The sequence below is a fragment of the Sorex araneus genome, chromosome 2 (genome assembly GCF_027595985.1).
Source record: "Sorex araneus isolate mSorAra2 chromosome 2, mSorAra2.pri, whole genome shotgun sequence".
NCBI classification, from domain to species: domain Eukaryota; kingdom Metazoa; phylum Chordata; class Mammalia; order Eulipotyphla; family Soricidae; genus Sorex; species Sorex araneus.
Window position 1 is genome coordinate 164,465,122 of NC_073303.1, and position 144,179 is coordinate 164,609,300.

The 144,179-nt window shown below is 35.2% G+C and overlaps 1 non-coding gene across 1 annotated transcript; it reads right to left on the minus strand.

Annotated features, from left to right (window-relative positions):
* Positions 1-126,003: 126,003 nt before the first annotated feature.
* LOC129403091 (small nucleolar RNA SNORA26) lies at positions 126,004-126,126 on the minus strand. The gene has a single exon (XR_008629069.1). It is a non-coding gene; the product is annotated as a small nucleolar RNA SNORA26 (small nucleolar RNA).
* Positions 126,127-144,179: the final 18,053 nt, after the last annotated feature.

Below are 144,179 nucleotides of genomic sequence, written 5' to 3' on the forward strand. Positions count from 1 at the left end.
ATTGAGTGGCCATATATTTGAGGGTCTCTGACAGGATATTCAAATACTCTGTTCCATTGGTCTGTGGGGTCTGTTTTTATCTCAATACCATGCTGTTTTAATAACTACTGCTTTGTAGTAGAGTTTGAAGTTGGGGAAGGTGACTCCACCCATCTTCTTTTTCCCAAGGATTGCTTTAGCTATTCGTAGGGGTTTATTTTTCCATATAAATTTCAGGAGTGGACCTCCAACCACATCAAAAATGGGGAGAAGAAATGAACAGATGTTTCCTCAAAATAGAAATACAAATGGCCAAAAGACACATGAAAAAATGCTCCATATCACTAGTCATCATGGAGATGCAAATCAAAACAACACTGAGATATCATCTCACACCAAAACATTGGATAATGAGGCCACCCTGATTTTTTCCCCCAGAGATTGCTTTACCTATTCACGTGGGTGTAGGATAACATAGCCTCAGGTAGTTTAGGTTTATTGGGTTACTCCCATCACAGTGCTCCCATTTCTCTGTGTTTGTTTGTAGCTTCTTTCTTGGTGTTCTGTTGTCTTGTAAATATTATTTTTCTCTTTTCCTTGAGTCCTTTGCATAGTTTATTCAGAGTCCTGTTCTTTTTGTATGAACACAGGAAGACTTAGCTAATGCTATGCTTTTGTAACCTGAGAGTCACTTGACTCTACATGATATTTTCCTCCTGGGCATCTGTTCTCTCGACCTAAGCCTCAGCTGCCCTTACTTCCTAGCACCCCCAAAAACAAGGTCCCAACAAGGGACAGGAAGAACCAGGGCAAGCAGTGAGTTGTGTGTTACCCTGGCATCCAGATGGGCCTGGCCCAAGTGCCTAATGCTAACTATAAGTTAAGAGCTTGGTCATGGACAAATCCTGTCATGATCCAAATAGTAATAACTAGATTCAGACCCTGCTAGGGTTAGGAATGATTAATCTGGCCTGAGTGCTGTAGTCTGAGTCTGTGGCAAGATGTTGCCAGGAGAGCTGCCTTGCAAGCCTCAATGTATCTCTTGCTATGTCCATACAAAAATAACTAGTATTCAGATGTGAATAAGTTCTTGGACTAGGAAAGGAGAAAAACCTTAAGAGGTAATTTACTTGCTGGCAGTCAGGAAGGATTTTGGAATGCCAGGCCCACAGGAAGGGCTTTCTTATGTTGATTTTGCTACCTGGCTGTGTGTAGCCTAGAGGGCAAGGTGAAGAGAGACAAGTAGGAGGAGAGACTAGTGAAGGGGGAGAATCCAGAGCAGCAATAGATCCAGAAAGAGGACGGAGCTGGGAGTGCAGGAGATGAGAAAGATGAAAAATTGAATAAATGGTAACTAATCAGCAACCAGCTTGGTCCTCATTCTTCCTTCGCCTGTCCTTAGCCAACGGCCGTCCTGATCCAGCCCATACACAGAGGTTCCAGAGCACCGAACATGGGTGTGAGGCACAGCCGCTCGGAGAACCTGCGAGTTCACACGCTCGTCGGTGTGCTTTAGTTTTTTACACGTGGGCTTATTGTTCCATATGAATTTCAAAAGTGTTTTGTCTATTTCTTTGAAAAATTCCATGAGCATCTTATTGGGACTGCATTGAATCTGTATAATGCTTTGGGAAGACTTGCCATCTGGACAATGTTAAACTTCCCTTCCATGAGCAGGGGATGTGCCTCCATTTCCTAGTGTCTTCTTTGATTTGCTGAAGTAGTGTTTTGTAGTTTTCTTTGTACAGGTCCTTCACCAATTTTGTTAAGTTGATTCCAAGGTATTTGATTTTTCTGAGGCCCTTTTTATAAACAGGATTGCTTTTTTAAAATGAATCTTTCTTCTCTTTCATTATTTTTGTATAGAAAAGCGATGGACTTATGGGCATTGATTTTGTAACATGCCACTTTACCTTACAAACTTATTTTCTCTAGGAGTTTTGTTGTAGAGTCTCTAGTATTTCCTAAGTGTAATATCATGTCATCTGCAAATACTGATAGCTTAACTTCTCCCTTTCCTATCTGGATGCCCTTGATATCTTTTTTCTTATCTAGCTGCTATGGCAATTACTTCCGGTACTAAATTGAATAGAAGTGTCCTGAGTGGGCAACCTTGTCTTGTCCCCAGTCTTAGAGAGAAGACTTAGTTTCCCCCCATTAAGAATAGTTCTTGCTGTGGGCTTGTGGTAGATGGCTTTGACTATGTTGAAGAAAGCTCCTTCAATTCCCATTTTGTGAGAGTTTTCGTCATGAACAGGTGCTGGATCTTGTCAAATGCTTTCTATGTGTCTATTGATAAACTGTACTTCAACTCAATAGTAATTAAAACAGCATGGTATTGGAATAGAAACAGACTCACAGACTAATGGAACATAGTTTAATATCATGACAAAGATACTCAAATGTATAATCACTTAAAATTTGATCAAGGAGCAAGAAATGTGAGGTGAAGCAAGGAAAGCCTCTTCTAAAAGTGATGCTGGGAACATTGAAAAGCTACATGCAAAAATAAATGAACTCAGACCCCTGTCTTATGCCAAGTACAAAAGTCAGATCAAGATAAAATAAAGACTTCAATATCATATGACCCAGCTATACCGCTTCTGGGAATATATTCTGGGGATGCAAAAAAACACAGTAGAAATGACATCTGCACTTGTACTTTCTTTGTATCACTGTTCACAATAGCCAGAATCTGGAAACAACCCCTGTGCCTGACAACAGATCACTGGTTAAAGAAATTTTGTTACATATACACAATGGAATACTAAGCAGATGACTATGTTCATGTTCTTTCCTGCAACCTTTAGTAATAGGTAATTGGTATAAATCTTAGAAGACAGTACTCTCTATAGTGTTGAACTATATTGAACATAAACTATGACACAAATTCATCATCAAAAAAAGCAAAAAATCTGTAATACATTTCAGTGGAACTCTAGTTGAGACTGTATGAATCTTGATAAATATAAACATATAGTTTATAACAATCTGATTTACTTTCAAGTTGGATTAGAATAAGAAAGAGAAGGGGGAGAAATATAAAGTTTTTGTCAGAGTGCACTATAAAATGTCTCAAGGAAAATGAAAAAAATAAAATACTTGAGTAAAACTCAGGGATATGGATAGAAAATGTGTGTGTATGTAGTGGGGGGTCAGGGTGGGCATAATAATTAAATAAAAGATGAGTCAGAAATTAGAAAAGGGATGGTGAGCAAAAAAGAGCAATGAGACACATTTATCATCAAACTGTCTTTAATTTGGTCAGTAACAGAGATCCTTGTAAAATACTATTTTCTAAAGCTGGATTAGGATGCATTAGAAACTTTTTCATGACAAGAAATATTGTTTAAACTATGGCACTTATAATTGTGTGAACTGATGAAATTTTGCATCAAAGATCAACCAAATGCATATGATACAGAGACATTTCACTTGATGCAGGTAAAAACTAACACAGGTACTTTCCTATCTACCGGATTTCCTATAGAGTTATGTCTTGTTTGTAATAAATTACTTTGATGGGAAATTGCCCTGGCATTTAAGGGGCAAGCAATTAATTCTCCCAAGAGAGAAGGCAATATTTTAAAGAGCACTGAAAAGGGGAATTAAAGAGTTGTCAGAACTAAGTTCTGGAAGTCAAATGCTCTTCTACCTACTTCCTGATAATAACCTATAAATATTTGAAGATTTTACCCCTTTTTCACTGAAACAAAATAACAAATTTCTAGACAGACTTAACAAACAGATATGTGAAGCTGGTTCTAGTGCCTGCAGAAGTCACAGAGCTTTACAGATATGGATAATGATTATCTACATGCATGTTTACAACTGTAGTTTGTAATGTATGTGCCTATTTACATTAACATAATAGTATAGTAGTTCAAATATTTGCATTTACAAGCAATGGTAAGACTAATTTACAAAGAGTTGATATTGCATATAGGAATTAGAATTTGCTTTATTTTAAAGTAGTAATCACTGGAAAATATCAAATCCATTATCTATTCTGTCATGCAGTCTATAAGATGTGTTTATGTTGGGTGATGGTCATAATTGCTATGAAAGAACAGTATTTTATCTCAGAAATTGGAGTTCTGCATGGCAGGAACATTGAATATTTCTCTAAATGATAAAGCTGATCAATCCATAGTGTAGAGAAGAGCAACTTGATATCATATTCAACATGTTTTGATAAATTATTCTATCTCTAAAATTCCAGTTTACAGTTATAGTAATATTGCGCGTAAGTTAATTTTTTTCCCCACAGTTTATCACTGTCACTGTCATTGTCATCCCGTTTTTCATTGATTTACTCGAGCAGGCACCACAAATCTCTCCATTTGTCCCAGCCCTGAGATTTTAGCAGCCTCTCCTTATGCGTTTTTCCCAATGATTGGAGGCCTTTTCAGGGTCAGGGAAATGAGACCTGTTATTGTTATTGAATTTGGCATATCGAATATGCCCCATGGAGCTTGCCAGGCTGTTCCATGTGGGCGGGATAATCTCAGCAGCCTTCCAAGCTCTCCGAGAGGTATATATATATATATATATATATATATATATTATATATATATATATATATAGAGAGAGAGAGATATACATGTATATAGATAGATAGATATAGATTTAGATACATATATAGATAGATAGATATAGATTTAGATATATAGATAGATATATAGATAAATAGATATACATATATATATTTCCCTTTATGATGATGTGTCCAGGAATTTGTTCACTCATGCTGAGATTCTACCCAAGCATGTGAAAGTGGCCTGGAGCATGGCAGTGGTTGGATAGTGGAGGTCAGCTGCTGGGGCTGGATCCCTTGGGGGTGGGGATGGCTCTCACCCGCTCCCCTCTGGGACACCCCTGGTGCAGAGTCCAGTGGCATGTTTATGTAGGTATCATGATATTTACAAATGCACAGTGTAGGCATTATGATACTTACAAATACATTAAATATCCTGACAATATGTTATTTTATAATCAAGAAGAGCATAAAATCATAGATATGTTTAGACACAATCAATTGGAAATTATTATTAGCACACATTAACAGCTGTGATTTTGTTTTATGTATACTGACTCGAGGAATTTTATCAATGCCTAAATTCATTGCCTAGAATATGGGACTAGAGACGAGAGAAAAAAAATGTAAGTTTATAAAATAAAGGATATGTTTTGCAAGTAAAATAAATCCCAGTTTTATTTACATAAGATGTTTTGTAAAAACAAATCATTGATTGCATATTGTTAAACAGGAATTTAATTATTATTTTTATATAAATTTATTTATTGAATCACCATGCGAACAGTTACAAAGCATTCAGGTTTAAGTCTCCGTTATGCAATGATGAAACACCTGTCCTCTCACCAGTGCACATTTTCCACCACCGAAAACCCCAGCATCCCCCTATCTCACACTCTCCTCCTACCTGTGTGGCAGATGATTTCCCCATTACTCTCTCTCTATTTCGATTACATTCAATATTTTGACACCAGACCCACCTTTATTGTTTGAGATTTTCCTCCAACACTCAGTCTGCCAGAAAAGGCAACATTAGACAATTTGTTTTCTATTGCTGATTATCAATAGCATATGATGTCGTGCGGCTGCCTTCAGAAGTCTGAAATTTTAATAATTAAATCCGGAGAGATTTTTGCCAAAAGCAGCTGAGTTCTAAGATTTGTTTGCATGTCTCTGGGATCATGGCCATTAAGCAGCTTAATCAGTAGCCGGAGGTGCCGTTTGTGGGTGGTGACTCGGGGGTCTCATTGGTGCAGAGGGAGATAAAGGCCAGCTCCACCACCATCCCGTGAGGTCTGAGTGTCTTGTCACTGCTGGCCCATACCTGACTGTCCCATGGCTTCTGGAAGATGGCAGCCACTGAGCCACCAGGGGGAATAGGTAGAGGGACGACACCTTTTCCCACCTCGGATGGCCAGGCACCAATAACCCAATGCAAAGTCCAGAAGCATTTCTGCCAAAAGCCGTTGTGTTTTGAGATTTGTTTGTGTGTTTCTGGGATCATAGTCACTAAGCATCTTAATCAGGAGCCAGAGGGTTCATTCCTGGGTGGCAACTTGGTGTCTTGTTGGGGTGGAGGAGAGCAAGGGCGGGCTCTCCCCCCATGCAGAGAGACCCCACATGTCTCGTCACTGCTGGCCCATACCTGACTATCCAATGACCTCTGGAAGATGGCGGCCACTGACACACCATGGGGAATAGGCGATAATTTAATTATTGAAGAAGGGAACATATCTTCTCCATTTTGTTAGAGAAGTACCTTTGTTTCCTATAATGATTTTTATAAATAAATTATAAAAAGTATCTAAAATGCACATTGAGCTTGATTTATATCTATGGATATAAGTTACATATTTCAGTAAGGTTTGTTTTTCAAAATGTTTTCAGTTACACTATAAAAACATATTACAGTTTTCTAGTCTCTAATTATTTGCAGATTGGCTAGGTTTTTACTTATTTCTTCTTATCAAAGCACACAAAATAAAGCTTTAAAGCATGCCTTCTGTAGCACTTGAGATAGGAGAAAGTATAATAATGCTTTCTTATTTTCCATAAGGGACATACCCTCTAGCCCAGTCAGTAGAACTAAATGTGTTTTTCTATGAAAATAAACAAAATCTGCCTAAATTAGTCCACCATGTTTAATGTAATATACAAACAGTATGTCAGCAACAAATCACTACCAAAATATGCATGAAAATCCATTTTGTTGCATATTTCTTTGTTTGGGGGGCACATTTGGCAGTGTCTGGCTAACGCCTGGTTCTGCAGTCAGTGATTACTCCTGGCAGTCATTGGATAACTATCTGTCGTGCCCAGAATTGATCCTGGATAGGCTGTGTGAAAGGCAAGTTCCCAACCCACTATACTATCTCAACTGACTGAAAGTACATTTTAAAGTGTGAAAGAAAAAGAGAAAGTTGGTAAATAGCTTAAAATCACTGTTGTAAAGGTTGAAAGCTTATTTTTACATCAGTAATGCATGGTGAGTTCAATAGTAAAATTATACACACATACATATAATACATATATTTGCGGTGAATTAGATACATTATGCAAATACATTTGACCTAAAAAAGATCTGCTGATAAATTTTGTACACGAAATAAAACAAAAATATCTCTCTAGATATAAATGACTATCATTATTATTCTTCCTGCATTTACATCTTACTTACAAAAAACAATTCTGAAAGAGACTGAATTTATCTAGTGCATGAGCTTCCACAGACGACATTTTTGTCAAAGCTGCATTTGTTGGTGAAATTGGTGGGAAAATACACATACAAATGCAAATAGGTAAAAATGACTTTGTGACATGAAATATTAGAGTAAAATCTCTTTCTATAGAGGTTATTTGAAGGTATGGTATTTATTCCATAAATTAAATATAGAAAATAATCTGCATAATGTATTTTTTAACATTTAATCTCTAACCAACACTTACCTACCAAGTCTCTTTGTCCTTATATATTTTAGAACATAACACTGTAGTACTGTGGCACTGTTGGCCTGTTGTTAATTGATTTGCTCAAGTGGGCACCAGTAACATCTCCATTGTGAAACTAGTTGTTACTGTTTTTGGCATATCGAATAAGCCATGGGTAGCTTGCCAGTCTCTGCTGGTGGGCGGGATATTCTTGGTAGCTTGCCGGGCTCTTGAGAGGGATGGAGTCATTGAACCCGGGTCTGCCTGATGCAAGGCAATCGCTATACCCACTATGGTATTGCTCCAGTCCTTAGAACGTAACAGAATTGTATAAATATCATAGAAGACTTCAACATATCATTTCCTGTTCATTCTATCTCAGTTTCTATCCTATTGTTTTATCTCAAACTTAAATGCCATTCATTTATCCCCCTACTTAAATCATTCCTCCATTCATTCATAGTAAAAAAACTCATTACTTTTGGCATGCTTAGATCTTTTATGACTTGATTCCTGTCTTAATATGTTGAATATATATTAATATACTACCACCCTTACAAAAATATGTATATACATAAGCATACAAAAGCATGTCTTTATCTAATTTATTTCTTTTCTATGTCTGTGACACAGCTGGCAGCTCCTAGAGCTTACTCCTGGATCTGTACTCAAGAATCACTCCTAGCAGACTCAGTGACTCTTACAGAGTGCTGGGGCTCAGAGATAGGTCTGACAATTCAAGACAAGTGTTGAACCCTCTGTTATCTCCCCATCTCCCAAAAGCATATGTTTAAAACTCTTAATTATGTTCCCAAATTTTCTAATGGTTAAACAAATCCACCTAAGTATTTCCTATAAAATGTATCTTTAAGCTTAAAGAATAGTACTAAGGTTGTTTGAGAGAATATTTAATATTAACAATGTTAAACTTTTGTCTTCTGTCTATTCCAATATATATTTTTTATAGCTCTGTTCAAGTATTTTTATCCACTTTGTGATTAATAGCATATATTGCACCTTACTAAACATAGAACAGAAATGTTGTGTTATATGCCTTTTTTATTCCAGTGCCAGGAGTAATAGATAATTTAAAATAAGAGTAATGCAAATTTATATTTACTGAGCATTATCCTCACAAATCTATAGGATTGTTATTGCATTAAACATTTATAGGTAAAGAAAATTTCACTTAAATCATATTAATAACTTCAGATACTAATATTTGAACACAGTAATTGGTTAATTCTAAAATTATCATTGAGTTATTTCTCACTACTAAACTAAAGTTGCATCTTACTTTTATTCTTTATTCAGGATATTATTGTTTTTATGTAAAAATAGGCTTACAAGAAGTACTAGGGAGTAAACTTCCATGTTTTTCTAAACTATAAGTGTTTTGCAAAATCAGGGTACATCTTAAGTGAGACAAAGCCACAACCATGTTTAGAGGCCGTAAATCAAGGCTGATCCACTTACCTATCTGAAGTTTATGATGAATGAGCTCTTTTTTCCTCGATGTTTGAGAAAAGTTGTTCCACTCACATACAGATGATTTATTTTGGGTGATCCACTTGTCCAATGAAGATTTATGATAGAGGATCCACTATCCAGCATGATTAAATACATACAGTTGGTTTGTTCAGAGGTAAGCAAGGAAAACTGAGACACACATACATATCTTATTTTAATTTGAAATCATTGTCTTTAGGTAAAATTAGAAAAGATAGGCTATACCATACAGAATGATAGCTGGCCCATTATAATATGCATGTTTTCATTATTATATTATTCTCTGCCATTATAAATAATAAATTTATGAAAATACTTTTAAATTATGAAATTGAATATTATTTTATATAAAATTTGAAACAAGTGATTTTCTAATCATTATAATCATACTAACTCAGATCATAATTGATTTTTGGAAACACACTCAAAAGACACTCAGAAATCATTATTGATCCAACATATGGTCATCCTTTAGTTTAATCAATTTGATGCTAATACTACAGTGTTGTGGAAATATAATACTTGATATGAATGTTTAATATGTAATGATTGATGATTCCTACCAATAAATGTGGTTGCATAAGGACGTATTTTGAGACACAATTCTATAGTCTTGTAAACATGAAGGAAATATCTTTAAAAATCACTTGTTTGTATGGAGAAGTAAAAATAAAAAAGCGTAGGATAATGAAAATTGCTTGGAGGTTTGATAATATATTAATGCAAGATTTATTCTGGACCAAATGGCGACTGGCTGATGAGAGAACAACATTTTCAGAATCAAAGTTCACCCTGCTCCCAGAGCGGGAGACAGGACTTATGGCCCATCTGGTGACAGGAAGCCATCAGGCTGCATTCAATGCTTCCTCACACCCATGCCCTATAGATAACAGAAGGCCAGACCAAGGCACTGGTCCCACTGGTATCTGTTCCCTTCTCCCACAACCCCCCCCCCACCCCATCCAAGACAATTTAGAATCTCACTTAGCCTCTCCCAGGGTGTGGCTATACCACTGCCTCACCAGGAGTCTATAGGGTTCACAGGGAGCACATCCCAATACACTACTCTTATTTCTTTACTGGTCAATGACCCTATGTCTGTGCACATGAGGTAAGGTCAGTGACCTATGAAATAATTACTCTACTTTGCTCACACTTGAAGAGATACAAGCTATTTATTTCTAGGTAGCACTGTTGCACTGTCCACTGTCCTCCCATTGTTCATCGATTTGCTCAAGTGGACACCAGTAATGTCTCATTGTGAGACTTATTGTTACTGCTTTTGGCATATTGTATAAACCATGGGTAGCTTGCCAGGCTCTGCTGTGCTGGGGGATACTCTGGGTAGCTTGCTGGGCTCTCTGAGAGGGACAGAGAAATCGAACCGGGTCAGTCGCGTGCAAGGCAAGTACTCTACCTGCTGTGCTATGGTACATTAGATAATATTTACCTTATTAAAGTTGTTATTAAGTGAAATTAACCCAAATCTGCATAAGGTGATCTAAAAATAAGATATAGCTTTTTATAAAATCTTTTGTATAAGTTTAAAAGATAAAGTAGGCTATATATGCAGCACTAGCATTATTATATCATTTCATTATATAATGAAACATTACAGTTCATTATATATTTATGTAAATTTATACATACCACACAGATAAATGATGCATGTCTCTAAATATAGTATACCTATAAAATGCATTATATATGCATGTATGCATATAATATTTATTGAATGGCATTAGGGAATTATTTGGTACCTTATATACCAAATGAAAAACAGTGAAACTGTACAGAAAGTTTCAGGGGACCAGGGATGCAAAACTACGTAATATGGCACTGATCTGATGTATCACTTTAGAAAATACTTAACAGTATAAAATATGTTTAATGCATAAGTGCTATAATTAAAATAGTTACAGAAATAAAGTCAAATGTAAAATATATTGGAATAGTAGATAAAAACTTAAAATTTCACCACATACTTTGAAAATAGTAGGTGAACACAGAATGATCAAGGCAAGAAAGATGGGAAGACATTTTTATGCACCAATTAATGTTCCTAATCATCTCTGCAAAAGTTTGATAACTAACCTGTCTGAATTATCTGGAAAGACAAAGCCTACCCAATTTACAGTGATCTATCAACTTCTGCCCATTATTGTATTTCTATTTGAAGTGCTAGCTTAAAAATCCCTAGGTGATTTTTTCCTTTAAAATTCAAAATGTTCAGGGTTAACCTAAGATACAAGTTAGTACTATAATGATTTAGGTATCATTTAATGCACTAATGCAGCAATTTAACAAATGGTACCCTAGAGGCCTAAAAAATTAATGCATTTTCCAGAATTGGCTAAATTAATCCCAAGGTGCAGTTAATAAAACAGGAGTCACTATTTCAATGTTTTTTATAAATTGTGGAATAAGGTAATTTTTATTAATAAATTTAGTGGGATATTTAAATCATTTTTTCTTAACCTCTTTTTTACATATTGTTAACATTTTATTAGAATTTTTGTTGGCATGTTTTTCAAGCTTATTATTTTTAATGTTATTTGACTTTTGGGCAAAAATATATCATTATTAACTTCATGTTCATGATACTATCTTATAGTATAAACTTAATATAAGCATCTCAATCTACTTATTTGAAAATTATCTAAAAACAAAATTTCTTCTCTGACTCAGTTTTAGAAAATGCAATATGCATGAAGTATGAATATTGCATGTGGGTTTGGCAAATATTAATTTGGGTTTGGCAAAAGGCAAAGTCTTTTGTGTCACTTACTTTATTTTGTATTATTTAATTTTAGAAGAACAATGCTCTTATTTTGAATTGTATGTTTGAATGTTTCACTTGAACTATGTTTATTATAATTACTTTGTTTAAGGCAGTCTGTCCATAATCTTGTATAAAGTTTTACATTGGACATTAGAAAGCACTAATTTTGAAGAGTTGGATCTTGAATGGTAAAAATAACTCGTTTCTCCAAATATTAAAATGTTAGAGTCATATAAAAATACACCAACTATTATTCTCAACCAACAGGAACACAAGAGATAAAATTACGTATCCTTCATTGATGTTCTTCCTTGTCAATAGTCACAAAATATGATCAAGTAATCTCTTGCTCTTCCTATAGGCTGAATTTAAGTGACTTAGCATATATATAATATATATTATATATATATAGCACTTTCATGGTTACCAGCAGTAATCTGTTTTTAACTTGTCATCCTTCTATAATTTACAAACCATTCAAAACCACTGCTTCCCAGTGTCAATGATCTTCTCAGTGGCATAATAACCAAATATATTAATATGTTACACGAAGACCTTCATGATTTTTTACCACTTTATCTTAGTTTTGTCAGTCTCAAATTCCCATCCTAGGGGCTGGAGCGATAGTACAGTTGGTAGGGCATTTGCCTTGCACATGGCTTACCCAGGTTCAATTCTGAGTATCCCCTGTGGTCCCCTGAACACCCTCAGGAGTAGTTCCTGAGTGCAAAGCCAGGAGTGACCCCTGTGCATCGCTGGGTGTGACCCAGAAAGAAAAAAAATCCCCATCCTATGTTAGGCTGAGTGCTCTACAGAGTTTGACTCTTTTTATCATTCATGGTAGGGATGTTTGCTACTTTTTGCTTGGCTAAAATTGACTCAGATTTTATGATACAAGCATTTTTGTCAACCTGAAATCATAGAATGAGTATTTTATTGCTTTATTAATCTAACTAGATGATATACAATATAGTTCCAGTATCTTATAACTTTATTTCAAAAAATATAACTTAAAGGGCACTTTTCCTCCCAGTTTTCTACAGGTTAATAAATAATATGTCTACCATTAAATAAAATAAATTAAAAAAACTAAAGTGATCAAAAATATGTTAGTATTCAGGTATAATAAGGCAATAGGAAAGATAGTAATTTCTACCTAAAATATAGTTTTATTCCTCTCTATTCTTCTCAGAAATGTAAAATGCTGTCATAGGAAGCACGAGACTATGTCAAGAAGCAGAAGAACCAAATTCAAGTATGAACTACATTCTTGTGGTTCCTATGAGCAGTAAAAATGCCAATAGTAAGGAGATTTAGGGTTGGCTATTTTTGAATACTTTCAGTGTATTCTGGATATAAAAACTTTAATGATCCCTGGCTCTAAAATGTGATTAGGACAAGAGATTGTGGCTTTTTCTATGATAGTTCTATAATGAGATAGCTAATATGAGCCTGAACTGGTAGTTTTGCATATAGAAATAAATCCCCTAGAGTGTTTTTTGCTACAGTCTTGAAGTTAGCCAAAATAAAGAGTTAATTTCTCTAAAATGTGAAAGCCCTTAGACACCATCATATAACAGAAAAATAAAATAAGTTTTTTTTTATGACATATGGTTGTTCCAGGTTTACTCCTCACACTGTGCTCAGGAATTACTCATGGCAATACTCAGGGGATCAAGGATTGAATCCAGGTGAGCTACATAAAAGATAAGTGCTGCACCTACTGTACTAAATCTCTGACCCCTAGAATGAAGATTTTTATATCCATTCCATTCTCAACTGTCTCAAAAATGTATTCAACTCAGTCCATATAAATTTACAATCATGGCAACATAAATATTTGAGTATAGACATTTTTTTTTTTTTGCTTTTTGGGTCACACCCAGCGATGCTCAGGGGTTACTCCTTGCTCCGCACTCAGGAATTACTCCTGGCGGTGCTTGGGGGACCATATGGGATGCCGGGGATCGAACCTGGGTCGGCCGCGTGCAAAGCAAATGCCCTACCCGCTGTGCTATCGCTCCGGCCCCTTGAGTATAGACATTTATAATCTTTTATTCCTAAAATAAGAAGTCAATCCATACACCCTGTATTTGGAGTAGGAAAGTATAATTGTATCACAAGAATAGTTTGTATACTTTCTTTTTAAGATAGGAAGGAGTTACATTTTTAAAAACTCCCTAGGGTTTTTAAAGAATTTTAGAATCTGGAGGAATTAGCAAAATCAAGACTACTAAATTTCAAGAAGTCTGGAAATCCGTTTAATTCTAAACCATAAATAGAGTTTGCAGTACAAGATTCGGTCTTTGTTATCCTTTGTTATCCAACCGATACCTCCATTCATTAAATTGGCAGTGAAGGGTGAGCTTCTTCTCTAAGTAAAATTGAAATAGTATTAGAGTTCTACCTGAATGCTCACATACATTTTAAATTTAATCCTACACACAAAATGGTGAAGTACTCCTTTGTTTTCCAATAAGTAAATACTTCAAGTTCTAATCAAGACTACAATACTTGAATTAGCAATTCAAAAACTTTGTGTATGTGTGATTGTGTGCTTTCTTTTCTCGAAGAACAACTTTAAGTATGGTTTTCTTGAAATTGGATAAATTTCAATGTTAGAAATGGTAGTACAACAATCAAAAGGTAAAATATTAGAGAGGTTGTCATAAGCTTATTATTTTAAAGCAATATTTTTGCTTTAAAATAATTTCTACACAATTCACTTCCATTTATCAAAGTTATATAAACATTTAACACAGAAAAAATAGTTCATAGGTGTTGAAATAAATTAGTATAAAAATTAAAATTAATCTTGAACTAAACATACATACACACATACAGACATCAGTATCCCCAAAAATTAAAAACTAATTTGAAATTGTATAGTTTTATGTTAAGATTAATTTGAATTCTAGGTGATATTTCACAAAATCTAATGAGTTTCAGTGAGGTAAAAATGAATATATTCTTCCATTCCAAAGATTACTATTTGCTTCCCTAAGTCCCGGAGATCTAATAGATTTTGAATCAGATGCCAATGCCAACTTACTGTACTTTTTGTCAAGTGTTCAGAAATAATAGAATTCTGAGTTGTCTATTATCTGAAGGAAAATGTATTGTAAATGATAGGCATTTTACCATGTGTGTGGGCTAGGAATGGTTAGAGAGCCAGTGTGCCTTTGACATTCTTCCAGCAACCAAAGAGAAGTGCCAAGAGAAGAGATATATGGTCAACTCACAAATTCTAGACTGCATACTAAAATAAAAAGTGATATTATTGAAACTCTGTTGCAGAATTATAAGGGTGATGATTCCTGAACAACTAACCGGATACATGAATAATATTAATTCTTTAAAGATACAAATGAGCTGGGGAGCATAAAAGCAGCATAGTGGATGAGGCACAAAACTTGTACATCAGCGAACTAATTTGACCCCATATGCCAAGGTTATAAGAGCCAGTTGTAAATTCTGAGTATATTGATTATGGTCATAAACACAAAAGAAAGAAAAGAAAAGAAAAAATATAGTGGAAATATAGCCCAGCACATAATGTGTTTGTCTTGCATGTAGCTGAACATGCAAGGACCACATGTAGGACCCCCCACACCCCTCAGCACCAATATGTCCCTCTAAACACCACTGGGAGTGGTCCCTGACAACAGAGCAGAAGTCAGTTTATTCCAGCTGTGGCCCAAGAATGAGAAAGCAGGCCAGAGAGATAGTACAGCAGGCTCACTGTTTGCCTGATGAATGGAATGTATGCATTTGATCCTGGCAACACAGCTGGTCCCTGAGCACAGACGTGATCACAGAGTGTCTCAGAGAAAATTAAAACTCAAAATCAGAGTTGGAGGTGTTGGATGGTTGTCATGGAAGTCAGTATTTGACGAATATGATACACATTTTTAAAATTTTAATGACTAATTATTCTAGCCTCGTGTTCCACTCCAACAGATAATATTATAGCCAACTTCCCAATACCTGTCTGTTTGTGATCCTGTTTTGTATTTTATTGGGATATATCCCAGACATATAATTTTTCAGTCCAAATCAATTATGTAATTTTGTTTTAAAGTAAAAAGAATGACATGTTCTCTTCAGATTTTTTTTTGTTTTCTGTAATGGGATTATATAATTGTATTTTTTAATTGGCTTTTCCTAATTTTGTAGGTTTTGCTGTTAGTTTCCTTATTTTTTTTCAGTGGGTTGTCAGGCATCTTTGTGCTTGACAGATACTCAAAATCATTACGTTGATACTAAATTTGTTTTTGCAATGGTACTTGTCAACTTTGTCATTTCTAACTTTATCCTTTATCTTACCCTTAGATCCAGTTCACTGCTGAGTATGATCCTCTCTTTAGCGCTGTGCATTTCAAATTTATCAGCTTTCATTTATCTTTTCTGCCAATATATTCTTTTGGTTCCATATCTTTTAATGCTTGCCTATCATAGTAATTTTCTACATATTTCCTGTCCTGTGAATACATATTGAGTATATTTTATATAATATGACCAGAATGACAGTACTGCATAAATACAAATGCTAAAAGCAATGATATTTTATTTAGTGTTTGCTACTTGCTAAATAGAATTTTGCATTTTTTATATTTACTTATCTCTGTGGAAAGGGGGCCTTGAGCATGGCTGTGGCTGTGGCTAAGGCTCCAGAGGTCTTTGGCTGCGGGAGCTCTGCTTGGGGTGGGGAGGGAAACTGGAGCCCATCCCCTCGAGGGGCCCTGGGGAAGACAGCCAGGCCCTTGGTCCAGAAACTCTCTGCATTGCTTTCTTCTGGGAGCTTGCTTTTAAGTCTCTGGATGTTGGTCGTTGATGGGATTCTAGGGAGCCAGGGCCAGTTCCTTGGGTGTGACTGGGAAATGGGAAATCTGGGCGGAAGAGACTAGTACCAATCTGAGCAGACTTGGAGGTCTCAGCCCTGGGTCCCACACACCTGGGTTCCTCTGCCAGTACCTTCATGCATGAGGCTCATCTGAACGTGTGGAGAGGGGCCTTGAGCATGGCTGTGGCTAGACTCTGGAGATCTTTGGTCACGGGAGTTCAGCTCAGGATGGGGAAGGAAGCTGGAGCCCATCCCCTCTGAGGGAACCCAGTGAAGACAGCCAGGTGCGTGGGCCAGAGGCTCTCTGTTCAGATGAGCCTCACACATAAAGGTACCGGCAGAGGAACCCAGGTATGTGGGACCTGGGCCTGAGACCTCCAAGCCTGCTCGGATCGGGACTGGGCCTCTTCCGCCCAGATTTCCCATTTTCCAGTAGCTAGGCTGTCACACACAGAGACTGCTGCTAGTGCCATGTAATCCCATCAATGGCCAACATCCAGAGACTTAAATGCAAGCTCCCCAAAGCGACATCTTATAGCCTACTTATCCTTCTGGGAGAACCAGCAGACTACTGAGTTTCCTGCCCACATGGGAGAGCGTCGCAAATTCCCTGTGGCATATTCATATGCCAAAACAAGTAACAGTGCTGGGTCTCATTCCCCTGACCCTGAAAGAGCCTTCAATGTAGCATCTTTGGGAAGGACGAGTAAGGAGAGGCTTCTAAAATCTCAGGGCTAGGAAGAATGGAGATGTTACTGAGACCGCCCGAGAAATTCGACGATAAAAGGAATGATGATGATGATGATGATGATAATAATGATGATGGTGATGATGATGATTTATCTGTGCAATCTTCAAAATAACTTGCATGCATCAATAAGAGTTCTATTAATGTTTTCACTGATTAATCACAAATAAAAATGTGATTATAATTAAGAACTATGGCCCTAAATTGCTATATATTTCTATTTATTGTTCTTATGCTCCCTCTCAAACTAAAGTCCTATTCATGTCATTCTACAAATTATAGTAGGATTCATGTTCTGACATTATACATAAGCATTTCTAAAACTCAGCTTGGTTTATATTCTAGCCTCCACCTTTTGCATTTCTGCTTGTTTTTGAGTCTCAGTATTTAGGAGTGCTTTCTCTTGACACCTTGTTCTTTTCTTATTATTATTCATGGATTTCTATTTTCTTTTCCACAACCATCTGGATCACACTTATTTGCCACTCAAATAAATAACTCTGAAAAATTTTTCTGTGTATATAGTGAGTACTCCTCTTCTATATCTTTAAAGTATTTTAAAATTGCCTTATCATAGAATGAAATTTGCTATATTTTAATTTTATGACTGCTTTCTGTTCTGACATATCAGGACTTCATTGTTGCAAAGACAAATAACTTGCTATTTACTTGTGATGCACAACTTTAACACAATAACAAGTATTAAGAAAGCTTCGTTTGATAAATAAACAAAAGGAAGAGAAATAAGGAATCAAAGTAAGAAACTAATGAAGATGGGAATTGGAAGAAAAAAAGGCAGAGGAGGAAGAAAGTTAGGAAAACATCAAAGGAAGGAAGCTAGATAGGAAATGGCCAATTTTTGCATTTTATGTTCCTTACAACATCATATCATATAAAAAAGTGTCCTCAAAGCAACTAACAATACAATAGTAAAATATGTAAATGAGGCAAAAGGTTGGATATTAGGATAAGGCTAACAGAATGGCCTATTGCTAAAACAGGTTTACTGTTTTGAGAGTTGAGACCAATGTAGGCAGAGCAAGATTTAAGTCTCACCCTGTTTGTCTGACCTGGTTTAAAAATATCTGTAGTATGCAAGCCAGATACAGGACATCAGTATATGTCACTGTCACTGTCATCCTGTTGCTTCTCGATTTGCTCGAGCAGGCACCAGTAACGTCACCATTGTGAGACTTCTTGTTACTGTTTTTGGCATATCAAATATGTCACGGGTAGCTTGCCAGGCTCTGCCGTGGGATCAGTATATGCTATTTTAAAATTAGGTACAACAGGATCAGTTCTGGTTTCTTGAATTTGCCAACATTTTTCGAAAACTTATACACTTCAGAGTTGCTGATCTCTAGCCTGCTGTGAGCCACAAACTGAACAGATACCAGCAGGATTACTCAGATGTTGTTTCCTGTCAAATGCCAGGACTCATCTTCCTTTAATATTTCTACCAGGGAGAAGTCACATACACCACACACACACACAAATATGAATATCCTGATCATAACCTTATCAGTTTTACAGACTTCAAAACTATACCCTAAATGGAATAATTTGTCCTCCATAATTCCTATAGTGCTACAAAGTGGTTTTTTATTAATTTATTTGCATTAGTCAAATGACCCTTTAACAATTATATTCTTTTTTACACAATGTGAAACATTTTAATATTCCTGGTAAAAATGTAGGAAAGAAATGGTGCCTATTTGACAAAGTAACATAAGCTCTATAAATAAAGGTAAATTCTTTTTTTCACCCCCAGAGTGGCAGCTTCAATTTTTCTGATATATGTGCAGCCCCACATCCAAATGTCTCCTTAAACATGCTACAAATGTCAATGGATGATAGGAAGGAATATAAAGCCACTTAGCTATGTTATATAAGCCAATATCATCCTATCTTCCAAGAATCTCCTACCTGCTATAGATGAAAAATGAAATAAATTTTTCACAAACAGAAATTTTTCGGTGACTTGTTTACAAATGAGATTATCGCTATTTTCCTTGGTCTTTCCAGCTTCATGTCAATATTATTGACATAAAGTATTGCATAAAATGAATGTATAGTGCAATTATTTGATAATTTATATATACTGAAATGATTCTCATGTAAGGTTAGTTAACAGTCATCCAGTGACATAATTACAAATTATTTTGTGCTAAGAACTTCTCAAATCTTCTATCTTTCAAATATACAACATATGTTAACTATAATTTCATGTTTGTTTTATATCTCTAAGGCATTTATCCTGTAACTTCATGCCTTTTTACCCTGTGAGGTTTTTTTTAATTTGTTTTTACTGTTTACCCCCATTGTGGGGAGATGCTATTTTTGTGGATTACCATTGAGAAATCTTGCAAATTTTTGAAAAAATTTTGGTTTGTAAAAAGATGATTTCCTAATAAATTTTGAGTTGGTTTTTCTTATTCTGCTGAGAAATGCATTCATGACATGGCATATGTTGAAACAATCTCTCACTAAAATGACCTATTTAAAAAATTAATTGAAAATGACTAGTTTAATTTAAAGCTGAATGAATGTGCTTATCATCATACATCAGAAAGAAGCATTTTATTGTATTCAACAACTATTCTTGATTAAATATGAATCCAGCTATAACTCTATGCTACCTAAATAATAGTGATCTGTCAATTTTCAACCAATAACAAATCACAAAATTAGGTTTCTGAGAGGAAGGTATTACTCTGTACTTTCCAGTAATTGCTAACTATTGAGAATTCAGAACTAAGAAATTAATTTCTTTTAATGAGGTATTTTAATTTTTCAAAATAAAAATTTTGAAAGCATTTATGCAGCATGCTTTTCCAGAACAACAGAAAATTAACAATGCTTCATTCTATTTTTAAAATGTTGAGTTTGTTCTCAAACACAAAGATAATCGAAAAGGACATACAGCATTCCAGTAAGAAACTGCTATTGTGAATGCAAGTTTATCTGTGTGAGTGTGTTCCTGTGTGTGTGTGTGTGTATGTGTGTGTGTGTTTCCAAATCTTTGCCAAAGGGACCTGAAATTATTTACCTGAACAAAAACTTAGAAAGAGAAACTTTCTAGATATATTTTCAGTTTTTTCAACTGAGGGATTTTATACATAAGACCCCAAGTGCTACCAAATCTCTAATAAAGTATAGCCATGTACAAACTAGGTAATTTATAGAGTTTTAAATTGTAATCTTTTTTCTAAATTCAGTGATATTCATATTTATCCAGAGGTTCTTTTCCTCCTTCAATAACCTTGACTTTGAAAGTATTTAAAAAAAAAAGCTAGTCATGTTGCACTAAGTTAATTTTAATGATTTTGTCTTTTACTTAGAAGGAGATGGATCAACACATATTATGCAATTGGTTTGCCTTTACTCATAACATAGTATTGCCAGTATCATTATCTGAGGTCTTGGGGTCAGGAGATCACTTCATAAAAAATGGGAAAACAACAAAACATGGGTGAATGAAGAATCAGCTCTCTCTGTCTTTATCACTTAGTTTTCCACTGCTGTCTTCATAGCTCTTTGAGAATGCCTCTTTAAAATCTCATTAAAACATAATATTGATGAAAATACAATGTAGAGATCATCTTCCCTGGGAGTCTCCCTACTAATGCTCTTTTATCCCAAGTAATTAAAATGTACACACCTATGGGTCAAGAGGTAAAAATAAAAATTTTTTCCTCTTCATTATTTCTGTTCACTGACCCATTTGAGGAAACTGGGATTTCCTAGATGAAATCACAGATTGTGGGATTAGATTCCTTTTTTTTCTTATGATAAAAATCAGCTGTTAGAAAGTACATAGGGTCACCAGTGAATGAGACAGAATTCCTGCTTTTGTTACTGTGAAACTGGTAGCTCCTAAATGGGTCAATGGGTCAATGAATTTTGCATGTAAAATTAGCATACACAACTCCAGATGCTTATGAAGTTATCTATCTATCTATCTATCTATCTATCTATCTATCTATCTATCTATCTATCTATCTATCTATCCAGTTTTAAGAAACTAGTTTGAGATTCCTTAATGTCATTTGTTGTCTGGTGATTCCTTACTGATTCCCCTGTTTGTAGTCCTTGGTTTATGATATTGTTTTGTTGACACAAATTTTGTTGATGCAAATTACTCTATTTCTACTATATGTCCATTGCTGACATCTGGGATAGGCCCTAATGCTCCTACAATTTGCATTTCCTTGACCTGGAACTCCTCCCTTTTTTTTCATTCACCTCTAGTGCAACATTTCTTTATTGTGGACCCCTCATGTTGATAGGCCAGAATTAAATGTAATAATTTGCTATTCTAGAAAGAATTAATCAAACATCATTTTACTTGGTATGGTAAGGTAGTTGCAGCATGAATAGGGCTGTAAAGAGATTCTCTGAAATTCAAGATCTCTTTGGGGGTAATGGTGTTACTGGTTATGATCAGAGGTAATAGAAACAATTATTGAAAAATAGAATCATTGTAACTAGGAAAGGGGAAAATGATACACCATAGATGGAATTCCACCCTTGGGCAGATCTCTTAACAGGGTTCTATTTTGTCCTTGAAGCTTTCCCTGAAGGAATAGGCTTTACATATGTTGGTTGTGCTACCTCACCTATGTGTAACTTCACTTAGCAATACAAAATACAGAGATATCTGAAGAATCTCACTTTCCTAGTCACAAGTTTCTGATTAGGGGAAACGAGCAATTAATAAATAGAGAAGCAGAGCACAAAGGAGAAGTTAAAGTGCTTAGGGAGCATTGTGATGGGTGTTACTCAGTAATCCTAAACTCCTAGCAGCAAAGAAGAAAGGATGGACCAATGTCATCCCACAGTCTTACCAGACTTTTCCAAGGGTCCATTGCTAGGGCATTATAAAGAGGTACTACTAGATTGTTGATTCATGTATTATTGATGCCCTTGGATGATTTTGAGTTTAAAAACTTCATATAGAATTCATTGCCAGGATTGTCCAACCATCCACCTCCAGCTCCCAGCTTCACAACAAAACAAAACAAAACAAAACATTTTGATAATGTTAATTCTCCCTATCCATGAGCAGGGGATGTGTCTCAATTTCTCAGTGCTCTCTCTTGTTTCTTGAAGTAGTGTTTTGTAATTTTCCTTGTATAGGTCCTTCACCTCTTTGGTTAAGCTGATTCCAAGGTACTTGATTTTCTGAGGTACTATTGTGAAAGGGATTTTTTTTTAATGTCTCTTTCTTCTCTTTCATTATTTGTATATAAGAAAGCCATGAACTTTCAGGTGTTGATTTTGTAGCCTGCCACTTTACTATATTGTTTCTAGGAGCTTTTCTGTTGAGTCTTTAGGGTTTTCTAAGTATAATATAACTATCTCACAGTGATTCAATAAAAATTAAAAAATAGAAATTAAAAAACAAACGAACAAACAAACCAAAACCCGTGATTGAGATTAAGAACCATTTAGCTCCACAGGGAATATAGAGAATCTAGTTTTTTTGATACAAAATATGGAGGGATAGCAAAGCGGTTAGGGAATTTGCCTTGCTCACGGCCCACCCATGTTCGATTCCTCCAACCTTCTCAGAGAGCTCAGCAAGCTACCAAGAGTATCCCACCCACACGGCAGAGCCTGGCAAGCTACCTGTGGTATATTCGTATGCCAAAACAGTAACAACAAGTCTCAAGATAGAGACATTGCTGGTGCTTGCTCGAGCAAATTGATGAACAAAGGAATGACAGTGCTAATATTAAAGTGTATGTCATGTGTTATTGATGGTCTTTTCTCAATTCTTTGCCACATATATTTAATTGTTTTCTGATGGGCCTGCTCAAGCAAATGGAGGGTCAATGGGATGATAATAATAATGATAGTGAGATAACCATGTGTCTTCTACATCTTTAACTCTTTCATTACTTTGCTTTTAATATAACTTTAGTGACTGAATCTATGACTAGGTATGTTGGGGGCAAGTTCTAAAATCAGTTTGGTTTGAGGACTTCTTGGTGTTACTGGATTAAGCTAGTTTTAGAGGAGGCACATGCTTATTAAATATTTACTGGCCACTCCACCTGGCCCACATTCACATTGATTCTTTGATTTGTTCTCAGGACACCCCTCATGAAACATTTTAGTGAATGAATTAGTAGATATCATAGGGATGTCATAGGTTTCAAATCTAGAGAAATGAAATAAAATACCTTTTGTTTATTCTGGAAAAACTCATTTTCACACGGAAAATCCAGATATTAATCAGAAACGTCTGAAGTAATAACAAGGTAAAAACTTAGAAGGGAGTTTTAATTCTTCTAAACTCAGTCTCCACTGATCTTTCCAATATCTATAGATTTTTTGGGGGGGTCATATTATATTGTTTTTGTTGTTCTTTTGGATTGTTTTTCTTATTGGGGGTAGAGGTTAGAGATACTTAGGGATTACTCCTGCTTCTAAACTCAAAAATTACTTTTGGTGGTGCCCAGGTCACCATTGTCATCATATGAGGGTGCTGGGTATCTAATCTGGGCGTGCCAAGAAAACTAACCTACCCACTGTACTGTCTCCCCAACTCCCATATTATTTTGTGTTAATAAGACCTCCACTACCCAGCCACTGCCATGCTCCAGACCTCTTCCCAGACACTTGGGCCGAATCACATTCATGTGTTAAGCCCCATACAACCTAGTAAAGCAGAACTTTGTGCCCTTGGACTCCAGGCTCAAGGAGACCTGGAAACAGAGATCCTCTGTCTACCTCCCCCAGTCTCTGCGCCCCAGGGATCACACACAGACGGCCCACCCTACCAGCATCAGATAAATATTCATTGGCCGACCTCCACTACCTTCACTATCCAGCCACCGCCAAGCTCCAGGCCACTTTCTGGATACATCATAAGACACTTAATACCCATTTTCCATAATTTCTGCACCATATTTGATGGGGTTCAAATATGGTGTGAACCATGGGAACACCTGTAAAGGCGATTAGAGGCCACCCTAAAAGCCTCTATCCCTCTCTAAGAGCCCTGAAAGCTAAGGAGAGTACTCCCACTTGACTAGCAGAGCCTGACAAGCTACCTGTGGAGTATTTGATATGCCAAAAACAGTAACAACAATGGGTCTCATTTTCATGACAATTAGAGCTCCCAATATGGCAGTGTTAAGAAGGATAAGCAAAGAGAGGCTGATAAAATCTCAGGAACAAACTGAACAAGACTGCCAAAATGAAGAAGGACTAAATGACTGTCTGTACTTTCAATGCACATATGCTAGCATCGGAAACATCTATCAAGGACCTGATAGTTCAAGTGCAAAAGATCAAGTACGACATCATTGGTCTGACAGAAACAAGAAGGCCTCCATCACATCACGCAATTTTCGACACTGGAGACTAACTGCTCCTCAGAACATGTGACAATAGAGGCAGTGGTAGTGTTGGTAGAGGCAGTGGTAGTGTTGGTGTCCCTGTCAACACGAATTTGGCCATGAGCATTGATTCATTCGAATGCCTAACAAACCAAATCAGACAATTACACTTGAATAGATGTGGCTCACTGCCGGCAGTTTCTATCTCTGTCATCTATGCATCAACATCCAACTACGATGAAGAAGAAATTGAGAAGTTCTCCATGGAACTAGAGAAGTTCTATAAAGAAGACCACACCATCTACAAGATCATTGTCGGTGATTTTAATGTCAAGATAGTACCGAGAAGGTCACCTGAAGAACTCCACATCAGGACCCAGCGCTTAGAATGGAACGAACAGAGTGAGAGACTGTCTGATTTCATCATGTCGACCAAGACCATCCATGGTAACTCACAGTTCCAGAAGGTCAAATCTAAATGCTGGACATGAGAGTCTTTTGGTGGACTGTTACACAACAAAATTGACCATATCATATTTAATCGACGGTTTTCCCTGACTGATGTCGCTTTGTCCCAAAATTCCAAACAGGGATCGGACCACGGTCTCCTTCGTGCAAAATTCTACTTCACAGAGTGGAAGAAAGGACTGCAAAGTTTAAGTTTAAAAGGAGAACTCTCAGAATGAACACCAGCTGGGATCTCTTTGGCACTATTGCTGCAACATGGGAAGATGCAGTCCTTGACAGCATCAACAAGGAACATGATCAATTGGTTCAGCACCTCCACAACTACACGAGAATGCCAACAGTAGGAAAGCACAAACAGATACCTGTCTTTGGAAACTCTCGAGCTTATTTGCCAACGTGGTTTAGCACAAGCCTCAGGAAATCACAAGATGATTTCCAAGCTCACAAAGGTGTGCAGAAAAGCGATAAAGAAAGACCTCAAAGAGAGAAGAGCAGCAGTGTGGCTGGTGCGGCAGAATCTGGGAAAAGTATTCGCAATGCTCACCTCTTTTTTGCCTACTACAAGACCAAGATGACTGCCTTCCGGCATCCTGATGGATCTATCACATCTTCCAGAAGAGCAATGGAGAGGATTATTCATGACTTCTACTTGGATCTCTTCGATAGCTACATCCACCTGCCCATATACCAAATTCTGCAGGATGGATATGTCATTCCCAGCGTCCTTCCTTCCAAAATCTGACATGCCATTTCGTTGGTAAAGATGCATACAGCACCCGGTCCAGACAAGGTCAGGCTCGAACACCTGAAGAATCTGCCACCAGTACTCGTCAATACACTGGCTTGGCTCTTCATACGCTACCTGTCCAAATGCAAGGTTCCATCCCATTGGAAAACTAGCAGGACAGTTCTGTTATATAAAAAGAGAGACATCCACAACATTGACAATTATTGCCACATCTGCCTATTGTTCATTGTCTACAAGTTGTTCATTCGAGTCATCTTGAATAGAATAGGCAGAACAATAGATGAATGGCAACCATGCGAGGGAGCCGGGTTCTGAAAAGGATTCAGCATGATTGACCATATCCACAGGGTGATCATGCACAATGAAGTTTCTCGAGAGTTCAAGATGCAGCTCTGTCTAACGTTCATCTATTTAAAGAAGGTCTTTGATCCTGTTGAGACTGAAGCGGTCATCGAAGCCCTAGCCAAACAGGACATTCACACTCAGTAAATCAAGATCCTCTGTGAGCTGTATTACGGATTCATCACCAGGGTCTCACCATTCTACAAGTAAGTAACCATTGATGTAAAGAGAGGAGTTAGGCAGAGTGATACCATTTCACCAAAATTCCTCAATGCCACCCTTGAGAAAATCATGTGACAACTGGAATGGGAAGGAATGTGAGTGAAGGCAGACAGTTGGCAACTCCACTACCTCAGCTTCACTGATGACATCATTGTAATAACACCAAACATTAGCCAAGCGGAACAAATGCTGGCCAACTTCGACCTCGAGTGTGGAAAGGTCGGACTATAGCTGAATCTCATGAAAAACACACTAGTCCCTAAAGTTCCATTTGCTCTCAATGGAACAAACATCTCCGAATGCAGCAGCTACGTGTATCTGGGTCAAGAACTCAACATGAGGAACAACTTGGCACCAGAACTGCACAGGAGGAAGAGAGCAGCGTGGAAAGTCTTCAAGAGCATTGAAGTTGTTAAGAGAATGAAGAATCTCTGGCTCCGGGGAAGATCTTTTCGACTCCACTGTTTTCCCTGTACTAACATACGCCTCAGAGACCTGGGCCCTACGAAAACAGGATGAGAACACTTTTCAGGTCTCCCAAAGAGGAATCGAAAGAGCTGTGCTTGAGTGAAATATCACGTTTCATTCAAGCGAGAGAAGGAATCCAGAGTTCTGACCTGTGTTGACAGTCAAGAATCAGTGAAGCTGTCTCGTTTGCCAAGGCATCAAAAATAACATGAGCCAGACACATAATTCAATTTAAAGACAACCGCTGGGCTAGAGCTGTTATGGATTGGATTCCATGGACATCAAAAGACACGTCGCTACACACCTATGAGATGGTCAGACTTCTTTATCAAAACCCTGAACGAAGAGTTTGAGGCACTTTGTGTTCCTAGAGCTAGCAGATTCCATTGGGCTACACTAGCATGTGACAGAGACAAATGGAGACTTTACTGGTGCCCACTTGAGCAAATCGAAGATCAATGGGATGACAAGTGATACAAGTGATAATAAGAAAAAATCACTTGAAAAATTTGTGTACTGTAGCATGGCCCCTTAGCCAATAAATTTAATCAGAACATAATAACAGATGTTTTAACAATTAAGACTAAATAATTATGGTGGGTTTTGTGTTATTTAAAAATGTATTACTATGCATAGAGTTTGTGGACTATTATAGGAGTCTTTAGCAAGCAAAATTATGAATAACATTTTAAGGGACAGTTTATTAATTAAGATAAAATAATTATGGTTGGTTTTCCTTTGCAATTTAAAGATTTTTTATTTGTATACTTTATGGAAAATTTGTTTTCTTAAAGTTTGAGTTTTTAGAAAATACTAAATTTAGATATAGAATAAAAATAATTCAAGAAAAATATTTTAAAACTAATTTATTTAATGACTAAGTGAAGGTAATTGATACATAATAGTTTTCATATTATGCAAAAATTTAGCATATTTACCTATGTATGGTATTTCGTAAAATGACCACAAGTTGATGCTGAAAATTTATAAGTACCGTATGAAACAAAATTAAACAATGTTCTGAGATTTTCAGAATGGTTAGTTTAGTATTAAAAACCTTGTATCACAGTTATATTATCACACATTTATTGGCAATTACATCAACAAATATTTTAAAATATTGTATAATGTATAAAGTGTAATGTCATTTTAGTGATATGTATTATCTCTTAACATTAGAACATTTCCCAGAAATTATTGTTCAATTGGAATCTAGTTCTATTTTCTATATAAAATTAATTTTGCTATATAGGAAATAACTGGCAAATAATTTTAAGACACTGATTTTTTAAATTATTTTTCTAAGATGTGTAATGAATTATAGCCTAGGATGTATATTGCTACCCAAATACTATTTAAAACATAATGATCTTTACTTTTTAAATACAGTACTTAGTTTAATTTAAATAAAACTGCATTTAGTAGGTCACTTCCAAGGACAATAATAATGATATAAATTTATAGCTTATTTAGATTATTGATTATCACAACCCAGTGGAATAAGAAAGAAATTCAATTTATACTGTGGTGATTCAAAAACAATAGAGAGAAAAGTATGATAAAAATGATGATATTTCCTATCCTGATTTGGTAGCTTTGGTGGTTTGTAAATATTAAAGACTTGAAGTGAAATTCATGAGTTTTCTGTATAGCAATTTCTCAGTGTGACAGAAACACAATGTTTGATGGACTGCCTAAATCACTTCATTCACCACTGAACTGAAACTAAGAAGAAACATCTGTATGGTACCGAGTGACATGGCACAAACATTTCAAGAATAGAAATGAAGATGAAATGGATGATTCACCATGTCTTAACCAAAAAGTGGACTTATATGTGCTATATAATTATCTTAATTGATGTTCATTTAAAATGAGGCTTAAATTTCTAATCCTATTGAATTGCTAGTAGTTAATCATGGAAAAGGGAACAGAAATTTTAACCCCAATAAACACGACTGCACCTGCAGCTCTGATTTTATAAATTTGTGCATTTGAAGTATTGGTTTACAGAACTCTATCATCAAGGAAATAAATGATGTAATAAAGTGGTATGGATATATTAGTGTTTTTAAGTAGATATTCCTCTTTACACAAGTTTCATACTGTTTACACTATTAAAAGTACAAATATAAGCTATTGTCCAATGATAATATTTCATTCATAAGTAAATATTCTTTGCACTTGGCTTATTTTTGTACTGATATAAATAATCATTTTGATGGGACGATAGCATCTCCTTAATAGTGCTCAGAAATCTCGGGGATACTCACTCTCAATTCATGATCAACTGGAACTATAGCTCAATGCAAGGGCCTTAGGATTTGGTACAGTTCAGGTAATGTAGTACCAGGGTAACCTTCTCCTCATATATAGATCTGATTTAGCTTTATGAAGATCAGTAAATAAATGATAATCTAAATTATTTATTCAGAAGACCAATTGCTGAGGAATAATTAATGACTTATAAACTTAATGAGATACTGTTTTTTATAATCTAAAACCCAATCAGTGTTTTTACATAGATCATCATCATCATCATCCCGTTGATTGTCGGATTTCTAGAGTGGTCTCAGTAACATCTCCATTTGTCCAAGCCCTGAGATTTTAGAAGCCTCTCTCTACTCATCCTTCCAACAATACCTTACTAGAGGCTCTTTCAGGGTCAGAGGAATGAGACCCAGCTTGTTACTGGTTTTGGCATATTAATACACCACGGGGACCTTGCCACGCTCTCCCATGTGGGCAGGAAACTCCCAGTAGTTTGCCAAATTCTCCCAAAGGGACAAGTAGGTTATAAGATATCTCACAAAGCCCAAAGCGGCCATGCACGCACATTTTGCTTTCCGGGAGCTGGCTTTTAAGTCTCTGGATGCTGGCCAGTGACAGGATTACACAGTGCTGGGGGCAGTCCCTGGGTGTGACTGCCTAGCTACTGGGAAATGGGAAATCTGGGCGGAGGAGGCCCAGTCCTGATCCGAGCAGCCTTGGAGGTCTCAGCCCCGAGTCCCACACACCTGGGTTCCTCTGCCAGTTCCTTCATGCATGAGGCCTGCCTGAATGTGTAGAAAGGAGCCCTAAGCATGGCTCTGGCTAGGCTCTGGAGGTCTTCTGCCACCGGGAGCTCTGCTCGGGGTGGGGAGGGAAGCTGGAGGCCATCCCCTCAGAGGAGGCCCCAGGGAAGACAGCCAGGTCCCCAGGCAAGGACTCACTAATACAGTCACATAGATAGTCTTAAGCTGGATCACATAGATACAGACTTAAACTGTATTTAACCAACAATAATAAATGGTAAAAATAAAATCTTGTTAAATAGTTTGTGTATGGGTTATAAGAGATCTTGTTGTACAATTTGCAATTTGGCAGAACTTGTGCCATTCTACAAATTAGAGATATGATCAGATTTGTTGAGTTTAAGGAAGTCATTTGTCTGCTGCAAAGAAAAAAAAACCCAGTTGACATTTGAGATTGCCTGTAATAATTATCTAATTACTTCCTTATTTTGCAATTACTGTAGCTATAATCTATGTCCATAGTATTGAAAATGATGCAAATTTATGACTTTTGAGGACTTGGACCTATGTATTTGATCAGACTTTCCCTGTATTAAGAATAATTCTCATTACTTTAATAGCTTATCATCCAAATCTCTAAAGTCAAATAAATAAATATTAATTAACACTTGTCATTCTAGTTGGTTACCATAGAATAAATATTTCAATAAATATATGAAAAATATAGAATTCAGCTATAGATGGATATCTCTTATATATCATGTCATGCATTTATTTTACAGAGGAAAATTTGTAACTCATCAATAAGATATTGAGAATAGAAGTGGGATCGTTATTATAATATGTATTTTAGTCATTAAATTTATCTATATATTCTACTCAGTTTACGTCATACATCTGAAGTTCATAAGTTCAACTTTTATTTCCTTCCTTTAAATTATTGACCTAACATATATAACAAAAAGTGCTGTTAATTGTATCATGACTTTGAAATAGTTAAAAAGCATTATTCCATCGACTGCCATGGAGGTAGGGGGAGGGTGCGAAAGGTGGGGCATACCTGGGGTATTGGTGGTGGGGAATATGCACTGGTGGAGGGATGGGTGTTTGATCATTGTGATATTATAACCCAAATATAAAAGCTTGTAACTATCTTCCGGTGATTCAATAAAATATTATTTTTTTAAAAAAGCATTATTTCTCATAAAATGTTATAAGTTAGTTAGTCTTTATAGTTAATACTGAATAAGTACTTTTAGTTTTCCTTAATTGGTAGGTCTCCCAGCTAAAGGATTATGCTTAGCAAGTAATTATTAGTACCTGTATTCTCATCCAGAAAAGTGCCACATCAGATGGTTTCTATGGCCACCTTCTTTTTGAGGATTGATGTTGGCCAGTGACTAGAGTAAGGATTATAGGAAAATCATTTGAAGTTAGCACTGAGTTTTTAATACAATTTTTATGTTACAGCATCGTTATTGAGCATTGATTAACCACCATACTAAAAGGTATTATTACTTAAAATGTATCTCTGATTAACATTGCACCATTTCTATCCATTTTTTTCTGAGAACTGTACCTTCTATAAATATTAAAAAAAAAAAAACTAACACCTTAGATTCTGTTTCTAGGAAACTTGACATAAAATATGCATTTTGTTCTTTTCACCAGAAGCCATTTTTAGGAAGTAGTCCCTGAAAATATGATTCTGAATAGCAATAAAGACCACATCAAATCTCTTGCTAGTGGAAAACTAATCAATCTTGGCCCAATCTCTGTAGTGTAATCATTAAGATTACAGCTCTTCTGAGAGGAATCAGATATAATAAGAAGAGGATATATTAGCGGCATCACGTCTTTAGTGTTTCACAGCAATGGTAGAGATGGCAATTATCACATCAGAAGGATTAGATGATGGTGACTAAATGCCAACAATTAACTAATCTGGAAAAGTTGTTGTCTCAGATTTATTAATCAATAATTTAAAGACATTTGTTAAAGTGAGAGCTACTCCTTGAAAAGTTTTGAAGAAACCTTTATCATATGCAGACAGAGGGTGGAGATGGTTGGATATCAGGCATAGGACACAATTATAAAAGTGGTAGAAATTCAAAGATAAAACCATCAGTTTAGAAATACGCTAGAATAAATGCCACGGTGGAAGGCAAGATTTGGGCAAGGGACATAAGGAATAACAAAGTGCTTCAATTATTAGAGAGCCTTGTTATAGATAAGAAGACCCATTTCTTTAGAGTTCATCAAAGTCTTTACTGATGCAGTGGCAGGACAATATTTTCACTCTTTAAGATATGCCATATCTCTTCCCTTGCCAACAGACCAATGACTACATTCAAACCCCAACATAACCATACTAGACAAGTGTTTAGTTTAATAAGAGAATAAGTGGATTTTTAACTGAAGAAGACATAGCACCTACCAAATATGTGCTAATATGAACAAATATGTGTAGATGGGTGGGAATAAGTGTTTTTGGCTTCGGTTCATTTTATTCTTTGCTGCCTAAATATTAACTTTTAAATGGTTCACCACATTATTTACTCAAATTTGACAACAGTGAATGTTTCCTAAATTTGCAATCCCCAAAATTGAATAATGTAAACATGTAACTATTTCAAGCCATTTCATTAGCAATGCTTACTGATATTGTATTTCTCAAGGAAGAAGTTAAAATGGAAACTATAAATAAAGTCCGGTCTCTCTCTGTCTTGGTCTCTGTCTCTCTGTCTCTCCCTCTTTCTGTATTCCCCCGCCTGGCAAAAATTTCTTATTTGGGTTTTGAGGGGTGGGGGCACATTTGGCAATGCTCCCGGTATACTCCTAGTTCTGCATTCAAAAATTATTCCTGGTGGTGCTTCAGGGATTATATGGAATGCCAAGGATTGAACCCATATTGGCAAAGTGTACAATGCAAAACCAGTACCATACCCAGTTTACTATCTATCTTGGCCAAATATAGAAGATTTTAAAATTTTGTTTTGTTCTTTAGGTCACACCCAGTGCTGCTCTGGACTTACTTCTAGCTATCACACTAGATTATATGGTATGTTGACGATCTAACCTGGGTAGACCAAGTGCAAGGCCTTGTCTGCTGTATATCATTCTGGTTCCTATCTGTGGCAAAAATTTCTATCACCACAACAGTTAATCCATTGCATCATGCCTAAGAAAATGAATAAATTATTAGTAAACAAGTTGTTTAAATGTTACTCCAGTTTCATGCTTCAAAACATACATTTTTCTGTAATTAACTAGCTCAAAAAGAAAGACTGCATTGTAACAAGGGAAGACAATCATAATTTTTCAAATGTCAATTTTGTTCTTGTGTAACTATTACCTTCACTGACAGTAAAACTGCCTTGTGAAACTCTGACAAGCAGTCGACTTCTTTTTAACAAAGAAAAATCCTAATAAGTATACAGATCATTTGCTTTAGGAGCACGGGTAGTTTTTTTAGTGAAATGCTTTATCTATACTTTTAGTTTACAATATTATGTGGAATGTAAAATGTGGCCTTTTTTCCTAATTGGAGACAGAATTTATTTCCTATTAATTATTATGGTAAATCTAGATACTTGGGGGCCAGAATAATAGTACAGTGTGTCAGGCTTGCTAACTCAGGTTTGAACCCATTTGGTCCCCAGAGCACCACCAGGAGTGGTCCCTGGGTGCAGAACTAGGAGTAAACCCTAAATACCTCTGGGTGTGGCCACAAACCAAAAAAAAAAAAATACATACTTACATTTTATTAAACATAGAGTTTAGAGGCATTATATTCATTCACATTGGAGCACGATTTCATTACCATGCTTTTTCAGGATATTTTTCATGCAAAACTAAAACTCCTCATGGGGCTGGAGTGATAGCACAGCGGGTAGGGCATTTGCCTTGCACGTGGCCAACCCAGGTTCGATTCCCAGCTTCCCATATGGTCCCCTGAATACTGCCAGGGGTAATTCCTGAGTGCATGAGCCAGGAGTAACCACTGTGCATTACTGGGTGTGACCCAAAAAGAAAAAAACAACAACAACTAAAACTCCTCATGATATTCTCCTTTATTCCATCCCCTTGCAAACACAGCTATTATTTTATTTTCTTTTTTTCATTTTAATATTCCTTTTTGACTCTTGAAACACTTCTTTCATCATCATTGTTTTTGTTCTCCCTGTTACAATGAGTTTAGGTTTCTATTAATTATTTATTTATCTTAAGCTAACATCCACGTGAGATCCTTTAGTGTTTGTCTTTCTATATCTGGCTTTGTTTTCTTAACAAAGGCTTCCAAATGCTCTTCCATGTTGTATAGTTGGCATAATTTCCTTCATTTTTAAGATAATTTATATAGCATTATAAACTTGATGTTTAGTTATTCATCTATCAATAGGTTGTGGAGAATTTTGAATAATGATGCAATAAATATGAGAACAGAGGTACCTATTTTAAATAGTGGAGAAAGACTGTATGTAGTAGTGCTGGGTACAAACTCAGTCCAATGTGGTTCCCTAAGGTCTCTAAAGAGTGACCGTATAGTGTTGGAATTTGTTGAAAACTCAGTAGGGTATCATTTACCATTGATTTTACTTAACATACACAGATTTTACTTCATATATTCAATAATACACACAAAGTGTTTTGAAAATAGCAAGAAAACATACACTATTTAGAGATTGCACTAAGCTAAGCACTGGCATTATTTTATATACTTGCATAGTTTTCCATATATACACATGGTGATATATGCATTAATTTGAGAACATATTTTATAATGCATAAGCTTCACTGAAGTATAGAATATAATAACGCAATGTCCAAAGTAAAGAGGCAGCTGAAAGGAATGGGCACATTTTTTTTGATGCATGTTTTCCTAACTTGGAGTGACTCCAAAACACAGGGTTGGAAATAACAGTTAAGCACTCCTGGTTTTAGATCTACCTGAAACAAAAAAAAATAAAATGTGCTAATATATGTGCAATTAAACATTTGGATTAAAATAAAATGTGTTAGTGTTTCAGAATAGTAGTCATCCAAATTAGTTTTTTTTTTTTTTTTTTGCTTTTTGGGTCACACCCAGCGATGCTCAGGGGTTACTCCTGGCTTTGCACTCAGGAATTACTCCTGGCGGTGCTTGAGGGACCATATGGGATGCCGGGGATCGAACTCGGGTCGGCCGCGTGCAAGGCAAACGCCCTACCCGCTGTGCTATCGCTCCGGCCCAAATTAGTTATTTTATATTCTGTCATATCGTAACTCTCAAAAAAAAATTAAAATCAAAAATAGAATTATCAGTTTTTTAAATAAATGCCATATTTCAGAGTTTTTAGATAAATCATCAAGACAGACAATTTAACACTATTTACACTAAAATATAAATTCCATGATAATTAAATTGAACTCACAGCTGCTACTCCTAAAAGGGAGAATAAAAGGGGCCTCCATAACCATGCCACCTGATGCTGCACCAGGCAGTTTTCACTCAGGGTGCCTCAAAGGGGGAAGGTGAGAGCCCGCCCCCACCCCAAGGGACCCAGCTCTGTCAGCTGACCTCCACTACCCAACAGCCGCCATGTTCTAGGCCGCTTTCCACACACTTGGTCTGAGCCTCACACCTGAGTGAACATATTCCTGGACCACGTGGATGCAAAGCTGCAATGCAACACATCATCATAGAGGGAAATACATATATGTATATATATAGAGAGGTATATATATACATAAATATATATTTTATATTTATATGCTTATATATTTTATAACACATTATATATTTATATACATTTATATTATATGTATATATATTTGTATTTATAAAATTTATAAAATATTATATATTTATAGTATAAATATATAAATATATGTTTATACGATATTATATATTTATATATTATATAATATATGATATATTTATAAATGTATATTATATTTATATTTATATATATGCCTCTCGGAGAGCCCTGCAAGCTACTGAGAATATCCTGACTGCTCGGCAGAGCCTGGCAAGCTCCCTGTGGCGTATTCGATATGCCAAAAACAGTAACAATAACAGGTCTCATTCCCCTGATCCTGAAAGAGTCTCCCATTGTTGGGAAAGTCAAGTAAAGAGAGGTTGCTAAAATCTCAGGGCTGGAACGAATGGAGACATTACTGGTGGGCACTTGAGTAAATCAATGAATAACAGGGTGACAGTGATACAGTGATACATAAATTGATGCAAATAAAAATTAAAAATTTGCTTAGGAGGACAAAATATGAAACAATAGATATCAAGGGCATAAGCATCGTTTTAAAATAGACCTATATTATTATGTTGATTATATCAATGATTGTCTAAAAGATTGCTGGAAGAATTGATTTGACATATGATAATGTGAGATAAAGAGCCATTTATAATATCTGTATTGAAATGAAATTTTGTTCAGTGTTAATCAGAAGCCATAAAATGTAATAAATTTTCAAGATATATATTGTTTAAGTCTAAAATCTACATTTATTTGCTTTACAGTGTTTACTAGAATTATTACAATAGAAACTGACAATTATTTGACCTACTCTCTGTCTCAGAGAAACTAAAATATCATCATACTGGAAGCCTACCTTCTTATAGCAAAAGAATAGAAAGCAAATTTCCCACACACTAGCAGTTTACAAATACTTCTTACATTTTGAATGTTTATTGATTGATTGATTTTGATTTGGGAGCCACAAGTGTCACTATTAGTTGGCTCAGGGGACCATTCATCTGTGGTTCCAGAGACTGAACCCCGTCCATGCAAATCAGGCAACCAACCCATTGTTCTAGCATCCCAGCCACATTTTTTTTTAATTTTAAAAATAATTAAAACTTACAATTTGTTTTGTTTTATACATTATTCCTATTGCATGTGTCCAGCCCAGGTTCGATGGATTCATTTCCTCTGCCCCCTTGAAGAGTCTGGCAAGCTACAGAGAGTACCTCGCCCGCAAGACAGAGCTTGGCAAGCTACCCATGGCGTATTCGATATGCCAAAAACTGTAACAACAAATCTCAGAATGGAGACTTTACTGGTGCCCACTTAAGCAAATTGATGAGCAATGGGATGACAGTGATACAGTGATCATCCCAATTAGTACCATATTTTTATATGCATGACCATGTTATTTATTTAATACTGAGAATATTGTTAAAATCTCAAGGTTGAGAAATGTTAAAAATAGAATGCTGCTTTCTCTGCCATAGGAGTGTAGTTTTGACATGAGTAGGAAGTTTAATGTTAACAATAGAAATAAATATTATCCATGAAAAAAAGTTTTGACTATAACTTTTTAGATAAGACAACTGACTTGTTAGTACTATATGCATTTTATTTAATTGAAAGGTAATTGGAGAATCTAAATATTTTTTTTCAAATATAGTAAAAATAAAAACAAAGGGCAGAGAAAAAAGACTACAGCATTAAAAAACATTAGGGCTTAAAAATTAGTGTTACTGTGGACACCACAACATGTATGGAAATAGATAAAGCTCATAATTACTATAAACATGGTAAAAATTGGGTATTTATTTAAAAAGAATTATTTGCAGAATGGAGAGGAAGCTCTGTAGAGTACACGCCTTGCATGCAGCTGACCAGAATTTAATCTTGGCAACACTTACACAGTCTTCTGAGCCCTGTCAGGAGTGATCACAGAGCAAAGACCTTGGTATAAACTCTGAGGACAGCTGGATGTTCTCAAAAATAGAAGAAAAAGATTAAAAACAGAAATCATTTGGCAAACTTTGGTTGGTTTATTAAAATCCCATTTCACTTCAATGATTCAAAACCTATAAAATAATCACAATAAAATTATTTGAATTAATAAAAATATCCAAGATAGTGAAAAATAAACAGAACAAGATGAGAATTTCTTGGTGTATTTTTTTTCTTTTTGGGTCACACCTGGTGATGTACATAGGTTACTCCTGGCTCTGCACTCAGGAATTACTCCTGGCGGTGCTCAGAGGACCATATGGAATGCTGCGAATTGAACCCAGGTTGGCCACGTGCAAGGCAAATGCCCTTCCCTCTATGCTATCACTTCAGCCCCAAGATGAGAATTTCTGAATGTAAAAATAATTGATATAAATATAAAATATTTTTGACCAATATGATATCCCAAGAGGTGAGGCACTTACTTCATATATGTTGACATTTGTTTGATTTCCACACTTATTCTTCCTGTAATACTGCCAGTGGTTATTATCCTGATAATAGAGTCAGGGATACCCCTTGAACATCTCTGGGTATAGCCCCCAAACCCTTACATAGAAAAATAAAATAAAATAAATTTGACTTTATACTTCTACATGGAAATAATTACGTTTTTCTACATATTTTTGATCTTTTGGAACTGTGGTTCACTAAAAATCTTTATATAGTATTACTGTTACTATATTTAAAATATCACCTTATGATACAATTAATGGATACATACAATGGTAAAGAAATTTATGTTTGCTCCAATATATAAAGATAAACTGATATAAGAAAGTATCTAATAAAATATTCAATTAATATATTAACATATGTAAGTATTATATATTAGAAAGTTAAGAATGTTTAAATATTAACATATACACACATATAAAACTGCTTATATAAATATTTATGATTGTATCATATTTACTCAATTTTATATCACACATTCATTCATCAATGAATCCTTAGTAGTTTTCATAACTTTATTACCATGAGTAACACTAAATGAGCAGGGGGTACATATCTCTTATCAAAATACAGATTTTCTGATATCTGGCTATGTAACCAGATGAGTAATTGCTGGTAGCTCTACTTTTGTTGTGTAACTTCTATGATGTTTGTGAAGGGTCAAAGTTCCATTATTTAAATCTAGAGCTTAATATTTAAAAGGCCAGTAATCAGTGACTTGAACCACATAACCAGTCTAACGACAATACTATTTTATCAATTTTCATCGAGGAACATATAACTATATGTTTTAGGGGTACTATTTCACTACTCTTTGATATCACTAAAATATATAAAATAGAACATCCCACAACAAAGTATCAATAGCCCTTCACATAATCTAGAGTGATTGCCCCTCTAACTCTTTCCTATTCTTTCTTTTCCTTCTGGAAATCTCAGCTTTACAGCCCAATTTCATGAATTTACAGTGTTTTTATTTTGTTTTAATTTGTTTTGCTTTATTCTGTTTCATTTGCATTACTTCTCTATCCCAGATTAAGAAAGATTTTGGAGGGATAGTGTGCAGCACGGGTACAGTGGGTAGGGAATTTATTGCTGCCAAACTGGGTTTGATCCCCAGAACCCTATATAATGTGAGGGCTGCCAGGAGTTACCTTGGAGCACAGAGTCAGCCATGTATGCTGCTTTGTGTGGCTCCCAAAATAAAAACTAATACTAGTAAGAATTTTCTATTCTTTAATATTTTAGAATTTTTGGCATTGTTTTCTACAGTGGCTTGAAGAAATTTGCTTAGTGTAATGTGTCAGAGTAAGAAAAAATGCAGCATTGCTTTACTAAAAGAGAATATTTAGAATAAACCAAATAAAAATAAAAATATAAATTCACAGAATAAAGGATAAAAATTTAGTATAGAGGTAGAGTAGAAGCTAGTGGTACTAAAGAGATTGGTTAAAAAGCACAAAGTTATAGTTCAAAGTAAATAAATACTAGGGATGTAGTGTTTAAAATGATGACTACTGAATACAAACAACACTGATGTTGGCATATTGAATATTAAGGGAACCAATAAAATATAGTACTCATCACAGTTATGCTTTTACAGTTTTTTGATAGCTTCACTTTTCATACTGTTCTATTCATAAAAATGTGCTGATAGCTGATTTATGTTATTTTTAATAATCTTTATCACGCCATTCTGCTATATGCTTAAAACTTACTGAGAAAAGTTACTTTTAACTCAATAAAGTAGAACCAATAAACCAACAACTTATATCATATCAATTTTCTCCATGTATTATTGTATATAATATATTGAATATATAGTATGTATATGCTATATATACTATATTGTATATAGTAAATGAATTGTTCTCTTAACTTTTATATTTATCCTTATATGCATACATTGTTTATATGTTTTATAAATCAAATTTCCCAAATCGTTAATGAAGATGATTATAATTTTATTCAGCCAGAGGTCTTCAATGTGCATAGGAGCTCCCCTCCTATCTTTACCAACATTGTTTATTCCTTGTGTTGTTTCAATTACAGTAATTTTAAATTATGTGAAATGTTATTTTACTAAAGAATTATTTCTGTTTCCCCGATGAATAATTATATTTATTATAATTAAATCACATTTTATATCACTATATTTTTCAATTTTTATATATTTGATTTTTATAAAGTAGTTGACAATAGTTCATTATAGATAATATTCAAATACCAATCCCACGACCGAGAACCTCCCCAGCAAAATTAAGAGGGAAGTGTGTGAAGGTTGTTGTATTTCATTATGAAGCCATTTAAGCCCGCATATAAGAGAGTACAAGCAAGTATGTTAAAACCAAATAAATGTGTGCTACTTTTGGTATGTAAGTGGGCTAGAGTATAAGAGGAGGCACGGATGCATTTGCAGCCATGCGCTTCAGGAAATTCTGCATCACTCTCTTCTGGGAGCTTTAGTTTATAGTCTCTGGATCTTGGCCATTGATGAAATTACATGGCACCGGGGGTAGTTTGTGGGTATGACTGCCAAGCTACTGGAAAACTGGGGAGTTGGGGAGAGGAGACCCAGTGCTGATCCAATAGGGCTTGGAGATCTCAGTCATGGGTTCCCGCATACCTGGGTTTTTCTGCCAGTTCCCTCTTGGGTGAGGCTTGTCCAAGCTTGTAGAGAGTGGCTTTAAGCATGGTGGCATTTGAGTTATGGTGATTTTTGGCTGCCAGGGTTCTGTTTTGGACAGGGAGGGAAACACAACCTTCCCCCCTTCGAGTTGCCTAGGTGAAAACAGCCTGGAGCAGGGTCAGAAAATTCTGCCTATATTACTATTAAGAGCACTCTTTTATGTGTCTATTGGCCTTCAGTTCAATGTGTCTTTGGAGTAATATCTATTCAGATCGTCTGTCCATTTAAAAATGTTGTTCTTTTGTTTCCATGTGTTCCTTTTAGTGGGTATTATCCTCCTAATCCATATACTGTTTGCAAATGTTTTCCTTTTTTATGTGTTAATTCATATTTTTATTTTTCCTGTACAATCACTTTTCAATATGATGTAGTAAACTGTGAGTTCACAAAGTAAAACGTGGGGCTGCTGCTGAGATACGTGTGTGTTTGTTGGTCCAGAACCGCCTCCCCACCTCCCCAGGCCTCCCCAACAGGGAGACAGAGAGACAGGAAGATGGGGACCACAGCCTGATGGTGAAAATAGTTCATTTAATGCAGAAGTGCTAGCATACTTATAGAACATCTGTAGGGGGGTAGAGGTAAGGACATATATGTGATTGGTGGAAGAAATTCCCTTGGCGAGATTAACTCGAGGAGACACTCTGTCTCCCAGGGACATCTTCATTGCTTTTATCTTTTCCTCCAGTTGTACAAGTTATCAATACTTGCAGTTTGGATAAACACAGTAAGAACCAAAGATCCCAATACTTGGTTCTCTGGGCTCTGAGAGCAAACAAGACTTTTACCGTAAATCTCCCTAAGTCCTCAGGCCAGCTCAGCTTGTCTTTCCCCATGGGGTCCTGTCTCTTTAGTTTTAATAGCTTGCATCTTGATGAATTTATGCATTTTAGAATGTCCCATTTCGATGCCTGGGAGCTTTGCCACTCACCCTGGTTCTATCCCAGTTCCACAGCAGGACCTCCCTTTTGGGGTGTTAAGAACTATAGCAGCTGGAGCCAAATAATTATGCCCAGGAGTAGATACAGTCCAGAGTAAATCATTTCCAAATATTAGGAGAACAACATTAATAGTCTTTCTGTGTTTAACATTGCTCTATAGTAATATATATAAAAGGCTATAGGGGAAATAGAAAAGCAGGTACAAATGTACAGCACATCAAATACAAAACAGTACAAATACAAAGTTCAGAATCACGAGAAAAATTTAACTTTTAAGTAATCAAGACTGACTTGGGAAACTATGAAATGAGAGGTAAAATACAAAGGAAGAGTTAAAGATATCACTGTATCACTGTCATCTCATTGTTCATGAATTTACTCAAGCGGGTGCCAGTAACGTGTCCATTTGTTTCACCCCTGAGATTTTAGCAGCTTCTCCTTACTCATTTTTACCAACAATTGGAGGTTCTTTCAGGGTCAGGGGAATGAGACCTGTTATTGTTACTGTTTTGGCATATCGAATACGCCACAGGGAGCTTGCCAGGCTCTGCCATGCGGGCAGGATACTCTCAGTAGCTTGCCGGGCTCTCCATAATATATATATATATATATATATATATATATATATATTTCTCTCTCTATGTTGATGATGTCATGGCTACGCAGTACAGAAATATGTTCACTCATGCATGAGACTCGGCCTGAGCATGTGGAAAGTGACCTGGAGCATGGTGGTGTTTGGGTAGTGGAGGTCAGCTGCTGGGGCTGGGGCCTTTGGGGCAGGTGAGAGACTCCCTTCAATATTACTTAAGAGATAAAAATATATCTGAATTGTACTATTAGTTTAGTCTACATGTCCTCACATACATCAGCATTTCAAGAGGAAGGAAAGCAAAAGGTATACAATTGTGCTCATTTCATGTAAATTTACACATATCATTTAAACTGTCTTGGCTCTAGAAGTATTTTTCAGTGAAAAGGTTAGTTTGGAAGATGTAGTCATATCTCACATTTATAAGCAAATCCATTCCTCAAGATGACTGGTGGGAACAATCCACAGTTTTATTTTGGCAACACTGCTGAGGCTGGAGGGATTATGATTCAAGCAGATAGTTTAGTTCCCTTCTCACTTAAGTCAGACATATAATAGTGGGTAGCCCATGGCTTTCAATGCAGTGCAAATCTACTTGGATTCGTACCATAGCAACAATTCTGAATGGTGTGAAAAACCTTTCTAAACGCTATAAAAGACATGAGTCCTTTTCTTTTTTATTAGTCTCTTCATACACTAATACAAAAGAAATTTATTTTTTGATTGATTTTTGGTTTGGGGGCTAAATCAAGTGATTTGCAGGAGTTGACTCCTGGCTCTGTTCTCAGGAATCAATCTGGGTGGATCTGGGGGATCATATGGATGTCAGAGATCGAACCCAGTTTGACCACATGCAAGGAAAGAAACTTACACACTTTGCCATCTCTCCAGTCCTACAAAAGAAATTTAAAGAACTCTAGTTTAGTGGTTTTCAGTCATTTTATACCAGGAAACCAATAATGGTCCATGGATATATGATTAAAAACTACTTCTCTCACCTCTCTTAATTAAATTTTCATAAGTGTTTTCATGAGTGTCCATGATACCAATTCAAATAACCAACAAGGCTCAGGTATTTATTGGACAATGAATGAAGGTGGGAGGTCACTTGTTGAAAAATAAGTTCCAGCTCCAAGATTGTTTGATATTTCTTGGTGTTCATTTGTTGGTGATTATTTCTTGAAAACACCCTTAATACTGACAGGGACTGGGCATGTGAAATTGGACAGCTACCATGTACAAACTGACAGGTCAAGAGGAATGGAACTTTAACTAAATTTGGGATACTAGCAAGAGCATGGTAAGCTTCTCTGGGAGGAAGAAAGGGGGCAATTCACCAATGAAGTCTAAAACACTTAGGGTTGATATCCAATAGTCAACAACATTAGTTTTACTTGTGTCATCTTTGTTTTGGATGTTTGGATGTTCAATTGAATAAAAAAATTCAAGACCAAGGCTGGACCTATCAGTAAGCTGGTAGGTCGTTTGCCTTGCATACAGCCAACCCAGGTTCTATTACCAGCATCCCATATGATCTCCTGAGACCACCAGGAGTAATTCCTGAGTCCAACACCAGGAGTAACCCCAGGTGTGACCCAAAAGAAAAAAAAAATATCAAGACCAAATACACGTATATTTTTTGCTATTTTTACATAAGAATTTCATAGTTTCAAATTTTGTGCTCAAATTATTAAGCCATTTTGAGTACATTTTTCTGTTTGGGTAAAATTTCCAATGTATTTCCTTTGCGTGTGGGTTATCTTACAACTATTTTTGAAGAGGTCATCATTTACCATTGTATATTCTCAGATCTTTTGTAAAAAAATAAGTTTAACATATATACATGGAATAATAATAGGCTTTATTCTGCTCCAATAATCTGTATCTGTTTTCATGCCATATTGTAAGATGACCCTTGTTTTTAAATTATTTAGGAGTCAGGAATTATGTTTCCTGCAGTTTTATCATTTCACTCCGTTTTTGCTTTTAAAGTTATTTGTGGATGAATATGAAATGTAGACTATTTTAGTTATGTGAAAAACTGCCTGAAATTTTATTAAGAATTGTGCTTAGTTTATAGATTGCTTAAGATAATGTAGACATTGGACTGGAGTGATAGCACACGGTAGGGCATTCGCCTTGCATGCCACTGACTCGGGTTTGATTCCTCCGCCCCTGTCTGAGAGCCCAGCAAGTTACCAAGAGTATTCCACCCACATGGCAGAGCCTGTCAACCTACTCATGGCATATTCGATAAGCCAAAACCAGTAACAACAAGTCTCACAATGGAGACATACTGGTTCCCACTCGAGCAAGTAGATGAACAATGGGATGACAGTGTGACAGTGCAACAGTGTTACAGTGCTACAGTACTCATAGTGAGAATTATAAACATTTCTTTTTCTACTACTTATTTTTTGTACATGTCTGAATGCAAGAAATGAAGCTAATTTTGAGTCTTCATTCTTCATTGAACAATTTTATTCAATTTCCTCTTTCTAGTGCAAGAAATATGCCCTACTCAGACCCGCAGACCAATGGAACAGGGTGGAATATCCCTACATACAACCCCAAATGTATGATCATCTAATCTTCAATAAGTGGAGCAAGGAAAGCCTGTTTAACAAATGGTCCTGGCACAACTGGACAGCCACATGAAAAAGAATGGGCTTAGAGCTCAACCTGACACCATGCACAAAAGTCAGATCAAAATGGATTAAAGACCTCAACATCAGACAACAAACCATAAGGTACATTGAAGACAAGGTCAGCAAAACCCTCCACGATATTGAAGATAAAGGTATCTTCAAAGGTGACAGGGAACTAAGCAATCTCGTAGAAACAGAGATCAACAAATGGGACTACATTAAACTAAAAAGCTTCTGTACCGCAAAAGATACAGTGACCAGAATACAAAGACTATATACAGAATGGGAAAGGATATTTACACAATACACATCAGATAAGGGGTTGCTATCAATGGTATATAAAGCACTGGTTGAACTCTACAAGAAGAAAACATCCAACCCCATCAGAAAATGGGGCGAGGAAATGAACAGAAACTTTCCCAAGGAAGAGATACGAATGGCCAAAAGGCCCATGAAAAAGTGCTCTACATCACTAATCATCAGGGAGATGCAGATCAAAACAACCATGAGATACCACCTCACACCACAGAGATTAGCACACATCCAAAACAACAAAAGCAACCCCTGTTGGAGAGGATGTGGGGAGAAAAGGACCCTTCTACACTGCTGGTGGGAATGCCTACTGGTTCAGCCCTTTTGGAAAACAATATGGACGACTCTCAAAAAATTAGAAATCGAGCTCCCATTTGATCCAGCAATACCATTTCTGGGAATATATCCCAGAGGAGCAAAAAAGTATAGTCGAAATGACATCTGCACGTATATGTTCATTGCAGCACTGTTTACAATAGCCAGAATCTGGAAAAAACCCGAGTGCCCTAGAACAGATGACTGGTTGAAGAAACTTTGGTACATCTATACAATGGAATGCTATGCAGCTGTTAGAAAAAAGGAGGTCATGAATTTTGCATATAAGTGGATCGGCATGGAACGTATCATGCTAAGTGAAATGTGTCAGAAAGAGAGAGACAGACATAGAAAGATTGCACTCATATGTGGAATATAGAATAACAGAGTAGGAGACTAACACCCAAGAATAGTAGAAATAAGTATCAGGAAGTTGACTCCATGGCTTGGAAGCTGGCCTCACAATCTGGGAAAAAGGCAGCTCAGATAATGGAACACCAAGCAAAATATGGTTGGAGGCCACGCGGGGGAAGGGTGAAGCATGCTGAATGTAGACTAGAGACTGAACACAATGGCCACTCAACACCTTTATTGCAAACCACAACACCTAATTAGAGAGAGAGAGAACAAAAAGGAATACCCTGCCACCATGGCAGGGGAGGGTGGGGGGAGATTGGATTGGGTGGGTGGGAGGGATGGTGGGTTTATTTGTGGTGGAGAATGGGCACTGGTGAAGGGATGGGTTCTTGAACTTTGTATGAGGGAAACATGAGCACAAAAATGTATAAGTCTGCAACTGCACCCTCACTGTTACTCACTAATAAATGAATTTTTTTAAAAAAAGAAATATGCCCTACACTCTGTACTATTTTTCCAGCCCTGACATTGAATTTTTCTTGTAACTCAGGTCTTTGTGTAATAAAGGCCATTAGCTTTTGGTTTTCTATTAAGCCTTCATTTCTATACCACATTTACAGAATACTTTTTGATATTAACAAAAAGGATATAAAACTTTTTTTGTTTGTTTTTTGTTTTTGGGTCACACCCTGCAATGCATAGGGGTGATTCCTGGCTCTGCACTCAGGAACTACCCCTGGCGGTGCTCAAGGGATCATAAGGGATGCTGGGAATTGAACCCGGGTCAGCCACATGCAAGGGAAATGCCCTACCTGCTGTTCTATCGCTTCAGACCCGAGGATATAAAACTTTTTCTAGGATAAACATATCCTGGATGAAGTTTTTTTATTTCTTTTAAAATTGTGAAAATGTCATTATACTCTATTTTAGTCTATATAATTTCTGCAGAGAAATCAATGATACCTTGATTGGAATGACATACTCTGAAGGAAACTTTTTCTAGATTTCTGGCTGTGGGGCGAAAAGTAAGCCAATCAAACTATGATTGTTAACATTATTAGGGTTAAACTTTTGATCCTAGCATTAAGCTGCAGGTCCCTTCATGGAAACTTTCCCTCCATTATAGAGAAATTCCCTGAATTAAAAAAAAAAAAAAGTGTGTTTGGGGGACTTATACCTTTGAAATCAATTCAAGAACTTTCTTTTTAAGGGAAAAAGAGAAACTATTTTGAAGACAGGAAGAAATCTCAAAATAAAAATAGAAAAATTTAAAAAATAATACAATTATGGTAGAATATAGTGGTTGTTGAACATTTATGCTATCATTGTTTCCATGTTCATCCTATAGGTGTTTTAGTTTGCTTGATACTTAGCAAGTATCAAGAACTTGGGTTCACAATGTCATTGAGAGATACTTTTATTGTAATTCTAGGGGATTATACACATATTATAATGCATGTAATTAATTATTTATAATAGTTATGAACAATATGAACTTGTAACAGTTAATAGTTAATAAAAGAAGTTAAATTTTGCCTTAAATGAATAATACACTACAGTGAAATAGCCATCTATCTTGTAATTCATGCTTTAAAGTGCCAGTTATTAATGTAGTTGCTGGAGAAACACAGTAAGAAACAATTATTGTTAACAAATCAGTTTGAAATAGTTTTTCAAAAGAATTTTATTTTAATCAGGGCCTTAAAACAATTCTTATGAGTTTACTACATAGTAAAAACAGCATGGGGTGCATATGCATAATTCTTATTTTATCAAAGCAATGATGAGAATAATTATGTCATTATTTTGTGCTATAACTTCCTTTTAGACAGTAATACCATAAAAATTAATGGAGATACTATCTGGTTATTCAGCAATATTTGTATTAGTGGCATTTGAGGCAAATTTTAAAGGCTGCTTGCAAATAAAATTTTGTTAGAACAGAGCAATAATCAAGCACTTACAACTTGTAAAAGAAAATCTTACAAAAAGTAGATAACTACAAAAGTATGAAAGGAAGTACTTCAAATGGACCTTCTACTAAAATAGGATACATCACAAGATACATAATAAAAGATGTCATGGAATAAACTGGACTTAAACATTATATGAAGGAAAGGACTTGGGGAAGTTGTATGTAGAACTGGAAAAAACCCATTTAGTTTAATCTAAATAACATATATTTAATCCTTAAAATAGAGTTTTAAAGGAAGCAAAAACGACTGAATGACAATAAAGAATGAATAAGATTGAATAATATTTTCTTTAAATTCAGCAGTAATGGCCTGGAGGATAGTAAAAGAGATAACTTATTTTCCTTGCATGTAGCAGTCACACCAGTTTAAAGCCTTTCTTCATACCATAAATGGTACCGTGAGCACTACCCTGAGTCAATCCTAGCACAAAATCAAGAATTTACTCTGAGCATTGGTGGTATGGCCCAATTCCCCAATATAACAATAAGGGGGAAAAAAAAAGGCATGACTGAATAAAGAAATGAGGTCGTACTTGTGGCTTTATTTTTAAATTTATTTACATGTTGACTATAGGAAACTAATATGTTATAAACAAGATAATAAGACAAATGATTTAATGAAAAATTTTTAAAAGTGGAAGATAGAAAGCACTTAAAAGAAACAACAGAAAAGGAGTTCAATCTGTAGGAAATAGAACCAATGGGATTATTAAAATGTGTTACCTTTTACTGCATTGTAATTGAATTTATAAATATGCAAGCAAAATACACAGGTAAATTTACAATTGGAAATGATGAAATTGGAAGATGACAGCATGTACATTATGTTTCATTTAAACTTTAGCAAGTTAATTCATCAGTTTAAATGTGAAGAAAGTTGATGGACTCAGATCAATGATTGCTCAGAGCAATTTGGAAACTTGTCAATCTTAGTTGAAGTATAAAAATCTATAATCATATTGGCTTAACCAAATGTACATAGGAAAACACTTTTTTAAAAATAAATTTATAGCATATTTTTATGTGAATACCATAGAGTCAAGTTCTGGAAAATTTGAATAAGTAAAACTGAGACTACAGACACTATTAATAAGGAAGTTTTAATAAATAAACCCTTCATTAGGAAAAAATAAATGTTGTGAAGTCTACCACCAACATACTGTGGTAATATATGAATAAATCTGAAATATTTTCAATATTTGAGGAAAGTCATTAAGTACTCTTTCCTTCTTTAAGTAAATATTTGAGGGGCTGGAGAAATAGTACAGCAGGTAGGGTACTCATCTTGTAGGTAACCTATCAGAATTCAATCATTGGCATCCTATATGGTCCTCTGTGAACCACCAGGAGTATTTACTGAATGCAGGCCCAGGAGTAATTTCTTAGTATTGCCAGATGTGACCTCCTGTTGGATATTAATCCTAAGTGTTTTAGGCTTCATCAGTCAATTGCCCATTTTCCTCCTCCAAGAGAAGCTTACAGTGCTCTTTCAAGCATTTCTAATCCCCCGAGTTTATCTTTAACCTTTAGCCTTTGTGGTTTACACCTCATTGTCAAAATTCCCCCAAGTTAATCTTGGTTACTTAAAAGCTAAAACTTTCTGGTAATTCTGAATTTCGTATTTGTAATGACTTACTTGCTTTTCTATTTCCCTTATAACCATTTCACATTTTACTCTAGAGCAATATTCTTTGCTTAAACACAGAAAGACCTTAATGCTATGCTCTTAATATTTGGGAGTTGATTGACACTGAAATATATCTACACCTAAGCATTGGTCATAATTACTTGACTTAGGCTTCAGTTGCTGTAGTTCCTAACACCCTAAAATGGTGTTCCAGCAGTTGAACACCACTTATGAAGCTACAACGGCATCAAAATGGGACAGTCTAGAAAGCATAAATTCATTGTCTTGTTGCAAACTCTTATGACTTAAGAGACAGGACACCCATGAGGAAGTACAAGGTGAACTGGTCTAAGGACTTAGTCTGGGATTTATGGTAAAAACCTTGCTTGCTCTCAGAGAACTAAGAGACCAAGAACTAAGTTTGGGATCTTTATCTCTTATTGTGTTTATCCAAACAACTACAAGTATTGGTAAGAAGCTGACTTAATTGTCTGATTGATTGTTTGATTGTTTGACTTAATTATTTGACGTATACGACTAGAAGGAAATCGAAAAGCAATATAGATATCCGTGGGAGACGGGGAATCTCCTTGAGTTCATCTCCCCCAGAGAATTGCCTCTGATGAATGTTTCACCTCTGTAAATCACACGGGCATGCAGTCCTATACCTCTGACCCCTTCATATATTCTATAAGTATGCTAGCAGCTCTGCATTAAATGGGCCATTTTTATCATCAGGCTGTGGCCCCCATATCTCTGTCTCTCTACTGGGAGGGCCTGGGGAAGATGGGAGGTGCCCAGGCCACTGAATGCACACATCGCGAAGCACCCACATATTTTGTGGACTCACAACTCCAAACCAAAATAATTTAAAAAATGAAATTTGAATGTTTTTTATAAGTTATCACAATTAGAACCTTTATATATATAAATTTAAAAGCTCTAAATTTTAATTTAAAAACTCTACATTTAAGACTAGTTACATAGGTGAGGAAGTTTCTTTTTTCTCATATTCCTATGAAATTTGTTTTTACAAACCATATTGATTTTAGCCAATAAGTTAGTTTTGATAGGATTAACTTGAACACAACAAATCTTAATTATACATTCTTGTTACACCTAACACTGAAATTTCAAAGTATTACAGAGGTAGGACTTTAATGAGTGTGATCAGCTATTTGTTTTCATAAATGACTTTTCCAAGTAATTCTGAGATTTCCAGATTGTCAGAGTAGCTGTGAAACATTTATACACCTAGCATACAGAACTCTCCATAGAATCAGCATATTTTGAGAAATCTAATTTAATTTAGTGAAATTCAGTTCCGTATAATTAGCTCGATATTGCTTCTAAAAATTTTCTGGGTCACAAATAAGGTAGAATTGTTTCAAATAAAATACAGTGCCATTACCTATTCTTAATCAGAGAGAATTTGATTTGAATATAAGTGTCAGATTCTGACATGTCTGTATTGCATCAAATTCTTTTAAATTGATTACAATACCATAAAAAATAATTAATACTGCACAGAAATGTTCAAAAGCCAAACCAATAAATTAAAAGCAGTTACTTAAAATTTTTGTTATAGATTATCAATTACTTTAAAAGTAATTTGAATGTTTTACTAATTGTAAAATATTTAGGTAGAATGCTTATCTCTATATTGGGAGCAATTCGCAAAGCTTGTCTCAGATGATTACTTAATGAACTCTCAAATTCTATGAGAAGTTATAAACTGTTATACAGCTATTAGACTGTTAAATTAATGCTACAATTTTTATAATGTTTTTTGTATAAAGAATTTGAGATTATTTCATGTACATTCATGTACTTTTATTTAAAAAATATTTTAATAATTTAAAGACATAAAATTCTATACTATTACTAAAGCTGTTACATATTTTAAGTTTATGGTTGCATGTTTTCATATATATTAATAAATTATATACATTTTAAAGTAAATAAACAAAGCGAGTTATATCAATCAGTCCCCAGTTTCTCACTGACTCTTTAAACATTCCTTATTACTGATTTTGCTACACATCTAATCCCCAAGCAAACATATTTTCACTAAAAAGTTGTTATATTATCTTACACTAAATAGAATTCTATAAAAAGTAAAATTTCACTAGAGTTCGGGAAATGATATAGAGATCAGATTGCTTGCTTGTGTGCGGTCAACCCAGGTTTGCTGTCTAGCACTCACCCATGTTCCCTGAGAACTATCAGAAGTCATCCTTGATAGAAGGGCCATTATTAAGCCTGATGCACCCACTGAAGATGGCCCTAACAAACAAATAAATAAAATAATAAAATGTCAGGTATGTAATATTTTCATCTTTGAATTATCTTATTGGGGTCATTTATTTTTAGATTCACTGATATTATAGAATATTCCTATGTTTCATTATTTTTTGAATGCCTAAGTGATATGTATTTGACAATTTCTTCATAAATATATTTGTTGCCTGTGCTGAGATGAGAACCCATTTTCTTTTCCAGAAAAAGAGCAATTTTTCACACCACCCTGAGTCCATAGCTCCCCTAGAACCAAATTTGCTTTGATGGGATTGACAGGGGCAGGGTGAAATTAGGGATATAGTGCAATGCGTGCGAATTACCTATGTTCAGTGTAATGTTTATTATTTTCCACTGCAGAACTAATGCTGCATAAAACGTTTGATATTCACTTCTTTTCTGATGGAAACAGGCCCTATTTCCAATTTTATGTCAGCAACTGTTAACAGTCGTCTTCCTGGTTCTCTGCTTCCTGTGCTTTGTCTGAAAATATTCTCAAAAGTAGTTAGCACTAGTATCCTTTGATCTCAATTGTTAGGCACCATTCAGGAATATCTAATTACTAGCAGTTTCTTGAAAGTTGTTGACTATATTTTATCTTTTTTGTTATATTTAATTATCATTTTAGTAGTATTTTAGTTAGTTATGTTTTCACATGTGAACTTTTGTCATTGAATGAATTTGTGAAATTTAAAACTATGAGTTTTACATTCTTAAATTTCTGTTCACATACACAAACTTATAAATCATATGGCTGTTGAAAAAATGTAATTATAAGGGATTTATAATTACATTATAAAGTGACCAAGTCATGATCACTTTACTTTGAGGTAGAATAGGAATATATTTAGTAATTGAGATATTTTCCTATTGTAGTTAAAATGGTTTAAGGGAATCTTAAACAAATACTGAATATATGATTTACCGAACCCAGCAAAAATAGTTAAGCATCCTTAAGAAATGCTCAATTCAATGTAATTGAATTTATAAACTGATATGAATTTTACTTAGAATTTTCCAAACTTTATAATGTTAAGGGAACATCTGTTCATCACGTTAGGCCTTCTAACAATCAAGAAGATCTGAAATTATTTCTTTAAAAAGTATTCTTTGGGGCCCATTGCAATAGTGCATAAGGTATGACATTTGTCTTGCAAGCACAAGACCCAGGACCTTAAGATCCCTGGCACCACATACTGTCCATTAAGGACTTCTAAGAGTTATCCATTAATGACGGAAGCAGGAAAAAACCCTGAACACAGATGAATGTGGCCAAAAGGCCAAATAAAAACAAACAAAGTATATAGAATTCTTTGGTTTTATAACTAAATTCTAGCAATACTGAGATAAAATGAGTACTAAAACAGTTCTAGCAGTTTGATACTAACAATAGAATAATACTCAGACCATTAAGATTTATATTATGTTCCAACTAAAATCATCATCCCATAAATTGCATAAATTAGTTTCAAAAGAAGTAAATTCAAAAGTGTTATTATATAGCACCATGTGTTGAATCTGGATGAACAGTGGGTATTCCTTCTCTCCCACACCAGGAGGTTAATGCTTTGAGCAAGATGCTTATGGTATGTATACAAAATTCTATTCCATTCTTCTGTTTCTCTTCTGACAAGCTGTTGAAAATGGTAATTTATATTCAAGCACTTAGCATAGCAAAACTTAGATAATTATAACTTTCTTCATTTCACAAATTTTGCAACATATTTTCACTTTGACTTTTTATATGGAATCTTCCATGGAAATATCTTTTTGTTCTTTCCTGTTTTATTTTGGGTGAAGCTACAATGACTCTTGATACCTGCCAAAGAGTTATGGGGAGTTTTAGGGTGAAATAAGTTTCTGTTTTACTCATTGAATTTTTTTACTTTCTGAAATTTTGTTACTGAATTTCTAGATACATAGTCAAACTAATCTAAATATAAAATAGCTCTAATCAATGAATAATGGTTTCCTGCTAGAGTTACTTAGCTATAAAAATGCAGGTACATACATAGATTTGTATGTATATACATATATACATGTATGTATATACACATACATAAGTACATATATAAATACAAATTAAATATATATAAAACTTTATATACACACCAAAACACAGACACACATACACACACATACACACACATAAATCATAATGAGGATGAGGAGTGTGGTTCCCTTTTACTTTTAACTAAAAATAACCTCCAAACATTAAAACTTTACAATTATTTAAAAATATTTTTGGTAAGCATGAATATTTTTGAACTTATGTTTGCTGTGAGAATATTGTTATAATACCAGCTACCCCCTCATTTACCTGAATTAGATTCCAAAGATAACATTTTTTCTTATTCTCTTACACAAATATGATATAGTTTTGAATTAAATTGATATTCTATGAGGAATTTTCATGAGATCTTTTGGTACTTCCACTGTGTTTAGACTATCTTAATGATTTAGGCTACTAAATAAAGCCAGTTTTCATATAAAATAAATCATCAGATTATAAATCAATTCATTTTATTATTTTATCATATTTAAGATGATATTTTAAACAACAAAATAGCTGTCACTAAAAATTAACTCTAAAGTGAATTAATTACATTTCTCATTTAGGTTCAGCTTTATTTATTTACTTTACTGAATATTCTTAATATCCCTAAATATCCATGGTAAACTGCTAGGTAGTGAAATAAAATTCTCCTGTCAAAAATAATTGTGAATCTGATGATTCACAATACTACTCATTGTTACAATTTTTTTGTTGTTGTGCACTTTTGGTTTTGGCCGCACCTGGTGGTGCTCAGGGCTTACTTTTAGCTCTGTGCCCAGAGATAACTAACAGAAGGGTTTGGGGTGTCATCAAAGGTGCCAGAAATCAACCCTGGGTCAGGCATGTGCAAGGCAAGCACCTTATTCACTGAACTATATCTTATTCACTGAACTCCCCATTACGTGGAATCTTTATCTTTAGGAAAGTCTTACTGTTAAGAACAAGAATTTGTAAAAGAACGTAATTTCTGAAGGCTTTTGCCCCAAGCTTTCTGCAAAGAAATTATTTTCACCACTGATATAGATGTCCAAAATGATACATTTTAATTTTAAGTGCACTCCTCTAAGGAGATGCATCAGAACAATAATATAGGTAAAGGAATGCTATTTATTAATTTGGTTATTTAAAAATAATATTACAGATTAAGTAGCATGGAAAATAGAGCAGAAGTAATATTTCGCAAAACTAATTTCCAGAGATTGCATGTCCTTCTCTCCTGAAAGGGAGCATAACCATGCCATAACCATGCCGTCAGACCCTGCACCAGGCTATTTCTCTTGAGGCACCACAGAGGGTGGTGGGTTAGACCCTCCACACCCCAAGGGACTCAGCCCCAGCAGCCGAAAACCACCAGAACGCAACAGTCACCATGCTCATGGGTGCTCCTCGCTCTTCACACGCTCTGGCCGAGATTCACCCATGAGTGAACCTTTTCCTGGAAATAGACAAATGCAGCCATGGAACACTTCATAGGACACACCATATCCATACTCCAAGAATACTGCACCACATTTGATGGGATCCAATGTAGGAGGCAACCAAACTTAGATGGAAATATATTATTTCAGTTTGCTTTGGGGCAGGGATTGGGGTTAGGGATGGAAAAAGCCAAAATGTTGGGGGGAGGTATAATGGTGGTGGTTTTAATGTTAGAATATTAAATGTAATCAAATATTTTGAACAACTTTACATCACTGTATCACTGTCATCTCATTGCTCATCGATTTGCTTGAGCAGGCACCAGTAATGTCTCCATTGTGAGACTTGTTGTTACTGTTTATGGCATATCGAATACGCCACAGGTAGCTTGCCAGGTTCTGCTCTGCAGGTGAGATACTCTTGGTAGCTTGCTGGGCTCTCCGAGAGGGGTGGAGAAACAACTTTATAAAATAAAAAAATTAAAAATAAACTAATTTCCAAAATGCAAATATTTTAATCTGGCCCAGAGTCATTATCTCTTTTAAAATACCACTACTTTTACTTTGACCTAAAAATAAAGATGTCTTAGTTTGTCAAACGGTGTCGGGAAATACTCTATGACTCTATAACAGCAAGTATAATATAATGTGCCATGTTTAGAAACATTATACTGGTAAATTTCTATAATCACAGACTTATGCTTTAAACAGCAACCCAAAAGGAATCAATTTTGCACAAATGAAACTAACCTTCAGTAGGGGATTTACTGATAATTTATCATTGATGTAAATTAGCAAATGTAATGGTTCTGTGATTCCTATTTAAGCTTTTGGATGTTAGTGGTCGTAAATATTTTCCAGTTGGTTGCAGTACAGGAAGTGATTGTAAAAGAGGTTATTTTTCCTGAAAAAAAATTTTCTTTACAATTTGAAGGAAAATGTTCAGTTGTTAACTTTTTGTTCAAATTATATGTAACTAGTATTCAAACAATTCAATTACGGAAGTAAAAATTTTAAAGATATCAAATACAAATATATCTTGCTATAAAAAGGATGGAATGTGTAGAAATTAGCAAAACTCCAATATGCTACTAGAAGTAATAAATCTAGATGTTTGCAAGATATAGGGCCTTTATACAAAATTATTTTAAGAGGTAACTTCATTTAAAATATCACCCCAAAAGTCGAAATAGTTTTATATATTCACATAAAATATTGAATTTATCCTTAGTACACTCAACTTTTTTATAGTTACATGCATATCGAAATGGATAATAATAGTACAGATATTCTAGAAAGAAAAATAGAATATATGATTAAAACACTCTAAAGCCAAATAGAGTAAATACATTTATGAATTTTCAGTTTAAGTTTTAATGATATACATTCTACTAAGTTAGTCTGTGGAATAAAATGCAAGTTCATTGAAAGTGCAAAAATTTCAAAACTAGCACTTATAGCATTTTTAAAGAGTGTACAAATGATCACTTTTTGAAAGATGAACAATGCTAAAGAATTTAAAATAACAGACAGCTAGTTTTGCTCAAAACAATGCCATCATCATAAGGTAGCATCATCATCATCATCATCCCATTGATCATCGAATTTCTCGAGAAGTCTTAGTAACATCTCTATTCATCCTAGCCCTGAGATTTTAGAAGCCTCTCCTTACTCATCCTTCTCAACGATGCCACATTGCAGGCTCTTTCAGGGTCAGGGGAATGAGACCCAGCATTGTTACTGGTTTTAGTATATGAATACCCCATGGGGAGTTTGCAAGGCTCTCCCATAACTCTCAGTAGCCTGCTGGTTCTCCCAGAGGAAGTAGTAGGCTATAAGATGACAAGCTTCTGGGAGCTTGCTTTTAAGTCTCTGGATGTTGGCCATTGATGGGATTACAGGGCGCTGGGGGCAGTAAGGTAGTAAGGCAGTAAAGCAGTAAGCATAAAGTAGTAAGTGTAAAAAAAATAAATCCATAAGACTGCAACACTGTCATTCCATTGTTCATCTATTTGCTTGAGCGGCCATCAGTAACATCTCCGTTGTGAGACTTGTTACTGTTTTTGGCATATCAAATATGCCCCAGGTAGCTTGCCAGGCTCTGCTGTGCATACAGCATACTCTCAGTAGCTTCCCAGGCTCTCCAAGAGGGATGGAGGAATCAAAATCGGGTCTGCAGCTTGCAAGGCAAACACCCTACCCGCTGTGCTATCGCTCCTAAATCAGTAAGACCTAACAATAAAATCCCGAATTAGACTTACACATATATGTTCAATGTCTTTTCAACATGGATGTTCTATTATGCATTTAATACCTTTAAACAATTTTCAAGTCATATAGTTGGAAGAGTTTTTAACAATTAACAATTAGTTACATTTATTTGAAAAATGTTAGGTAATTCTAGAGATTAAAACATATTTTTATAGTTCATTTTAAAGGCACAAACACAAACATGTTATAATAAACCATGGCTGTTTATGTATGCCCTCTGGACATAGTATCTAATATAATAAATATTAAGAACTCATTGCTACAAGAAAAAGATAAAGTCCTTTAATAAGCTTGCTTACTACTTAAAGTTTATCATTTAAAATTTATTGTAGAAATCACAAACTTGAAGAAAATATTTCTATATATATCAATTTTTTGATGTCAGAATTAAAATGTGCATCTTTAAAATAGAATCTGACAAATACTCCTAAGAATTTGTAATAAAAGTTAGAGTAATAAAAATTGGCAAATCATGGATTGCTCAGGAAAAAATATACATTAGTACTGAAATGAAAATTTGCTTAATAGCATTGCATGTCAAAAATATATTTGAATTTATTGTAGAGAAGTATTTTACTTATACTAGAATTTTCATTTTTGTTTGTTTGTTTCTATTTATTGCTCTGAGGCTATCCCTGGCTCTGTGCGCAGAAGTTTTTTTTGGCTATGCTCAGAAGCTCTGGGGATCAAATCTGGGCAAGCCATAAGCAAGACAAGAGCTATATTGCCTTAAATGCCATGTTCTTTCATATATCTAATGAGTAACCTTTATTAAACATACTTATCAATTTATAAAAACATCACCAACAAGCATCAATATTATCTATAATAATTTTATATACAAGTAAAATAGAACTTAAACTAATTTTTTTATTATTCATACTGAACAGAATCTTTTTTTTTTATTATGGATTTTCCTTCTTCCTGAATTTCAGCTTAGCTTTTAATTTTGTATTTTTATGATGAAGGGCATTTAGTTATATAAAACTCATCTTCATTTTTACATATTTTCCACATAATAGGAAATTGAGTCATGCAATACTTTTCAGACTATTTTTGATATCTTGAGCACTTCAGTATAGCAAAAAAGACATGAATTAAGTCAACAATTTGAATTTGGTAGGATTATATTAGGTGTTGAGGAAATGATAACAAACAATATTTTTTCTTTTCTTTTTTAAGCTTATAAAATACGATACTTAGGATTAAAGTGATAATAATCAGGATGTTCTATACTATAGAAACATTCAACACTAGAAATCTCAAGTAGGGCTATATTAAGAAAATAATATTATAATGGATAATGAAAATTGACATCTCCAAATACTAAAATGATGGATAAAAGTTGAAAGAAAAATCAGTAGGAAGTGAGAAACAGCCTAAAATTTACAGGACTTAATTAATTCATATTTGTTTGAAATATTGTTGATTTTTTTAACTGCTCATTTTGGTTAAAAAAAAAAGCTCCTCCTGGATTTTTTTTCTTTCCAGGTTATTTTCTGATACCAGGATGGATTATATGAACTCTGATGTCAATTGAGACTAGTTACTGATCATCCTCCTCCTTCTCCTCCTCAGCCTTCTTCTTCTTGTTCTTCTTGTTCTTGTTCTTCTTGTTCTTGTTCTTGTTCTTGTTCTTGTTCTTCTTGTTCTTGTTCTTGTTCTTGTTCTTGTTCTTCTTCTTCTTCTTCTTCTTCTTCTTCTTCTTCTTCTTCTTCTTCTTCTTCTTCTTCTTCTTCTTCTTCTTCTTCTTCTTTTTTTTTCTTCTTCTTCTTTTCCTCCTCCTCCTACTTCTCCCCCTTCTTCTCCTCCTTCTCCTCCTCCTCCTCCTCTTCCTCCTTTTCCTCCTCTTCCTTTTCCTCCTCCTCCTCCTCCTTATCCTTCTTGTTTTTGGATTTTGGGGTCACAATCAGCTATGCTAAGGGGTTACTTATGGCTCTTCCCTCAAGGATTATTCTTGGCAATGATCTTGGGACCATATTGGATGTCAGGGATAGAAACACAGTAAACTGACCCACTCTACTATCACTCTGGCCCCCTTACTTTTTCTTGTATAATTGTTTTTTTCTTATTAGCTGGTTCTAAGATAGAATAATATAATGACTAGTGATTATTTAAGTTATTTGTACTATTTAGAGGATGGAGCACACTGCCCGGTATTCAGGGGTTTGAAGACTTCCTGTTGTTTCATGGTCATGTCAGGGATAATTCCTGGTGCAGCTGGGAAACCACATGTAGTAAGAGATTAAACATGTTTGGCCTGTGCAAAACAAGCACCCTATCTGCACTTTGTCTCCAGCTGGAAATATGGTAGTTGATAAAATATGTGCTATATAATAATCATCGAATACCATCCAAATGACATCTTGAAGTATCAAAAAGAAAAGAGATTTCCTGAAATGGAAACTTGTACCTTCATAACGTTAATATGGAAGTTAGTGAATTCTAAATAGTAGGCAAGCAAGATCAAATAAAAACTATAAATTAAAGCCTTCAAAGCATTTTGAAAATATATTACTGACCAAGTGAAAACTGGATAAATATAAACCATTTTTTGTGCTTTAATTTGCTTTGAACAACTTGTTTTAATGAGTATTTTTATTTTTTAAGGACTGGTGAACATAGTATGTGTTTTTAATGCCACTTGCTTGACTGTATCAACAAATGTGAAAAAGATTGTGAGCTAAAGCTAAACAACCTTGGCATGATTCAGGTATAAATTAGATTTCTCACTTCTGTTGAAACTCTTACACAAACCTCTTTGCTCACAAATTATTTAGTGGTGCTGAAATTCACACAATATGATAAAATCAGGTAAAATCACATTTAAGGAATTTGATGGTATTTCAAACAGGTAATAATTAATTTATTCTTTGAAAGAAACTAACTTGAAATGTGATTTTATCTTCCTAAATGTTGCTTTTCATTTGTAGGTAATTTTGAATCAGCAAGAAAGATTTAATATTAATATTTATTAACATGTATTTTGTAAAATACTGTTACAATATGAGGATATGACGTAAACTACAGTGAGAAATTGACTTCAAAATAGGCAATTCACTGTACAAGATGCAAATACTGTGATAGAAGTGTTCTGAAATGAGGAATGGCAGTACGTAATTTAGATATTTGTGGACAGAAAAAGAATCACAGAAGGATGAGGCAGATGGGCATACCACAAAAACATGTTTTGAAACCATGAAAACACCTGCATCAACTTGAAAAGTAAAGAATAATTATAATTTGTTTTCAAAGCAAATGAATATTTATATGTAATTGACAGCTTAATTTTTAAAATGTACTTTATTACCCTTTACCTTAGTGTTTTCTCATATAATTTCCTTGAAATCTAACAAAACCAATAAATGCCGCGGAACTGAACTGTCTTGGTTTCACTCGGGTTTCCACACAAGCTAATAGCTGGGAAGCTTCAACTTTCTCAAAATGAAAAGGGATAGTTCACAGATTATTACTATTGCAAAATAGGAATCTCAAGCTCCCAACATCTTAACTTAGTGATTCAGAATATTTGTTACTTGTTATGTGTGGACTACTAAAATTAATGACCATAGCAAATGCTAATTGAACTCTTATCATGTGTCAGACGCCATCCTATAGATGGAAACATTTTGACCTTTGTTGAGTTTATAGTGCAAAAAATGTTATAACCAGAGACCCAGTAAACTACACTACTGATTTTCTTAGGCAAATGACCTGCTATTAAAGTACAAATTCATACTATATTTGAAACAAATTAATCTAGGCCATTATACAAAGGATAAATATGCTGGTTGGAGAAAGTCACATATACAAATTTCTATTGGTGTTCAATGGTTTAGAACATTACAGGATAAGAGATTTCAGTTTTTCCAAGAGAGACAAAGCTAATTGGATTATTGCTAAAGAGATTATAGAGATAAACAAGTTATAAAAAGCTTTATAATGGAATTTACACTTTATTAAGAAGAAATCTGCAGCATTAAAATACCTTAATATATTAAATAACTTGGTTATTCTTCCTCTAAGAAATTTGAAGTTTCACTTGAAATTTGCCAAATGGAGAATGTAATTTGAAAACTTGGAGAATAATTTATATAGGAATGATAGAAGTTCAAAGCAAGGCATTGTGACTGGGAATAAAAGATTAGAACAACTTAAGAATTTCTGATAATTTTTAGATCTTGATTTTATATTCAATTGAACTTCAGTATCTATGTTAATGAAAATTTTTGGAAGATTCCCAGATATTTGAATTGATTAATTGTGCAGATATTGGTTCTTATTTCATCTTTTTTTATCAAAGTTAAATAAAATCAGTTTAACATTTTATAGAAATGCTTCTGCTATATAAACTGATTAATTTAATATTTCATGCCTAATCTTTTAAAAAAGAATATAACATTTTAACATTATAATTAGGTAAGCCTCATGAAAAAATAAAAATTTGTATATGTTGTATTAAGTCTATCATTCAAAGTACAATTTTATACATTATTCTATATTTGTTTCCTTAGTCTTAACTTCGTTTCCTCTCAAGCCTTCTTTTCTTGTAATTCATTTGTCTTGTAAGTTCAAATCTTCTTCTTTTAAAAATTAGTTTATTATTTGTTTTTCCTTTGGACCATATACAAATAAAATCATGTAGTATTTGACTTTCTCTATTTCACAAGCATAATATCAAACATATCTGACCATCTTGTAAGTGGTATAATTTCACAATTTTATAACTGATTAGTCCATTACATATATACACCACAACTTTTTATTCATTGTTTCTTTGATGGACACTTAAGTTGTTTCTATGTATTGACTATAGTAAACAATGTTTCAATGGATATGGATATATGTATAAACATATATTTAAATTAGCATCTTTTGCATTTTTAAGTATTCAAATTGAGGTAACTGCATTGAATAAAGTTTCTATTTTATTAGAATAACCTAAGATTCTAAAACAAACCATCCAATTGCTAATTGCAGCACATTCTCATCCTTGCTTTATGGAAGATATATTTTTGGTTTTGTTTTGTGAACTTCCTCTGGCTATTCTCAGCACTTGTTCCCATCTCTGTGCTCACAGATCACTCCTGCCAATGCATCAGTGCTCGGGAAACCTTAAGTTTAGCAGGTGATTCACTTCAGATTGGATGCAAGGCAAAGTAAATAATTTGCTCTGCCTCTAGAAGAATATCTTTTCATTGGCCACATCCTAAGTGATAGGGGTTCCAGGTTCCAATAATATGGGAGCATTGTAAAAAAGTAGAACAATTTAAAATATTACTTGTTTCTGAGATAAAAATGAAAAGAATTACATTCACAAAGACCACACCCTGTATACATCACATAGTAAAGTTAAACATACATTAGCATCCATTCATCAAAAATTATTGATATGAAGGTAGTAGATATAAAATGAACCATATCTAAAAAAGGATTTTCCATCATATAACATATATGAATAGCAGATTCACATTGATTGACCTATCAAATACATATATAGATTTATTTTAGGCATATTCCATCTTCTAATCAAATTATTTTTACATTATAATGAAATAGTATTATAACTACCAAACTATTAAAAAATGAAGCTCAGCAAAGCTACATGCACAAGTTTTTAAGATTAAAATGCTTGAGGATGAATACTGAAGCACTGTCGTCCCGTTGTTCTTCGATTTGCTCCAGTGGGCACCAGTAATGTCTCCATTGTGAGATTTTTTTATTACTGTTTTTGGAATATTGTATACACCATGGGTAGCTTGCTAGGCTCTGCCATGTGGGTAAATACTCTCGGTAGCTTGCCGGACTCGCTGAGAGGAATGGAGGAATCGAACTCAGGTTGGCCGCATGAAAGGCAAACACCCTACCCACTATGTTATCACCCCAGCTCTATATAAATACAAATGTCTTAATTGTATTGATAATTTTTGAATGACTTTTTATGATACTGTTAGATTATCTTCACATAGCTATCCAAAATTTATTTAAAATTATTGTAAAGAATTGAAATTATATAATTTTATTAATTCATGTCAAGAATTAGACCAAGTAAAGTTTTAAAAAGTAAAAAAAATGGCATTTATTCAAACTCAGCATATAATAAGAAATGGTGCAAAAAGCAAGTGTTTTTTAAGGACATTTTAGAAAACTCAGGCTTCTTCTTTAGTGAGGCAAGCTCATATTTCTATTTATCTTTAGCTTCTGAAAGATAATGCCTATTTCAGAAAAATACTATCTTATATTCTTTACTATGTCACTAGATAGTTACTTAAAAAGTACTCTAAAGAAAATATTCTAATCTTTGGGTATCACTGCATCACTGTCATCCCATTGCTCATCGATTTGCTCAAGCAGGCACCGATAACGTCTCCATTGTGAGACTTGTTGTTACTGGTTTTGGCATATTGAATACACCACGGGTAGCTTGCCGGACTGCTCTGTGGGCGGGATACTCTCAGTAGTTTGACAGGCCTTCCTAGAGGGAGAAATGAATCGAACCTGGCTTGGTCACGTGCAAGGGAAACGCCCTATCTGCTGCTGCTGTGCTATAGCCTTTTTGTTTGTTTGCTTGTTTGTTTGTTTGTTTTGTTTTTTGGGTCACATCCAGCGATGCACACTCAGGAATCACTTCTGGCAGTTTTCTGAGGACCATATCCTAAACTTGTTATTCTTTCATAGACAAAGAATTTGTCTTTATATATAACACAAAAAACTCTACAATAATTAAAATAAATGTTTGCAAGAAGTATTAAATTAACGTTTTTCTGTTTAAGACAAAATTAAGAAATTTACAAAAAAGAATTCAAGAACAAATTGCAAGCTGTATTTATAAAAATATATTGGTTATAGATAGATAATTCTTTGCATTATAATAGAGAATGCATGATTTATAGCAAAGTTATTATCAAATGGATTTTTAAGTGCAACAATACAGCATATCCATAAAATGGAGTATAATTCAGCAACGGAAATATTATATTAATTCAAGTATTGTATGTATGGATTTCAAATACATATTGCAAGTTAAAGAAATCTGTGTAATGGTACTACATATTGTATTGCTTCAATTACATACAGTTCATAAAGGGAAATGTGATAGAATATGAGACTGCTTTCTATTAATGGATTCAAAGGGCATACGTCTAAGTGCTGAGTAATTATTTATAGTAGTGAAACTATATTGCAATGACAGGCATATCACAGGATACTTCATCAAAACCCCTACAGAACTTGGCATAGAGAGTACCTAAGTGTATTCAAACACTGCAACAGAAGTTTCAGGCAATGAAACTGAAGTATGTCAAGAGAATCTATCTGCACGATAAATACACGGGGAAAAATTACTGAGACCTTAAATAGACATGTTAATCTTACAAATCTTAGAAATGATGGTATGGCTCTGCCAAGAACTTATTGCCCTCTCCTCCCAATAAAATAAATATTTAAAATGATTCTGAAACCAATATGCTAGGATCAAACAAAATTTTATAAAGAGTGAGTTTAGTATATACAATATCTTTTTCTCATTCTCCATATACAACCCATTGCAATAGCAAAATGTGCATCTTGAAAAGTCCCTAGTTTTTTGCTTTATGTTTGTCTTAGTTATTTTCAATATAAGAATCAGGCCTTTTTGGATTGCTTATTCTATGTTTGGGTCAAGAATATTAATGCAGAGAAATGTGCAATACAAAATCTAAGAAGGTTCTTTGAATTTCCATAATGTGAGGCATATGTCAAGATTATCAGGAGCTAATAAAATAATCTATCCTCTGCAAAAATTATAGGAAAAAATTACAATATAAAAGAAGGAATGAAAATTTTGTAGGGTATAAATTTAACCAACACCATCTCAACCAAAATGCCAAGTCAATATCAACAATGTAATTCATTAAGGTACATGATCTTAATATGATATACTAAAAATGACATTTTCACCTATTATCTTAATTAAAAAATAATATAATCCCTGTTCGACATTAATTTTAATCCTTCTTCATTTTGGCATCCTAGTTCGGTCCTGAGATTTTAGCAGCCTCTCCTTGCTCTTCCTTCTTAATTCTGCCATATTAGGGGCTCTTCCATGGTCAGGGTTATGAGGCCCATTTTTGTTACTGTTTTGGCATATTGAATATGCCACAGGTAGGCTCTGTCATGTGGGTGGCATGTTGTAATGATCTGCACACTGACAAACACACCACACACTTTGTTCATGGACGTACTGCTCACGTACTTAAAGTACTGGCCAGATTGTGACAGTCAATGAAGGAATCCAGCCCTGCACCTGCCTGCATCTCTGGGCAGCACCTGTTGGTTCTCTCTTTGCAGGTTGGCACCTTTGCCACTGCCTCGCCATGATGAGGCAGTGAACCATCAAGGAGACTGTCTGCACTTTTAACCCACATATGCTGCCATCAGAAGCATCCATCAAGGACCTAATGATACAAGCGCAGATGATCAATTACAGCATCATTGGATTGACTAAGACAAGAAGGCATCAATCACATCACACCATTTTTGACACTGGAGAAGAACTGTTACTCGGAACATGCAACAGTAAAGGCATCAGTGGTGTCAGTGTCCTCATCAACATGAACTTGGCAATGAGCATTGATTCATTCAAATGCCTAACAACCTGAATCAGACACTTACATTTGAATAGATGTGGCTCATTACTGGCAATTTCTATCTTCGTCGTCTACACACCAACATCCCACGATGATGAAGAAATTGAGAAGTTCTACATGGAGCTGGAGAAGTTTTATAAGGAAGAACACACAGTATACAAGGTCAGCATTGGTGATTTTAACACCAAAATAGGACAGGGATGGTTGCCCAAAGAGCTCCACATCAGGACCCACGGCTTAGAATGGAATGAACAGGGTAAGAGACTGAGTTTATCATGTTGACCAAGATCATCATGTTAACTCGCAGTACCCGAAAGCTGAATCTGAATGTTGGACATAGGAGTCTCCTGGTGGACATTTCTACAACAAAATTGACCACATCATAGTCAATCAATGGTTTTGTCTGACCGATGTTGCTGTTGTCCCAAATTCCAAATGGAATCAGACCACCATCTCCTTCACGTGAAATTTTGCTTCACGGAGCAGTGAGAAGGGCTGCAAAATTTAAGAGAACTGCCAGAATAACCACAAACTAGGAGCTCTATGGCACTATTGGGCCAATATGGGAAGATGCCATCTTTGACAACATTGTGGAGGAATACAATCTACTGGTTCAGCACCTCTATGATTGTATGAGGAATGTTGAGAGAGAGAAAGCCACAAAAAGACGCCTGTCTTCGGAAACTCTCAAGCTCATTTACCAATGTGGTTTGGCACAAGCTTCAGGTAATCACAAGCTAACATCCAAGCTCTCAGATCTGTGCAGAGAAGAACTCAAAGAGAGGAGAGCAGCAGTGTTGGCTGATGTGGCAGAAGCCAGGAAAAGTATTCCCAACGCCCACCTGTCCTTTTGCCAGCTATAAGACTAACATAACTGCCCTTCAACATCCCAATGGATTTATCACATCTTCCAGATGGACAATGGAGAAGGTTATCTACAACTTCTACTCAGATCTTTTTGATAGTCATGTCCACCTGCCCACATACCAAATTCCACAAGATGTATATGTTGTTCTCAGCATTCTCCCTTCTTAAATCCAACACACCATTTTGTCAGTAAAGACGCGTACTGCTCCCGGTACAGAAAATGTCAGACCCAAACACCTGAAGAATCTGCTGCCAGTACTCATCAATACACTGGCTCAACTCTTCACACACTACGTGTCTGAATGCAAGGTTCTGTCCCAATGGAAAACCCATAGGACCTTTCTGTTCTCCAAAAAGGGAGACATCCATGACATCGGCAACTATCACCCCATCTGCCCTTTATCTGTCGTCTACAAGTTGTTCACTCAAGTAATCCTGAATAGGATTGGCAGAACACTAGATGAAGGACAACCATGCAAGCAAGCTGGGTTCCAAAAAGGATTCAGCACAATCGACCATATCCGCATGGTGACCAAAATCATTGAGGTTTCGTGAGAGTTCAAGATGCCACTCTGTCTAACATTCATTGATTTAAAAAATGTCCTTTGAGTCTGTTGAGACTTAAGCGGTCATGGAAGTCCTAGCCAAACAGGGCGTTCAAAGTTAGTACATCAGGATCCTCCATGAACTGTACTACAGATTCATCACCAGGATCTAACCTTTGTACAATGAAGTGATCCTGGATGAAAAGAGAGGGGTTTGGAGGGTTGATACCATTTCACCAAAACTCTTCAGTGTCACCCTCGAGAATATCATGTGATGATTGGAATGGGAAGGAATGGGAATGAACATAGATGGCCCACAACTATACCACCTCCCCTTCACTGATGACATCGTTCCAATAATACCAAACGTTAGCCAAGTGGCACTAATGCTGGCTGACTTTGATCATGAGTGTGGAAAGGTCGAACTACAGCTGAATCTCACAAAGACAATGTTCATGTGAAATAGACTAGTTCCTGATGTTCCATTTGGTCTCCACAGAATGAACATCTCTGAATGCAGCAGTTATGTGTACCTAAGTCAAGAACTCAACATGATGAATGACTTGGCACCTGAGTTGCGCAGGATGAAGAGAGCAGCATGGAACGCCTTCAGGAGCGTTGTAGAAGTTGTTAAGAGGATGAAGAATCTCCAGCTTCAGGCACATCTTTTCGACTCCGCCATTTTTCCTGCACACAAACACACACCTCAGAGACATGGGCCCTATGAATACAGGTTAAGAAGGCTATTCGGATCTCTCAAAGAGGAATCAAAGGAGCTATACTTGGAGTATCACATTTCACTCAGGTGAGAGAAGGAATCTGGAGTTCTGACCTCTATTAATGATCAAGAATCAGGGACACTGTCTCGTTTGCCAAGGCTTTGAAAATCAGATGGGCTGGATACGTAATGCGATTTGGAGATTACCGCTGGACTAGATATGTTACCGTCTGGACTCCACAGGATGTCAAAAGAATGCATAACCACTTACCTACGAGATGGTTACACTTCTTTGTCAAGACCCTGAATGAACAGTTTGAGGCTCTTTGTGTTCCTGGAGCCAGCAGATGCCATTGAGCTACACTAGCATACTACAGGAATGAATGAAGACTTTACTGGCACTCACTCGAGCAAGTCGATGAGCAATGGGATGACAAGTGATACAAGTGATACAAGTGAATCCCTGTTATTGTAAGGAAATCATTTCATAATGTTTTTAATTTAGGGATATTTCATAAGATACCTGTGATAAACTATTCATAATTATCATGGTTCTCAGAAAATAGGTATGTCTGAGAAACTTAAAAGCTTAATGAGGCATAATGGGTAGAGTATTTTATATAGAATTGTGTGATACATAAGGCTAACAATAAAAAATTAGGAAAACTGAAGACAGACTCTAATAGGTATGCATCAATATGGTATTGTCATTATAACAAATGCCATGCTAATATATTTTTTGCTATACTTTATATTGTAATGTAAAGTTTATCATATTATTGTAAGATATAAATAATGGAAAAAGCCAAGCAAATTTTGGAAGCAATTTAAAGATTTGTTTGTGATTTTCTAATATAGTTAAAACTTTATATTGTATGTTTATATATATATTATATATAAAACTATAAAATACATTGTTACAGCTTTTAGAAAACAAGCTTGACATTACATTAATTTCCTAAATGGCTGTAATAAATTTTTATGATCCTGGTATTTCAAAACAATAAACATTTGTTTTTCAAGTTCTGGAAGCTACATTTCAAGCTAAAATGGTTGGCATGATTGATTTCTTTTGATGGCTAACAGAAGAATCTGTCCCTTGGCCCTTTCTTGGTTTTTGGTGATTGTCAACAATTCATTGCATTACTTTTATTGTTGATCTATGACTTAACTCTGCCTTCAGTTTCACAATGTTTCCCCCTATGTGAATCTGTACAGATTCCTATTTTTTTTTATAACCACACCAATCATTGGTTTAGGGGCTATACTGATAACCCCATGTTAACTTGATCACCTTTAAAACGGCCTTATACACAAATAAATCATATTTTGTGCTACTGGGAAATAGGACCTCAGCAATAACTGAGGAATACAGTTAAACAGCTAACAGTATCTAAAAAGAAGAATCAGGGGCTGGAGCAATAGCACAGCAGGTGGAGCGTTTGCCTTGCACTTGGCCAACCTGGGTTCAATTCCCAGCATCCCATATGGTCACCTGAGCACCGCCGGGAGTAATTTCTGAGAGCAGAGCCAGGAGTAATCCCTGTGTATTGCCAGGTGTGGCCCAAAAAGAAAAAAAAAATCAGTTAAAACTGCTTAAGGTAGGACATAATAACTGCCTTTAAGCATAATTACCCAAGAAAGCTAAAAGCTTTTATTCACCTGAAAACCTATACAGGTTTATTTACAGCAGCAATTATTGATAAATAATTAAATCTGGAAACAACCTCCCTACCCATCTATTGTATATTAATAAAATATGGCAAATTCAAAATAGTATACTCATCAATACATAAAACATATTACTATTCTGTAAAACAAAATATAATAACATCTTATTTTTGTTGTTGTTTTGAGGCTACACCCAGCAATACTCAGGGCTTAATTCTCTTAGCTTTGTGCTCAATGCTTAGCCCTTCCCCAAAATACGGTTGTATTTTAAAGACATTTAGTATGCCAAAGTAATTGTATTCCAAAACTTGTATGTTTTCATCATATAAAATATGCTTTAAAGGAAAAACTAGGGTCCTGAGAAATATGGTAGGTAAGGCACTTTCTATTTATACAGCCTACTCTGGTTTGAAGCTCTTATCCCATGCAGTCCCATAGTGATTCCAGAGTGTAGTGTGGAGTGTGGCGATAAGCTCAGGAGTGATCCAAGAGCAAAGAGTCAGGAGTAAATCCTGAACATAGTATATGGTCTGGTCACCAAACCAAAACTAACAACAACAAAAAGAAAACCTAGAAATACGATTATATGACAGTATTCTATAATACACGGTACTGGTAAAAAGGGTCTTCCAACTTTATAGATCAAAACGCATGAGCATTTGATGGTAAAAGGAATGGTTTCCAATGATATCTGTGATCTTGGAGACATGGTTTTCTGTCTATCTTGGTAAGAAATAAGAAACAATGCTTTTTTTTCCCCCACTATATCACTGTCACTGTCATCCCATTGCTCATCGATTTGTTCGAGTGGGCACCAGTAAGGTCTCCATTGTGAGACTTATTGTTACTGGTATTGGCATATCAAATACACCATGGGTAGCTTGCCAGGCTCTGCCTTGCGGGGCGGAGGAATTGAACCCGGGTCAGCCGCGTGCAAACGCCCTACCCTCTGTGCTATCACTCCAGCCCATTGAATTTCATACATATTTAAATTTAATACTTTCGGAGCAAAACCTCTGTGTGAGAAAGTCTAATCTTATTACAGTTATCAAAATAAGTCCCACATTTTCTATCTCTGTCTTCCTCTATGTTCCAATTACTTAATCTTTAAAAATACCTACTCAGTTGCTTGCTTATTTATGTATCAGCAAAAAAAGACAGTTCCTAAAGTGTATATTATAATTTTTTTCATTGAAGATCTACTGTTATTGCTAATTTAGATAGATAACATTTTTCATAAAAAATAAAACCATAATAATAAAATATCAGTAAGGATAAGCAAATTCTAAAAATTATGATGCTAAGACATGTGCTATACTCTATTTTTTGGAGGGAGACCCTCAAGCCATGTCAAGGAAGCAGGGAGCTGCTTCCACTGATGCTTCGCTTGGTTGATTGGGCCTGATGGTTCAGTACTTTGGCATAGTGATATGGTGCTGCTCAAGCTCAGTAATGCAGAGCTATCCCTGGTGATTTTCCAGGGGGCCTGTGGTGCAGGGATCAAACTCTAGGTCTAGCTCATGTCAGCTTCAAAAATGTTTCCTCAGAAATATAAGAAACACATAATCCTCTATCCACTAAAGCCTCTTTCTTTCCTTTTGCACTAGACACCGAAGGGAAGGTTTGCGGTGGAATGGGGAGGGTGCAAGTACTAGCCCACCACCTCCTTCTCCCTGTCAGCCATGACATACTGTAGAACAGGGAAACATTTCAATTGACGATGATTTTTAAAATTTCACAGGGCTTGTATGGGGTTGAAATGCATGATGCAGCAAAATAACCAAATACTATTTCAGACAAATCTCAATGTAGCAATACGATGATATTAGAGCAAAGATGAAATAACTTGACATTAGTTTATATATTTCTTTATATTTTATGACAAAAAATTATAAAAAGACTAGTGTTACCTACCAAGTACTGAATATGTGTTTTACCCTAAATCATAGGCTAACATTTAAAAAATGTTTTATGTGTGTTCAAGGCTTGAATGGGTGAATAATATCTAGTAGATAATGAATAAGATAATTAGTAATATCAATAGACTGTATATGTAAGGTTTGATTTGATGCCTGATACCATACTACATCCTAACCACTTTTGGCTATGGCCTGATGATGCCTAAGCACCTTTAGAATATCTATCTTAACAATAATGGCAAAAATTAATAACAAGTACTCTTTATATTTCTTGATTAGTAGAAACTGGATGCAAATTAGTCATATGAAAGTGTCTGTAAATCTCTAAACAACACAAAACTCAGAATTAATTTTCATTACCTATTTACATATGCATAACTTTATTTAGAAAACTAAATTGTGTTTGATATTAGTGGCCAAATACATAGCAAGATTGGCATTAATCTATGTATGGGTTGTTTGATGTTTACATGTTATTAATTTTTGGACATAATCATTGATACTTAGTCTCCCTCCTGGTTCTGTGCCCCAGGACTACTCCTTGAGGTGCTTGGGAGATCATATGTGTTATCAACGATCAAGCCCAGATTGGCTGCGTGTAAAGCAAGGGCATCTCTGACTGTACTATCTTTAATTGGTCAAATGATGTGTTAAAAACGTAAAATCCAGAAAAATATTTTAATTGGATATGTATTTAGTTAATATTTATTTAAAGGTCAAACCAATTCATTTTTACTCTACTACTTATAAAAAAAGCTTTTAAAAGTTTCAGTTTCTGAGTAAATAATTGCCTGACTCCAAAATTAAAATAAACACAGTATGTAAACTTAGATATAACAAAAAAATGAGTCTACCATCAAACTACTGACACACAAAAAATAATGGACATAAATAATGCTAAATTTTTCATTATAATACACTAATAAATATATAAATTAGATCAAATATGCATTATTATTGAGGTTAAAATACAAAAGTAGCAAAATATCAGAAATATGACATGAAAAGGTAATTGTCCCAAATGTTTGTGTTTTTCTTTCTCTTTTGTTCTATGGATTTTATCCTATGCAAAAATATCACAAAGAAGTACCCACTACTGTTTATTTGTATTAAAATAATACTTATAATTGCTAACGCAACAATTTCTTCAGTATAAAAGTAATTAAAGAAATCCTCGAGTATAAAAAATGAGGAAAACACCATCACTAGTTGGTTACAAACTGATCTTTCATATAGTATATATAGTATATATACTATGTACTATAGTATATATAGTATATAGCCTAAATCTCAGTAGTACTACCTCATCCTGATGCCTAAAGTCTTAGTGATGTTAATTATAATTTAATGCTGATTCTACCAAAAAAGATGGATTTGGTCCCAGCTCAAGTTTGCCAATTTTGTCAGAAAATGTCAGGGTACAGAGCCAGCAAAATAGTACAAGGATAAAGTGCCTATGTCTCTGGTACTACCATGAATAATTTCATATATTCTGTATTTTGTATTTCTTTTGTCATGTATGCCATTTCATTCATGATCCCATTGAGAAGATGTCACTATTTTCTTTATAAATTTATCCAGATCTCTGAATGTTAATTCTTTTAAAAAATCTCTTTAATTCATTGATATTTTGTAGCATGTTTCTTTTATTTTCATATCCTTGATTTCTGTTTAGATTTTTATTATTTTCCAACTTTCACTTAGCTTGGGCTCCCTTCATTGCAGCACTCGGTACAACAGCTAAGATATGGAATCACCACCTCAGTGTAACAACAAATGAATGGATTATGTAAGGAATAATGAAATCATGCAATTTGCTGCAACTTGGCAGGATCTGGAAGATAATTATGTTGAGGAAGTTATCCAGAAGAAGAAAGGCAAACACAGCATGATTTCAATTATCTGTGGTACAAAGAATAACTGAATGAGAAAGCATATTGCAGTAAAGGCTATGTGACTTGATGATTCTTGACCACTGAGTTTAGAGAGGAGAAGGAAAGAAATCAAGGGTGAAGAAGAAGTGAGAAGAGAACTGGAAGTAATCAGTAAACAAGGGTCAGGGCTTCAGTTATACTGGTGATGTGGGACAGTGGTATAGTACTGTATCCAAAATACAGACTCAACAACACTGAATACACAAGATCTAAGTAGCAGCCATTGGAACTTTGTAATATGCCTGTCAAGGTGACAGGCAGTAGTCAGGGGGATGGATTTGGGGAACACTGGTGAAGAAAAGTTGACACTCGTCACTTGCGCTGGGATTGGTATTGAAATATATGCCTAAAACTCAAGTAGAAATAACTTTGTAAACCATAGTTATTAAATTAAATGAATATTAATTTAAAATACACATATTTAAACTGAAAATGCAAAAATATAGGAGCTTTTAAGAAATATGTGAGAACCACATCTAATGGTATATTAATGGTACACCTAATGGTACACACCTCCAGGTACATTACTGAAGAGTTAACTCCTGGAGACACTTGAAAATTATGAATTGCCAAAGGCAAATCTGGATGAATTATATGTTAAGCTATGCTCTAACCCAGATAGCAATCAGCTATCTCTCTGGTGCATTATCTTAATTTGAATAAGACAGCTATTTCTTTGATACAAAAATAAATGAATAATATTTATTATAATAATTAACTTTATATTAATTTAAACTCATGCCATCTGGTAGTATGATAAAGGGACAATATACCAACACCAGATGTGGTATGTCTTGAATTTTGTATAAAATACTTCCTTCAGAATATATAAAAGATTTTCAAAGTAAGCAATAAGAGTATGTCACTGTCACTGTCATCCCATTGCTCATCGATTTGTTCAAGCGGGCACCAGTAACGTCTCTCATTGAGATACTTATTGTTACTGTTTTTGGCATATCCAATACGCACAGGTAGCTTGCCAAGCTCTGCTGTGCGGGCTCCATACTCTCGGTAGCTTGCTGGGCTCTCTGAGAGGGGTGAAGGAATCGAACACGAGTTGGCTGCGTGAAAGGCGAATGCCCTACCGCTGTGCTATCCCTCCAGCCCTCTTAGCACAGTAGTAGCTCTCTTAGCGCAGTAGGCAGCGCATCAGTCTCTCATAAGCAATAAGAGTAAAAATTACAAAATATTATAATACAAATTTCAGCAAAATAATTATCTAGTATATATACTTATATATCTACAAATTAATTTCAGAAGGAATACCCAAAATTATTAATACTAGGATCATTAAATTAAAACTCATGATGCTACATTCTTTTTGACTGTGGTGGTTTGTGCCACACCCATTAGTGCTCAACTGAAATTCATGGTGGGCTCAGAGAATGCATGAGTGCCAGAATCATGCCCAGTTGGGCCATGTGCATGGTAATGGCCTTCTCTGCTGTACTGTCTCTCTGGCTCCATGCCACATCTCTTAAATTGCTACAAATTAAATCAATTAAAGAGTAAAATGAGTAGTAAGAAGTACTGGCGGGCCAAAGAGATATCATAGTGGGGAGGGAACTTGCCATGTGCACTGTCAACCCAGATTTGATCCCTGACATCCCTTATGGTCCTTTGAACACTATCAGGAATGATTCTTGTGCAGAACTAGAATAACTCATTATTTTCACCAGGTATGGCCCTCTTAAAAACAAAAAAACAAACAAAAACCAAGACAAAAAATATCTGCTAAAAGGAAAGATAATTTGGACAGTAATAAATCATTTAGAGACAGAGGTTAGTAGATAAAAAAGTTTCGACATTGATTTACACATAGCTCAGAAATTCTCTCTGAGATACAAAATGTATTCACAAAAAATTCTGCAGGTGGATTTTTATGGCAACTTTATTTTTATTAGTACAAACAAAACATTGTGGATGTTGCTTAACATGATTGAACTGATTATAGAATATCCACACAGTGGGTTCATCATAACAGATGAACTAGGATAAATAACACAAAGTGATGTAAATTCATGTTAGATTTAAGCAACTCTACTAAAAGAGCATACCATAAACCGTTAAGCATAACCCATCACATAAAACAAAGTAAATTGGTTTTCTGAGTTAAGTTTGTTTTCATAGATTTATCCTAGCTCTTTGACAGGGCACCAATGAATAAAGTGTTTGTATCTTAATTTTGGTGCTCTTTTTAGAATTCTATGCTTGTCAAAAATCACAAATATATAACAGTAAGAGTGAATTTCAATAAGTGGAAAACTGATGTTTGAAAAATTTTAAAAATGTCCAGAGAATGATAAATAATATTTTGGTTTTATAAAACATTCATTTAATAATTATGTGGTGGGCAAGCTTTTAATTTTTATATTTAGAAAGCACTTTCATGTATATAATTACAGTGTTTAATTTCATTTATTGTTGCTTTGTTTGGGATAACACCTGACAATTTGTGAGGAATACTCAAGGTTCTGTGCTATAGGGTCAGTCTTAATAATGGTATTTTAATCATGCAGGGATAGAAACCTGACTTCACATAGGTAGTGCTCAGTCAACTCGTTGAATTATCTATCTGCCCCAAAGAATTCCGATTTTTTTTTTGAGCAGGGAGTTAGAGATTGGGTTGCATCCACAAGTGCTTAGGGATTACTCTTGGCTTTGTACTCAGAGATCACACATGGAAGAACTCATGGGACCCTGGGGTGCCTGCTGTTGAAAAAAGATCACTTTCATGGAGGCAAACCCACTCTTCCAAATTTCAGGCCCCAGTGGTCTTTAATTTAATTTTTATTTTTACTGCTATAATGTCATATTGGAATAAACAACATACACTCATGTCTAGAAAACAGTCTAGAAATAACAAGGAATGTAATTTCAAGTACCATTCTATTTTATGACTATTTATGCCCTTTTATTTGTTTTCGATATTGCAATGCATATTATCATTTGATCATATAAGTTAGATCAGTCACACTTTGTTTTGACCTTTGCCATGTCTTCTCATATCCTTCAAAAAAATGACACAAACTTTAAAATGTTTCTGAGCATGAGAGAAGCTCCAAGCGCTAAAACACATGCTTTGTATGTAGGATGTTTGAGGTTGGTCCCCGGTACTGTCACTCCCTGGCATTACTACTGAGAACAACTGGAAGCAGCCTCTGAACAGCAAAGGTCTGGCACAATCCAAAAAAATATGTTTTCATAATAACCTACAGGACTTTGCTATTATGTCCTGTTACTTTTTTTCCAACCTATTTAACTACAGGAACACCCATCATCCTCATTATGTCAAATACAATAAATCTGCTCCAAGTTTTAGATTTTCCACATTGTGTCATTAAAACACATAGAAATCTACCTGAAGGATATGACATTTTTTCAAATTTGTAATAAATATCACCATGTTAAGAAAACTTGGTTATGTTCATAAATAACTTGCTACAAACAATATATCATATACCTCCCTTCTCTACATACATATTTTACTTCTTTTTAAAAATATAATATCACCTGTATCACTTGTCGTACCATTGCTCATTGATTTGCCTGAGCGGGTGCCAGTAACATTTCCATTCATCCCTGTCACATGCTATGGTAGCCCAGTGGTGTCTCCTGAAACATGAAGAGCACTATTGTTACTGTCTTTGGCATATACAATACACCACGGGTAGCTTGCTAGGCTCTGCTGTGTGGGGGGATATCTCGGTAGTTTGTCAGACTCTCTGAGAGCATCAGAGGCTTTTGGGTTGCTTCTAATTGCCCTTAAAGGTGCTTCCAGTCTACCAAACGCAAGCTTTTGATCAACTGTCATGTTGTAACAATCTGTACGCTGACAAACATGCCACATACCTTGTGCATGGACTTGCTGCTCACGTACAGAAAGTACTAGCCAGATCAACACAGTCGATGCAAGGAGTCCAGTCCTGCACTTGCCTGTATCTCTAGGCAGCACCTGCATTGCTCTCTTCCAGGAGCTTTATTTTTATTTATTTATTTTTAATTGAATTTTATCGAATCACTGTGAGATAGTTACAAGCTTTCATTGTTTGGGTTACAGTCATACAATGATCAAACACCCATCCCTCCACCAGTGCACACTCCGCACCATCAATATCCCCAGTATAACCCTTTTTCTCACCCTTCCCCTGCCTTCATGGCAGACAATATTACTCATGCTCTCTACTTTTGGGCATCATGGCTTGCAACACAGATATATATCTACTTTCGGCACACATAGTCTGTGGCCCTTGGCCATTGATGAGATTATAAAAACCAAGGTCGGTTTGTGGGTGTGGCTGCCAAGCTACTGGAAAATGAGGGATCTGGGTGGAGGAGGCCCAGTCCTGATCCGAGCAGGCTTGGAGATATAAGCCACAGGTCTTGCATATCTGGGTTCCTCTGTCAGTTTCTTCATGGGTGAGGCTCACCCAAGCATGTGGAGAGTGGCAAAAATATAATATACGAAACAGCCGCGGGATACAGGGCCAGCCCCCGCCAGGGCCGGGGCTCTGCTCCCGCCGGCTGGGTTTTCGGCCCGGGTGCCCATGTCTCTGCAGAGCCGGTGGATGTGCAACGAGCGGGAACCAGAGACAGCTTTAGGAATTGGGGTTCCAGCATCTGGCAGAATTTTCCCTGGACTTTATACAGAAATCCAAAACCGCGCGGACGCTGCCGCGTCCGTGCGACTTAACATTTATAATTGTCAGCAATGTGAAATGGTTCCTTTTGAACAGGTCTGACTTGGGGGGGAAACTCCAAATAATAACAGTAAGTTTTTGTTGAAATTTTGAAGGTTTTTAATGTAGCAGCCAGCTCTCTGGACTGTGAACTAAGCAAAAGCCCCTTGCTGGCCGACGCGGCGTGGCGTACACCATACTATGAGGCGCTGGAAGGAGGATGAGGGGGAAAAAGGAAAAAAAAAGTGAAAAGGAAAAAGGGAAAAGAGAGAGAGAGAGAGAGAGAGAGAGAGAGAGAGAGAGAGAGAGAGAGTTATGTACTTGTAGCAGTGGGGCTACATATCTCTTCATTTCCAGCAATGAAAAACTAATTATCAAATGTAGTAGGTCTGTCTCTCTTGCTTGGAAACTCTAACAACTATAGTGAGTTTTGTGTTGAATTATGGAATGTAATCAAGGTAAAGAAAAAATGAAGTGAAATTCATTAGTTATACAGTAGGGGGTAGGGGGTGGGGGCGGGGGATATACTGGAGTTTCTGGTGGTGGAATATGGGCACTGGTGAAGGGATGGGTGTTTGAATATTGTATAACTGACATATAAACCTGCGAACTTTGTAACTTTCCACATGGTGATTTAATAAAAACTTTAAAAAATATATAATATACTCTAGTTTATTAAGTTTGTTAATCAATTTTCGCCCCACACTATAAAATTTAATTGAGAAAAGGAATCTCTGTTTTTTGAATAATATGTCAAAGCACCAAGAAAGTGCCACCTGTTATACAATTGTTGAATAAAAGAGCTAGTAAAAGTATACAAATAAGTAAATATCACAGCACTTTCCTCTCTGCCTATATTCGTGTGATTGAGAATAGCTTTATGATCACTGAACACAATCAACAACATATTTAAAAATTCTAAGAAAATATCGTATTGGTAATTTTGTACGGATTTCAGGGAGACTAAGAATCCTGTGATCTCAACATTTTCTGGAATTTGAGGGAAAATTTGAATGCTTTTCCAAAAGACAAATTGCAAAATCTACCTAAGACACTATGATCTTTAGAATAGTTTGGATTCTAGCAAAGTGTATTTGTTTTATAATGACTTATGCAAAAGCAAGATCATTTTGTCCATACTTTAATACTTAATTGGAAGGAAAAATAGCATGCATAAATATTTAAAATTGTTCCGTGTTTAGACCAATGATAACAAGAGTTGAATCTTTAGAACTGTTTGAATGACATTATGTAAAACATCTTTTCATGGTAGTACATATAAAATATTATAGTCTCTGTGAAACAAGAAGGTCTTATGCATGAAACTAAAGATTTGAACCTGGCAAAAAATTACTGAGAAAATAAGCCAGCTAAATCCTTTCAGTGTGAAATAGAAGCTGAAAAAGAAGTCAGTCAGCTTGAAGGCAATTGTTTTTTTCTTGTTTTATCTTTCCAGGCATTGGAAACTAAAGAATAAGGATATTGTTTCCATATTTAGAGTGAGTGAAAGACAAAATAGCTATAGCTTACTTTGTAATATATCTCCAGTGCAGAGGACAGCTGAAAATCTCTCAATGATATTCCTCGCTCAGGAGCACAGGCTTCAGAAACTTCTCAGGAAACTCATTTAGATTCAAGGTGAATGCAAGAACTTTATTCCTTTCACTGATATATTCACTTTAGACATGACACCAAAGAAAGCATTTACTATTTTAAATATTAGTTTGAATGGATTATATAATTTTTATTGTTAAACTATGGGATTTCATTATAGATTATTGCTAGATCATTTTAGATTTAGATATCAACATTACAGTGTTGATGTAAGAACTTAAGCATTTATGATTATTAGATGGACTAGAGGTTAAGCCTTTTTAAATGTGGTGGCTGTCTCACTAAATTTACTTGTGTCTAGCCTTATTTAATATTTTTTAAAGTATAAAAGTTCATTTGTTGCATTATGTAGCTTTTAGTTAATGCTTCTATGATAAACAAAGCTATTGCTTCATTTGTTTATAGAGATTTAAATGTATTCTAAGTGTATGCATAAGCGTGTTTACATCAATGGTAATTTAGTGGTATTAAAAGTTATAGCTTAAATGATTGCTAAACTAAGTTTAAGATTGCTAAAATTTTAACATGAATAATAAAATAGAGAGCTTGAATAAGTATACTAAATTGGGACACAAGATTATGGTAAAGTGGGAGCAAAATTTATTTAGTTAAATGTGTTTTATTCATAAATAATTATTTCACAATTTATTAGATTTTGTATTGTAGATAGGTGATTCATAACACAGAAATTGATCTTATTTAAAATGTGTACTATTTCTATTCAGCCCTCGAGGAATAGTAATTTAGGAGAAACTGAGCTATTTCTGTGGGTGAAATTTTATGTTGTTTGGCAGAAATTTAATAGAAAATACAAACTTGAAAATTACTTCCTTTTGACAACATTCTCACTTCAAATATCATATGAGTGCTGAAATGAATGAAATGTGTCTCCACATGTGTTAATTAGATTTTTCATTACACAGCAAAGTGTCCATCACCCCAGTCACCAGCCACTTACTTCAGTGTCTACCAGGAATATTAACCTTCAACATTGGATACTTTGACTTTTTCTTTAATATCTGTCTTTAACAATATTATTCTTTAGCTTCGTATTTTTTCTTAACACATTTGTTATTGTTTTAGTTAAAAAAATAAATCATAGAGGGAAAGACTTGCTGTATGATTTCATTTGAATGTATTATATAAACAGAGGATGAAATAGGGGAAAGGTATGTGACAGTTCTAGACCACCTGCATTGTATGCATGAAGCCTTGGGTTGAATCTTCTGCACTACAAACAAACACATGAATAAACAGTGTTCAATGTAAACATTTCAATTATGACGTCAGAACAAGAGATGGTGGATGAAGAGTCCTATGGAACATGATAATGGGATGTGAGCTCAGTAGGATAACATTGAACTCCTAAATCATAAATATCTATAATCTCATAAACCACTCACTGAATAAAAAGCCTAATTAAAAAATGATAACTGAGGTGGAAGAGATAGACCAATGTGTAAGGCACTGTGGATTATCACAAAGTAATATCTCAAATTAACAAATTAATTTTTATATAAAAGAAAACAAAGTAGTGATATCTATTTTACATTTTCAAGGTACAAGGCTAAGTCTTACTAAGTGGGTACGTTAGAATGTTTTGAAATACCATTTATATGTGGGCTGGAGAGATTTTTCACTAGTAGGGTGTTTGCCTTGCATGTGTCACACTTGGTTTCGATCCTGGCATCACATCTCATTCCCTGACAACTGCTAGGAGTGAGTTTTGAGTGCAGTGTGAGAAGTAGCCTCTGAGTACAACTGGATAAAGCCCCAAAATCAAAACCAATAAAATAGAAAATAAAAGAAATCCCATATGTGTCATTTTATTTCTTTTAGATGTAATTACACTGATATTGATTATTAAAGAAAAATAAAATGATTCCCTTTTCATATAAACCAACAAATATGAAACAAAAAATTAATTAAAGATACACACAGAACTCATTTGATCCATGTAGTTGATTTTCCTACTATTAGAGAATGTATAATTAAGCACTTTATCAGTTCTATATCACATGGAAGTAAACACGTATTTTTTTTAAAAAATTTATTTTATTGAATCACCGTGACAAAAGTTACAAAGCTTTCAGGTTTGTCTCAGTCATATAATGATCAAACCCCCATCCCTTCAGCAGTGCACCTGTTTCCCCACCAAGAACCCCAGAATATTCCCCCAGCTGAGTGGCTAATGATCTTCACTTTATTCTCTCTATACTTTGAATAGTTCAATATTTCAACAGAAAACCACCTATTATTATTTGGAATTTTCCCCCAACAATCAAACCCGCTGAAAAGGCATCATTTGATAATTTGCTTTCCATTGCTGAGAATGAAGATTATATGAGCTCTCGCGGTTTTGGATTTCTGATATTTTAGCTTAGTTCACAGTCTAGATGCATTTCTATAAGACGTCTCTGGGTGCCAAAATGGGTTAGTAGACCTCCCTGATCATAGTCTTTAAGGAGCAGAGGGTCTGCTTTGGATCTCATCTGGGAAGAACACGCATTTTTATAATCTGCATTACTGTATATGTATAGATTAATCATTAATTCAAAATAAAAAATTTCCAAAATTAACACTCATTGAACATGCATGGTGTCCATGGTTAGTCAAAGCATTTTTACTAAATTATGGGACCAAGATTCAAATTCAAGGGTCAGAAAGTTAGCACTGTTTATAGAGTCCCTGTCTTGAATTCTTGCTTTCCCAAATGGTCCTGTTTACAGAGACATGAGTGATATATATATAAATATTTAATATATATTTAAACATATAATAAACATATATTAAATTCATATTACATAAATTTAATTGTATTGAATAACTGTGAGATAGTTAAAAGCTTTCATGTTTGGGTTACAATCACACAATAATCAAATACCTATCCCTCCACCAGTGCACATTTCCCACCACCAATATCACCGATATACCCCTTCTTTCCTACCCTCTCCCTACCTCCATGGCGAACAATATTCCCCATACTCTCTCTCTATTTTGGGGCATTGTGGATTGCAACAGAGACTGAGAGGTCATCATGTTTGTTCTGTTATCAACTTTCAGCATGTATCACCCATCCTGACTGATTCCTCTAGTCATCATTTTCTTAGTGATCCCTTCTCTATTCTATCTGCCTTCTACCCTCTGCTCATAAAGCAGTCTTCCAGCTGTGGGGCATTCCCCCTGGCCCTTGTATCTACCATCTTTGGGTGTCAGCTTCATGTGATGCTACCCTACACTCCACAAATAAGTGAAGTCCCTCTTTGTCTGTCCCTCTTTCTGACTCATTTCACTTAGCATGATACTCTCCATGTCTATTCATTTATAAGCAAATTTCATGACTTAATCTCTCCTAACAGCTGCATAGTATTCTATTGTGTAGATGTACTGAAGTTTCTTTAACCAGTCATCTGTTTTAGGGCACTTGGGTTGCTTCCAGATTTTGGCTATTGTGGACAGTGTTGCAATGAACATATAGATACAGATGTCATTTCTACTGTACTTTTTTGTATCCTTGGGATATATTCCCAGAAGTGGTATTTTGGGGTCATATGGAAGCTCAATTTCTAGTTTTTGAAGGACTGTCCATATTGTTTTCCAGAAAGGCTAGACCACTCGGCATTCCCAGCAACAGTGAAAGAGCATCTTTTTCCGCCCCCATCCAGGCCAGCAGTGGTTGCTTTTGTTCTTTTGAATGTGTGCTAGTCTCTGTGGTGTGAGATGATATCTCATTGTTATTTTGATTTGCATCTCCTGGATTACTAGCAATGCAGAACATTTTTCATGTGCCTTTTGGACATTTGTATTTCTTTTTTGAGGAAACTTCTGTTCATTTCTTCTCCCCATTTTTTGATGGGGAGTGTTTTTTCTTATACAATTCTACTAGTGTCTTGTATACCCTGGATATTAATCCCTCATCAGATAATATTTGAATGCAGAGTAAGCCCTGAGCAGAGTCAGGTTTGACAAACAACTTTCCCCACCCAATGAGGGAAAATAAATGTTTCAAATCCAGGCAATTTGGTTCAGAACGTTGAGAATCAGCCTTTATCCAATACTTAATGCCCCCATTTTATATTAGAAAAATAGATGAAAATGTGTTTGTTAAAAGATCTGTCATATGTAGTTACTGGCAAATCGGTTTTTATTTTTATATTTATTCATTAATTTAACACTTTTGTGGTTACGCCCACTAGAGGTGGGAAACAAGGGAAACTGTGTATATAATCATACATTAGAAAGTAGAGTAATGGGGCTAAACACTTATTTTTGCAAACAATAAGCCCTTTTGTAGTCTAAATATAAACAATTGAAGGAACATATTGATTCAGAAAAATTATTGATGTAGGGGATTCCTTTCCAATATTCTATTACAATATGCCATTGGTCTTTAGAGATCTACTGTATAATATAAATAAGAACAAAATCAAGAGAAACTGATAACATCATACATGGAAAAGATTATTAGTAGATATATTTCAAATTTTAAAAAATGATTAGAAAGCACAAAGCACATGAGGTAATGGCCCGAAAAGAAACTAAAAAGCATAAATAATCTGTGATGTAAAATTATTAGTAATTGAAATCAATACCACTGATTATTTCAACCATAAAATATTCAAAGAAATAAAGGTAGTAATAAATTCTGATAAATTTCTTGTTGTGGGCTTTGAACAGCTACAAATAATGAATAATTGAATATTAATGTCTAAAGGAAAATTAGAGATATACTGCTAGAAAGAAGAGAACGATGTCTATCTTTCAAGTAATGAGGGGAGGTTTAGCTTGTTATGGTTCAGTAACCTACTAAACAAATTCTTAATCAAATAGTTCCCCTATTACATAAATTACAAAATAAAATATATGATTCTTGGAAGCTGATTAAATATTAATTTGCTTATATAAAAAGTACACAAGTGAGATTGAAAATTTTCATGGAAAGTTAATTTCATAAGTATAAAAACAAAATTTTCCTTTCAACATAACACATGTTGAAGGTTTTATTAATTTTACCAGTATAAATATTATGTCTACTTTAGTTTTGATATGCACTTATGTCTTCATTATATTTATTTTAAACTTTTTGTAATTTTAATTTTTTTATTGAATCACCATGAGATATACATTTACAAACATGTTCATGAGTGGGTTTCAGTCATACAATTCCAATACTGATCCCTTCACCTGTATAAAATCCTCACAATTTCAATGTTCCCATTTTCCCTCCGGCCAACCCTTCAACCCGACCACACAGAAAGGTACTTTTCTTTCCCCCCCAACCTAATCTCTCTTACTCTCCTTCTGGGCATTAGGGTTTGAAATACAGGTACTCAAATGTTAAAGTGAAAGTTACCTAGTTTCATCATTCAATTCTTGTCAATAGTTATCAGCTCCATCTATCATTGTCATAATGGCCCCTTCTCTACCCTAAGTGCACTCACCTCCCCACCCCCATTCCCCAAACACTTGTGGCAAGCTTCCAACCATGGACCAGCCCTCCTGACCCTTGTTCTTGGGTATTAGTCTCATACCATATTTCTTTTTTTTTAGTTTACAAACTTCTGTCCAACTGATAGCTTTTAAATATGCCTATTAGTCAATGGTTTAAGAGGTTCATATACATAATGATTTATCCACATTTTTAATTATGTTTTCTGTTTGTGTTTTATACTACCACTTGTCATTATTATATTGATTTAATATATGATATTCCTGATGTTTCATGACTTTTTATTTATTATGTTAAAATATCAAAACAAACATGTTATACTTTTATATTTTAAAATATTCTATACATATCTGATGAGTAAATTTAAAGCGAACCCTTTATCTTATGCTCAATTATAATATACAAAATACCGAAAACAAAATATTGCAAAATACTTTTATTTCCTCAGCTGAATTTTTAATCTAATGATGCTATTAGCACCTTCTTCAAAGACAGAGGTTTTCTTCTTTGAAGTACATTATTTTACCTGTAATTAAAGCATTCTAATAGCCAGTATACAATAGAATAACACTATGTTAAGATTTACAATAATGTAGCAAAGTTAAATGTTAATGATACAAACTTTGCTGAAAAATAAAATTTAAATTTTCATTTTACAGTCAATGTGAACTTTAAAAAAATTTAAAGAATGTAAGGCATAGCTAATGATATAGAGATCTTCATTGGTAGAAATAGTGATAGCAATTATATTTGAACTGTCACGTATATGCATATTTCTTTTAAAGAATATAAAATTTTATTAATTGCAACACAGCAAATAAAAGACTTAAAATCATACTGATTTTATGTAGATAAAACAAGGAGAAATTATAATTTTCTAATATAGAAAGTTTTAATATTTAAACTAACTTTTTAAAAAATATTAACTTGCAACTTTTACATAGCATCAGCTTATACACATATGACATATAATGTAGATATATCTACAGAATTCTCAAATAAAATATCAAGGTTAACTATTTGAACTAAACTAAATCCACTGTACTGACTGTACAGCATTTACTTTGACAGATGTCAGTTTCATAATACTTGTAAGAAGTTTGTGACTTTCATTTCCTGGATTTACAATAATGGACAACAGAGGCTTAAATTGTATTGTGAGCCATGTTAGCCAACAGAAACTTGCCAGAGGACAAATTCCTCAAACCCTGAAATCTCCAAAGAAATTTAGTGGACTCAATAAAAACGCAAGGTTGGAGACACTGGATATGATAAAATAAAAAAAAAAGAAAGGTTAGAAGAAGCCAACAGTCAACAGAATTTTGCATGACTAAAAATACCTATCTGTGGATAGCTTTTGAGTTTATTGCCTATGAACAAAACTATGAGTCAGACTATGTCCAGAAGAAATATGACTATAACTGCCTGTGATTCAAGGGATTTATATCTATAGTTGATCTCAATCTAGTTTATAAATTGATTGTTATAAACTTGAATTGTTTCACCTCTCAAATAACACCACAAGAAACAAAAATCTCACAAAAGTAGATTTTTAGTCATAATTGAAGTCTTTAAGAATATCTTAAGAGGGGCCGGAATGATAGCACAGCGGTTAGGGCGTTTGCCTTGCATGCGGCTGACCCGGGTTCGATCCCCGGCATCCCATATGGTCCCCCAAGCACCGCCAGGAGTAATTCCTGAGTGCAAAGCCAGGAGTAACCCCTGAGCATCGCTGGGTGTGACCCAAAAAGCAAAAAAAAAAAAAAGAATATCTTAAGAAGTGTGGGAATATCAATTGGGAAGAATAAATTAGATATTGGAGGCTAGTATTATAATTTCAGAAGTATATATAATTTACTGAATATAGTAGTTTATTTATAATGATATACAATTGAAATTTAATGTTGTAATAAAGTGTTACTTTAATGTTAAGAAGCAATTAACAAGTCTACATGTCTTCACTTTGAAAACAAAATATCCATTAAAATATCGCTATTATTGTCTTTCGTTTTTTCCCCAAATTTGCTGAAAACAAACACACTACTAATCATGATCCCAGAGCTGCATGTTATTTGAAGAACACTCATGTACAGAATAACATTTCATTTTTGTCTTTGGTTTCTTTATAATCATTAGAAAAAATTAGTACAATATTTTTCACTCCAATATACATATACACACTAACATTTTTGAGATTTGGTATTTATGAAGTTTCATACTTATTCACAAAAGTGCTGTAGCACTGTAGCACTGTCATCCCATTGTTCGTTGATTTGCTCGAGAGGGCACCAGTAACGTCTCCCTTGTGAGACTTGTTACTGTTTTTGTCATATCCAATACACCACGGGTAGCTTGCTGGGTTCTGCCATGCAGGTGGGATACTCTCAGTAGCTTGCTGGGCTCTCGAAGAGGGATGGAGGAATTGAATTTTGGGTCAGCCGAGTGCAAGGCAAATGTCCTACTGCTGTGCTATTGCTCCATTCTCAAACGAGAGTAGTTAAATATAAACCTTAAAATGATGATTACATCTACGGTAGTTCTACTTAGGTTATTGAAAAATTAGCTAAACAAATATCAAATTATATCACTGACTAGGGTTATCGATAATAATATACAAACTCCTAGATAGCTAAATCTTTTAATATGAATCAAGTTATTATGGATATCGGAGTAATAATTTACATAACAATTATTCTAAGGCACAAGAGAAATACTCATTTAAACCTTTGGAAATATTACCTTACATTTCAATCTCCTGGAAGCACACTGCCACTTTGCGGCCATGCAACATCTTATAGCCTATTTCTCCCTCACAAATAACCTGGCAAACTACCGAGAGTTTCCTGCCCACACAGGAGACCTATCAAGCTCCCCCTGGCATATTTATATGCCAAATACAGTAACAATGGTGGCTCTCATTCTCCTGACCCCGAAAGAGCCTCTAATGTAGCACCATTGGGAAGGACGAGTAAAGAGAGGCTGCTAAAAACTCAGGGCTAGGACGAATGGAGACGTGACTGGGCCTGCTTGAGCAAATCGACGATCAGCAGGATGACAGTGATAGTGATAGTGAATATTCTAGTTATAGGAGTTTTTATTCTTCAATCTGATAAAAATATATAGTTGCATACAAGTAACAAATGGAGACATGCATTTGTGCATATGAATAAAGCAAAATAAGAATCATTTTAATAATCCAGTTTCTGACAAAAAAGGGTAGTGTTTGGAGAAAGTCAATGAGAGGAAGAAATTTTACAGATATTGGTTCATAAAATTGCAGAAGTAGGGAAATACAAAAAATTCAGGGATGGCAGAGACCCAGATATGAACTGATACTGAGATCTGAGTAGAAAAATAGTTTGAAGATGTAATTCTTTAGGTTTTGCTTGTTTGGGCTTAATAGCTCTAATTATTTTTACATGAAGTTACCCATATTATGGATGGCTAGTTGCTTTATTCATTTTCATGAATTCAGTATTAGTAGGGTCAAAAATAACTTGGAGAGAGCCTCCCGCCTACTGACTGTGATCCTGAGGTCTCCTAACCCATTTTGGCACCAGAGCAGATTCTTGCAGCCATGCATTTTGACTGCGAACTGAACTACAACCTCGTGCAGCCCGGGAAGGGATTTTTTTCCCTCTCCACCCCATTTTTCTGAGCGAAAATGGCGGCAGCGGCAGCAGCCACGCGGTGAGAGCCACCCTCTAAGACCCCTCCACCAGGAGGTAGGACTCTCTTTAGTGACGTAGCCCTTAGGTGATCCTGGGAGGGGAGGTGTTCCCGGCGCGCCTTCCGCCCAGAGATGAACCAAGAGCCGCGGCACGAGAAGCAGAGCCTCCCGCCTACTGACTGTGATCCTGAGGTCTCCTAACCCATTTTGGCACCAGAGCAGATTCTTGCAGCCATCCATTTTGACTGTGAACTGAGCTAAAATATTAGAAACCCAAAACCGCGCAGCCGCTATCGCGGCCGCGCGGACTCAAAGTCTTCACCTTTACCAAGGAAGAGAAATTATTAGATGATGCTTATTCAGCAGGCCTGATTGTTGGGGAAAATTTCCAATCAACAATAGTGAGTTCTGTATGGAAATATGAAATGTACTCAATATATAGAGAGAATAATGGGAATATCATCAGCTACTTAGATGGGGGGAGGGGTGGGAGGGGGTGTATTGGGGTTCTTGGTGGTGGAACAGGTGCACTGGTGAAGGGATGGTGGTTTAATCAGTATTTGACTGTGACTTAAACCTGAAAGCTTTGTATTTTTTTGTTTTCACTGTGGTTCAATAAAATATTTCTTTAAAAAAAAATAACTTGGAAAAGTTTAATGTTTGACCAAATTCCTCTGTTTTTTCAGCCCAGGTGATATTAACTGTGAGGTGCCAAGACTTGAATGACAATTTACTGCATGCAAATACAGAAGGCTCCACATCCAGCCATTTTAGCTATCCTCTCCTCCACATTTAGTTTTGTTTCTAGTTCGTTTTTATTTGTTTTTATTTTGGCCTGACTCCAAGTGGTGTTCATGGCTTAAATCTGTCTCTTTGCTTAGGAATCACACCCAGCATGGCTCTGGGGACCATATAGGATACCTAGGATTAAACCCCTCTTTTTTTTTTTTGTGGGAGGTACTGACCACACCCTGCAATGCTCAGGGGTCATTGTGCTGAGGATTCACTTTAAATGGGCCTCCTGGGACCGTATGGGATGGTGGACATTGAACCTGGGCCAGTAGGATGCAAAGCAAGCACCCTATCCATTGTACTTTCTCTCCAGCCCCTCATTTTAGTTTTAAAGTAATCCATGAATTAAATTAATTAATTCATTTTAATTAATCAATTTAACTAATTAATTTAATTATTTTTAATAAAAGCAACTGGGAATGAATTGAAACTTTCAATTAAACTGTCAAATAAGTGTGCCTGTCAAATTTAGGTATCTAATCACTTTTCTATCATAGCAGCTGGAAAATTCTAAGTTTACCTGACCATGAATTCTCATCCAACTCCAGGTTTATGGAATTCTAGTTATTCGCCTACTTTTTTAAAATCAGAGTAAGCAATTATTTACTTATTTATATATTTTTAACTTTATCTGTTCACTCTAGATTTATAGAACTGATTTAGTTATTTTCTCATTAAGTTCAGCTGCGGTTAAAGCACGACCATTGATCTCTGTGTCGACTCAGAGTAATTTCTTGCTCTGTTTGTACTCAGTATTTCCAAACATAGGTTTAAGGGTATAGAGTCATCTAAGGTTCTCCTGTCAGTTACAAAGAGCACTACTGCCTGACTGGTCACTACACATGTGAAAATAGTTACTAGTCATTATATTTAGGCAGTGGTACTTTAGTCTTTTACCATTTTATTTTATTTAGAGTGCTACTGGGATTTTTACTGCTATTTTATTTTTATAATAAACTTAAGCACTCTGAAGAAATAAAATATTCTGAAATTTATGTGTGCTTCCAGATGCTGACATAATTAGGTGTGTCTTGCTTTGGTATCTATATTAGATTTCTAAGTCTTTTGAAAAGGAATTTCTTTAAAAATATAAATTAATTAATTTTAAATGAATATTTTATTATAGTTTAGCTAACATTGTTACACAGTGTTAGCTTTTATGTTATTGATAGTTACTGCACCTCTTCAAGATGAAAGAGCCCAAGATTCTACAACTCTCTCTGTCACCTCTACTCAGCACTTTCTCACCAACACACACACACACACACACACACACACACACACACACACACACACACACACACACACACCTTCTCCTTTCCTTCCAAATCCGAGTTTAGTAATCCAAGGGTTTATCAAGAGGTGCCCTTATTTTTTTCTCTTTTTTTGGTCAAACCCGGCATTGCACAGGGGTTACTCCTGGCTCTGCACTCAGGAATTATTTACTCCTTGTGGTGCTCAGAGGACCATATGGCATGCTAGGAATCGAACCCGGGTCGGCCGCATGCAAGGCAAACGCCCTACCCGCTGTGCTATCGCTCCAGCCCCGCCCTTATATTTTTAAAACAAAGTTTTCAACTCTTAGTGGGAAAAAATGTGAATTTTTCTTCATATAATATTCCAAACAATAAAAAAATAGAAATTCATTGAAATGTGTTCAAGACTTCAATGTTACCCCAATACCAAAAATTGACAGATGACCAACATAATGAAAATGGTATACCAATATTGTTTATTGATATAAATATTATGATCCTAAACCAAAATCTTAGTGAGCTGAATTCAGTGCATTAATAGGATAATACACCATGATCAAATATCACTGTATCACTGTATCACTGTCATCCCGTTGTTCATCAATTTGTCCAAGCAGGTGCTAGTAATGTCTCTATTTGTCTCTGTTACATGCTAGTGTAGCCCGATGGCCTATTGGGGGCTCTTTCAGGATCAGGGGAAAGAGGACCGTCGTTGTTACTGTTTTTGGCATATCAAATATGCCACAGGTAGCTTTCCAGGCTCTGCTGTGCAGACAGGATACTCTCAGTAGCTTGCTGGGCTCTCCAAGAAGGAGGGAGGCTTTGGGGGCGGCCTCTAATTGCTTTTACAGGTGTTCCCAGTCTACCAAATGTAAGCTTTTGGTCAGCGGGCATGTTGTAATGATCTGCACACTGACAAACACGCACCTGACTGCATCTCTTGGTAGCACTTGGAACATGTGTGGCTTCAGGTTGATCTCCTTGAGGTTGATAGAGTGCGCTCAGAGGTTGTTGAGCACCTGGCAGAGCTGGACCCTGTAGTGGAGGGTCTGTGCCAGGTTAAACACCTGCGCTGAGTCCCAGGTCACCCGGTGGTTGGCTGACAGTACCCCACAGTGGATGAGCCACTGAGCGCTCTGCTGCCAAGGCTCTATGTCCCATGGCAATGCAACTCGGCCAGGCCGAGGCAAGTGGCGATGCTGCAGCTGCTGCCTCGTTTTCTCCGTGCCCCGATGATACCATTCTCTCTGAATCTTGCAATCTTGTGCAATCTTGTATGATCAAATATAAAATACAATTATTCCAGAAATGCAGGGATGATTCAACATTTATTAATCAATTAATGTGATGTGCCATTCAATAAATTAAATGTAAATAAAATTAAATATGAGCGATAGCACAGTGGTTGGGCATTCGCCTTTCATGCGGCCGACCCAGGTTCGATTCCCAGTATACTACATGGTCCCTGAGTACTGCCAGGAGGTATTCCTGAATGCAGAGCCAGGAGTTAACTTTGTGCATCACCGGGTATGACCCAAAAAGCAAAAAAAAACACAAAAAAACACAAATAGCTACACCCCCAAACTAAAAATAATAAAAAGGAGGAAGAGCTGAGCAGATGCATTTTCAAAAAAGAAAGATAGTTGCCAATAGGCATATGGGAAAGTGGTTCATATAAATAATTTTTAGGGAAATACTAATCAAAATGACAATGAGATATATGAGGTATGTAATATCAGTGATGTAACCTACTTCATACAGTCTGGAAAATACAGTGCTGGTAGGATGTGGTGAAAAAGGAAACCTCTTTGATTTGATTTCATGTCCTCTTTGATTTCAAAGAGGACATGAGGAAATGGAAACATATACCCTGCTCGTGGATAGGGAGAATCAATGTTGTCAAAATGGCAATACTCCCCAAAGCATTATACAGATTCAACGCGATCCCTATAAGTATACCCATGACATTCTTCAAAGAAATGGATCAAGCAATCTTAAAATTCATATGGAACAACAAACGTCCAAGGATAGCTAAAACAATTCTTGGGAAAAAGACGATGGGAGGCATCACCCTCCCGAACCTCAATCTTTACTACAAAGCAGTAACAATTAAAACAGCATGGTACTGGAACAAAGGCAGAGCCCTAGACCAATGGAACAGGGTGGAATACCCTTACACACAACCCCAAATGTATGATCATCTAATCTTTGATAAGGGAGCAAGAGATGTGAAGTGGAGCAAGGGAAGCCTCTTTAACAAATGGTGCTGGCACAACTGGACAACCACATGCAAAAAAATGGGCATAGACCTTACCTGACACCATGCACAAAAGTCAGATCAAAATGGATTAAAGACCTCAACATTAGACCACAAACCATAAGGTACATTGAAGACAAGGTCGGCGAAACCCTCCACGATATTGAAGATAAAGGTATCTTCAAAGGTGACACAGAACTAAGCAATCTAGTAAAAACAGAGATCAACAAATGGGACTACATTAAAGTAAAAAGCTTCTGCACCGCAAAAGATACAGTGACCAGAATCCAAAGACTATCCACAGAATGGGAAAGGTATTTACACAATACCCATCAGATAAGGGGTTGATATCAATGGTATATAAAGCACTGGTTGAACTCTACAAGAAGAAAACATCCAACCCCATCAAAAAATGGGGCCAAGAAATGAACAGAAACTTTACCAAAGAAGAAATACGAATGGCCAAAAGGCACATGAAAAAGTGCTCTACATCACTAATCATCAGAGAGATGCAGATCAAAACAACCACAAGATACCACCTCACACCACAGAGACTAGCGCACATCCAAAAGAACAAAAGCAACCGCTGTTGGAGAGGATGTGGGGAGAAAGGGACCCTTCTACACTGCTGGTGGGAATGCCGACTGGTTCAGCCCATCTGGAAAACAATATGGTCGATTCTCAAAAAATTAGAAATTGAGCTCCCATTTGACCCAGCAATACCACTGCTGGGAATATATCCCAGAGAGGCAAAAAAGTACAATCGAAATGGCATATGCACATGTATGTTCATCGCAGCACTGTTTATAATAGCCAGATTCTGGAAAAAACCCGAATGCCCTAGAATGGATGACTGGTTGAGGAAACTTTGGTACATCTATACAATGGAATACTATGCAGCTGTTAGAAAAAAGGAGGTCACAAATTTTTTATTTAAGTGGATCGGCATGAAAAGTTTCATGCTAAGTGAAATGAGTCAGAAAGAGAGAGACAGACATAGAAAGATTGCACTCATCTATGACATATAGAATAACAGAGTGGGAGACTAACACCCAAAAATTGTAGAAACAACTACCAGGAGGTTGACTCCATGGCTAGGAGGCTGGCCTCACATTCTGGGGAAAGGGAAACTCAGAGAAGGGATCACCAACTATAATGTAGTCGAAGGCCATGTGGGAGAAGGGAGTTGCGGGCTGAATGAGGGCTAGAGACTGAGCACAGTGGCCACTCAACACCTTTATTGCAAACCACAATAGCTAATTAGAGGGAGAGAACAGAAGGGAATGCCCTGCCACAGTGACAGGGTGGGGTGGGGGGAGATGGGATTGGGGATGATGGGAGGGATGCTGGGTTTACTGGTGGTGGAGTATGGGCACTGGTGAAGGGATGAGTTCCCGAACTTTGTATGGGGGAAGCATAAGCACAGATGTGTATAAATCCGTAACTGTACCCTCATGGTGATTCATTAATTAAGAATAAATAAATTTATTAAAAAAATTAGAAATTGAGTTCCCATTTGACCCATCAATACTACTTCTGGGAATATGTCCCACAGATGCAAAAAAATAGAGTAGAAATGACATCCGCACTTGTATGTTCATTGCAGCACTGATTACAATAGCTCAAATCTGGAAAAAACCCGAGTGCCTGAGAACGGATGACTTGTTAAAGAAACTTTGGTACATCTACACAATGGAATATTATGCAGCTGTTAGAAAAGATGTAGTCATAAAATTTGCATATAAATACTGCTACTAGTGCGGCCTCCTGATATCTCATATCTCTTCATTCTCAGCAATGGAAAACAAATTACCAAATGCTTTCTTTTCAGCAGATTGACTTTAGGGGGGAGAAACTCCAAATCAACAACAGTGAATTTTTTTGTTTAAATATTGAATGTAATCAAAGTAAAGTGAAATTTACCAGTTACACATGCGGGGTGGGGGGCTGGGGAGGTGGAGGGAAGGGGGGAGGTATATCGTGATTCTTGGTGGTGGAATATGTGCACTGGTGAAGGGATGGGTGTTTGAGCATTGTATAACTGAGACTTTAACCTGAAAGCTTTGTAACTTTCCACATGGTGAATCAATAAAAGAATTTAAAAAAAAAAGGAAACCTCATTTACTGTTCGTGGCACTGTCATTTACTTCTGCCTCTATAGACAACCTTATCAATAATTATAAAAATATCAAATATAGACGTAACTTGTTATTTTGAAATTTCTATTTATTCCAGGAATACAAATACACTAAGTCAAAAAGATAAATGAATATCTATATTTGTTGCAGTAGTATTTACAATATCCAAGATCTAGAAACAGATAAAAATATGTTTTAGATTTTTTTTATTTCTGATGAGAAACCATAAGAAAAATTGTGCTTATATATTCATAATAGCATACTATTGGAATTGTATTCAGGTGAAAGAAACTTTGATATCTTTCATTTTGATATACTATGGTTTGAATCTATAGAGTGTCATGCTAAGCAAAATACTCCAGAAAGAGAAAGACAAATGCAAAGTGATGTCAATCATATCAGTTGCGTAAAGAAACAGCAAGGGAGAGACATTGTACAATACAAACAGATCCTTGTATTCAATCTTGCACTAGGTGGAAGGATTAACAAGGAGAGTTCTATTGATAGTAGTGGAAAGTTATTGACATTTTGGTGGTGATTGTTTTATGGTATCATTGCACCAGCAGGACATAAATATTTTATCTCTGTAAACCATTCACTCAATAAAAAAGAAACAAAAACAAAACATGCACAGACATACCTGTATTCACAACATATGTATTTATGTATATAAACACATAATTATATCATTATATAAAATTATAGAAAGAGCAAATCTATAGGACTCAAAATAATAAATTGTTTTCAGTATTGGGAAAGATGGCAGAGGACACCTGAACTCTAATGTAGGCCAAGGGTATATGAGTTTTAGTTGTTTGGGAATGTTCAACATACTGATCAACATGACTATGACTATCTACAATTTCTGAAATTCGTCACTGTACATGTATATGTGAAATTTTTTCTATAATTTTTGATAACTGAAAGTAGTTTCAGCTGAAACTAAGTCCATGCAACTCAGAACTTGAGATTGCACTGTGTCTTTTTCAAGCATTAAAACTATATCTAGCACACATAGATATATTTTAATTGTCTTTCCATTTTCCTATGTGATGGTTGCCGGTATGTTATCACTCTCAAGACAAACTGTATCTTCTTCTTCCAAACTTACTGCTCAAGATTTATCTAAAAATGTCTTATGTTCTAATTAAGAGAGTCAACGTTCCTTTACCCTCTGTAATCCAAAAACTGACAGACATACATGTAGAATAAACATAGAAATCTCCAGTTTTTCTTCCTCTTTTCAGAGGCACAGTACTCACACTACCCCAAGGGAATAAAAAAAAAATAAAGTTTTTCTCATAAAGGCTTTGTTACTTAGTTCTGTTTCATTACTATCCCGGTTCTTCCTAAAAGACTTTTAAATAGACACACAAATTTTAATTCCTGAATATTCATGGGTATAACTCTACCTAAAAAATAAAGTGAGGATATATTCGTATCTGTTCATGAATTTTCAAAAGTAATAAGATATTCATAGAATCAGCAAGGTTTTAAATAAAAATATACTGTATTTACAGTATTTCTTCTGCAGAAGAATTGAGCTATCAAGTCTTACATGATCCAACATGCTTTCTTTTCTATTTGCATCAAATTAAAGTTTCTCTATTTGGGATATTCCTATGTAATGTAAAGGGTGCATGAAGGGAGAAGCAGGTCTCCAGAGAATAACTAGACTCACTGCTATTATAAAATAACATGTCAGTTAAGGGCTCGTGAAACCATCATAGAATAGTATTTAGGGTACGTATTTTCCATATTTTTGTTCCATTATTTTTTTTCTTTTCAATATATGCCTAGAAAATGCATATGGAGATACATTTGAGATATAAGTTTTAATTAATTGTAGAAAGCTATGAACTATAAATTATTACATCTATTGATTCAAATTTTATGTTGTGTGTTCATATCACACTCAAACTCATGTCCCATGTGCTGCCTTTTCCAATATGTTGCTGCCTGTGTACATGTATTGCCAGGCACATATGTTACCCATATCTCCTCTCTTGAGATGTGGATTTTCCTTCCTTCATATCTAATGCTGGGATGTATACCTGGACTCCCTCTACAGTCTGGAAAAGCCCACATCACATTCTCTCTTGAGTATATTAGTTTCTCTCTCTCTCTCTCCTCTCTCCCTTTCCTCAAAATTTCCAAATAAAACTTGACATAATTCAAAAAAAGTTTTTTGGGTGTTGCAATCAATGTTTAAATAAAATAGTAATATGAACAAAATCTTCTGCTTGGTATGTAATAATCAAGTGGATATTCCTGCTTTTACTATAAAATTAATATTTTATAAGATAATTAGACTAAAAAATCCACAAAATATCTCTAACCAGATTACAAGCACTGATAGCTCAGTCAATAAAAAAAAGTAATAAACTTGTTATTTTTTGGTTGATTTCATTTTATGCTAAAACTGTCCATTAGAATGCCATTATTTCAACCAATTACCTGGCAGATTTTCTATCTATATCCTACATTCATCATATTTGGCAGTAATGTATAATCTACAAAATCATTATTTATATGTCTAAATGAATAAAATATGAATATATCTCAATAATATAGCCTTTAATATATGAAATTTAAATAAAAATATATGTTGCATTAATAAAATTTATATATTTAAAAATCTATTTCTTTTGAATTCTGTCACATTCGTTTTTCACTAGAAACATTCTACAAAATATTTAAGTAATGATTTTCAAATATATTGCTCAATTTGTTGATCTCTGTTTTTACTAGATTGCTTAGTTCTGTGTCATCTTTGAAGATACCTTTATCTTCAATATCGTGGAGGGTTTTGCTGACCTTGTCTTCAACATACCTTATGGTTTGTGGTCTGATGTTGAGGTCTTTAATCCATTTTGATCTGACTTTTGTGCATGGTGTCAGGTCAAGGTCTAAGCCCATTTTTTTGCATATGGTTGTCCAGTTGTGCCAGCACCATTTGTTAAAGAGGCTTTCCTTGCTCCACTTCACATATCTTGCTCCCTTATCAAAGAGAGAGAACAGAAGGGAATGCCCTGCCACAGTGGCAGGGTGGGGTGGGGAGAGATGGGTTTGGGGAGGGTGGGAGGGATGATGGGTTTGCTGGTGGTGGAGAATGGGCACTGGTGAAGGGATGGGTTCTCGAACCTTGTATGAGGAAAACATGAGCACAAAATTGTATAAATCTGTAACTGTACCCTCACGGTCATTCACTAATTAAAAATAAAAAAATACTAATATATATATATATATATATATTGCTCAAAAGAACAGGGAAATATTTAAGCATTTTAAAATACCTTCACCATGGGGCTGGAGTAATAGCACAGTGGGGAGGGGTTTGCCTTGCACTCGACCACCCTGTATTTGATTCCCAGCATCCCACATGGTCTCCTGAGCAATGCCAGGGGTAATTCCTGAGTGCAGAGCCAGAAGTAATGCCTTTGCATCGCCAGGTGTGACCCAAAAAGAAAAAAATCTTCACTTAAGGAGAAAATTATAATTAATAAAATATATCTTAAATAAATATTGTGAATTTACTTTCTCTGTAACTGAAGCCACTGTTAGAAATACACAAAAGTAATCAAGAGATCTTATAATATGAAAACAAACAGCATTATTTTGATTTCAGGGATTATTTTTGATATTTAAAACTTTGCATTTAAGTTATAAAATGATATAAATTAGCTCTCTAGAAGCAACTTTATGACTAAATTCTGGAGATAGCATCATAAAGCTATTTTTCTACTTAAAATAATCAATGTAATAATGTGATCCAGAAAATAGTTTCTGGGTTTCAGAGTTATTAGTCTGAAAGAGAAATCAGATAGATCAGACAATTTTTTTTCAAAATATGCTCTGGATAAGTAATGTTTTTTTCACATCCAGTGAAAGAAGAATACCCAAGTAAATAAGAAAATATATTAGCATGAGTTTCACTCACTTATGTCTATGACCCTTGCCAGGAAGCAGCTATATAAGAAGGAAACTTCATCAAAGTTCAGCTTGGGTGAAATGTTTCAGTAGGTGGTCAGGGGAGCTTGGTAATGAGATTTGAGAAATAACAAAACTAAGAAGAAATAGACTAGCCTTGATGTAGCCTAAAGGCATGACTAACATGTAAATTTTCTTGAGATATGCATCCTGAGTTCTTTACAGATGGAGAAACTGAGACTCCTGCCAGATACAGAAACTCAGAAGTACCCAGAGAGGGATGGAAGCCTCCAGAAGACGATAAACTAAATCGTTGAGAATCTACGGGTCCCAATAAAAATATAAAATAACCCTAAAAAGCCCAAAGTGTTTGAACATTATGTAAACTGAAACCCAATCATGAGCAGCTTTGTAACTGTGCATTGAGATTCAATTAAAAGGAGAAAAGCTATCCCTGTGACCACATATGAACATTATGAGTTCAGGGAACATTACTTTTTTTTTTTTTTTTTTTTTTTTTTGCTTTTTGGGTCATACCCGGCGATGCACAGGGGTTACTCCTGGCTCTGCACTCAGGAACTACCCCCTGGAAATGCTCAGGGAACCATATGGGATGCTGCGAATTGAACCCAGGTCAGCCGCATGCAAGGCAAACATCCTACCAGCTGTGCTATTTCTCCAACCCTGCCATTACTTCTTTTAGCCTACTGGAAACAACTATGCTCTCTCTCAAACACCTCTCTTTCTCTCTCTCTCTTTCCCTCTCTCTCTCTCTCTCTCTCTCTCTCTCTGCCCCTCTCAAATTTTCCTAAGTAAATTTTTACAATAAAACTATTTTACCTAAAATATAAGCAATGCAAATATTATTTAAAAAATATGAAGTGTAAGGGTAGAGAGATAAAACACAAACTAAAATTAATTTCTAAGAAAAAAGAAGAGTAAGAATATTTTGATGCTTAGTGACTCTACAAATAAACAGAGTGTGCTGGAAAGATAGTACTTGGGTAGGGTAGTTGCCTTGACTATCGCTGACATGGATCTGAGCCCTAGCCACCATAGATGGTTCCCTGGGTCTTCCAGGAGTGATCCCTGAGTGCAGATACAGGAATAACAACTCTGACCATTTCAGAGTGTGGCCAGGAAAAAAAAAAAAGTGTTTACTTCTATACTAATCAGTGAAGCTGCTATACTGCATTCAAAAGTATTGTGTGCTACACAGTAGATAATGGACCAAACATGATGACCTCTCTGTGTCTGTGTTGCAAGCCATAATGCCCAAAAGTAGAGAAAGAGTATGGAGGATATTGTCTGCCATGGAGGCAGGGGGAGGGTGGGAAAGGGGGAGTATACCGGGGATATTGGTGGTGGGGAGTGTGCACTGGTTGAGGGATGGGTGTTTGATCATTTTGTAATTGTAACCCAAACATTAGGGTTTGTAACTATCTCATAGTGATTTAATAAAATTTAAAAATGTATATACATTGTATCTCCTTTTAGGGAGAGCACCATGAGGCCTCCATAACCATGCCACCTGGAATCTGCTCCAGGCTGTTTCCCGTGGGGTATCCCAGAAGGGAGGAGGGTGAGAGCCCTCCCCGCCCCAAGGGACCTAGCCCAGGCAGCCAAAAACTCTCACAACCCAACCACCGCCATGCTCAAGGCGATGCCTCATGCACTCAGGCTGTTTTACATATGAGTAAACATTTTCCTGGACCACGTGGCTGCTTTTGCAGCCACGGGACACGTCATAAAACACTTCCTACCCATTCTCCATAATTACCACACCACATTTGATGGGTTTCAGATGGTATACAACAAATCATAGAGGGAAATATATATATGCATATATACATATTTTCACATACAGATACCAAAGCTCACATCACCCTGCTTGTTTTGACCTAGAAAGCAACACCCCCCCCACACACACCGCCAACAGAACAGCAAAAGAACCCCAATAACAATAACAACAACCACAACAGCAACAGCAAAAACATGAAGCAGCAAAATGCACAATGAAATGTGGTGATGCTAACTAACTAAGAGAGTAAAGAGGGAACCTTGGGTTCTGGTGGAGGGATCTTGGCACTCTGATGACAGACATAGTCTAACATTACTGTCCACTGTCATCCCGTTGCACATCAATTTGTTCGAGCGGGCACCAGTAACATCTCTCATTGAGAGACTTATTGTTACTGTTTTTGGCATATCCAATATGCACTGGTAGCTTGCCAGGCTCTGCCGCGCGGGCTCAATACTCTCGGTAGCTTGCCGGGCTCTCCGAGAGGGGCGGAAGGCTCAAACTCGGGTCGATCTTGTGAAAGGCTAAAGCCCAACCGCTGTGCTATCGCTCCAGCCCTTTTGGCTACGATCAAGTGTAGTGTGAACACTACTTCAAGTACAAAATGATAATATTAGTACTAAATAAAATAGTAAATTATAAAAAGGATAAGCACCATAAAGACAGTGCTAAAGTGTCTTTGGTTCTTTGGTAATGGTGTAAATGTAGTAACTTTTTATACATCTCCCCCCAAAATACTGATGTTATTCTAACCATATGCCCTACAGTAAACACACACAACTATATGAAAACATGACCTAGAGCAATTTTTCAGTTTTTATGTTATATCCCAAAATTTGATTTTATAAAATATATAGATGTTGATTGCAGTCTAACATCGGGTGACATTGAAATGCTAAGGCACAATATTATAAAATAATGATATGATTATTTCTAAAACTAGCCAAATATGTAGATAAAAATGCATTAGTCATGCAAATATTATTAAGCAGTAGGGAATTTGGCATCACGCAGAAGAACAACCTGGCTGATAAATTAGAATTTCACATTTCATAGGTCATTTAAAAATCGAAATATCTCAAAGATCCACATTATTTATTTATTTATTTATTTTTTTTGCTTTTTGGGTCACACCCAGCGATGCTCAGGGGTTACTCCTGGCTTTGCAGTCAGGAATTGCTCCTGGCAGTGCTTGGGGGACCATATGGGATGCCGGGGATCGAACCCGGGTCGGCCGCGTGCAAGGCAAATGCCCTACCCGCCGTGCTATCGCTCCGGCCCAGATCCACATTATTTAAATAAAAGTGTTGTTCTGTTATTTATTAAATACATTGATGTATAATGTATAAGTTAAGACTTGTTAAAAGTATTTTGTATATTTACTACATATTGCATTCTTTTTTTATCCTTGTTTTACCGGTATTCTTGTTTAACAAATATTCTTTCTTTGAAAATAAGTCAGTTTTCTATTTTCTTTAGTTATATTCTATATCTATTGACTTTCCCTTTCCTTTCTCAGCTAGACCTAAATTGTAGGCAATTATGGATAACTTATAATAAAAGTTAATATTTAAGTTTATTATTCACCCCGAATAGAGAATTTAAATTTTAAAATATACATTATTTTATGGACTGAAGTGATAGCACAGCAGGAAGGGAATTTGCCTTGCATGCAGCCGACCTGGGTTTCATTCCTCCACCCCCCTCAGAGAGCCCAGCAAGCTACCAAGAGTATCCAGCCCACATGGCAGAGCCTGGCAAGCTCCCCTGGCATATTCGATATACCAAAAATAGTAACAAGTCTCACAATAGAGACGTTACTGGTGCCCGTTCGAGCAAATAGATGAACAATGGGGCGACAGTGCTTCAGTGCTACATCATTTTATATTTTGTAAAAAATATAGCACTGTAGCACTGTCCTTGAAAATTTTTGATTCACAGAAAATTAGGAAAAAAGAAAATTGAAAAAAAGAGAAAGCTTTTGATTCACAGAAAATTGAAAACAAAGAGACCCCAAAAGTTTGAAAACAAAGAGATTTTTCATATATCTTCTGTTCAATTTATAACAAAACTAGCCCAGTTTTAAATTACTTGCCAGAGGTGTTTGTTATCACTGATGAATATTCATGAAGTCATTATCATATAAAGTTTCTAATTGCCATTGAGGTCTATTATTGGTGTTGGATTTTTATAAATCTGATCAAAAGTATAATCAATACAATAAGGATATACAATGGATGGATATAGATCACTGTTTATCTTTCACTATAGTATTGACATATTTACTAATTCTCTATGCTTCTTTTATTAATTCTAGCTTAGTTCCTAGCTCCATTGTAGCTGAAATCTACTGTTTTTTTCTCTTTCACAGTATCCCACATAGTTGGAAGCATACTTTGTGTAGAACTGTAAGATAGTCTGCTATCATTTTGTACCATGTATTTAGGACTGATTCATGTTTTAATGACTTTTGTTGTTTTTAACCACTGTGGTTTACAAACATTTGTATGGTTTCATAGGAAAAACATACTCCCAACACCATACCCTTCACTAGAGAGTCTGTATCCCTGCACCATTGTTCCGGTAAATCGTCAAGTTAAGTTTCATCTTAACTTATTGGTCTGCTCACCTATGATGGATGTCATAATTTCATCCAAGCTTTGAGTATAATGAATTAAACTGATTACATTCTATCTTAATAGCTACCCTGATTTTTCTGCCTCAATAGTAAAATATAAAAAGACAATAAAATGCTTATAAAAGTGTCAAATAAAGAAACTATGAATCAATATCTGTGTTAGCAACCAAACTCTCAGCGCACTATAAAATTAGAAAGTCAATATTGTCAAGTTTTCAAGAGCTATTAGAATGACTTTCAATGAAACTTTCTTAAAGAAATTATTTGGAGAGTCATTTCATTTATTACTAAGTGGTAAAATGATGGCAAAGACAATTTTAATTATATTGAATATACTTCATCGTATACTGTGATAGAAGAGTAGCATGATTACCTATAATACATACCTAATAGAATCCTCTGTCCTTGAGAATAGGTAGTTCTGAATCTTTCTTTTATGGTAAAATATGACATCTTTTTAAAAATATTTTTAGAAAATAGAAAGGTTTTTTAGACAGTGGAATAGAAAGAAAGTCCTCAGCCTATTCTTACTAGTAGGGAGAAAATTAGTATAGGACTAAATCCAATATGGTACATTTTTAAGACTATTACACCTTCATTTCTTTCCAGTTACATGGCAAAGGTGAAGAAATTTTGCAGGTAGATTTAAGGTCTCCAATCAGTTAACTCTAGATTAATCTTCAGAGTCTCTGAAAGTACCTGAGTAAAAGAGGAACAGATTTTTTAAAAAAACAGATTTTGAGACACTCCTTAAAGTAAGATTTATCGAGCTTCAAGGAAATAAAGTTTTACAAGTTTTAAATGGTTGCAAGTTTTTTTTTTGTTGTTGTTTGTTTGTTTGTTTTTGTTTTTTTTTAAAACAGTTGTGTCCTCTGTAATTTTGTGTGCTTGGTCTAATTCATAATTAATAAATGAAAGTATATGTATTCAATTAACATCTGACTTAAGTAAAAATGCATTTGACTGAGTGGAATGCTGGCAGTGTGCCTGCTAATTGAAATCATGTATTAAAAAGAAAGTGATCTTGTTATTTCTACATGTCTACATGCATACATTTCAGAAATATTTTGAATGTTGTATGTAGAGAAAAATGATAGAATGGCTTTCCTCAAAAGATCCAAAAAAATTAGAGATCTGATGTAAAAAAAATAAAAAATGTTCTTGGTGGCATACACTGATATTAGTGAATGTCTTCATGAGCTTATCAAGATTCAATTTTTTATAATCATAAACATAACATGCTATCTTTCAGAGGAATGTGGGATTTGAAATTGTGTCAGAACAGCTGTTCAAAGAAGCCATTGGAGTAGTGAGGCTTATTACTGACTCTCGTCATGATGAATCTATTGCCATGTTCTGGAATATGATTTTGAAAACCAAGAAATACTCTAGGCAGAAAGGAATGGCACACTGTTTCTGAGTAATTCAGTCTGCCACATGTTATGTTGGAATAGTTACAACAACCTTACAATGATTATTGAAATCTCAATAAATTGACACATTAAAATCAATGTTGGATATTTAGGGTATTTACTTTTATATTTATTTATGATGTGCATTAATTAAGCACAATTATGCCACTAAAATAAAGGATTTACTAAAAGTTCTATGCTTTTTAATCAATTATGATAAATTGATGGAATATAATTGCTAGGTTCACAACTGGAGTACATGTAAGTAGATTTGTTTTTGTTACAATATTCATGTTTGCACAGGTGTACTATATAAAGAGAAATATTTCTTCAACCTCAACTTAATGTCAGTTATTATTAATCTTTTTTCTTTAACCTTGACTAATGAAAATTACTGATATCGTTATTTTCTTTAATTAAAGAATGATTTTGGAAAACATGATAGTACATTTATTTGTCTTCTGAACACACAGTAACATCTTAATAAAGTATAGAAGTACACAATAAAATGAGAACTGATAGTGTGGCTAAACAGTTGAAATCATGCAGTATCTGGGGGCCGGAGCGATAGCACAGCGGTAGGGCGTTTGCCTTGCACGCGGCCGACCTGGGTTCGATCCCCGGCATCCCATATGGTCCCCCAAGCACCACCAGGAGTAATTCCTGAGTGCAGAGCCAGGAATAACCCCTGAGCATTGCTGGGTGTGACCCAAAAAGCAAAAAAAAAAAAAAAGAAAGAAAGAAATCATGCAGTATCTTACTCTGTCTCTTGTCACTGCACTGCAAGGCAGTTAAATAAAAAGATAGAACATAAGTAAAATGAGAAAATGGAAGTGGAAAATGAAAAGACAAAAAGGTAAATTTGATAATTCCTGTTTAAAAGAAGAAGAATAATCTCCTATACTAAACGGGGCTTATATAATTTTAAAAGAAGGGGGCAAGTAGTATTGAATTGATGATATCAAAACTAGTGATGAGTTTCTTTGGATTCTACCATGAGTTTCAAACTTATCTTCTAGAGTAGAAAAATATGTGTGCATGTCTAAGGTATGTGTGTTACATGATTTAAGAAGAATTAAAGGGAAACATAATACATTGACTATCAAAGAATGATAATTGATAAACCTAGAAGATAATTGATGTGAAAGAGCATGTTCATTGCGTGTGAATCCTGGGTCTACCGACCAGCAGAACCCCGCACACTTTCTGCTGCTCTAAGGCAGAGTCCTAGATCACCACTGTGCATGGCCTCAAAATCAAGAGAAATAAGCTTCAGATTTATATTCAGACAGTAAATATTTATCAGGCTGGGAAACTATAAATTAAGATATGAAGATATTAATATATGAAGATATTAATATAGAAAGAGAATTACAAATACTTAACTAAAAATAGAATGAAACAAGATAGGATAATGAACATTTGGACACTGCAATGCTAAGATCTTAGGAAAACTGTTTTAATGAGTGTCCCCAGGAGAGACATACAACTAGGGAGGAAGAGAAACACAGAAGAAAGAGAGAGGGGAGGTGGGAAGAGAGGAGATTAGTTTACACAATGTGGAGGCTAAATCCCACAGCTGGTAGGCAGTTAGCTGAGGGCTTAGAAAAGTAAGTTGTGCAGTTCCAATCCAAACCACAAAACTTGGGAACAGTGTGAGAGATGACATGTCCCAGTTTTAGTCTAAATGGCGAAGCAGAAATGTCAATATATGAAGGCGAGTGAAAATGGGTCATTCATCTAGAGAACAAATTGCTCTTCCTCAGCCACTTTGTTCCAGCTGAGCAAACTGGCAGAATAAATGATCATCAACCATATTGGTGAGAGGGAAATTTTTACCTTGGTCTAAGCATTCAAATGATAATGTCTTCTGGAAACACTTTAACAGAGACATCTAGAACTAAAATCTAATCATAACTCTAGATTTCTCAGTCAAGCTGAGAAATAGTCACAGGCCCCTGCCAGCTGGCGATAGTGTTGAGTGGAGTCTGGGTGCAAGAGGGCATGCATTAGATCCCTGGAAATACGTGCTGCACAGCATGATTGTGTCACGACCAAGTGGTTGGAGGTCTTCTGAGAATACCCACCACAAAATTGACTGTCATACCACTGAATGATTCCCAGAAGAAAACAACATATCTATGGTACTGGAACAAAGGCAGAGCTGAAGACCAATGGAACAGGGTGGAATACCTCTTCACACAACCTCAAATGTTCAATCATCTAATCTTTGATAAGGGGGCAAGAGATGTGAAGTTGAGCAAGGAAAGCCTCTTTAACAAATGGTCCTGGCACAACTGGACAACCACATGCAAAAGAATGGGCTTAGAGCTCAACCTGACACCATGCACAAAAGTCAGATCAAAATGAATTAAAGACCTCAACATCAGACCACACACCATAAGGTACATTGAAGACAAGGTCAGCAAAACCCTCCACGATATTGAAGATAAAGGTATCTTCAAAGATGACACAGAACTAAGCAATCTAGTAGAAACAGAGATCAACAAATGGGACTACATTAAACTAAAAAGCTTCTGCACCGCAAAAGATACAGTGACCAGAATACAAAGACTATCCACAGAATGGAAAAGGATATTTACACAATACCCATCAGATAAGGAGTTGATATCAATGGTATATAAAGCACTGGTTGAACTTTACAAGAAGAAAACATCCAACCCCATCAGAAAATTGGGCAAAGAAATGAACAGAAACTTTCCCAAGGAAGAGATACGAATGGCCAAAAGGCACATGAAAAAGTGCTCTACATCACTAATCATGAGGGAGATGCAGATCAAAACAACCATGAGATACCACCTCATACCACAGATTCTAGCCCACATCCAAAAGAACGAAAGCAACCGCTGTTGGAGAGGATTTGGGGAGAAAGGGACACTTCTACACTGCTGGTGGGAATGCCGACTGGTTCAACCCTTTTGGAAAACAATATGGACGATTCTCAAAAAATTAGAAATTGAGCTCCCATTTGACCCAGCAATACCACTGCTGGGAATATATCCCAGAGAAGCAAAAAAGTATAGTTGAAATAACATCTGCACTTATATGTTCATTGCAGCACTGTTTACAATAGCCAGAATCTGGAAAAAACCCGAGTGCCCTAGAATAGATGACTGGTTGAAGAAACTTTGGTACATCTATACAATGGAATACTATGCAGCTGTTAGAAAAAAGGAGGTCATGAAGTTTGCATATAAGTGGATCAGCATGGAAAGTATCATGCTAAGTGAAATGAGTCAGAAAGAGAGAGACAGACATAGAAAGATTGTACTTATCTGTGGAGCATAGAATAATAGACTATAAGACTAACGCCCAAGAATAGTAGAAATAAGTACCAGGAGGTTGTCTCATTCTGGGCAACTCAGAGAAGGGAACACCAAGTAAAATGTTTTAGGAGGTCATGCAAGGGAGGGGTGATGCGTGCCGTATGTAGACTAGAGACTGAACACAATGGCTGCTCAACACCTTTATTGCAAACCACAACACCTAATCAGAGAGAGAGAACGAAAGGGAATACCCTGCCATAGTGGCAGTTTGGGGTGGGGGGAGACAGGACTGGGGAGGGTGGGAGGGATGCTGGGTTTACTGGTGGTGGAGAATGGGCACTGGTGAAGGGATGGGTTCTCGAACTTTGTATGGGGGAAACATGAGCACAAAAATGTATAAATCTGTAACTGTACCCTCACGGTGATTCACTAATTAAAAATTAAAAAATATTAAAAAAAAGAAAACAGCATATCTAGACTTTCATTTAAATTTTTAAAATTAGGTGTCAGAGAGATAGTGCATCAGGCAACCGGGGTTCAATCCTGGCATCTCATATGGATCCAGAGCACCTCTAGGACTAATTCCTCAGAACAGAGCCAGGAGTAACCCCTGATCTTTGTGAGGTGTGGCCTCAAAATTAAAATCTATAACATTATTTGTCTATTCAGTTTATAAAGTTTCTAACTTTTTAACATATAAAAACATCATGTGATTGAATAGCTTACTTACTAATCTGGAAGTGTACCTAGGATTTCAGTAATGTTGTACATTCTTTAATATTTTAATAACATTTCATTCAAAGTGTGTATGTTGTTTCAATCAAACTTAAACTTACTTTTGCTAATTCAATTAATATAATCTAGTTAAACTAATTAAATTAATTTTAATAAGAATCACGAGGATCCTCTATGAGTTGTATTACAGATCCACTACCAGAATCTCACCATTCTACAAAGTGATCATTGACATAAAGAGAGGGGTTTGGCAGTGCGACAACATTTCACCAAAACTCTTCAGTGCTACCCTCGAGAACATCATGTGATAACTGGAATGGGAAAGAATGGGAGTGAAGATGGTTAGCAAATACACCACCTCTGCTTCTCTGATGACATTGTTATCATAATACCAAATCGTGCCAAGCAGCACGAATGCTGGCCAATTTAGACTGTGAGTGTGGAAACGTCGGACTGCAGCTGAGTCTCATGAAGACAATGTTCATGAGAAACGAACTAGTTCCTGATATTCTGTTTGCCCTTAACAGAACGAACACTTTGGATTGCAGCAGTTATGTGTACCTAGGTTGACAACTCAACATGACAAACACCTGGCACCTGAACTGTGCAGGAGGGAGAGAGCAACATGGAATGTCTTCAAGAGCATCGAAGAAGTGGTTAAGAGTATGAAGAACCTCTGGGTTCAGGCACATCTTTTCGACTCCACCTTTCTTCCTGCACTAACATGCACCTCAGAGACTTGGGCCCTACAAAAACAGGATGAGAACTCTATTTGCGTATCCCAAAGAGGAATGGAAAGAGCTATGCTTGTAGTATCATGTTTCACTGAAGTAAGAGAAGGAATCTGGAGTTCCGACCTCCATTAATGATCAAGAATCAGGGACACTGTCTTGTTTGCCAAGACATCAAAAATCAGATGAGTTGGACACGTATTGTGACTTAGAGACAAACACAGGACTAGAGCTGTTATGGACTGTATTCCACGGGATGTCAAAAGACCATGCACACCTACGAGATAATCAGACTTCTTCGTCAAGACCCTGAATTAATGGATTGAGGCTCTTCCTGTTCCTGGATTGAGCAGACACCAACACTGGGTTACACTAGCACACAACAGGGAGAAATGGAGACATTACTGGCACCTGCTCGAGCAAATCAATGAACAACATGATGACAAGTGATACAAGTAAAGAATCACGAGTCTGGCCTATAGTCAAATACTATATATCAGTGGTACCAAAAAGTGGATACATTTGTTAAATCAAAAACTATGCAGGTCTTCAACATAGATCATAAGATCTATGTAGTACATAAGTACTACATAAGAAATGTAATACATAAGAAATGCAAATCATTCCATTAATACCGGCTTTTGCAAGAAGGGAAAGATTTTTCATTGCAGTATGGAAGGCTCTGAGGGTGGGAGAAATTCTTAAATCTACCTCCCAGCATTTCTGGAATAATAATTTTAGGAGAACATTGAAAAGCTAGAGACCACTCTCCTACCAATTTCCTTGAAAATAGAAGGTAAGTTTTGAGATATAAATAAGATGGTACCTTGAGGTCTTAAGGTCTTTTAGCTTCGTGAACAGAAGGTTTTTTTTCTGCTTATCATCCTAGTAGCATGTCTTCAGCTCTGCAAAGTATAAGCTGTGAACTAAGTGTTTTGTGTATGTGTGAGTGAGTGTGTTTGAGAGAGAGAGAGATTCTACGCTTTTCTCATTTCACATATTAATTTTAACTATTCATTGCATTTGTAAAATATTTATTTCTAACAGAGAGTGAGGGAGTTATTAGATATTTTTCTAACCCAGCTCAAAATATCAGGTAACCTCATCACTTTAGGGCTATACCAGGGACTCCTATTCCTGGGGCCGTTTATAGTAGCTAGATATAGAGTTATCATTTACTCTCTAATAAATTGTAGCATTGTAGCACTGACATCCTGTTGCTCATCATTTTACTCGAGCGGGCACCAGTAACATTTCCATTATGAGACTTGTTGTTACTGTTTTTGGCATATTGAATATGCCACGGGTAGTTTGCCAGGCTCTGCTCAGCGGACAAGATACTCTCGGTAGCTTGTCGGGTTCTCTGAGAGGGATAGAAGAATCAAATCCAGGTCAGCCGCATGCAAGGCAAATGCCCTCCCTGCTGTGCTTTTGCTCCAGTCCCTCTAATAAATTGGGACTAAATAATAATTCTCTCCAATAAATACTCATTGTGTTTATATGCAATTTGGGGAACAACAGTAAATGTTAGAGAAATACATAAAGAATGAGTATATGCTTGTAAGCCATTCATAACATAGAAAATTCATGAAACTCAAGAATATGGAAAATTCAAGATAAGGGACACAGTAAATAATAGTAGAGAATCAATGCTGATACTATTGGAAATCAATAGAGGAATACAATATAAATCATTGAACTAATAACGATTCTGTGCAAGTAAAATTTGCATTTTTTAATTTATTCATGAACCACGAATGGTACAAGAGAAAGGAGAGGTAAACACTGAGATAAAGGGATAAGAATGTTTACAAAAGGGAAACCAGGCATCGTTTTTAGAGGTAACTTGATATCAATGAACTAACAATAATTTTTAATATGAAGCATGATTATTTTGATTTTGAGTAAGCAGGAAAACAATTTAACTGGAGAAATTAAGGAAATAAGTACTTTATTTAGATTATTGATTTTTCTGCAGAACTGATGAATATAAAATCAGTTGTTGTAAATAAAAGTATGACCATAAACTAAATTATCAAATGAATTTTAAAAAAGAAATTTTCTTAAAAGGGAGAAAAAAGAAAATGTTCTAGAGAGAATATAGGGTTGTCTAGAGAAAAGAGAGATTCTTAAGACTAAAAGAAATTTCATACTTTCAGTGTTGGAATGTGGGAAACTTCAGCATAAAATGAATCTAAATTGTAAATGTTATGGTAATTATTTGTTTGCTTTGATTCTATCAAATACTTATCTAGGGTTATTATTTGACTTGTAAGACAATTTTTGAAAATAATTAAAAAGTTGAATCATTTAAAAAATTTGTTATTATGATAGGTGGATAGAACATTAGTTGTTTTTTGGTTGTACTATTTAAAGATCACTTATCTCATAATCTTTATTCAACTCCACATGAGATCTTGATATGTAAAATGGCTCATTTAACATAACTAGAGTTGAAATACCATCAAAAAACATATGTATAAAATTTAAAAAATAAAATTAGCATTAAAGTGACAGTGGTGAGTATAAAATTGACTTGTATATTCTTTTGTGAAAAGAGAAAACGTTTTATGGCTTTGCTTTTTCAAGCTTGTGTATTCTCTTGAAAAGGTACAATTGCCCCAGGGTTATGGTTTGTGAAATGGGCATCTCAGTTTTTCTGATTAAAAAGGTATTGATAGTTGTGTTTTTGGCATATTATAATTCAATACCTAACCTTCCATCGGTGCCAACTTCCCTCCACCAGTATTCTCAGATTCCCTTCCCAACCCTCAGTCCACCACAATCTGTCAACTTGCCAGGCACAGTTACAGTAAGAGTTACAGTTACCACTTGGAACTCATGTTTTTAGTTCTGTTGAATCTATGGTTAGATATATGTCTTTATCCCTCACTCATTTAACTGAAGCCCCGATGCCTGTTAATTCATTGTTTCTTATTCTCTTCTTCCCAACTGATTTCTTTCCTTCTCTGTATCTCCTTCCTAAATACTGGGGTTAAGGATGATAAGTATCTTCTTTAATTAAAATACATTCCCTAATCCAGAGGTCTATATTTTACAGATAAGCGAGATCCTCTGCATTTATTTTTCTGCTTCTGTCTTACTTCATGCAGCCTGATATATTCTAGTTCCAACCATATTGCAGCAAATTGCATCATTTCTTTGTTACTTGCATATGTGTAGTATTCCATTGTGTTTACATACCATATATTCGTCATCCATTCATTAGACACCTAGACTGATTCCATATCTTAACTATTGTACTGTGAGCAAAACTGAATACGGGTGTACATATGTCCTAATGAGAGAGTGTTTTTATGTCCTGGGTATAGAGAATCCAAAGTGGAATTGCTGGATCATATGGCAGTTCAATTCTAAGTTTACTGAAAACTCGAGATACTGTTATCCACAGGGTTTTGCCCCAGACAACATTCCCACCAGCAAGGTATAAGAGTTCCTTTTTCACCACTTCTCCATAAACACAGATTCTTTGTACTATTTTTTGAAATAAGTCATTCACACTGGTGTGAGGTGGTATAGCATTGTCATCTTGGTTTGGGTTTTTCTGATGGTAAGTGATGCTGAGCATGTTCAATATGTCTGCTGGACTCTGTCTGTCTTTCTCAGAAGACTGTTATTCAGTTCTTCTCCCAATTTGTTAGTAGGGTTTTAAAAAATGTTTTTTTGCTTATTTTTGTGAGTACTTTTAATATCCTTGATATTTAGCCTTTATCTCATGTGCTGGACTGGAGCGATAGCACAGCGGGTAGGGCATTTGCCTTGCACGAGGTTGAACCGGGTTCCATTCCTCTGTCCCTCTCGGGGAGCCTGGCAAGCTACTAAGAGTATCTCGCCCACATGACAGAGCCTGGCAAGCTCCCCATGGCATATTCGATACGCCAAAAACAGTAACAACAAGTCTCACAATAGAGACATTACTGGTGCCTGCTCAAGCAAATCATTGAACAACGGGATGACAGTGCTACAGTGATATCAAAGTGATATCTCATGTGCTAAAGGTAAATTTATTGTTTTCCCATTAAATTAGTGGTCTTTTAGTATTAGCCTGTAGGCTTTTTTGTTGTTGTTGGTCTTCTGGTGTTTTTTTTTTTTTTTCCCAGTGAAGAAGCTCTTTTATTATATGTAGTTCCATATACCTATGGTGACTTATACTACTGCTAATGGCAGAGTCTGTATATGAAAGAGACAACATGCAACAACATACAAAGCTTGATTGTCATTTTTAATAAAATTAAATTGCATAACTTTTAATAGAGAGACCATTTTAAAATTATGATGAAGAGAATAAAGGGAGAAAATTCAATGCAAATGAAAGTAAAATATCAAGATTTTTATAAGCTGGATTGTTTTAGTATGCATATAACTTTAAAAAGGTGACTGAGTGTAAGAAAATAAGAATACAAAATTTTGAGAAAAATATGAAATTATTCTATAATAAAATAATAAATGTACATTTAAAGAAGTATACATATTTTTATTTCTGTAAATACATTAAATGTGTTTTATATATGTTATTACAAAGTAATAATATATATTAAAATAAAATCTACATCCCTTGGCAATTGTGTTTCTCTGATGTCCAGCAAAGTCCAAATTGAAATTTAGTGTTCTTTAAATGAAAGAATACATAACAACTGAAAGGATAAATGAAAATATTATAATGTTACTTAATGGTGAAATATGATTTATGTGACTTATAAGTAACTTAGTGGAGAAATCACATAAAATTAATCTAAATAAAGTATTAACAGTCATTTTGGGAAATTTTACCTATTTCCATTTCCACACTTCAGCACATTCGTCACTGCTCCCCACAGTCCCAAGAATAATTTTCTTTGACTTCCTTAAGCAAAGAAACGAAAACGGGAATCATTCTACTTATATATTTCTGATCTCCAGTAATATTGTTCAGTGTAAAATAGCATTTCAAAAATCTAATGTTAATTAAATTAATTCAGATCATTTTGCATAAGTTCTTCAAATGATTACTTAGTGTCGCACACTAATTAGATTTGATAAGAACCTTAAACCTTCCTAACATAAAAGACCATTTGAGTGGCAAAGAACTGTGACAGTTTTAGAACATTTGAAAAGAAAAATAGTGAACAAGGAGAATTTTCTCAAATATATGAATGGATGGAGATATCAAAATTACATGGTTTTCTATATATCTATATATATAGATATATAGATCTAGGCTAAACCTAAACAGTGAGCACTGGCTTTTAGGAGAAGTGGAAAAGACAGGCTTCACACACACACACACAGGACTCTCCATTCCCCAAAATTCAAATACACCTTCTTCTGCAGCCCGTATGGGAACATTCTCCAAGACAGAACCATGATGGACCACAGACACGTATCAAGAAGATAGAAATTGAGAAACTGTATCAACAATCCACTTAGACCTTAGAGGATTAGAAAACGAAAGTTAAGCACTAACAGAAACTGGGAGTTAAAAAATCTTGCCCTTCAAGCCAGCATTCTTCCTCGAACAGTTTTTACCTTGCTAGTCTCTAGGTTCATTGTTTGTTTACTTCCACTCCAGAGAAGCTTCTGTTCTGTATGAAGAGTATGTTTCTTCCTTCATCTCTCCTCATATATATTTTAAGTAAGTTTCACTAATACCCTCTTGCTTTACAAAAAAAAGAAAGAAAGAAAAGGGGGAAAAATGGAAATACCTGGAATTAAATAGCTATTGAGCAAGCAGTGGATCAAAAAGGAAATCAGAAAAGAAACCCAGATTCCTGAAGACAAATGAAAATGTTGGCATAAGTTAACAGAAAATATGGGACACAACAAAAATCGTGTTAAGAGGTATGTTCCTTAACTTTGGTACATCTATACAATGGAATACTATGCAGCTGTTAGAAAAAAGGAAGTCAAGAATTTTGTAGTTAAGTGGATGGGCATGAAAAGTTTCATGCTGAGTGAAATGAGTCAGAAAGAGAGAGACAGACATAGAAAGACTGCACTCATCTATGGTATATAGAATATCAGAGTGGGAGACTAATACCCAAGAACCGTAGAAATAAGTACCAGGAGGTTGACCCCATGGCTTCGCAGCTGGCCTCACGTTCCGGGGAAAGGGCAACTCAGAGAAGCGATCACCAACTACATTGTAGTTGAAGGCCATGTGGGGGAAGGGAGTTGCGGGCTGAATGAGGGCTAGAGACTGAGCATAGCGGCCACTCAACACCTTTATTGCAAACCACAACAGCTAATTAGAGAGAGAGAACAGAAGGGAATGCCCTGCCACAGTGGCAGGGTGGGGTGGGGGGGAGATGGGAGTGGGGAGGGTGGGAGGGACGCCGGGTTTACGGGTGGTGGAGAATGGGCACTGGTGAAGGGATGGGTTCCCGAACTTTGTATGAGGGAAGTATAAGCACAAAAGTGTATAAATCTGTAACTGTACCCTCACGGTGATTCTCTAATTAAAAATAAATAAATTATAAAAAAAAAAACCACAGGGAAAGAAAAAAAAAAAGAGGTATGTTCCTTGCAATGCAGGTATTCATTAAGAAGCCAGAAGAAAATCAAATAAATTACTTAACAACAGTTTAGAAACAGATGAACAAATTGGAATGCAAAGTGAAAAGAGAAGGGAGGAAATACTAAAACTTAAAACTAAAAGAGAAGTCAAAATATTAATAAAATCAAGAGGTAGTTTTTTGGAAGAAAACCAAGGTTGATGACACTTGAAAATTCAGCTATGAAAGAAGAAAAAAGAGAAAGAAAGAAAGAAAGGAAGGAAGGAAGGAAGGAAGGAAGGAAGGAAGGAAGGAAGGAAGGAAGGAAGGAAGGAAGGAAGGAAGGAAGGGAGGAAGAGAGGGAGGGAGGGAGGGAGGGAGGGAGGAAGGAAGGAAGGAAGGAAGGAAGGAAGAAGGAAAGGAAGGAAGAAGGAAGAAAGAAAGAAAGAAAGAAAGAAAGAAAGAAAGAAAGAAAGAAAGAAAGAAAGAAAGAAAGAAAGAAAGAAAGAAAGAAAGAAGGAAAGAAAGAAGAATGAGAGAGAGAGAGGGAGGGAGGGAGGGAGGGAGGGAGGAAGGATTGAAGGAAGGAAGGAAGGAAGGAAGGAAGGAAGGAAGGAAGGAAGGAAGGAAGGAAGGAAGGAAGGAGGAAAGAAAGGAAGGAAGAAGGAAAGGAAGAAAGAAGGAAAGGAAGGAAGAAGGAAAGGAAGAAAGAAGGAAAGGAAGAAAGAAGGAAAGAAAGAAAGAAAGAAAGAAAGAAAGAAAGAAAGAAAGAAAGAAAGAAAGAAAGAAAGAAAGAAAGAAAGAAAGAAAGAAAGAAAGAAAGAAAGAAAGAGAAAGAAGAAAGAAAGAAAGAAAGAAAGAAAGAAAGAAAGAAAGAAAGAAAGAAAGAAAGAAAGAAAGAAAGAAAGAAAGAAAGAAAGAAAGAAAGAAAGAAAGAAAGGAAGGAAGGAAGAAAGAAGGAAAGAAAGGAAGAAAGAAGCAAAGAAAGGAAGAAAAGAAGAGAGAAAAAGAGGGAAAGGAAAGAAAGAAAAAAGGAAGGGAGAGAGAAAGAGAAAGAAAGGGAGAAAGAAAAACACCTTAAGAGACCAAATTTACAATAAGAGGAGGATATAAAATACATGAATGCCTTCAGAGGAGATAAGGTATGTTTCTATTTCCCATTAGCATATTCCGGTTGAAACAATAGTGTTTCTACAGTTAGCCCATGCAGTTATCTATCATGTTACCAGTAGAAAGTCTTCCATATACTAAAAAAGATGGTCATAAAGACATCGTATATCCAAATATAAAACCTATCATTCAAGATCCATATCTATTCCCTTGTACAGAGAGTATTGGATAGTTGAATGTGCAAGTATCTTATCTATAGAATGAAAAACAATAATATTTTTATTCTCTTCACACTATATCCACTTGAAAAGACATATTTTCTTAGAAAATAAAATCCTTGTGTTCTCAAGCATTTTTTGCTATTGTTTTGGGACCAATGCAGAAGTACTCAGGGGTTTCTCCTGGCTCTGCACTCATTATTTTCTCCTGGCGGTGTTTGGGGACCATATGGGATGTCTGAGATTGAATGCAGGTCATCTAGGTGCAAGGCAAGTGCTTTACCTGCTGTAGTATTGCTCCAGTCCCCTATAGAAAATTTTAAACTGAAATTTGTTTTGTATCTAATCTAGCTTTCTATTGAAAAATGCCTTTTTATAAACTTTAACTACTTTCTTGATTTTTTAATTAATCATATAATATTAGTAAATGTGCTTTTCCATTTTCCAAAAACATTGAAAATGGTGTTTGTGAGAGTAACTGTACTTCACAGAGATTATGGGAACATGAAGAGCTGATACAGCTTTTCAGTCACTTTCAGAATTCCTTTCTCAAAGAAGTGGATTGGTGAGGGTTTTTTTCCTCTGGGAAGTTTTTATCATGCCTTTATAAAGACGTTCTGTTACGCCAATCTCTCATAAAGCAGTCTACAAATACAAACCTAGATTATTTATAATATAATATAGATTTTTTTTAAAAAAGCCTAATGACAAAATTAGTATCAATGAAAATGCATTTAGGACATCAAACAGTCTCTGTTGAACCATTGTATAATAGACCCCCTCCACAATATCACAGTAGAATTTTTTCACAAGGCAATCCACATTGTGAACCAATTTTCTAGATATTGTGGCCTTGGCAGCATTCTCTAATATAAACGTCACTTTGAGTCCATCCTAACACTAAATCTTGACATCATATATGCCTTTAAAAACTAGGAACCAAGTAGTTCTGCTTTCTGGGAGTTATAAACCTGAAAGAAAATTTCAAAAAGGTAATTTGTTTTTACCTTACTCTTAAGTACCATATTTTTCCCAAAATTAACCTTGCAACACTCAGAGCTCAGAGGCATACTTAAACATTAGTTCAGTGGATTTTCGTGACTCAGAACAGCAGATTACATAAAAGTTCTAATGGGAGAAAAGAAATGGTATAAGAACTCTAGGGAATCTGAAAGCTACATAGGGCATCTATCAAAGTCTCTTTTTTTCTGCTTTATTTCTTTATTTATGAATCTCAGAGTTACAGGTAATTTAATACTGCAAATAATTTAAAGTTAAAATTTTTATATTATGGTATTTCAAGCAAGTCTTCAGTCTGTATGAAGCATTTTTTCTACAAGATTTTATTTTTAAATTGAGTTCTGAAGTACCTCAAACTTTTAATGTGCTGCCTTTACTTCCTATTCATCAAATGAAATGTGACAAATGAATTCCATGTATGCACTTATTTTTTCCTTTTTGACAAACACTTACAGATAAGTCAGATCTACTTTAAACTTATTTATTATAAAGGAATTAAAAATATAATATGGAGAATTAGAAAAGTTACATAAAGTGTTGATATCCTTATTGTATTAAATGCAGTGCATTGTTTTATCTTCTAGATTTAGAATTCCTTAAGTTACTTATACTAAAATAAATATTTATCATTGCTTCTGAATTCATAATATACTTTACAAATCTATTAATTTTCTTACATTTCTCAGGGACATCACATAACCTACTTTAGCTTAATTTTTAAGTCTTATGAATTCTATTTTTAATTCCATACACACAATATTTCTCTCATTTTCTTGGTCTCTTATTTTGAAATTAATTCTAAGGCTGTTTCTGGTGTTAGTGCTTCATCACACACAGATCAATAAGTACCATGCCATTGAACTGTTTCATCTCTTCAATCACCAAATTCACATTATCCTGTGTTTTTCAAATCATACTTATAACCACATTAATGTGAATGTCAACTGATTCAACCCATTCAGAAAATGAAATTGACACTTTTCCAAAGCTAAGAATTTAGCATTAATGGAATCTAGCAATTTTTCTTATTTGTATCTACCCCAAGGACAAAAATATTCTATTCAGGAAAGATAACTGTGGTCCTGAATTCACCAAGTACATTAATAGCTAGCAATAATGTAAACGTTTTTATTCTCACCTATAATACATTAAAGCAAAGAAAAGGCATATAAAATACTTGATGAGTAAAAACAATTCTATCACAAACATAAAGAATTCCTAAATTCTCATTGTTGAAACTTTCTGACACATAATAATATAGTGAAAAGAAAAACATCTTTTATTTGTAACATGAGTTATTTAGCCATTGGAACTTTGTAACATACATGTCAAGTTGAGAGTTGAATAAGGTGAGGGTTAGGGTGCGGGAGGGAATATGGAAACACTGGTGGAGGGAAGTTGACACTGGTGGTGGGATTAGTGTTGAAACGTTATACACCTAAAACTCAACTATCAATAACTTTATAAATCACAATTTTTTATTGAAAAACTATAAAATTTAGTAATTAAAGTGAGTTGCTTAGAAAGTCTTTTGCATTGTCATTGTTTTTTTGTGAGCAATGAATTATGCTAAGCCGTTTTTGGATTATTTTGTCTAGAAACATCTTTTAAAATATGGTTACATTTGAAAAATCTGCCTATTTCTGAATAAACATACTGTAATTTTATTTATTTAAACTTTGGAGGACATACATGTCAGTGCTCAAGGCTTATTTCTGACTCTATGCTCAGGAATTACTCCAGGTAGACCTTGGGATATTAAATGGGTTGTCAGGGATATCCTCAGGTTAGCGACATCCAAAGTAATTGTCAAAGCAATTGCCTACCTTCTGTATTATCACTTCGGACCCCCAATACAAAATTTTTAAATGGAGCATATATTGAGGAATAGGAAGATCAAACTCTCATCAATACAAAATAATTCATATTATTTTAAAAACAAATTGTTTATTCATTTTGTTTGTGCTTTAGACCACACATGATGCTCAGGGCTTACCCTATCTCTGCATTCAGAAATCATTCCTTACATGGCTCAGGAACCATGAAAGGTTGCCAGAAGTCAAACATGGGTATGTCCTTGAAAACCAATCACCTTAAAAACTATACTATTTCTTGGGTTCCTATAGTATAGTAAGTTTTATACTGAAATTTTAATGGAAACTCTATAAATTAAATAGTTTTAACATGTCTTGAGTAAGAAACATTGCTATTATGGGGCTAATAATGTAATAACCATTAGGAATTCATTTCTTTTTAATTATGTCCTTTATTATATAATGTATTATCTTTTATTTATTCTTTTATGTGAGATTGTAATCTTATATATTGTTAATTTTAATATATATAATGTTATTTAAAAAAATTATTAGTGAATCATCATGAGGTACAGTTACAAACTAATGAACTTTCGTGTTTGCATTTCAGTCATACAGTGATTGTTTACATCCCTCCACCAGTGCCCATTCTCCTCCACCAATGTTCACAGTATCCCCCAAACACCCCCCATCCCCCACCACTCCACCCTGCCTCTGTGGCAGGGCATTCTCTCCTTTGGGGTGTTGTAGTTTGCAATAGAGGTATCGAGTGGCCATCATGTTCGGTCTAGAGTCTACTTTCGGCACACGTCTTTTAACCCGAATAGGTCCTTCCAACATCCTCTACTTGGTGTTCCCTTCTCTATCTCAGCTGCTTTTTCCCCCAGCATGTGAGGCCAGTTTCCAGGTCTGTGGGGCAGACCTCCTTGTCCTTATCTCTACTACTCTTCAGTGTTAGTCTCCCATTATGTTACTTTGTATTCTACAGATGAGTGCAATCTTTCTATGCCTGTCTCTCTCTTTCTGACTCACAATGGAATACTATGCAGCTGTTAAAAAAGATCAAGTAATGAAATTTGCATATAAGTGGATCAACAAGGAATTCATTTCTTAAACTAATATTCAAATTTTAAAAATAACACCAAGATTATAATCAAAATCTTTATTACTAATGTTAATTCCACAAGTATTTTTTAATTTTCAAATATCTGAGATCAATAAATTATCCAAAAATAATTAACAATAATGGCAAATTACCAATTTAACAGCTAAAACTAAGGTCTATTTGAGTGAGATGTGACATGAAATCTTACAGCCTATAAACTCAATCCAGTATTTTTCAAGGATTATTTAAAACATATACAGAAATAGAAAAAAATATTAAATGTAAATATTTGCCAGATACTGTCTAACTAAATGTACTTTAGGAAAAAATGAGTTCTGTTTTGCAAAAGTCATAAATATTAAAGAAAGGCTAGTTATTAAATATTTTCTGAAGTTATCTATTTTTAATAATATAAAAAAGAATAAATGATGGCCTGCCCTAATAGTACAGTGGATAGGACACTTACCTTGCATATGGTCAACTCAGGGTCAATTTCTGGCATCCTCTTTGAACCCCTGAGCATAGACAGGAGTAATTACTTCTGAATGCAGAGAAAGGAATAACAAGTGAGCATTGTGGGTGTGGCTCAAAAAATTTAAAAAATGATAAAATGATATAAAATACTATACAGAATGTTTTTCTCACTCAGATTCATGATTATAGGTCACTGTCACTGTCATCCCGCTGCTCATTGATTTGTTTGAGCGGGCACCAGTAATGTCTCTCATTGAGAGACTTATTGTTACTGTCTTTGGCATATCCAATACGCTACCGGTAGCTTGCCAGGCTCAGCCGTGTGGGCACGATACTCTTGGTAGCTTGCCGGGCTCTCTGACAGGGGCAAAGGAATTGAACATGGGTTGGCCACGTGAAAGGTTGAATGCCCTACTGCTGTGCTATCGCTTCAGCCCATGATTATAGGTACATATTACCAAACTTGATACTCATTTTGATACTTTTATATGTTCTTTCAAGAAATGATCATCAGTGTGATAGATAAGATAGGGACATAATTATGAATCCCCAAATGCTAAACTGTTTATTTTTTTAATTTTACACATCTTTCATGCTTTAGCTAAAATGCCATTCCCTCAACCTACAATGTGAATGATAGACTTCCAACTTAAGTCCAACTGTTGAGGAGCTATTGCTACAATGTCTGTCACTTTCTAAATAGGTTTTATATTATTAATTAATTAATTAATTAATGTTGTTTGGAACCACAATCAGTGGTGCTCAGGGTTCACTCCTGACTGAGCTTGGGGGAGCATACAGGCTGTTGGGGACCAACCTTAGTCAGTCACATGCAGGGCATGTGTCCTACATAAAGTTTTATCTCTCCAGACCCCCCCCCCACAAAAAAAATCCTTACTGTCTGAATTTTCTGTCATGATATGATGCCTTTATTTTTTAATCTACAACTTCCATATTTAAATTTTTGTATTAAATTCTAAAATATTAATTGAGTAAAAAATTAGTTATTGAAATAAAAGTGTCATGTTATTTTATCTCATTACTTATTTTGGTGGGGGGGTCACGCCTGGCGATGCACAGGGTTTAATCTTGGCTCTGCACTCAGGAATTACTCCTGGAGGTTCTCAGGGGACCATATGGGATGCTGGAAATCAAACCTGGGTCGGCCTCTTGCAAGGCAAACACGCTACCCGCTGTGCTATCGCTCCAGCCACAATATTTTATCTCATTAAACCACAGTATTGTTATATTTTCTTCAGAACTTTTTCAGCAGTTACTGGCATTGGCACTAAGACCATTTCTGTAAAATTGTATCTGTATTTTTCTATCTGAGAACTGGTCTTTATTTCCATAGAATAGAAAGCACTTTAGGTTTCCCTGTTCTGTTCTAAATCATTTTTTAAAACTAGATAGATTTAAATAAAACAATCAAGAAATTTAAATTATCTAGATAGTATAGATATTTAAAACTAATAGAGTTTTTCAAAGACCTGTCCTTTTCATTTTTATAATATAAACTATTATTAATGCATTATTGTCTTGATAGTGCAAGGGAATGTTCGCTTGCTTACATTATAGCTTTGCTCAGTTCATGTTATTCTAAAAACCATACAAAATGGATTGTATATTTTTTCTTTTGTACTCTGGTGTATTTACATTTCATACCGTATCTTCAAAACTATATACGAGATTTTCACAAAATATGTCAAATTCAGGAAAATGTGTATAAATTTGCATAAGTTACTATTTGACTATAATTGATATTTTGTATTAATCATACAAAGCACATATCCACCTGTTTCTCATACTTCATGTTGAATTCAGCTTATTAATCCAATAACTATAAATTTGTTTAGAATATCCAAACTATCTTTGGAAAGTCATCCACAAACTTATTTTTTTTAACAAAAGGCATGATCCTCATAGTTATTTCCTTCATGATTACCGCTGAAATGGAACAAAAAAATGACCTTTTTGGCTGACCGCCCACTGAATTCTGCACTCAGACACAAAAGGCAGCTTTGATTGTGTTTTGATGTTTTCTCCAACCTATTACCGTATTGACTTGATGGCAGTCAAAACATACATTTGTGATCTCATTTTTCTCCAGTAGTTTTTTCCACTCAATCAGTCATGTACACAAATATCCACAGGACAGAAGAGTGCTTTTAACTGAGCAAATCTCTTAGGATTCATGTCATGCAAACCTCTTTTGGAAAGAGTATAGAATGCTATTTTTGCCAGACATATTTTTTTTGCTCCTTTGTAGAATAACATTGAAGTTCATACTTGGAGAGGATATTAGCACTGTAGCAGTGTCATCCCGTTGTTCATTGATTTGCTCAAGTGGGCACCAGTAATATCTCCATTGTGAGACTTGTTACTGTTTTTGACATATCGAATATGCCACAGGGAGCTTGCCAGGCTCTGCTGTGTGGGCGAGATACTCTTGGTAGTTTGTCGGGCTCTACAAGAGGGATGAAGGAATCTAACCGGGTTTGGCTGTGTGTAAGGCAAACACCCTACCTGCTGTGCTATCACTCCAGTGCAGAGAAGATATTATGGGCAATAATTTCATTATGTCATTGATACTCGATTTATTACCCCTTTGTACTGAGAGTTAAATGGTAATTTTTTCACTCTTTTTAAATACCAGTCAAACCCTTCCCCCAACCCCTCAATATCTCCGTAAGTATTCAGGGATGCAATGTTCATGAATTAAATATTAAGGATATTATATAAACAAAAGAATGTGACCTAGTGTGTGCAAAATCCAGATGATTATGAAAATAGAGGACAGTCTCAAAAAGAAAGCATGAAGAGATTGTTTTAGATACTGTCATTAAAACAAAATAAACTATATTTAAATCTTCATTAATTACTTAAGAAAATCTTAAGATCTAAAACATTAAATATTTAATGAACTGATGTAAAAATATAAACGTAGAAAATTGTAAGCTATTTGCTATTTTAGTCACATAGTCCAAATAATTCCTGTAAACAATAAATGGGAGATGGAGTTTTGTAGCATCCTATGTATGCATCAACTTTTTGGTATTAAATAATATTCTCTACTCATCTTTATGTTTCATCCACTTGTAAGTAACTTGATTATTTTTTGACACACATTCTAACTAGTTATGCTCTCCTTAACGTACTTAAACTTTTAAACTAGTTAAGAGTGTAAGAGATTAAATATATTTGCAGTTAAGATTCTTCCCTTCACTAATTTAGGTGCAATAATGAATTAATACTAATATATATGTCGGTTAGTTTTTTAGCAGCATTACCTGACTATATCATCAAAAGCATTCAAAGGTGGTTTCGTTTTTAATGCATTCCCCAGCCTGATGTTAAATTATGGTCTATTTATATCTTAATTTAAATTTATTCTTGGATTTTATTTTGTTCCTATATCATTGTATACCTTATAGATTTTTCTACTTTCTATTCTTTTTTTTTATCCCTTTGGCCATGACTCCTGAAAGAACCCTAGTGAGAGGTTTTACAATGCTCTTTCTTGATTGTGTGGGGACTTTACTCTTCCTTCTGTGTGAACCTCTGAAAGCACCAAGTCAACCTTATTAGAGAGAGGAAAGGTCAATTTTTCTAATTTTAAGATACCATTGTGCATATTATATAAAAGTCCATATGCTGTTTTTGGGCTGGAGTGATAGCACAGCGGATAAGGCGTTTACCTTGCATGTGGTTGCCATGGGTTCAATTCCTCTGCCCCTCTCGGAGAGCCCAGCAAGCTACCAAGAGTATCCCGCCCACAGGGCAGAGCCTGGCAAGCTCCCCATGGTATATTCGATATGCCAAAAACGGTAACAACAAGTCTCACAATGGACATATTACTGGTGCCCACTTGAGCAAATCAATGAACAAGGGGATAACACTGACAGTGACAGTGATGCTGTTTTTATTAATGTCATGTTCAATGATTTGCAGATGCTCTCTTATATCTTAAAAATAGTAGTTTATCAAAATATACACAGATAGATGACAATTAATCATGAGATGCTGAACATATATTGAAAATTCTTAATTTCAAATATCATTTGTTCTGTTAATTTGCAAAGAATAGTGCAAATATACCAAAAATTTTGTACATTAAGCAGTTAAAACAAATATAGAAGTCAACTAAAATAGTCTATCTAATAATGTTTACAATTAAATTTTTACTTTTTACTTGGTTTATTTACCATTAATTTAACAAAACACAATAGACCTTTGGGAAATTTTTTCACACCCCTTTAATATGTTACCACTCTGCTTCTATCATCGAAGTACCAATAATTTATCATAGCAGAAAAGGTTTAAAGTGGGGCCGGAATGGTGGCTGGAGCTATAGCACAGCGGGTAGGGCGTTTGCCTTGCACTCTGCCGACCCGGGTTAGAATCCAAGCATCCCATATGGTCCCCTGAGCACTGCCAGGAGTAATTCCTGAGTGTAGAGCCAGGAGTAACCCCTGTGCATCGCCGGGTGTGACCCAAAAAGCAAAAAAAAAAAAGTGGGGCCGGAGTGATAGCACAGCAGGTAGGATGTTTGCCTTTCACACAGCCAACCTGGGTTCAGTCCCCGGCATCCCATATGGTCCTCCAAGCACCACCAGGAGTAATTCCTGAGTGAGTGCAGAGCCAGGAGTAATCCCTGAGCAATGCTGGGTGTGACCCAAAAAGAAAATTAAAAAAAAAGGTTTAAAGAAACAGGGGAAAAAAAAACCAAGTCTGAATCAATTTGTTCCCTTAAATAATTTTCTCTCATTTAGCTTGAAAATGCAGTACAACTGTGTCTATTTATCTGAAATTAAAATGTAAGTCTGAAGAGAAATGGAAGAGAGCCACTTGATTTATTGTAAAGCATGTAATAGTCATCCATTCAAACCAAGATGGAAGTAACTGAGTTTTATACCTATATATATGCAAATATATACATATATGTATATACATAATACACACCTATTTAAATTTGGTAATTTTTAAAATTTTAACCTAGAATTTTTAATTCAATATAAAATAAATTCCTAATCCCACAGCTTAATTGTGTGATTTCCACTATGTTGAAATAGTTTCAGTGTACTTGTTTTGTTATCAAGTGGATGTAACATAACTTGTTCTGAAAAGGACAATTTTCCAATTCATGTGTTTTCATCCTATGAATGATGGTATGGGGTTCATGTACAGGTATTTTTTTTAACTAGTTCTTAACACAAATTTACACATTTTGAAGTATATTTACTGTTAATTTGGATAGAAATTGCTGACAAGTCAGTGAAAAATTATGCAATGCTATTGGGCTCTCTTATCTTTATATAGTAGAAAATATCAACAAATTATAATTTTATTTCCTATATTTAATATATTGCAGATTAGAATTTGAGGTTTGCAAACCCCAGTTTTGTTGAATTGATTTTGGTAATATGGAATATCTTAACTATTATTTAAAAAGTGACTTACTAGAATCTCAGAAAAGATACCAAGCAAATGAAACTACCAGATATACCTGTCTTTGATTGAAAATTTCTGTGGATTTTTCAGAGATGGGTATTGCAGTCTTCCTCCAATCTTCCTACTGCCAGAAGCCCCAGAAACTTCTCACATCCTACAGTCTCCACTACTTAAATTGCCAAGCAACACAGCTTCTAAATGAATCTTGGAACAAATGATAAACTAATGAAAGTCACAGGAACATCAGTCTTTGGGTTGAAAACTCTGGGTATCTTGGGAAGAGTTCATGCCAAGAGACATTTCAGTTCTACATATTCTGGAGCACTGGTGTGCCACACAGCACCCCCAACTTCCCAAATACGGAATACCAGTAGGGGCATAGCAAATTATATGAAAAAATAACATCGACTCCTTCTAAGCTCAATAAATAAAAGCAATTACACAGAAGGCTCAATCAGCAACAGAAAGTTCAGTGCCTCCTCAGAAAATGACTTTAATAACACAATGCTGAGATATAAAAAATTTACATTTTTTTTCTGAACTACTTTTGATCATCTCACTTTTCCCTTTGTTGTAACAAGTAGCACCTTAGCACTGTAGTCCAGTTGTTCATTGATTTGCCTGAGCGGGTACCAGTAACGTCTCCATTGTGAGACTTGTTGTTACTGTTTTTGGCACATCCAAAACGCCACGAGTAGCCTGCCAGGCTTTGCCATGTGGGCGGGATACTCTCGTAGCTTGTTGGGCTCTCTGAGAGGGATGGAGGAATGGAACCCGGGTCAGACTCGTGCAAGGAAAATGCCTACCTAATGTGCTATCACTCCAGTACCGTTGTTATAGTTCAGTTGCTATATCCCTTGTCATTCTGTTGATCTTTGATTTGCTCTTTTGGGCGCCAGTAATGTCTCCATTCATCCATGTGCATGCTAGTGTAGCCCAGTGATATCTGCTCGCTCCAGGAACAGAAAAAGCCTCAAACAATTTGTTAAGAATTTTGACTAAGAAATTCCCATTCCTGACCATCTTGTTGGTGGGCCGCCACATGGTCTTTTGACATCCCGTGGAATCCAGTCAGTAACATCTCTAGGAAAGCAGTCATCTCTGAATCGCATTATGTGTCCAGCTCATCTGATTTTTGATGCCTTGGCAAATGAGACAGCGAGACAGCGTCCCTTATTCTTGACCGTTGATGGAGGTCAAAACTCTGGATTTCTTCTCTCACTTGAGTGAGATGTGATACTCCAATTATAGATCTTTCAATTCCTCTTTGGGATACCCGAATAGTGTTCTCATCCTGTTTTCGGAGGGCCCAGGCCTTTGAAGCACATGTTAGTGCAGGAAGAACGGTAGAGTTGAAAAGTTGTGCCCGGAGCCAGAAGTTCTTTTTCCTCTTAAACACTTCTTCGATGCTCTTGAAGGTGTCCCATGCTGCTCTCTTCCTCCTGTGCAGTTCTGGTGCCAAGTCATTCCTCATGTTGAGTTCTCGACCCAGTACACATAGCTACTGCATTCAGAGATGATATTCATTCCATCGAGAGCAAATGGGACGCCAGGGACTAGTTCATTTTTTATGAGCATTGTTTTGCTGAGATTCAACTGCAGCCTGACCTTTCCACACTTGAGGTCGAAGTCGGCCAGCATTTGTGCTGCTTGGCTAATGTTTGGTGTTATTAGAACGATGTCATCAGCAAAGGGTAGATGGTGTAGTTGCCGACGGTCTATCTTCACTCCCATTCCTTCCCATTCCAGTCATTGCATGACGTCCTCGAGGATGGCACTGAAGAGTTTCGGCGAAATGGTATCACCCTGCCGAACCCCTCTCTTTATGTCAATGATCACTTCCTTGTAGAATGGTGAGATCCTGGTGGTGAATCCGTAATACAGCTCGCCGAGGATCTTGATATACTGAGTTTGAACGCCCTGTTTGGAGAGGGCTTCAATGACCACTTCAGTCTCAACAGAATCAAAGGCCTTCTTTAAATTGATGAGTGTTAGACAAAGTGGCATCTTGAACTCTTGCAAAACTTCAATGAGCTTGGTCACTGTGTGAATATGGTCGATTGTGCTGATTCCTTTTCAGAATCCAGCTGCTTGCATGGTTGTCTTTCATCTAGTGTTCTGCCTATTCTATTCAGGATGACTGGAATGAACAACTTGTAAATGACAGACAACAGGCAGATTGGCAATAGTTAACCATGTTGTGGATGTCTCCCTTCTTGTACAACAGAACGGTCCTGCTGGTTTTCCATTAGGACAGAATCTTGCATTCGGACAGGTAGCATGTGAAGAGCCAAGGCAGTATATTAACAAGTTTTGGTGGCAGATTCTTCAGGTGTTCGGGTCTGACCTTATCTGGAACAGGTTTGGAGACAAGGCCAACCTTGTGTTGGGGTTGGTTTGGAGCACCAAATGTCTAAAACAACAGTATTATGAACTTGGTAAACCAAAAGGTTTAAATACAGTTAGAGGGGAGAAAAAATGTAACTTGCTGGTATATTCTCACATTTCACTGCATAAATATAATAAGTATTTTGTAGTATTAAAGAATAATATATAAATGCAAAACATGTTTATAGGAGAAAGAACAGAATTTTGGCATCAAATTAACTGAACATAGATATGTGTCAGTACCATTATGTCACAATAGGAATTTCCATGAAAAATTAAAGTGACTGATTTATATAAGGCCATTAATCTGTCACATAAAGAAACATTTCCAGAAAATCAGTTAATTAGTGTCTCTTGAAGTTAGTTAAAATGTTGTCATCTGTATAGCTCCTGACAGATGTCTAATAGAAATTTGATTGATTGAAAGTTTCTGTCAAACATATCTGGTAGAAACAGTCAAAGTAAAGGAAAAGGAAAAGACTGTCCCATTTCATCAAGCTACCTCAAGTTTCACTAAACCAGGTACATTTTACAAATGGTAACATGATGAAGTCAAATAAAAAGATGACAAAATAAAAATAACTGATTAAAAATGATTGAGATAATATACTATATGGTATATGAATTTTGGTTAATGCAATTGGATTATGCTGACTTAATTTTTTTAGCGTATGTGGCACAAAGTGAAGATAAGTATCTCCTAAGTAGGAATATAGAATTAGCATACACAAAGAAGTGGAATATTTGGAAAGGCAAATGAAATCCTTATGGTTGTATTAAGATATGAAGGCTATTGTGTAAAACTGAGTCCTATAAATATCCAAATCTTCAGCACATATTAATTTTGCATTTTCTTTCAATATGTACACTACTAATTTGAACGCTGGTGTATACATAGTCCAAGAGTAGTCAAGCTCACTATTTCAATTGCAATGTAGAATGGTAGCAATAATTTTGACAGAATATCTGTGTGGCAAACATTAAAATACATGGGGCTGGAGCAATAGTACAGTGGGCAGGGTGTTTGCCTTGTATGTGGCAAACGGGGGTTTGATCCCAGTATCCCATATGGTCACTTGAGCACTGCCAGGAGTAATTCCTGAGTACAAAGCCAGGAGTAACCCCTGTGCATAGCCAGGTATGACCCCAAAAGCAAGGAAAACAAAACAAAAACATTTAAACACACAAATCTGTCTACAGTATAGGAAATTTTTATTTTATATAAATGTCAAAAATATAAGGTCAATATTATAACATGTGACCTATCTATCATTTTCCATGTATTTGATCAGACATGGTAATTATCAGAATAATCTCATAGAATGAAGTGTTTTTGGATCAGTTCCAAAAAAATCTGATCTTAACTGATTTTCATCTCATTAATTTGTTTCCTTCAATCTTCGTAAATGGCAAAACTGAATGCTCAGTTAACCCCCATAAATTTATATCAGTATCCATATTTCATTTCTACACTACATAGAATAGTCGGTAAAATGAAAATCTGTATATTTAATTTAATGATCTGAGTATAGTTTAAAAATGTCAAATACTTTGCTAGAATAGCAGAAGAAAAGTACTATAGAGATAATAAATACAAAGCTTTTACCATTCTATAATATGCTCTCATATTGTCATTTTGATTTTCATTTGTTGCTTAATGTCATTTCGGTTAAAGAAAAATCAAATTTTAAATCCATTAAAATGAGTCTCACCAGCATCTTTACAATGTGGGATGGAGCTTTTAAAATTCTTAAAATTGTCCAATTTGTATTTTATGGATCACACAGACTTATGAACAGGAAAAGCACTGTTATGAGTCTAGCTTGGCAACTTTTCTTTCACTTTCTGATGCTGGAATATTCTATAACATTCCATACCTTTGGATAACTGATGAGAAAAGAAAAAATTATCAGTCTCCCTATCACTTCTCTTCTGCCACCCTTTCAATCCAAGTGGTTAACTATACAGGGAAATAAAATAAGAAAGAATATAATAGAGCCCTTCGTTTGTTTTTTGTTTGCTTGTTTGTTTGTTTGTTTTAAATTACCATGGCATTCTTAAAAAATCCAAAGCCAATTCTGTTTCCAAAGTAAATGCAGTTCTGAGGGCTATCACAATCTCTGCTTAGTATAATTGTGACACGTTTACCTTGTCACCTTACTTTTTTTAAACTCAGAATTCTCATGCGTCTTAAACTTTTGGAATTTTTTCACAGCATTTACAGAACTACATGTGTGAATAGATGGAGAGAAATGGTGAATATGCAACTTATATGTAACTTTTCTCTCATTTGTATGATTATATCATCTGTCTTCATTTAGAACACAAGTTCAAAGATAACTGCATAAGAATTTCAGTTCAGCAACTATAGAATATTAAAGCAAGAGTGAACAACTCTGGACTGCAAGATTCTGATGAGTAGGGTCATACCCAAAGAGAAATGGGTTCTGGTTAAATACAAAACTCCTTCTAGAGTCACATTGAAAATATCCACCAGTATTTTGGGGTCTTTTACTTAATTTTTTCCCAAATTTTGTTTTATTAAAGAACCATGAATTACGGTTATTCAGAGTTGGGCTGTTGACATACAGAATTCTATCACCCATCCAACCAGTAGTGTCAACATCTCTGTATCAGTGTTCTCAGATTCCCTCTCCTATCTCTCCTATCCTCTTCTCCCCACCCCTGCCCCAGCCTGCCATCTTGAGAAGCATCTATGACTTTTGGTTATTAAAGTCTGGGTCTCATGATTTCAGTGTTGTTAACTTTGGATATTTAGCCCTATCACTCCTTAACACCACTGATGAACCTGAATCACCTTGACTTTTGCCCCTGTTGCTTCTCATCTATCTCTTCCCCCCTTTTTTTGCCATCATATATTTAGACTTATAATTAACATTTGAAATCAGTATAATGCAATACATCTAAACCAGAAGTTTGCCACTAAATATTTAGACCTACATACACTTGAAGCAAGTATGATACAGTACTTCTAAACCAAAAGTTCCTGACATACTGGTCTACAGCACCCTTTAAAAAATACTCAGTATCTCCCTTAAAATGTAACTTCAAGTGAACAATCATAGAGAGAACTCCCATGGACATTCAAGACTACTGCTGTACACTGATTCATTCCCGTGTTGCCCATGGGGTGCTAGCTCCCTATTTGGGAAGGATTGATCTAGACCCCTTTATATGTTGCTCATGGAAATGTTTGATCACTATGTAAGATAATATTTTACTGATAATTCCATTTATGCCAGCTGTATAACATCATTTAATATATTATTTTCATTTGCCACAGAGAATTAAAATATACCTTTCATCATATTTTTCACACACCTATACAGATTCTCTTAGGAAAAAAAATAATTAAAATCAGTGCTAAGAAGGTAGGGGTGATAGTACAGCTATTGTTCTTATGGTTCCCTGTGCAGCCAAAAGTGATTTCAGATTATGCAGAGCCAAGGGTAAGACCTGAGTACTGATAGGGCCCCTCACCTCAAACAAACAAAAAATGAAATGATAACTAATAAATAATATGTGAACATTAACATATGTTTACAATTGGAGAACACATCAAACATTAAAATGAGGCAGAACAATAGTTAAATGAGCTGAGTGATATTTTCTACGTGTCAGCCTGGATTTACTTGATCCTGGTACCTCATGCTTCCTCAACCACCACTGGGAGTGACCCTCAAGCACAAAACCAGGAGCAGTCAGTTGAACAATTCTGGGTGTGCCCCTTCCCCCCCAAATAATGCAAATTAAAACCAGCATTACATAGCTTATTGTAGCCTTTGAAAGTGAGAAAATATAAGAAAGTGACTATAATTTCCTTTGACTACAGTTGTAAGCAATGCTGACAACAAATCTGAATAGTCCTAGGCACTGCAGGAGGTGTGGAGGAGGTTTCATTTTGAAAGTTGAAAAAGAGGACCACTGACTCTTCCTCAAGGATCGATTAAATGATGAATGAGCAGAATTGTGTTTGTAACCACTTTCAGCATACTCTTAAATGTAAACAAAGTGGTAAAGCAGATGTTAGGCAAATCACCTATGTATTCAAGAACAGATGGGCTAGATGTATGTGTGAGACAGAAATACACCTGGGCTATGATCTCATATTTAACTTCCAACTGAATAAACCTATTTCTCAGTAGGAAAAACATTGTTTTAAGAAAGCAAAAAAAAGAAAAGTTTGGAGCCAACAAATCCAACAAAATCAACACAATATATATCCAGAAATAATGACTGATGCACTCTCTAAAATATACAGTGATGTAAGTCATACATACACCCAGAAGATTAAACAGAGGTAATATAAAATATTCACTATTTAAGTTTAAAATATTATGTAATAATTTACTGCATATTGTAAAAGTATATTTTACATAGAAGTGTTATAATGTAAAATATAATTATAATTAAGACTCTACACTATAGCTATCTCAATCTAAAAGATTCTCCAAAATTTGTCTAAAAGTTTGATGTATTTCTAAAATTATTAGAATTATACATATTCCCAGATAGCACAGTTATTTTCTTCTCAGAACCCCATTAGCCAAATATTGTTAAAAAGCATTTACTTTTAATATTTTTAAACACTGAATTACAAATAAATTAATAATTAAAGAAATAATATATGTTAATAATATTTTAAAATAATCAACTACCTTTGATCAGAATTTTCCATATATCCTTTTATGTTTTATATGCCATGCTTCTCTTGTGTACGGACATTCTTATGCTTTCTCTATCTCAGACTAGGACAAGTCAAAACATAGTTTACAGATTCTCAGAAAACTAACTCTAGAATTTTAACCTGTTTTTAACCTAACATTGCAGAACTCAAGAGTTAAACTCAAGCAAAATGATCTGGATGCTTTTCACACGATTTCTACAAAGAGCCCACTAAGATTTATTTAATCATTTTTGTAGCCCTCTGTCACCAAAGGCATGAAATCTTCCAGATCATAACGTAAAAGTGTCTTCTAGGACATTTTAAAACTTTTTCATGTTTCTGAATATAATTTTTGGTGATCAGTATTTACCAAGTATCCTCATTATCATTGTCACCAATTATCCTCATTTCTCCTTCTCAGCTTTTTTAGATAATCCCTTGTTCTAGAGTATGACTGAGGGTAGAATGGCATCTGATGAAACTCTCCTTTCCAAAAATAACAGCTTCACATTTTGAACAAGTACAAAGAAGTTACTCCTTAAGTAATTCACTGATAATCTGTCACTGACATCCTGTTGTTCATCGATTTGCTCGAGTGGGCACCAGTCATATCTCCATTGTGAGAGTTGTTAAAAAAGATTCACTGATAATAATAAAAACAAAGAGGAATATCTTGTAAGAGAGAAGAACAAGCATTGAGATATTCATTATAGCTTTCATCTAGCTATAGGAAAGTATTATGGATATTAGGCCACATAAAAGTGTATTTGTACAGTGATAGTAAATCTAAACCATTTTTACTCAAGTGAATAAGATTAAGTTGGAAGCAAGCACAGGCACTAGAATATGAGGAAGAATTTTAAAAAGCTGTGAGAGAGGATCAGTGATGTATTACTGATCAACACTAAACACTGCCCTTTTAGTTAGAAAAGAAAATCCAATCTTTTCTCAAATATTTATTCAATACTTCATTAATGAATAATATAAACACACTCATTTTGCTCATTTTGTGTTTTTAAATATTTTTGTGATTATTCTAATAAAATATTTTGAATTATTTTCTTGTGATCAATAAGAATGCATGGGATATTTAAAAGTGACCACTCACCTCGCAATGTTAAAATATAGATCTATAAATCTTGAAAATATAAAAATATACCAAGTTTCTATCACATTATTTTGTTTGATACATTAGAAAAATTATTGGAAAAACAATTGATAGATAACCCAAGATGGAATAATATGCAAAAATTCAAAAATAGATTTAAATGTAATGATACATATTAAAAAACACTATTAAAATAATATTGAAAAATATGCACAGTTACAACACAATAGTGGAAAGATCCCAAATCTGGAAATAGATCCTAAAACATGTAGATATGTAATTATTATTGGTGCAGTTAATTCTATAGTAATTATCTGTACTGTCCTGCAATGACATGGTAAGAGAATAGATTAGACAAGCAAACAGTGTAAAATCATTTCATACTATAATGAATTACATACAAGGAATATAAATCATGAATATATACCATATATTTGATATATCTGGCTTTACATAAGTCATTTATGTAGCTAAGTACTGTCAGAGAAAAAGAGCTCAGAGTAAAAGAGGGAAAGTGTTGTCTTCCATGTGTAGGAACCTGGTTTGATCCTTAGCATCACATATGGTCACTTACCAACTGACTGGATGAGTCACCTCTGAGAAGAGCCAGGAATAATGCATGATCTCTGTTGGTGTGATTCAAAAGCCAAAAACTACCCCAACACCCAAATAAAATACAAAAACACAAGAGAAACTTTCTGCTTTCTGCTCCTAGTCTCAAGTTTGTAGATGTTAATTGTAAGCTAGGTAATCTCTCCAAAAAATTATAACTAATCAATAAATTCTTTGAGATACAATCCCTTAATTTGCACCATAGATTTGTCTATATGGTGGAATAAAAATTGACAAAGAAGATTTATAATATGATATTTAGTTAAACTATTAAGTTCCCAAAACATAAGATTGTACCTATAAAAAGGTAAATATATATAAAAAATAAAGGAAGGAGAAAAGTGGTACAAAGGGCAAAACAAAGAGAAAATAAGAGGTAGCAAAGAGGAAAGAAGGGAGGAATAAAAAGAAAGAAGTAAAAAACTTAATATTCAAAACTGGAGAGTTACATTGGCACATACTATTTCTTCAAGAATGTGCATTTAAATAGAATTTATCCTTTTAAAAATGTTTTGCTAATATTAGTGTACATACTGAAAATATCTTTTAATTGAAAATATTCATTTTAATTTCCTGTATATTTAAGAAAACAATTAGCTTATACAGTAATTCTAGGAATGTTACCTAAATGGCAAGTCAGTTAACCATTATTTGGTTTTTTTGTTTCACAATTAACTTAAATCGTTGAGAAAGAAGCACTTGTTTTTGTTAGTTATATTGGAGATGACAGAGATTATATTATCCTTAACCTCTTTAACATCATTGAATTTGTATTCATAGGTTTACAATGAGCTGAATACCACTTAAACAGGTATTTAAGACCATTGAAAGGGCAAGCCATGAGCTGTATGTTGTATATATAATTCTGTAAACTTATAATCAGTCACAACTTGTACATTTCTAAGGCCAAATATTATTACTTTACAATTTGTATGATTTTCCTCTCCAGTAAAATTTATGATTTTTAAAGTATATCTTCAAGTGCACTAATAAAGAGTTTTCAAGGCTATTTTTACCATATAATCTTCTTGATTGAGAGTTAGCTCTAGTTCTTTCAAGCTCTTCATCTTTAAAGATTTAGTCATTAAGAAGGTCCTGAAATTTTTTAAATTTTGATTTGTCAAGATAACAGTGATAATTGGTCATCTTACAATGTCCATCTTAATTTTATAAATGTGACAGAAAATTTACTCTCAATATAGGCAGTCTGAGTTTTCCATGGTCTTGAAAACTGATAGGTTTAAATTATTCTGTCTCTAACTCTAAAATAGATCTAAAAGATAAATAAATAAATAAATAAATAAAATAGATCTAGATAAAAGGCAAACAAAACTGACAACTGAGCATGTTCAATCTGTCAGCTATTTTGGTGAGAACTTTGTATATTATATTACATTTAATTCTCATTAAATTACTCCAGGATATTTCATTATCCACCAATTTCCTATTTTATAGACAAAGATTGAGATTTATACATATAGCATAATTTCAAGTTAAAGTATGGTTTTCAGCGAAGTGTTGCCAAAGGAAGGGAATTCCCTCATTAGAATATCTTCCACTGTTTTGTATAAATTTATGTAAAGTCTATATTTTGTTAATAGGCTATATTCAGCAGTTCCTAGGAATTACTCTTCTCTCTGTGCTCAGGGATGAGTTTTTAGTTTTGTTCTCTATAAATATCTCTATCCCTGATGTATAACTAAAGATCAAAATTCACTCATTTTGATACTTCACAATAAATTTTTTTATCTTGTTACTTAATAAGAATTATGCATTTAATATCTTCAAGTTCACACTTTCTAAGTATTCTCTGCCTTTACATATTAACCCTGTACCCAGTTTTTTTCATCTCAAGTGAAGTTTGTGCTTTAATTACTGAGGCCAAAGTTTGAGAAATAATTTTTTCATAACTCATGAATACTGAAATAAAACTGTTTTAATTATCTTAAGTTATCTTGTACCTGATAACATACATATATATACATATATATATATACATATATATATAACCTAGACTAACCCACCATAATCTACATCTAAGTCTTTAAAAGTCTCATTTTATATCCTTCAAATGACACCATTAGTTAAGACTTTACTTAGTATCTAGAGAGAGTTTATTATGGTCATCCTGTCCCCTCATTTTCTCTCTTCTACATGTCACTAACTCTGATCCTCACAGTTAGGCAACTTTTCTCTTCACAATAAACATGACTATATTAATGCCCTTGTATTTAACTCTGCTATAGTCCATGAGTATTTAACCCTTTGATTCTACTTCAGTATGCTCTCACTTATTTACAATGTTTGTTGAAAAATCCCTTACACCATTCCCTATAAAATGCATTTTGAATGGATTAATTATTGACAAAATTATAATATTGAAATATTGACTACTCTGTAGGATTAGCTCAGTTTTTCCTGTGAAGGCTAATTTACATTGAGAAATGACTCCTATACCAGACACAACCTTAGCTTATAGTGTAAGAATAACACAACTTTCAGACAGAGTCAATGACAGTGGCAGAGGAACTGAAAGATTTCTAATATGTTCAGAATCTACCTGCATGGGCCTGGATTTAACCTTTCAGATGAAGGTAATTTTTACAGTTGGAACTGTGCTATTTCAATAAAATCGCTTTTAACTCATGACATCCTTTTTTAGAAAAAAATATACTTTTGTCTGAATAAAAGGTCATTGCTGTTTTCATCTCTGAATTTCAAAAAGAATAATAAACATGTTCTCCTCATAGACCCAAAATCATGTTTTCAGTTGACATTTTAGCACATATATCCTAATTCCTTTTCTTTATTTCAGTTAATATAAACATATTTAATTAACTTTAATTTCTGTGCAATGCATAATTAAATAAACATATCAGACATTGTTGACCTTGGTTTTATAACCCTTTTTCTCTGACATGTTTTGTAGGTGGGTTTGGTAATCTGGACAATGATAACAGTCTAACTTTCCTATTTTATTATTACTTTAAAAAATTGCATCAAGGAGCCATGATTTGCAAAGTTTCTGATAGGTGAATTTTAGACATACAATTATTCAATACCAATCCCTCCACCACTGTCAACTTCCCTCCACCAGTGTTTCTAGACTCCCTCCCAACCCCCACTCCACCCCTGCCTGTCAACTAGAAAGGCACATTACAAATTTTCAGTGGTTGCTGCTTAGATCTCCTGCCTTCAGTTCTGCCGAATCTGTGTTTTGGGTATATGGTATACCTCTCATTCATATCTCATTCATATCACTGGCAGAACTGAAGCCCTGATGCCTTGCAACCTGTTCCTTGATCTTTTCATCCTCCGTTACTTATTTCCTTCCCTGTCTGCCTCCTCTCAACACTGGGGTCAAAGATGATCTAAGCATCTCCCTAGCTACATACAATACTTATCCAGTAGTCTATATTTTACAGATAAGTGAGATCATCCTATGTTTGTCTTTCTTTATCTGTCTTATTTCACTCAATATGATAGTTTCCAGTTTCAACCATTCTGTAGCAAACTACATCATTTAATCTTTCCTTGCAGTTGCATAGTATTCCAGTATGTTTATATACCACATCTTCATAATCCATTCATCTATCATCAGACACCTAGGTTGGTTCCATATGTTAGCTATTGTACTGAAAGCAGCAATGAATACTAGTGTCCACATGTCCTTTTAAGAGAGTGTTTTATGTCCTGGGGATAGATGCCCAAAAGTGGAATTGAGGAGTTTATAGAAGTTCAATTTTAAGTTTATTGAGACCTCTCCATACTGTTTTCCAAGGGTTTGTCTCAGACAGCGTCCACAGCGACAGTAGATAAGAGTTCCTTTTTTCATCACATGACCTCCAACACAGATTGCTCCTACTATTTTTGATTTGTGCCATTCTGTCTGACTTGAGATGGTATCTTGCTATTGAATTGATTTGGATTTCTCTGATGATAATAGATACTAATCATTTTTTTTTCATGTGCCTACTAACCATCTGCCTGCCTTTCTCTAAGGAATGTCTCTTTGTATTCTCTCTTCATTTGTCAAAAGGGTTTTGAATTTCTTTTTGTTGATCTTTGTTAGGATTTTATATACCCTGAATATCTAAACTTTATGGGCTGGAGCGATAGCACAGTGGGTAGGGCATTCACTTTGCACATGGCTGATCTGGGTTTGATTCCTCTGCCCCTCTCAGAGAGCCCAGCAAACTACCAAGTTTATCCGGCCCAGCACGTCAGAGGCTGGCAAGCTACCCATGCCATATTCTATAGGCCAAAAACAGTAACAATAAGTCTCACAATGGAGACGTTACTGGTGCCCACTTGAGCAAATAGATGAGCAATGGGATGGCAATGATACAGTGATGACAGTGATACAGTGATCAAAACTTTATCTGATGTGATGACTGCAATAATTTTTCCTCATTCATTTAGCTGTCTTTTAGCTTCAGTGCATTTTTGTTATTATTATTATTATTATGCCAAGCTGAAGCTCTTTAATTTAAGGTATTTGTTTATTTTTAGTTTTATCCATTTGTTTATTTTTTATTTGGCTGCCTTTGCCAGTGATATCAGATCATTGAAGGCACCTTAGAGGTTCAAATCTTGAAGTGTTCTGCCTAGTTTTCCTCAATGTACTTTGAGTTTCTGGCTGGTTCTCAAGATCTTTGATGCTTTGAATCGACTTTTGTGTGAGCTGTAAACTATGGATCAAATGAAGCTGTAAACTTCATTTTCTCATATATATTTATCCAATTTTCCCAGCACCATTTGTTGAAGAGGCTATCCTTACTTCATTTCATGTTCTCAGATCTGTTATCAAAAATTAACTTCCCATATATATATATATATGTATATATATACCCATATACATATTATTTTTTGATGTACATATATATACATATGGGATTTTGCCATAGGGTATTCAATTCTAATTTATAAATCAGAGGTTCTATCTTTATTCCAGTGTTATGCAGTTTTGATCACTCTAGCTTTATATTCCCATGTGATACAGTGATATTTATAGAAGCGCTGGTGCAATAGCACAGCGGGTAGGGCAATTACCTTGCACACAGCCAACCAGGGTTCAATTCCTCTGTACCTCTCGGAGACTCCGGCAATCTACCAAGAGTATCCTACCTGCATAGCACAGTCTGGCAAGCTACTCATGGCATATTCGATATGCCAAAAAGAGTAACAATGAGTCTCACAATAGAGATGTTACTGTTGCCCACTTGAGTAAATCAATGAGCAATGGGATAACAGTGATACAGTGATAGCTTTATATTACAGTTCCAAATTAGGCATATTCGATATGCCAAAAAGAGTAACAACGAGTCTCACAATAGAGATGTTACTGTTGCCCACTTGAGTAAATCAATGAGCAATGGGATAACAGTGATACAGTGATAGCTTTATATTATAGTTCCAAATTAGGTAATTAATTGCCTCTCAATTTTTTTTATTTTTCAGTATGGTTTTGGCTGTTTGTGGTCTTTTCTAATTCCATAAAACTTTACTATTGCCTCCTTTAAATGTATATGGGGTTTGCACTGAATCTATATAATAACAGGTAGGATAGGTATTTAAATAATATTTGCTCTTCCAATCCATAAGCATGGGTATTTTTCCACTTTCTTCATCTTCATCTTTCTTTCTTAGGTGAGTTAAAATACCCATTGCATTGAGTACCCAAGTAATTTTTAAAGCTGACTGTTAGATACTTGATGTTTTTGTGTACTATTTTAATTGGGATAGACTTCTTGATTGCTTTCTCCTAATCTTCATTCTTTGTATATAAGAATGCAACTGATGCTTTGTGTATTGACATTGTACCTAGCCACTTTGCTACATTATTTTATTGTTTCTAGGAGCTTTGACTCTTTAGGATCTTTTATAATATTATCATGTCATCTGCAAAGAGTGATGTTTTCAGTTCTTTTCCAGCTTGGATCCTTTTGATTTTTATTGATGCCTAATTGCTGTAACCAGAACTTCTAATACTATGTTGAATAGAAGTGGAACAAGTGGACATCCTTGCCTTGTACTTGATCTCAGAGGAAATTCTTTTAGTCTTTTCACCATTAAGTATGATGCTAATTGTAGGCTTGTTATAGATGATCATTATTATCTTGAGAAAGGGTCCTTACAACTCTATTTCTTTGAGGATTTTTATCATGAATTGATGTTAGATCTTGTCAAAGACTTTTTCTGCATCAATAAATATGATCATATGACTTTTATCATTTCTTTAGTTAATGTGGAGTATTTTGTTAATTGATTTATGTATGTTTAACTATCATGTTTAACTGGATTGAATCAGGGTATATGATTTTTGTGATATGTTGTTGGATTCTATTAGATAGTGCTTTGTTAAGGATTTTTGCATTGATATTTACCGAAGTTATTGGTATGAAATTTTCTTTTCAGAAAGTGTGTTAGTATAATTTTAGCTTCATAGAAGGTTTTAAGGAAATATTTTTATTTATTTTCCCTTATATTTTCCTTTTTTATTTTCCAAGAAGTTGTAAAACGTAAATAGGAATTAAGAAAATAAGTGCTTGTGAACTTCTACTTATTTGCACAATCTGTTATATATGAGTTAATAACATTTTTAACATCAAGATCTAATTATTTTGCCAAATTTAGGTCCCATCTATTTCTTAAAGTTACAAGATATTCCAAATTTCATTATAATGGAACCATGGAAAAATCTGTGCAGCTTTTACATTTGCTAGATTATATATTTTTATTTATTATATTTTGGGGCCACACCCAGCAGTACTCAGAGCTCACTATTTGCTATGCTCTAGGGTATCACTCAGGGCAGGCTCGGGGGATTTTACTGGGTTCCTGGAACCAAACCCTGGTCTGCTTTATGCAAAGTAAATGCCCTTCCTACCCACAGCACTACCACTCCAGACCACTCTTGCTATATATTTAAATTCATCTTTATTGTATCTGCACATTGGCCTTCTCTGTTTTTCATTTTCTAGGTTATACTGGCTTTTAAAGCTAATTAACTTCAGGAACAGAACACTCTTCATCGCAGGTTTCCTTGTTTTTCCCATTCTGTGCCAAACTGTGCTGAGTGTTCTATGTTATTGATATAATTTGTTTATTATTATCTAAGAAGTAGTCTGTGTTGCTAGTTTCTCAACAGTATGTTTTGTTTTGTTTTTCTGTTTGTATGTCAGTCACTTCCACACTGATTACATTAGACATTCATATAACTTCGTAGGAAATATCTGGTACTGATCACCCGCTATTCTTCTGGGGAAGGAAGTCCTCGCTGCTATTTCCTATATCTGGAATATTTTTTGTTTATTCTTCTATATTGTTGACACATGCAGTTCTGTGTAATTAGTCAATATACTATAGATAAATGTAATATTTCCTGCTTGACAATTTAC